Source organism: Aquarana catesbeiana, linkage group LG06, assembly GCF_042186555.1.
Source record: "Aquarana catesbeiana isolate 2022-GZ linkage group LG06, ASM4218655v1, whole genome shotgun sequence".
In the NCBI taxonomy this organism is placed as follows: Eukaryota; Metazoa; Chordata; class Amphibia; order Anura; family Ranidae; genus Aquarana; species Aquarana catesbeiana.
This window is the reverse complement of record NC_133329.1, coordinates 211,936,139-212,080,317: the sequence shown is the minus strand read 5'-3', so window position 1 is coordinate 212,080,317 and position 144,179 is coordinate 211,936,139. Positions and strand designations below refer to the sequence as shown.

Genomic DNA, 144,179 nt, shown 5'->3' with positions numbered 1-144,179 from the left:
GGTTATCACCCCTGTGACGTTTGTTTTGTTGTGTGTGCTCCCCTTCAGAAGACCTCACTTTTTGTCCCAATGACAAATGTTTTTTGAAAATTTGGGTTTTTTTTTTTTTTTAACCAAGAAACATGTTTATTGTTGTCAAAAATATCATACAAATTAAATATAAGTCAAACGATAATCAAAGGAAGTGGCAAACACCATTTGTGTTCAAGCATACATTTCTGACACTATGACTATATATCTAGACAAGTGTAATCTCACATATAACTGAATCACTGTATCTATATTAGCCATTTACATTATATTATTGTGCCAAACTAGACATTTCCCTTGGTCGAATTCTTCGGGTACAGAATACGTCTCCCTTCCCAATCTTGCAGCTATCTTCTGGCAATCATGCAGTACAAGTGTTGGTATTGTCTAGCCACCTACCCCATATCTTATGGTATTTTTTGGGGCATCCCCTGTGTCTATATAGTACCTTTTTATATGGCAACGACACATTTACATCCCTCAATCAATCCTGAACAGTAGGGGGGGTAGTTCTCAGCCAGTGTTTGGCGATTAACTTTCTAGCACTAAATAATGTTTCACTGAGAAGTGTAGCCATGGGCCTAGCCATGGTGTCTGGGAGTAAGCCCAGCAGGCATGGTTTTGGGTCTAGTTGTATTGGCGAACCCATATGATCATGGAGGAACTTTACGATCTGTGCCCAGTAGTCTTGTATCACTGGGCATGCCCAGATTGAATGAAGGAAGGAACATGGGGTGCCTGAGCATCTTGGGCAGTTTAGGTTTTGGTTCAGAGAAAACTTGGCTATTCTGGAAGGCGTAAGGTAAGATTTATGAATAATGTACAATTGAGTCAAGCGTTCAGATATTTTAGGTGAGGTTTTCCGTACATTTTCTAGTATTCTTTCCCAGTCAGTATCATCTATTGGGCCTATATCTGTCTCCCACCTAGTCCTCGCTGTATCTACTATTCTAGCAGTTGTTCTATTGCGTAGCATGATATAAAGAGTAGATATAAGTTTTTCTGGATTTGAACCTGTGATTACGTCTACCAATGGGAGCATTTGTGGGTTAGGAAAGCCATTTGCGAATTGGGCCTGGAGCACGTGCCTGAGCTGCATATAACTGAATTGCATGTGGGAGGGGAGGTCAAATTCTTCGCAAAGTGTTTGGAAGTGTCTTACTCCAAATAAAGTGATGATCTGGAATAGGAACACTATCCCCTTAGCTGCCCACCTAGTGGCCCTGGGTAAGGACAACAATTCCCCCAAAAGGGGATTGTGCCAAAGGGGTGTGTGTGAATGGAAGAAATCGGCACCAGTAATTTTGATTGCCCTCTCCCACACGCAACGATGCTGGAGCAGCAGTAAGTTTTGTCCTTCTCTTGTCTTTTTCCTGCTCCCATTCCTAAATAGAACTTGTAGTGGAGAATGCATATCGTTGTTTGGCCTCTTACATACTAATGTTTGATATCTAATTTCATCAGTTTTGTGGATATGGTAGAAATGTGAGAGCTGTGCGGCTATGTAGTAGGTGTATAAGTCTGGTATAGCGGCTCCTCCCGACGAGGTAGGGTTTTTAATCGTGTTCCAGGCCAGTTTGTGTCTATTGGACCCCCATATAAAGGAGTTGATGATCTTGTCCATCTTTTTAAAGATTTTTAGTGGGATGAGTACCGGGGAGTTCCAAAACATATATAGAAATTTTGGCAGAAGTATCATTTTAAAAAGGTTAATTCTCCCCATTACTCCTAAGGGAAGCCTTGCCCAAGATTGTGTGTGAGATTTTAAGTAGGGGAAAAGTGGTTCAGTGTTGTTGGTTATATATTCAAGGGGATCTCTTGTAATTGTCACACCCAGGTATTTAATAGAGGCGACTCTTTGTAGCGGGAGGGAGGCCACGTCAGAGGAGGGGGATGAGAGGTCGAGAGGAAGAATTTGTGATTTGGACCAATTCATGCTTAATCCCGAATGTTTCCCAAATTCCCCAGTGATCTCCAGAACTGTTTGGAGGGAAGGACCAGTGTCTTCTAGATATAGGAGCATATCGTCTGCTTATAGGCTATGTTTTTCTGTCAAGGAACCCATGTTTAGCCCTCGTACATTTGGATGTAGCCTAAGGGAGATAGCAAGGGGCTCCACCGCCAGGGCATACAGCAGGGGGGACAGTGGACACCCTTGTCGGGTTCCCCGGGAAAAAAGGGAAAAGGGGTCAGATGTGCACCCATTCACCACCACTCTAGCTGAGGGGGAGTAGTAGAGCAGTTTTACCCATTTAATGAAGTTGGGTCCAAATCCAAACCCCCTTAGGCATTCCCACAAGTACTCCCATTCCACCGAATCAAATGCTTTTGCGGCGTCTAACGCCACCACCGCCCTGTCTCCCGCATTCTCGTGATCCGCCTGAATGTTCATGTATAAGCGCCGTAAGTTCATGGCTGTATTTTTGCCAGGCATGAACCCTGTCTGATCTGGATGGATTAAGGAAAGGATACACTGATTGAGACGCATGGCCAATATTTTGGCTAGTATTTTAATGTCCACTTGGAGGAGCGAGATTGGGTGATAGGATTCTAAGTGGTGGGGGTCCTTGCCTGGTTTAGGAATGACAATGATTACTGCCTGACGAAGGGATTCAGGAAGAGACCCAGACTCAAATATGTGATTGTAAAGTGCCAATAATTCAGGGATCAGTATTTCTGAGTAGGCTGCGTAAAAGTCAAGTGGTAAACCATCCCCGCCAGGTGCTTTAGCTGGTGCGAGGGATGCAATGGCCAGTGCTACTTCGTCTGTCGTGAGGGGGGCCTCTAGGTCTGTGAGTTTGGATTCTGACAATTGGGGAAAGGGGATGTCTTGGAGAAAGACCCGGGTTTCTTGTTTGGTGACCCGCACCTTAGAGGAATATAGATCAGCATAATATGTTTGAAATGCTTCTGCGACCAATGAAGGGTCTGAATATGTGACATTGTCGGGGCGCGAGAGCGTAACCACCACTGGAGGGCTCGTATCTTGTCAGGCTAGATATGCTAATAGTTTACCCGCACGTTCCCCTTGCTCAAAGACCCGCTGTCGTACGAAGAAAAGTTGTTGCTTAGCTTTCTCAAAATGCATCTGATCTACGAGACGGGTTTGAAGTTTGAGTGCAGATGCTTTATCCTGTGTAGGGTCATTTTGGAACTCCCTAGTTATCAAATCTAGCTTGTCAGAGGCCTGCCGCAGGAGAGCTTTGGAAGAAATTTTGATTCTGCTTATTCGGGAGGATAAGATAGTGCGTGCGTGAAGTTTGAATGCTTTCCATACCAAACCTATCAGGGCTGTGCCCCTATTAGTGTTAAAGTAAAATTGTCATTCCCTGTGAATGTCCTCTTGGTCTTTTAATGTTGCTAGCCAGAAGGGGTGCAGGCACCAGGTTCGGGGTCCTAAGCTTGGGGCTAGTTGTAGTGTGGCCCAGCATGGGGCATGATCGGAGAGAGATCTCGTATGGTATCCTGAATCAGTTAGTAGGGGAATTAGAGTGTCTGATATTAAAATAAGGTCGATTCGGGACATGGTGGAGTGCGACGTCGAAAAGCAGGAGTATGCCATGTTATCTGGGTGTTTGTATCTCCATGTGTCAGTTAATTAAAATTCTGTTAGTGTATGCCCGAATCTGGTGGTGTCGGGGTGGTGGATATTCTGATATAGTTGTAATCTGTCCTTTTGGGGGTTGAGAACCATATTGAAATAGCCTAGCCAAATACATTGGATGTTAGGGTGTTGTGCCATGTATAACAATCCCTCAGTGATTAGAGTGGACTTATATGGAGGGGGGATATAAAATGCCATTATTAAATATTGTAGTCCGTTTAGTGTGCAATGCAGAAAAATGTATCTACCCTGTGGGTCGGTACGTACTGAAATAATTGCAAATGGGGTAGTTTTGGCTATTAGGAGCGAGATTCCTCGGGAATACTGAGTGTGGGTGGCATGAAAAGCCCAACCTATCCAGGGGCGCTTCAGCGCAAGCTGAAGTTGACCTGTAGCATGTGTCTCCACTAGAACTATGATATCCGCTCTGTATAATTTAAGGTTGTTGAATATCGCTGTGCACTTAAATTTATCCCGGATTCCCCGGATGTTCCAGGAAAGAAATTTTATGTTAGCCATACTGACTCAGCATCTGGTGATGATAGGATAAGCGTAGACCGTTACATGGGAATACATACCACCACGCTCCGCATTGAAATAGGGATGGTTCTGTCACATTTCCCGCAAGACAACAATTGTGTAGTAGCGCTTTGAAACTTAATATACCATTAGACATGTTTCTTAACTTAACATTTGGAAAGGGATGTTACCTTTGATCCTAGCCATGCGGAGTACAGCATCACGATCTTTAAAGTTCAACAGTTTCACTATAAAGGTGCGAGGTGGTGCTCCCTCAGGTGGGCGGCGTGCCGGCATGCGGTGAGCCCGCTTCACCACAAAAGTAGCAGAGAAGGCGTCTCTGCCATATGCAGTAATCAGGAGCTGCTCAAGGAAGGTGGCGGGGTCTGTGCCTTCTGAGCCCTCTGGTAGCCCAATAAAACGCAGATTGGACCTGCGAGACCGGCTCTCGAGGTCATCGTGTTTCTGTGCAAGTTGCTGCAGCTGTCGCTGCAAATCCTCATGAGAGTGTTGCAGGGGGTATAGTGTGTGTTCCGCCCGCCCGAGCCTGGTTTCAGCTTCGGTGACCCGCTCCCTCGGTTTGGTCATGTCATGCCTGATTAATGATATGTCCACTTTTACTTCCTCTATTTTAGTCATCAGGGTGGACTGACAGAGTGAGATAGCCTCAAGTACCTTTGCTGTTCCATCTGCTGCTGGCTCTGTGTGAGGGGCAGTGTGTACTGCTGGCACAGCGCCATCTTGCTCCTCTGTGTCCCGCTCCATCCTACGATATCTTTCCAAAGATGAGGAGGCTGCGGTGTTTCTTTTCGGAGGGGACATGATCTGCTAATTCCCACGGTTTGGGTATAAATTTAACCCGTTTTTTGGTGCAGGATGGGGGTATAAGGATTACCACAAGCGGAGCTCTGATCTCTCACGTCCTCTCACATCGCTGTCCAGGCCACGCCCTCGAAAATTTTGGGTTTTTAGTGAAACAAGGATTGGTGATAAAGCATCAGTGTAAAGGAGAAAAGTTTTTCCCATATTAAGTCTTACAGTAGAGAATTTCCCTTCCTAGGGGTAGATTTCATCTCACTTCCTGTTGTCTCCTTCCGTTTGCAAATAGGAGTAGTTTTTTAAGTTGGATATTTGAAAGTAGGGGCCTGCCTTATATACTCAGCAGAAATTTGGGCCTTAGGTGTTGTTGTGGCCACAACACTGTAAGCCCTCACAGGGCCCTGCTGTGACATATTAGATCAAGAATTATAATTACATGCCCCTGTTGAACAGGGGCAGAAAAATTGGGCCTTTGGTGGTGGTGGTGGTGCTGGTGCCACAACACTGTAAGTCCTCACAGTTACTCTTGGTGGGCGCAGAAACGGGCACTGCTGTGAAATATTAGATCAAGAATTCTAATTACATGTCCCTGTTGAACAGGGGCTGAAAAATTGGGCCTTAAGCACTGGTGCTGGTGCCACAACACTGCAACCCCTCACAGATACTCTAGTTGGAGCGCAGGAACTAGCCCTTCTGCAAAGAATTGCATCAAAATTTGTAATTACAGAGGGGCATGGCTAACAGCCGAGCTGAATGGAAGCCTGATCTCACAGCTCCTGCACTGAACGGAGAAACGGACCCCAAATCACAGCATCTGACCCTCAAAAATGCAGCCCTCAGACCCCCACAACCTGGGGAACCAGACCGGAACCTCTAGGAAAAGAAAAGAATACAGAATTCCCATGAAAATCACAGATTTCCTCATCTTTCCTCAGGGAGATAAAATCCAAGATGGCCGTCACGGCACTGCACAGCACACAGAGGATTCCTACACTGACCTGCCTGATAATGAAGAATCCTCCATTTCAGCCCAGCACAACTCCTCAGGCTCCCAGCTATCCTCAGGCCCCTCATCCACCTCCAACAGCCCTGCTAAAGCAAGGATGTGACTGGATACAACTGATCAGCTACATGAGGTAAGGCCTGCTTTAGAAAACCTCCTCACACATCCACCTGCATCTTCCCCCATAGCAGCCTTCCCCACTACTAATCAGCCTGTCATAGACACTATGATGAAAGAGATGCTGATGTCCCTTCACAGCTCCCTCCAATCTGACATTTCCTCAATGTCTACAGCATTTAAAACAGAAATGCTGCACACAGGGCAGAACATGGGGATTATGGAAAAACAAATGAGCGTCATGACAGAAACAGTTAATGACCTAGTAGACGCACATGATCATACCAGAGAAGAGCACCGCTGGGTGCGTGCCAAAATGGCGGATCTCGAGGATCGCTCACGGCGTCAAAATGTTATAATCAGAGGAATCCCTGAGACTATCCTGCCTGCAGATCTAAATTCCTATGCTAGGAAATTGATCTCAACACTCCTCCCAGATCTCCCACCGATTGAGACGATTATTGATCGCATCCACCGTCTACCAAAACCTCCTCATCTACCCGCAGAAGTACCACGCGACACTCTGATGAGCATCCACTTCTACCACACCAAGGACATGCTCCTTACACAATCCAGACACCTGGGACAGCTCCCACATCCATACGCAAAGCTGCAACTTTTTGCTGACATCTCCCAATACACCCGGCAACAGAGACGTCAACTGCAAACGATCACAAAACCCCTCAACAGTCACAAGATCCCATACCAATGGGGCTTCCCCACCAAGCTGATGGTTACCAGAAATGGAGTGCATCACAACATCCACACCGCAGAAAAAGGCATACAATTGCTCAAAAATTGGGGTATTATACCTGATGGTGACACTCCAACCCCAGTGACCACAATTCACACTCGCAATCTTTCCACTCCGGTCATTCGCCTCACCACCACAAATGACTTCCAAATCAGTGATGCTGTCAATATAATATCAGAAAGCACTCCGGTTCAGTGCCTGCTCGTTGCAGTTAGTTTACAAACTTTACCCTCATCTTCATTCAGCAGTCCCTAACACACTGCTGACACCTGTTTTCCTCTACCCTCTTGTCTACCACTAACCACCCTATTGTTTCTCTCCCTTCCTCATCCACGGGAGCTCCAGTACATCGGATCCAGGACTTATAGCTGACCTCAACCTCCTCGAGCAATTCACCCACCTGTGGAACTGTAAGTAACACATTACTCCACTTTATTTACACGCCACCCTCAAAATGCCTAAATTTCTGTCACTGAACGTGAAAGTCCTGAATCATCATGCCAAACCATCATCAATGTGGCTGACAGCCCAAGATTCCCACTGTGATGTCATGTTCATCCAGGAAACACACTTTCAGACAAATGCTGAACCTCAATGCTCCAACAAAAATTTCTCTAATATCTTTAGAGCCTCAGGCCCTGACAAAAAAAACGGAGTCATGATAGCCGTCAGAAATACATGTTCATTCACCCTACATGACAGTCTTCAAGATGTTGCGGGAAGATATCTGGCATTGAAATGCTCATTAAATAACGTTCAATATACCATTGTATCAGTATACGCCCCCAACAAGAAACGGATCCACTTTCTATCCAAATTGATGAAGAAAATCAATCGCTTTAAAAAGGGTCATCTTGTCATCTGTGGCGATTTTAATATAGTACCTGACAACTCCATCGACTCTTCCTCCCACTCTAGCAGATTCACATCTCCTATGGGACCGTTTCTCCGATCTCACAATCTTTTTGACGTGTGGAGATGCCATCACACCACCGAAAGGGATTATTCCTATTTCTCCCCTAGACACAACTCTTATACTCGGATTGACTACTTCCTAGTGGATAAATGGACTCTGCCCAAAATCTCTTCCACGGAGATATCGACCATTACATGGTCGGATCACGCTCCGGTCACAATGACCATAGAAGATTCACCGAAGACTTCTCGAACACGGATTTGGAGGGTGAATGCTGCTATTCTCCACTCACCGGCCCACTCTGCTTATATTAAGGACCGTTTAACAGAGTACTTTGATACTAATACAGGGACTGTTAGCAATGACACTGTTCTTTGGAATGCCCATAAGGCATTCATAAGGGGGATCCTTATACAACTTAATGCTAGAGAGAGGAGGATGAAATCACAGCGTCTAGACACACTAACTTCAGACATCAAAACATTAGACCACCAAAATCAAACTAATCCTGATCCCTTAACCAAGACTAAACTAGACTCCCTTAGACAAGAATTAAAATCTCTCCTTTTAGAATCCTTTGAGAAAGCACACAAACATTTTAGAGCACAACACTACTCCACGGGCAACAAAGCCGGAAAGGCAATGGCCAACAGAATCAAAGGTCACTATTCCAAAACTACAATTACCCATCTATTCCACCCAGCTACTAAGTAGAAATTGATAGAACCACAAGCTATTGCTGACGCATTTAGTTACTATTACAATACACTTCACAATCTAAAAGATGACGTATCTGTCACCCAGCCGTCATTACCTGACATAGAAGCATTCCTTAGCGAGATTAACCTTCCCAAACTAACTGCAGAACAACTAGACTCCCTGAACACCCCATTTACAGATCTAGAAATCAGAAATATAATTTCCTCACTACCCACTAACAAATCTCCAGGACCAGATGGTCTTACAGGAGAGTACTACAAACAATTCGGAACTATACTAGCACCCTATCTGACCAAGGTGTGCAATGACGCTTCTTCATCCTCCTCTCTCCCTCCAGAAATGCTGAATGCCCTAATCGTTACATTACCGAAGCCAGGGAAAAAACCTACCTCTCCACAAAACTTTCGGCCCATATCTCTTCTCAATGTGGACACAAAAATTTATGCCAAGTTAATAGCCCACAGATTACTTAACCTAATGCCCCTTCTAATACACAAAGACCAATCAGGTTTCACAAAAGGGAGACAGACAACTGATGCTACTCACAGAATTATCAACATAATCCACCATGCTGAGATGTCTCGAACACCTTCTCTGCTCCTATCCTTGGATGCAGAGAAGGCGTTCGACAGAGTTCACTGGAAATACCTTGAAGCAACCCTAGGCAAATTTGGCTTCCAAGGTTCAATTCTGACGGCCATAATGGCCCTATACTCCGCCCCATCAGCGCAAGTATATACCTCGGATCACTAATGGCACCCGACAAGGTTGTCCACTCTCACCGATCATCTTTAACCTAATCATGGAACCCTTAGCAGAACATGTCAGATCCCACTCCAACATATCAGGATTCACCATTGGCACCATAGAACATAAAATAAACCTATTTGTAGACAACGTGATAATGATGATCACACACCCACACTCTTCCCTGGCTTCGGTCCAACTGTTGTTGAAAAGGTTTAGTACTCTATCTTACTACAAGGTTAATGAACATAAATCCTACATCCTAGACCTAGGCATTGATTCAACCACTAGTAATCTACTTCAGACCCAATATCCCTATCCGTGGGCGGATGATGGTATTCCCTACCTAGGCATTACTCTTACCAAATCCACTAGAGGGCTTTTCGTACACAACTATACGGGCGCCAAACAAATGATGATTACTAAAACCATAAGACTCTCTAAACATGAATTCTCATGGGCAGGCCACCTAGCAGCCTTTAAAATGATGGTGTTGCCCCGGTTGCTTTACATCTTTCGCACACTTCCAATACCACTCTCATCGTCCTACCTGAAATCTCTCCAATCCGTCCTAAGCCAATTTGTGTGGCAAGGGAAAAAATCCAGATGTAGTCACACTAAACTAAACTAAACACAGATCCACAGGTGGGATGGGATATATAGACATCAAAGATTACTACTATGCCACCATTCTATCACAAATAAAAGAATGGATGAATACATCACCCACAACTCTCTGGAGCGATATAGAAAATCACATGACGCCGGGCACAAACCTCGCCAATTGGCTATTTAGTACCTCTACTCACAATACTCACCTTTTCCATTACTCACCGACAGTCCAAGCCTCAGTTAAAGTCTGGCATGCACTGCACATTACAAAATGGGCACGACTTACGACAAAACCATTACACATTCCTTTAAATACCCTGAAGCTTCTTACACCTGATTTATCAATCCCATCTTGGATTACAGACCGGGTAAAACACACACAAGAACTTCGCGACCTCACAACCTGCAAATCCTTTTCGCAAATCAGCAAAGACCTAAAGGCACCCTCCAAAGACTTCCTCACTTACTTCTGACTACAAAAATGTTTAACGGCACACGCATCTATAGAAGGAGCACTGCCCCTAAAACTTTGGAACTACTTCTTTACAGAACACTCTAACACAAGGGGGACCTCCCTTATATACTCACATCTACAAGAAAAAAGTATGTTCATCAAATCCAAACCCCTCCTTGACTGGGAAAATGACCTACAAACACAATTCACAGACGCCCAATGGCAAACAGCAATCACATCTATTTACAAAGCAACAAACTGCACCTCCCTATGGGAACTCACACAAAAAACCTTAATGAGATGGTACCTAACTCCGATCAGACTGGCCAAATTCCACAAACACACCCCACAGGAATGCTGGAGAAACTGTGGCCACTCAGGCACACTCCTCCACATTCTTTGGTCATGCCCACATGTAACACAACTATGGAAAAATGTGGAAATCATGCTCCATAAAATACTCCATTGCTCGATAACAATTACCCCACAGCTAGCCATTCTTAATCTAAACATAGACGATTTTCCACCATACCAGAGATCAATGATCACACATGTTCTCCTAGCTACCAAACTCTTGATCACTAGAAACTGGAAATCAGACTATATCCCTACCCTCACTGAAGTAACCAACTTAGTTCAAACTCATTTCACGTATGAAACCCTCCTGTCACGCAGCAAACAATCTCACACAAAGACACTGGTCCATTGGAATCCATGGATTCTCTGGTAAAAAACTAAAATGATGTAAGAACTGAATGTCCTGCTCCACATCTAAACATCCACTTGAGGCTCTCTTTCCCCCCCTCCTTATCCCTTCCTGCTCCTTTTTCCTTGTACCCCTCCCCTCCCCTCCCTACCCTACCCCTCCTCCTACCATACCAGGTTAACTGTTCTGACTTATGTTTTATACACACTTTGTTAACAATTTATTTCTTCTTTAGGAACGTCGTTCATATACTCTCTAATCAGACCACACTTGCAATAACCAATCTGTATGCTTATACTTGCATGTTTTTGTTCCTGACTGTGACCACATAAGCTGTAATTTGTAAAACCCAATAAAAATCTATTGGAAAAAAAATTGTAATTACATGCCCCTGTTAAACAGGGGCTGAAAAATTGGGCCTTAGGCACTGGTGCTGGTGCCACAACACTGCAACCCCTCACAGATACTCTAGTTGGAGCGCAGGAACTAGCCCTGCTGCAAAGAATTGCATCAAAAATTGTAATTACATGCCCCTGTTAAACAGGGGCTGAAAATTGGGCCTTAGGCACTGGTGGCGGCGCCCAGAACCAAAAATGTTCTTACAAGCTATCAGCATGATCATTGAGGAGGAAGAGGATAATTACTCAGCATAACAGGATAGTCACTCAGCATCAGCATAGGCAGTCTTTGAAGGGATCTAACATTTCAAAAAAAATTATTCGGTTACATCAGCATCAGGTGCTTGGTAGCTGGTGGTGATCCAAGACTGATTCATTTTTATGAAGGTCAGTCGATCGACCGAGTCGGTGGACAGACGCACCCTGTGATCGGTTACAAAGCCTCCAGCAGCACTGAATGTGTGTTCTGAAAGAACGCTGGATGCAGGACAGGCCAGTAGCTCAATTGCATACTGTGCAAGCTCTGGCCAGTGATCCATCCTCAAGACCCAGTAACCCAGAGGATTTTCGGTGGGAAAGGTGTCAGATCTTGCTCCTAGGTATTCCTGCACCATGTAAAACAGACGCTGGCGATGGTTGCTGGAACCGATCATACCTTGGGGCTGCGGACTAAAAAATTGTCTGAACGCATTGGTCAGATGGCCACCTTCTCCACCGCTCCGTCTTTGACTGACTGAAGCCTCAGCAACACGTTGTCCAGAAACAGGAGTTTGTAACCTCCCAGTCTCTGGGAATGTGTTGCACAGACCTTTGTGCAAGACCTCCGGAACATGTTTCATCCTCTGCTCCCTCTGCGACGGCAAGATAAGGTCCGCAACCTTACCCTTGTAATGTAGATCAAGGAGGGTTGCCAGCCAGTATTGTACCTTCTTCTTAATACCACGAATACGAGGATCCTTACGCAGGCTTTGCAGGATCAGGGAGGCCATGCAGCGTAGGTTTTCTGAGGCATTCGGTCCAGAGTTCTCTGGGTCACTAAGGACGACATGATCCGCAGCCACCTCCTCCTAGCCACGTACAAGTCCATGTATTTCTTGGAACTGTAAATGATCCCTTAAAGACTGCTACTGATGCTGAGTGCCAGGCTCCACCTCCATACTGACACAATCCTTCTGCTCCTCGTCCTCTTCCTGTGTGATCGGCGGGCACGCAGGAACACTGTCTGGATAAAGGGGGCTTTGAGAGATAAGGAAGTCCTCCTCTTCCTGCCTCTGTTCTGCCTCAAGTGCCCTATCCATTATTCCCCGCAGCGTGTGCTCCAACAGGTGGACAAGGGGGACAGTGTCACTGATACATGCACTGTCACTGCTCACCATCCTCATGGCCTCCTCAAATGGTGACAGGACAGTGCATGCATACCTGATCATGGCCCACTGGCGTGGGGAAAAAAACCCAGCTCCCCTGACCCTGTCCTGGTGCCATAGTCGCACAGGTACTCATTGATGGCCCTCTGCTGTGTGTGCAGCCGCTGCAGCATGGCCAACGTTGAGTTCCACCTGGTGGGCATGTCACAGATTAGGCGGTTCTTGGGCAGGTTTAATTCCTTTTGGAGGTCTGCCAGCCAAGCACTGGCATTATATGACCAGCAGAAATGCACACAGACTTTCCTGGCCTGCCTCAGGACATCCTGTATGCCCGGGTACCTGCCCAAGAGCCGCTGCATCACCAAGTTAAGTACATGAGCTAAACAGGGCACATGGGTCAGTTGTCCCTGTCGGAGGGTGGAGAGGAGGTTGGTGCCATTGTCGCAAACCACCATTCCTGCCTTAGGTTGGCATGGCGTCAACCACCTCTGAACCTGCCCCTGCAGAGCTGACAGAACCTCTGCCCCAGTGTGGCTCCTGTCCCCCAAGCACACCAGCTCAAGCACCACATGGCATCTTTTGGCCTGCGTATTTGCGTAGCCCCTTGAACGCCTACAGAGCACCGCTGGTTCTGAGGACAAAGCACAGGAAGAGGCCATGGAGGAAGAAGAAGAGGAGGAGGTGGAGGGTAGAGGTGTGTCAGAATCACTAGTAGTGGCATTTTGGAGGCGTGGTGGTGGAACAACCTCCAACACTACTGCACCTTGTCCTGCATCCTTCCCAGCTGCCATAAGAGTCACCCAATGCGCCGTGAAACTTAGGTAACGTTCCTGTCCATGCCTGCTGGACCATGAGTCAGCGGTAATATGCACCTTACCACTGACCGCCCTGTCCAGCGAGGCCAAGACATTGCCTTCCACATGCCGGTAGAGAGCCGGAATCGCCTTCCGTGAGAAAAAGTGGGGTTTGGGAACCTGCCACTGAGGAACCGCACATTCCACAAACTCACGGAAGGGGGCAGAGTCTACCAACTGAAAAGGTAGCAGTTGAAGTGCTAGCAATTTTGCCAAGCTAGTATTGTGGATGGCTGGGAGCATGTGGATGGCTGGGAGCGAACTTCTTTTTGTGGTGCAGCAGCTGGGGCAGGGAAATTTGCCTGGTACAATCTGACGTCGGTGTACCGATAGCAGATTGCCCGCAAGTACTTGGCTGTGACACACCTAATTCTACACCTTCATTCCTCTCAGTGCAGGTCTCAGGTATAGTGGGGTTGGAGATCCCAGCTGATGAGGAGTAAGGAGAGGTCCTCTTTGTTTTTTGGTGTGGGTCTTTTAGGTACGCTTGCCAATGAACTGCATGGCAGGTCAACATATGTCTGGTCAAGCATGTGGTGCCCAAGCGGGAGATGTTTTGGCCACACAAGATACGCTTGAGACATATGTTGCAAATAGCAGCGGTGCCATCTGATGCACTCATCTCAAAAAAGGCCCACACCAAAGAACTTTTGGAATAACGAGCAGAGACAGCAGCACCCTGCACATGCAGAGCTCTGAGGAGTGATGCAGTCAGTGTGCTGCCCTTAGGCTGGCCCCTGGAGGGCATCCTACCTCATCGGTGATGTGCCTCCTCCTCCTCCTCCTCCCCCTCCTCTCTCCTATCAGGCACCCACATTGAGTCAGTGACCTCATCATCCCCTCCATCCTCATCACTGGAGCAAACCTGGCAGTATGCTTCAGCAGGGGGAACATGACTGCCAGATTGCTGTCCTTCTTGGGCAACCCCTCTGTCCATGCTCACGTTACTGGCTTCATCTAGCTCAGTATCATCATCAGAGCCTTCTAAACACTGGGCATCCTCCGGGAGCATGTACCCAACACTGTGGTCAAACAGTTCGAGGGACTCCACAGGAGGACATGGTAGGGCTAGGGAAAGAGTCACTGATGCCATTGAGCCGAGGGAAGAGGCCGTGTTGGCAGCTGTTTTGCCAGACAAAGTACCCTGAGCATGGGTGATAGAGGATAAGGAGGAGGATGACGGCTTGGTCATCAACTCGACCAAGTCTTCCGCATGTTGCGGCTCAATACGGCCAGCTGCCGAAAAAAAGGCCAAGCATGTCCCCCGGCCACGTGCTGATGAGGATGTCCACGACCAGCACTGTTGCCTCTAGACACAGAACTTGCTTGCCCTCTTTTATTGGCTTGTGACTGTCTGCCTCTCCTTGTTGGCCTTCCAGACATACTAATGGCCTGCAGTGAGATGTAGCTGCACTAAGCTGGGATATATATATATATATATATATATATATATATATATATATATATATATATATATATATATATACTGTATATATATATATATATATATATATATATATATACTGATACTGCAGCTAGCAAAATCAACTGCCTGCCTGTAGTATTATTAGTATGAGAACACCACCAATCTTCTACATGTAGCTTTAGCTGAACACTGTGCAAAGGTCGCATTACACTAACTTGTAGCTTTAGCTGAACACTGTGCAGAGGTCGCATTACACTAACTTGTAGCTTTAGCTGAACACTGTGCAGAGGTCGCACTACACTAATGCCCCGTACACTCGATCGGACATTCCAACAACAAAATCCATGGATTTTTTCCGACGGATGTTGGCTCAAACTTGTTTTGCATACACACGGTCGCACAAAGTTGTCGGAATTTCCGATCGCCAAGAACGCGGTGACGTACACCACGTACGACGAGACTAGAAATGTCCAGTTCAGAACCAAGCGCGGCACCCTTTGGGCTCCTTTTGCTAATCTCGTGTTAGTAAAAGTTTGGTGAGAGACGATTCGCGCTTTTTAAGACTCGTGGTTTTCAGATCATTTTCTGCTGTTCAGTTTGTGCTTGTGGGTTTGTATCCGTTCTTCAGTGCGTGCAGCAAGTTACGCGTGACTCTTGTCATTGTGTTCTTGTTCATTCGTTACTGTTTTTTAGGTCGCTCTTCACAGGCCTTGCTGTTCTTCAGTGCGTTCTGTTACTTCGTTCTGAGCAGCCGACCGTTTTCTAGCCATGTTGCATATACGTACTCCTCGTAGAGTTCGTGCTATGCGGGGGCTTGGTGTTGGGGTCCTTACCTTGACACAAGTTCAGTCCATGAACAGGGTGGGGAGGAGTTCATGGACCAAGAATTGGTTGCTTCAGCGTGACCAGTTCTGTCATATGCCTTTGCTCCGTGAGATCCGTGAGAATAATCCTGATGTTTGTTGGCTTTGCTGACTGTCACAGAACGTCCCACACTCCGCTTGAGTGCTTCCGTCATATACCACTTCCTCCCAGTCTGTATACAGATATCCCAACCTCTCTGAGCACAAACAAGGCGACACTTGCTTGTTGCTACCAAGAACTGACTTTTTTTAGAATCACAATTACAAGACTTTATATGCTGTTGGAACCTCCTCTAACAATACAACTGTAACTTAATTAACATGACCTAATTATCTAATCCTTTATACAGCCTAGGTGACTGAGACATGACCTTTCGCCCAGACTTGTGGTCACCGAGTTTCACACAGTTATATCAACACAATAGCTGGAGCTAATTACAATTAACAATACAAACAAAACCTAATTAACATGAGCTCCAATAGGAGTCGTCCCGTCTCCTACATTGTATAGAGGACAATGTGATCAGCTCATTCAATTAACATACATCCTGGGAGATATTGTGGACAAATATTACTGTCCCATTTTAAGTAGTCCAAGATATATTTTCTCCCTCACCCTGTGCCAGGATGGCACAGGGTGCCTTAGACATAAGATGTATTCTGAGTTCCACGGGCCCCCCCGTCACATCTCTCCCCTTTCGGCAGAAGACTAACACAGGAGGAGACCCCAGACGGGTTGACTCCGAAGTTAGTAAACAGCTCCAGTCCTCTACTGCCTGTACCCACACAGTACCCCAAACAAATTGTTCCAAACAGAGTATTACTCACCCAGCCAACCTCTGCCTCTCTCAGAGAACATATCTGCCGCTGGGGAGAGGCCTGGACTGCTCTTCTCCCTGGAATCCTTTCTGCCGCTGGAGAGAAGACAGGGTGTCTGGGCTCACTCTGTCATGCTGTTGGGGATCGGGGCCCACTGCCCACCATCCCTGGGGTATACAGGTGGAGACTGAAGTCCCATCCACCTTCACAGGAAATCCATCCTCTGTTAGTTGAGGGCAGAGTCCAGCAGTCCTCGGCCCTGTTGCCAGCCCTTCTGCTGGAAACCCCACACCATCTGTTCCGGCTAACTGTTGGAGAGGGAGGCCGACTGCCCCGCCTCCCTGGAACTCTGTAGTTGTTGCCGGTGCTGGGCAGAGGTTGGTAGCACTCTGCCCTGTTGCCAGCACTTCTGCTGGGGACTCCGCATCCTCTGCTCCGGCTAACTGTTGGGGCAGAAGGCTGGCTTCCTCCACTCCCAAACTGTGTAGCTGCTATTGGGGAGGTGAGCCGGCTGCTTCCTTTTCCATTCCCTCATCTGGCTGCTGGGATGACATGTCGATGGTACTGTCTCCCAGGTACACGGATCTTTGCTGGGGAGGAAAGCCCACTTCCTCCACCCTGGCCAACTGTTGGGGAGGGACAACACACACCTCCTCTCCCTTCTCCCCCTGTATCTGCTGCTGGGAAGTGATTGCCATCTTCTCACCCTGAGCCTTCACAATTGCTGCAGGTGTGGGGCAGAGGTCTTGGACCCTCTGTCCGGTTGCCAGCACTTCTGCTGGGGGTTTTCCAGGTGGTTCCTCCTCTACAGAAACGTCTATTAAATCCCCAGTCTCTATAATTGGTAAAAGTGTGGGACAGAGGTCTTGGACCCTCTGTTCAGTTACCAGATCTTCAGCTGGAGAAGTTTGTTTTAACTCCATAGATGCTGCTGGCAGAAAATCACATGTCCCTGTCAGTGTTGTGGGAGAAAGGCCGACTACCTCTTCTCTCAAGAAGGCCGAAGCCACTGTTGGTGCTGGGCAGAACACAGTGAACTTTGGCCCTGATAGCAGCTCTTCTGCTGGAGGCTCATCAGGTTGTTTTTCCTCAGCAGAAAAGTCTATCAAATCCCATGTCTCTGCAACTGATGTCTGGGGATAGAGGTTCACCATCTCCTGTCCATGGAACCCAGAAGATGCTATCATTTCTGGGCAGAGGTTAGCAGAGCTCTGCCCTGTTGTCAGCACTTCAGGTTTGGGGACGGCAATCTCCGGATTTTCCACTGCCGATTCTCTGGCATGCTGCTGAACTTGTTCTAGAAGTTTCCTGTATGCCCTTTCCAGATGCTGTTCCTTCCTTAGCAAATGGTCCAGATCAGGTTTGAGCTCTGAGACCCCTGCAAGACCGAGCATAGACTCTCTATAGTCTCTCAGGTCCTCAAGGTCAGGTTCCCCTTCATCGCCAAACATAAAAAGATCTGTAAGGTTCTCCCACAGCAATCCAGGGCCGCCAAAATCATATCCCTCCGGAGAGCATTCTGTTGTCTCCCCTAAATATCCCTCCTCTGCGTGCCATTGCAGAGCCCGATAATGATTGTCCAGCTCTATCTCCTGCTGGACCAACCTGTCCAACTCAGTCACCCATTGCTCCTGGGGCTGCTCTCCCAGGAATGCCATCCTCAATGCCCGTTGGTCACTGGCCCGTTGCTCTTGGGTTGGAAAGCACTTGCCCTGTTTTATACCAGCGAGACGGAGGGCTGCAATCCAGAGCTCCACCCGAGCTGCCTGAGCTCCAGGTATTCATCCTCAGACACAGTCCTGGTGTACGTTGAAAGGATGATCCGCAGAAGCCCCGGGAATTCTGATGCCAGGTCCATATCTCCGCTGGGGTGACTGAAGTCTGCTATGCTGATCTTGGATCCAGTTGGAGGTTTGGATGTCCCAGACTTCAGGAAGCTTTCCCGCTGCTTGCCACCAATGTCACGGAACGTCCCACACTCCGCTTGAGTGCTTCCGTCATATACCACTTCCTCCCAGTCTGTATACAGATATCCCAACCTCTCTGAGCACAAACAAGGCGACACTTGCTTGTTGCTACCAAGAACTGACTTTTTTTAGAATCACAATTACAAGACTTTATATGCTGTTGGAACCTCCTCTAACAATACAACTGTAACTTAATTAACATGACCTAATTATCTAATCCTTTATACAGCCTAGGTGACTGAGACATGACCTTTCGCCCAGACTTGTGGTCACCGAGTTTCACACAGTTATATCAACACAATAGCTGGAGCTAATTACAATTAACAATACAAACAAAACCTAATTAACATGAGCTCCAATAGGAGTCGTCCCGTCTCCTACATTGTATAGAGGACAATGTGATCAGCTCATTCAATTAACATACATCCTGGGAGATATTGTGGACAAATATTACTGTCCCATTTTAAGTAGTCCAAGATATATTTTCTCCCTCACCTTAGACATAAGATGTATTCTGAGTTCCACGGGCCCCCCCGTCACACTGACCCCCTATATTAGCAGGCAGGATACCTGCATGAGGCAAGCCAGCACTCCGGAGCAGAGGCTCGTCGCCACCCTGCGGTACTTGGCGACAGGGAGAAGCCTGCAGGACCTCAAGTTCTCGACAGGCATCTCCCCCCAGGCTCTGGGGATCATTATCCCAGAGACCTGTTCTGCCATCATCCAGGTCCTGCAGAAGGAGTATATTAAGGTAAGATTTTTACCCTTTAATATCACATTTTATTGTATTTAATGTTTGATAATATATTGTATTTCTTTCCTCATTCCATAATTACCATGATTGTAATGTGCTGTGAATGTCCCCTTTGTTCTCATGCATGCTGGATTTTTATGTAATTTTTTTTCTCCTTCATACATATTTGCCTTCACTTACCTCCCCAGCATGGTCTCCTGGCCCTATATTCACCTTGCTTAGCCACTTAACAATGTATTTTGTCAGCTCCATAGTAGTGCTTTACCCAAAACACCCCCTAAAATGTTTTTAAATGTGATTTGTGCTTTAAATTCAGGCAGAGTGCCAGAGGCTTTTTTGGGGGGTCCCCAAATCATTTGGAACCCTCCCTCCCCCCAACTGCTAAGTCAGCTGATACCAATTCTCTATCTATCCTCAATCATCTATCTGCTGACTTTGCCAAACCCATACACACTATACCCATCTCTTTAGTGGTCAGATGTATGGATGAATTCCCCAAAGCATGTAGTGCAAGGGCCTGCCTGTATACTTTCAAATGGTAGTGTTTCAAGTTTTTGTATACTATTATTATCTTGATAGGTAATAGCAGAATTTCCAAATGTGCTCAAATGTGTACATTGTGTATTTATATCTTTGTATTATGACACTTCTTACCTGTCCAGTGGGCTGCCAATAGTGTAACTAAGGAGGGGCTGGCCAAAGTAACACACATTATTTTGGCATTCATCTCTCAATGAAGTGGGGTTACCTGTCCAAAAGATCTCCCCCCTAAAATGTTAGAAATGGCCCATGAGGGGGGGCTGGGGTGGGGGGGAATCTGATAGGTGTACCTTATACTTTGGTCTTTAAAAACTCCCTAAAAAAATATTATTTTGATGTTGGCCAAGAATGTTTGTGTCTAATCTGCTTTCCCTGTTTATGTGCAAACTAACTATTTTTTTTTTGTTTGACTCCACAGTTTCCTTCCAACCCACAGGAATGGCAGACTGTGGCCTCCCACTTTGCCCTGCAGTGGGACTTTCCTAACTGCGGAGGGGCAATTGATGGGAAACACATCCACATCGTCCCACCACCCAACTCGGGGTCGTACTATTACAACTACAAGGGGTTCAATAGTATCGTGATGTAGGCGGTGGTGTCGGCTACTTATGAGTTCCTGTATGTGGACGTGGGGAAGAATGGCAGGATGTCCGATGGTGGAGTCATCGCCCAGACCGAGTTCTACAGGCATCTCCAGAATGGCAGCTTGGACTTGCCACCTCCAGAAGACAATGTGGAAGAACTCCCATTCGTCTTCGTTGTGGATGAAGCATTTGCGCTGGGGGACCATCTTATGCGGCCATTCCCGATGAGGACCCTCACCCCGGACCAGAGGGTTTTTAATTACCGGCTGGCCAGAGCCAGATGAGTGGTGGAGAACACGTTTGGAATCATGGCCAGCCGGTTCCGCCTATTTCTTAGACCCATACACATGGCGGAGTACAAACCGAATCATGTCATCCTGGCGTGCTGTGTTCTACACAACTTTTTATGGCAACATTCTGCCAACTATGCTGGCTCAGTTGGGCCTTAGGCTGGACTTCAAAATGAACCAACCCTGACGGCGCTTGAAAGTGGCCGTCCTGGCTTGCCCCCCCTGAGTGCCCATGATGTCCGGCTAAGATACCTTGAATACTTTGCGGGTAAGGGGGCTATCAATATGCCAGACAATGTCTGAAACCTTTTTCAAATGAAAAAAAATTAACTACTAAAATCTTTGGTGACATTTACTGCTTGTGTTTGTTTTAGCTGACCCTGACAGAAATGTGGTGAGTCCTGAAAATGGCGTGATTGTGTAACATTACAAAGCATTGTTGGGTGTTATTTACTAAAGGCAAAGACACTTTGCACTACAAGTGCACTTGAAACTGCACTTGTAGTGCAAAGTGGATTTTCCCTTAGGAAATAACCCCCATTGTCACAAAAAACACCAATTAGAGCACAACAAAAGTTTTGGAGCGTTGAAACAATAATCCACACATTCTTGATTAACAATCTTTTTAATACCAGCACAATCACATGTGCATTTAGAAAAGGTTTTTAAAACAAACCAATATGTTTGTTGTATAACAATTTTTGGGGTCACATTAAGTAAAAAAGTAGAAATGTCCATTTAAGGCATGTTTAAAACCAACAAGAAAGACACAAATCTTAAACTTACAACGTTCACATTTGGTAGAACTTGAAGGCAATATCAGACATGAGTATTTACAAACTGTGTTTGATATTGTGTTCAGATGGGGTGAAGTCACCCCTAGAAAAGCCAAATTTTGAAGATGCACACCAATTGCCGAATGTCAACATGTGCTAGCTGCCATCACGGGGGATCAAGGGATGTGTTTTGTGGGTGCAACCCCTTCCTCGCAGCTAATATATTATTGAGGAAGGGTTTGCACCCTCAAAACGCGTCCATTGATCTCCCGTGATGGCAGATAGCACATGTTGACACACTGTGTACATCTTCAAAATTTGGCTTTTCGCAAATATGTCAAAAAATGGTAAAAATTTTTAGCTCACAAAAAGCACCACAAAAAAAAGGGATTTTGAGGGGTTTTAAACTCTCCCTAAAACATCAATGATGTTCTTCATTTTTTTTGAACATCATTGATGCTTTTCTGGATGTTTTCCAAGTCCCTTTTACACCCCATTATCTCCCTGATCAGGATCTGTGCACTTTCTGAGGTGAAATGCCCTGGATCCACAACATCACAATCACCTAAAAAGATAGAAACAAAAACACACCATGTATTATAAATCTGTCGGCATCCATCTCTTACCTGAGCCTTTGGTTGCAGACACTCACCTGTTGTGGTGACTAGTTCTACCACATCTCCTTCCTCCTCCTGCTCTGCTTGGCTTGGGTGGTCTCCACTTCTTCATGAGGTTGGGGGTCTGTGGTCTCCTCGGATGAGGGGTGTCCTCCGAGTCTTTTCTCTCCTATTGTAAGAGAACTGTCAGGATGCGCCCGGCATGCACACATGCGCATGCGCGCATTCACGGGCATCGGCAGATTTCCTTGCGCAGGAACACACATCTGACCACAATTGGCGCCTGACAGCCTATTTAAGGGTTGCTCTGATTTCTGACAGGTGCGGCTTGATCTTCAGCTGTGTCCTGAGATTCTGAAACCCTGTTTGTTTGACTTGACTTCCTGTTGCTGAAACCCTGGCCTTCCTGACCCTGTTTCTGGGCTCTGATTACTCTGATTACCGGTTCCTGATCCTGGCTTCCTGTTTGACCTTGCTCCGGGCTTTCCTCCTCCTCGTTGCTGTAATTATCAGACACCTTCTCTGTCTGCGCCATGTGCTCTTCCCCACTGCGCCAAATGAGAAGGGGCGGGGAATAGACTAGAAAGAACGTCAGGGGTGGAGTTTCACGCATGCGCAGTGTCTATAAAGCATAACACGCGTGCGTAGTACGTACGATCTGTGAGCGGAGGAAGGAGTAACAGAGGCGCCGTTCCTGATAGCGAAGGTAAGATTTAACATTGGGCCTATACTGCTCCTAGATTGAGGCCTATATTTGCACAAGTTTAGAAGACTTTAGGCTGACATTAGGGTTTGTCTTGTGTTGTGTCTTGCAGTTAAAATGGATATCTTGAAGGATCATGACTTTATGCCAATCTTCATAGATATGTTCAGGGAGCTGCCCTGTCTATGGCAGATAAACCACCCTGAATATAAGAACCAAACAAAGAGGAAGGCAGCGCTGGATAAATTGCTGCTGCAATTTGTGAAGTCGGTGATCCTCACGGCAGACATAATCAATTTGAAGATCCTGATTGGTGGCCTGAGGAGTACATATCTAAGGGAGCACAAGAAGGTCCAGGATTCCCAGAGATCAGGAGCTGTAGATGACATTTATTTCCCCAGGCTGTGGTACTATGACAGACTGAATATTCTGGCAGGTCAGACTGAACCCAGGCCAGCACTCTCCACTCCTCCTTCCACGCTTCCTTCCACCTCAGCTGAGGCTTCTGATGTCCAACCTGGGCCTTCCAGGCAGCAACATGTGGAGGAGCCCAGCTTGAGCCAGGTATAGCATTCTTCTAAATATTGTTGGTTGTCCAATCAATTATGTTAAATAGATGTTAGTTTGGAGTACTAATTTATGATTGTGATTGATGATGCAAAAACTAAAACCATGCCCCTTTTTCATACACAGGGAAGTCTCAGCCAGGAGGTGGCCGGGCCAAGCAGGCTGCCTGATACCCAGGTCCCTCCCCTACACCTTCAAAGAAAAAGTGGCATGAAAAGGAGTAACCTGGAGGAGGCTGCCATAGGCCTCTTTTGGAAGGCTACTGAGGCCCTCAGAACACCCCACAGTGTAAAGGAGGACTTTTCTGGCATAACTGCATGCAAAATGATGCAGATGGAGGAGGGCCAATGACTCCTGTGTGAGTCCTTAATGTTGGAAGCTCAAAATAAGGGGTTGAGGAGCCAAATCACATGTGTAACCCACATTTGTGACCTCACACATAGTCCTCCTCCTCCTCCTCCAGGTCCTACTCCTCCTCCTGCCACATCTCCAACACCAGAGCCACAGCCGGGAAGGAAGCGTGGAAGGAAGACCAGAGAGTGATGGCCCTGGGCTCAGTCTGGTCTGGCAAAATATGCAGCCTCTTGTAGTACCATAGCCTGGGGACATACATGTCATCTGCTGCTTTCATGATCTCTGGAACTTCTGGACTAGACTGCACTCCCTTACATATGGACTCCTCAGGCCACCAATTTTGCAGTAAAATAATTGATGTCTGCCCTGGGGGCCAAAGGCTTTGCCAATTTATGATGTTTCTCCAGCGTTGCCTCCCTCTTTGTTTGGTTCTGAGCCCTTGATAAAGGAATTTATGTTTCAATTATACTCGCCTACAGTAGGTGACCGCGATATTGTGTCAATCTCACCGCTTTTCTTGGCGAGATTTGACACCTACGAGACCCGTCGCGGGAGCCAGCGCCGAGATGGCTCACTCATCGGGAAAGGAAAACTTTTTTTTCCTTTCGCGATGAGCGACAGGCAGTGCTGACAGCTGTCTGGTATGAATCCTGAGGGGGAACGCCGCGCCAAATTTTAAATGAAAAAAAAATGGTGTGGGTTCTCCCCCAGGGGCATACCAGGCCCTTAGGTCTGGTATGGATTGTAAGGGGAACCCCTACGCCGAAAAATCGGTGTGGGGGTCCCCCCAAAATCCATACCAGACCCTTATCCGAGCACGCAGCCTGGTCGGTCAGGAAGGGGGGTGGGGACGAGCGAGCGCCTACCCCCCTGAACCATACCAGGCCGCATGTCCTCAACATGGGGGGGTTGGTGCCTTGAGGGAGGGGGGCGCCCTGCGGGCCCCCCTACCCCAATGCACCTTGCCCCCATGTTGATGAGGATAAGGGCCTCTTCCCGACAACCCTGGCCATTGGTTGTTGGGGTCTGCGGGTGGGGGGCTTATCGGAATCCAGGAGCCCCCTTTAATAAGGGGGCCCCCAGATTCTGGCCCCCCACCCTATGTGAATGAGTATGGGGTACATAGTACCCCTACCCATTCACCTAGGAAAATAAAGTGTTAATAAAAAAAAACACATCACACAGGTTTTAAAAGACATTTATTAAGCAGCTCCAGGGGGGTCTCTTCCGACTTCGGGGGTCTTCTTCCAACTTCTCCCGGTGTTGGAAGCTGCAAGCTGTGGAGCCATTTATATAGGCAGTGACCCCGTCCCCTGTGACGTCACAGTCCCAGCATGCTCGGACACACCATTCCAGCAGGAGAGAGCGTTGTGTCAACATCAAAAGAAGAGAAGAAGAGAAGAGGGGACAAGACAGCGCAGCAGACTGGGTCCCCCGCTAGCAATAGAGCTGGTAGAAGATAGCGGGGGAGTCCGGCAGAAGATACGAGAGAAGAACAGGACAGCAGCAGCAGACCGGGTCCCCGCTAGCAAGAGAGCTGGAAGAAGATAGCGGAGGGGCCCGGGAGAAGAGGCAGAACACCGGGAGAAGAAGTCAGAAGAAGACCCCCGAAGTCGGAAGAGACCCCCCGGAGCTGCCTAATAAATTTCTTTTAAAACCTGTGTGGTGTGTTTTTTTTATTAACACTTTATTTTCCTAGGTGAATGGGTAGGGGTACTATGTACCCCATACTCATTCACATAGGGTGGGGGGCTGGGATCTGGGGGCCCCCTTATTAAAGGGGGCTCCCGGATTCCGATAAGCCCCCCGCCAGCAGACCCCGACAACCAACAGCCAGGGTTGTTGGGAAGAGGCCCTTGTCCTCATCAACATGAGGGCAAGGTGCTTTGGGGTGGGGGAGCCCGCAGGGCGCCCCCCTCCCCCAAGGCACCAACCCCCCCATGTTGAGGGCATGGGGCCTGGTACGGTTCAGGGGGGGAGCTCTCTCGGATAAGGGTCTGGTATGGATTTTGGGGGGACCCCTATGCCGATTTTTCGGCATAGGGGTTTCCCCTTACAATCCATACCAGACCTAAGGACCTGGTATGCCCCTGGGGGGGGAACCCACGCCGTTTTTTTCATTTAAAATTTGTCGAGGCGTTCCCCCTCAGGATTCATACCAGACAGCTGTCAGCACTGCCTGTCACTCAACGCGAAAGGAAAAAAAAGTTTTCCTTTCCCGATAAGTGAGCCAGTGTGAGATGCACAGTACCCTGTCGCCGAGAACCAGCACGATGGGATCGCGCTGGAAACACAATCTCGCGGTCAGGTACTGTATGTGTGTTTTCCTTCAAAAAGGACAGTTTGTTTGTGAGGAGGCAGGTACATTTCAAAAATACAATGTCAAAAATACAATGTGAAATTAACAAGAGACACCAACACCAAACAATCTCCTTGAAATTAAATAATACAAGATAATAATGGTGTTGTGGTAACTTGACACACAAAACACACACAAAAATATTCTGGAGTAAAAAAAAAAAAAAAAACATCAGCCTTGAAAAAAATACAAAACAAAATAAAAAAACCAAAAAAAATTTTGTCAGATGTGAGGGAATCACGATAAATAATAAAGAAATAAGTTTGTGAGAAGTCTGTGTGAATATGAGCAGCAAAACTACTTCATTCTTCTAGCATTATGAAGAAGAAGAGAGTGTTCTGTATTAAACAATTTTAAACATTGCAGCCTGACGAAAGTGCTCTATCCATTCTGAACGCTAATTTTACCAGACCGAGCTGTTCCATCTCGGAATTTCTTCTGAGCATGCGTGGCACTTTGTGCGTCGGAATTGTCCACACACGGTCAGAATTGATGCGATCGGATTTTGTTGTCGGAAAATTTTATAGCCTGCTCTCAAACTTTGTGTGTCGGAAAATCCGATGGAAAAAATCTGCTGGAGTCCACACACGCTCCGATCTCACATTTTCCGTCGGAAAATCCGACCATGTGTACGGGGCACTTGTAGCTTTAGCTGAACACTGTGCAGAGGTTGAACTACACTAACTTGGAGCTTTGGCTGAACACTGTGCAGAGATTGCACTACACTAACTTGTAGGTTTAACTGAACACTGTGCAGAGGTCGCACTACATTAACTTGTAGCTTTAGCTGAACACTGTGCAGAGGTCGCACTACACTAACTTGGAGTTTTAGCTGAACACTGTACAGAGGTCGCACTACACTAACTTGTAGCTTTAGCTGAACACTGTCCAGAGGTCGCACTACACTAACTTGTAGTTTTAGCTGAACACTGTGCAGAGGTCGCACTACACTAAAAAATAATGTAGCTGCCTGCAGTAGTGATAGGATCAGAAAAACACCACCAATCTTCTACAGGTAGCTTTAGGTGCACACTGTGCAGAGGACGCACTACACTAACTGTAAATACTGTAGCTAATAGGACTAATAGGATCAGAAGAACACCAGCAATGTTCTTCAAATACTGTAACACCTGCCTGTCTGTCAGTAGGAAGATAATAACAGGAACGGATCTAGCTAAACTGAATACAGTATATATATATATATATATATATATATATATATATATATATATATATGTATATAACACAACACCTGGGATATATATATATATATATATATATATATATATATATACACACAATACACTGTAAGTGCAGCTAACTGACTGACTGTCCTGCCTAATCTATCTAACTTAAATCAAATGACACTGTCTCTCTGTCTCTGTCTCTCAACGCCAAAACACACTACACAGGGCCGACGTGCAGGAGGCCTTTTATAGTGTGGGGTGTGTACTAAACCCCCTGAGCCATAATTGGCCAAAGCCACCCTGGCTTTGGCCAATTACAGCTCTCTGTACAGACGACGCTGTGATTGGCCAAGCATGCGGGTCAAAGTGCATGCTTGGCCAATCATCAGCCAGCAATGCACTGCGATGCCGCAGTGAATTATGGGCTGTGACGCGCCACTCGAATTTGGCGCAATCAGCCCATATCGTTCGCAATTCGGAGAACGATCGAACAGACGATGTTCGAGTCGAACATGGGTTCGAGTCGAACATGGGTTCGACTCGAACACGAAGCTCATCCCTAACAGGCATAGGGCACACCCCCTGTCACGCCCTCGTTAAGGAGAATTGTACAAAAAAAATTATTAGTTAAACCCACAAGTGCTTTTTTTTTTACCACTTCTATTCCTTTATACTGGCTTTTGGAATTTACAAATGCAGCCATTTAGAAATTGGATGAAAGGTTTTACACTGTAAAAAACTTTTTGATAAATAATTAGTGCATTTTATATACAACTATATAGATCAGATCAAGATGAGGGACAAATGAGGAAGAAAGAGGGACTATGTTCTGAATGAGGTACAGTCCCTCAAAATCAGGGACAGTTGGGAGCTATAGGTTAATGCATACGGAGATGTATATACCCATGGAGCTGTCAGTGCCACCTGCCATAGAGATTAATGCCATAATCCTGTAAATGGCAATGCTTCCTTAAATTAGTGTGTAGCCCTGTTATGGGGGGTCATATGAAGTTAACCTCTCCACACAGGCTATGGCGCTAACCTGCAGGTAACCAACTGAGCCAGAGCCTTCGCTAAAGGAAGAGTGGACTATGAATATATAATTGGCAGTGCCTCCAACTAGAACAGGGCTCCAGCATATGTAGAGATGATCCCTTTCTAGGACAATAACTAGTAGCTCACCCAAAATAATTCACAGCAATAGTACTAATACAACTAGTATAGATTTCTAAGAGTAACAATATGCAGACATACCAGCAAATGATTAGTGTAACGTTATATATGATAAAGTGATGGCATTACATACAACCAAAGCAATAACAAGAAGAATATACATAAGTCTTAGAAGAACAGTGTATATATGTATCTATATATCCGGATATATAACTAAAGGCCTTGAACACCAATACCTCCAATTAGGCCCTGTGGCACAGTTCAGTTGCCCCTGATGCAAGGCTTGCAAGGCGTAACACAATCCGGCTTGAGAGGAAGAAAGCTAATGCATCTGTGGAGCAGTGGCATCCTGGGGACGCTTGTACAGACGAACACACTGATGGTGAAGAAGTCTGGAATGCGCCACCTGCAAGGCAAATCAGGCCTATCTAGCCTATCTCTTGGTCCCTAACCTGACTATAGGCTATCAATGCTACCGGACCGCTACCGATCTAAATGGCCATAGGAAAGCCTAGCCTGTCGCTACCCTGAGTTGTTTACCATTCCCTAGGCTAATACTAGGAGGAACCCCCCAGACCAAAAAGGGACACTGTTTTTATAAATAATGAAGTGGCAGGTATACACTTCAACACAAACCAGTCTCTTGATAGGTTATATCAAATGAGCTTTGTACACTTGAGAATAGCCCAAGTATATTTCAGTATGCAAATAGAATGTTTCAGTAAATCAGAGAAGCATCTAACAGCTATATCTGATTCCCACACAGGAGTGCTCACCCAGGAGTGACAGTAATATAACAAACAATAAGCTACACAGTGCAGTAACACTTGTCTATTGTCCCTTTTCATCCTGGAAGGATGGATGAGTGGATGGATATAGCATAAAAATCAGCCTGCAGCACCTCCTGGCTTGCAGAGCATGTGGCTGGTCCCACTCCCCCTTCACTTCCTGTAAGACATCCACATACAGTGATGGCTTGCTTCACTGATAGTGACAGCTCTTTGGATCTCATATTGAGAGTTAACAGCAACAGATTCCAAATGCAAATAGCACACTTGAAATGAACTCTGGACCTTTTATCTGCTCCTTGTAAATGGGATAATGAAGGAATAACACACACCTGGCCGTGGAACAGCTGAGCAGCCAATTGTCCCATTACTTTTGGTCCCTTAAAAAGTGGGAGGCACATATACAAACTGTTGTAATTCTTACACCGTTCACCTGATTTGGATGTAAATACCCTCAAATTAAAGCTGAAAGTCTGCAGTTAAAGCACATCTTGTTCATTTAATTTCAAATCTATTGTGGTGATGTATAGAGCCAAAAAGATTAGAATTGTGTCGATGTCCCAATATTTATGGCCCTACTGTATATAGCCTAGAAGGGTCTCCTGACCCTTAAAATGGAGTTCCGCCGAAAAAAAAAAATTTAAAAGTCAACAGCAACAAATACTGCAGCTGCTGACTTTTAATATATGGACACTTACCTGCTCAGGGCACCCGCGATTAACTCACCCGAAGCAAATCTGTCCCTTAGCTCCCGGGTGGAGGCGCCGGCATCTTCGGTAAGGGAATCAGGAAGTAAAGCCTTGCGGCTTCACAGCCTGGTTCCCTACTGTGTATACACGAGTCGCGCTGCGCGATCTCACTGGTCCCTGCTGTCTTCTGGGACCTGTGTGTCTCCCAGAAGACAGCGGGGGGACAGAGGAGGGGCCGGACATGCCGTAGATAGCCGCCAATACTGCAGCGATCTATGCATGGAAGTGGGAGCAAATACCTGGATTATACAGGTATCTGCTCCCCCCTGAAAGGTGCCAAATGTGACACCAGAGGGGGGGGGGATCCGAAAAGCCGAAGTTCCATTTTTGGGTGGAACTCCGCTTTAAGCAAGGGCAGAAAATAACCTTTTAACAAGAAGAATCTGTTTGTAATAAGAACTCTATGTTACAGTAGGTACCAGGCATGAATGTAAACAACCTCACAGACAGTGTACAAAAGAACACTTCCCTAAGTGTTTACTTGCATATGCAGATCCAATATATTTCCTATACACAGAACTTTTATGTTCAGGAAATACATTGGACTCACATGTGCTAGTAATTGCTAATGCAGATGTAGCACCCTGTAAGGTAGGTGCTAGAGAGTGTATATAGTTTTTGGCTTTTCTACTTAACAGAGAAGCAGACAGGCACATTTAGGTGCTGTCTGCTTAACAGAGAGCAGTGATTGATTAGTGAGGTCTGCTCAGTGGGCTCTGGTGCTGCTCATGCTGTCTTAATGTTTCACACTGATCCAATAGCAAGAAGGCATATTGGACAGTAGGAAGAAACCTAGCAGGTGAGAGCATGGATATAGATACAGCCCTGGCCAATTAGAAGGGGATGTGCCCCAGGGAATGCTGGGTGACTGTATTTATATCTGAGAAGCACATGGGCTTGGGGTTTGAGTCCAGCCCACCTCTAAGGAGAGAGGTTCAGGTGGGGAGGAGGCTGCTGCCTCTTCTCAGCATAGGCTGCCATGCAGCCTCAGGTGGTTGACCTGAGGGCCTGAAGCCTGAAAACTACAACCCAGGGTTCCTGTGCAAGCTGACTGAGGGAGGATGTCTATGGTCTTATGTCACTGTTATAGAGTGTCGCTTGAAAGTTGGAAGGAAGCTACCAGCTGTCCTTGGACATTTTGTAAGTACATTTTGAAGGGATCCCTGAGACTGTGTGTTGCTCTTGGTCCTAGAAGTCAGCATGGGGTGCATGAGCTAAAGGGGACACTGGCTAGTGTCTTGAAGATACAAAGTCCACTGAGTTCCTTCTGCTACATAGAAACTTGTTCTTCCATACATACGCTGTATGGTTCAGCAGATAATCTGCTTTCACAGTTCTACAGAGAGATTTGTCCTCACTTCTGCATAGTTAATTTGGAGTATCCTACAAATTCCCTTCTCCTATCCAAGTTCTCCAAATAAAACATAAAAACAAATCCCCTAAACTGGTTATTGGAGACAACAAGCGGAAGAGTATGTGCACCTGGCTGTGTAAAAATACCATGTAACTGGCTGTGGATTAATCAGTGGGAGACCCGGATACAAATATTCAAGCAGCTCTTACAGGGGTACTGCTACACAAAGGTAGGGTTAGATTAGTAGGGGGGAACAGGATAGAATTTAGAGCAGAAGCTAAGGATGAAAGACTGCAGTGCTCAAAAACAAGGGACACAGACCTAGCTTAGGTGATGGGGGTCCTGAAGGTTGATGACTGACTGACAACCACCTAAAAGACTAAGAACCAGCAGATAGTCTACAGGTAAATGACACTCAGCAGATGGAGGTCCAACAGGCAACTGCCCAGCAGACAAGCAATATATAAGAGGATGAGTACTAAATGACCAATATGAAGATGTCTGCTGATCAATCACCCAAAACATAAACTAACATCAGGCAACCTGCTGTTGGTCAACCAGCCCAAACAAGCAGGTAATGAGCATGATCCTTACAAAAGCATTCTTTATATCAGTCATGCGCTGAAGGTTTTTTAACTATTCACAACACATTAAACTTTGAGGAGGTTCTACACCAGGACAGAACCACAAAGCGCTCCACTGTTAGCATTATAATTATATAAAATGTCGCTACAGTCGGCATGAAATCATCAAACCTGGATGAATAAGATCTGGGAAACATTACCTGATTTGACAGCAAGATCAGCAATATGAAAGATTAGCTTTGGGTGCTTCCTCAATAATTAGGTTGAAACCAAAACATGTAAAAATATTAAAAAAACAGAGACATTAATACTGGCCAAGGCTTCCTATGACCGCAATTGGCTGAATCAAGACTACTTTTGTCAACCTATATACCATAGACAATAGAAATGAACACATCATCAGATGAAGTTATCATTGTGTATATGTTTTCAAGAAGATGATAAAAACTTTGAACAAAGTCCCTTGTAGCAGCCCAAGAGCATATTTATTTAGTGCAGTATATCACCTCAGGATCGTTAAAGTCCATCCACAGTATTTGTGCAACAAAAGACACCAGTATGGCTGAGAAAACTAAACACGCTGAGCATGTATATATCCAGGAAAGTCACCCCCAAGGTGCATGCTTGTACAGGACCGTATTCTTTCCTGATAGCAGAAGGCTACATAAAACACCAAATGCAAAGTTCACAAAAAAAGGAGAAACAATTATTAGAAATGTTTGTCATTGTTTCCTTTCTAATGTCATGAAGGGCATTTGATTAGTTGGTTAAACTTTGAACCGGCCTCACCCTATCTTTATGGTGCAATGTGTTTCAGCTTTGCTGATCACTCATAAACCAGCTGCCTGTGGAAGTTTAATAAACCTACGGAAATCCAATTCTTGATCAGGTCAGAAATGTTATCTTCCTTTTCTAATATGCAATAATTTGCAAAAATTGTCCAACCTTTACTACCTATTTTTTAATTTATAGAAATGGTCTAAATTTGTTGGGGTGAAGTGCATCAAGCCATCCTCTTTTCTCAGAGACAGAAGGCTCTCTTGTTCAGGCTACAGCAGTTTGCTGCAAAATGATTATGCCTGCCCAAATTAGCTGTGTGGCCTTCCTCCAGCTATCAGAATAATTTTCTATGCAATGTGTGCTTGGATGGGAACACAGCCACCAGTTCAGTTGAAGACAATGGGGACAGTGACTGTCTGGTTTTTGCTCATCTAAAGAGGCTTAGCTAAGTGAGGGTGGAAGTAATTAATATAGGCGGCTGTGGTTGGGAGTGGACATCGCTATGGATGTTCAATAGTACATGTAATCATGAGGGGGCCTGTTTGTGGAATGTGGGAGTGTATGGCAGAAGGAGATATTGCATAAGTAGTAGTGAATAAGTAGGAGTAGTTTTCTGTGCAGTAGTTTATTTAAACCAACTTCTTTGTTTACAACAAAATAAATATTCTATGCTCACTGTAACCACCAGTGATTTCCAAACGTTAGTTCTCAGACTGTATTGGTCTGGTTTGTTAGTAGTGATGGTCACTATAGAACCACTATTTAACCAAACCTCTCAACTTTTTGAGATGGGAACAAGGTCACCTTTTAGCAAAAGTATGTAGGAATAGGACACACCCCTACCAGGCCCCCTTAACCCCTTGACACTGGGCACTTAAACCCCCTTCCTAACCAGACCAATTTTCAGCTTTCGGTGCTCTCAAATTTTGAATGACAATTACTCAGTCATGCAACACTACCTATATGAAATTTTTGTCCTTTTTTTCCACACAAATAGAGCTTTCTTTTGGTGGTATTTTATCACCACTGGGTTTTTTATTTTTTGTGCCATAAAAGAAAAAAGACAGAAAATTCTGTTAAAAAAATGCATTTTTCTTCGTTTCTGTTATAAAATTTTGCAAATTAGTAATTTTTCTTCATAGATTTTGGCCAAAATTTATACTGCTACATATCTTTGGTAAAAATAACCCAAATTGGTGTATATTATTTGGTCTTTGTGAAAGTTATAGAGTTCACAAGCTATGGTGCCGATCTCTGAAAATTGATCACACCTGAAGTACTGACGGCCTATCTCATTTCTTGAGACCCTAACAAGCCATGGAAGAACAAATACCCCCCAAATGACCCATTTTTGAAAAGTAGACATCCCAAGGCATTTAGTAAGAGGCATGGTGAGTTTTTTGAAGTTGTAATTTTTTCCCACAATTCTTTGCAAAATCAAGATTTTTTTTCTTTTTTTCACAAAATTGTTATATTAGCAGGTTATTTCTGACACACAGCATATGCATATCACAAATTACACCCGAAAACACATTCTACTACTCCTCCTGAGTATGGCGATACCACATGTGTGAGACTTTTACACAGCATGGCCACATACAGAGGCCCAACATGCAGGGAGCACCGTCAGGCGTTCTTGGAGCATAAATTATACATATAATTTCTTGACTAACTCTAATGCCCTGTACACACGGTCGGACTTTGTTCGGACATTCCGACAACAAAATCCTAGGATTTTTCCGACGGATGTTGGCTCAAACTTGTCTTGCATACACACGGTCACACAAAGTTGTCGGAAAATCCGATCGTTCTAAACGCGGTGACGTAAAACACATACGTCGGGACTATAAACGAGGCAGTGGCCAATAGCTTTCATCTCTTTATTTATTCTGAGCATGCGTGGCACTTTGTCCGTCGGATTTGTGTACACACGATCTGAATTTCCGACAACGGATTTCGGATCCGTCGGAAAATTTTATATCCTGCTCTCAAACTTTGTGTGTCGGAAAATCCGATGGAAAATGTGTGATGGAGCCTACACACAGTCGGAATTTCCAACAAGGTCCTATCACACATTTTCCGTCGGAAAAATCCGACCGTGTGTACGGGGCATTACAATTTTGAATGCCCTGGAGCACCAAGACAATGGAAAAGCCCCAAAAATTACCCCATTTTGGAAAGAAAACAACCCAACGTATAATCCATGAGGCATAATGAGTCATGTCATTTCTTTCTACATGTTTTTGGAAAATGTTTAAAGAAAATGAAAACGCTTTTTTTTTTTTTTTTTTACACAAAGTTGACCATTTATACAATATTTATAACACATAGCATGTACATACCAAAAATTACACCCAAAAATAGATTCTCCTACTCCTCCTGAGTACGGCGATACCACATGTGGGAGACTTTTCCATATCCTGGACACACACAGAGGCACAACATTAAGGGAGCACTGTCAGGTGTTCTAGGGGCATACATTTCAAATCTAATTTGACTACCTATTACACTTTTGTGAGGCAGTCTAGTGGCATGGATGAGAACGGATGTGGCATGGATGAGCATGAATGGGGATGGATGAGCCGTGGATGGGGATGGCTGAGTATGGGTGGGATGACTGAGCATGAATGAGTATGGCTGAGTACGGCTGGGTACGACTGAGTATGGCTGAGTATGGATGGGATGGCTGGGTACAGCTGAGAACGGATGGGTATTGCTGATTAGGGATGGATGGCTGGACATGGATGAGTATTGCTGATTATGGATGGATGAGTATTGCTGATTAGGGATGGATGGATGAGCATGGATGAGTATTGCTGATTAGGGATGGATGGCTGAGCATGGATGAGTATTGCTGATTAAGGATGGATGGCTGAGCATGGATGATTATTGCTGACTAGGGATGGATGGATGGCTGAGCATGGATGAGTATTGCTGATTAGGGATGGATGGCTGAGCATGGATGGATGGATGAGGCTTCAATGGGCACAGATCAGCGCTGTTGCACCCTATCTCTCCCCTCTCTGCTCACACTGTACTGATCGGTACAGAGAGGGGAGAGAGGAACCGGACATGACGCCAGTTTGTTTACAAGTGATTGCTCCGTCATTTGACGGAGCGATCACATGGTAAACGGCTGCTATCAGCGGCCATTTACCATGATCCATGATGCGCCGGGTCTTCTGGACCTGGCAGTCATGGATATTCCCGGGTGCGTGTCCCAGGGGGCACTCGGGATCGCGATTCGGGGAGGACGTCAATGTACGCCCTCCCAGAGTTATTGAGCCATGCTGTAGCCGTCATTCGGCTGTGGCGCGGTCGTTAAGTGGTTAAAGGGGAATTATACAAAAAAAAATTAGTTAGTGCTTTTTTTTCTTATACCACTACTGTTCCTTTATACTGAGTTTTGAAATTTACAAATGCAGCAATTTAGAAATTGGATGGAAGGTTTAGCACTGGGAACACTTTTTGAAAGATAAATAGTGCATTCTATATACAACTATATAGACAGAGGAACTTTGTTCCAAATCAGGGACAATCCCTCGAAATCAGGGACAGTTGGGAGCTATTATTTAACCATTTCAATATCGAACATTATTACCCACTTCCTGCCCAGGCCAATTTTCAACTTTTAATGCTGTCACACTTTGAATGACAATAGCGTGGTCATGCAACACTATACCCATATGAGATTTTTATCAGCTTTTTTACACAAATATAGCTTTCTTTTGGTGGTATTTATTCACCACTGTTTTTTTTTTTTTTTTGGTAAATAACCAAAAAAAGACATAACTTTTTTTTTAAATGCGTTTCTTTTTGTTTCTGTTATACAATTTTGCAAATAAATAATCTTTCTTCATAAATTTGGACCAAAACGTATTCTGCTACATTTCTTTGGTGAAAATAACCCAAATCAGTTTATATTATTTAGTCCGTAGGAAGGTTATAGCGCCTACAAACTATGGTATATTGATCTGAAAATCGATCAATCCTGATGTACTGATGGCCTATCTCCTTTCTTGAGGCTGGGTTCACACTGCAGCATGCTCCGGATCACAGTGGGAGTCCAGTGCATCTCCATTAATTGTTTCAGGTCCGATTTCAGCCTGAAATTTTTGCTGAATTCGGACCTGAAACAGACCAAAATGTGCACCGGAGCCACTGCAGAGATGTGTGAACCAGCTCCATAGAGGGTCACAATCTCCTGCTATGCGAATTGGATGCGCTGCTATTACTCTGGGAAGATGATTGAGATTATTTATAAGCAGGCATGTTTACTGAACGAATTCAATTCATTCAGGGTGTATTACTGTAATTGGCCACAGCTTATCACATGGTACAGATGGACTGTCATTGGCATGTCATGTAATCTGCTTGTGATAGGTCACAGCGACCACATGGTACCGGCAGCGGGCCAGTATACTGATCTGTCATCCACAGTGCTGTATCACCTCCCCATTCAGAAGATGCAAATAATTCTCTGAATGGCGTTTATGTCAAATGGCTGATCTTCTGCATTCAGAATGCAACAGGGCAGCCGCTCGGCATGGGGCCTGGAGGCTAGTGGAGATCATTGGAGTAGTGCTGTTTACTCCAGTGATTTCCAGATCCCAGGGGCATCAGTCAGGTATGGTATATACATAATTACATTAGTCCAACCTGGACTATTGTAACTATGTATAAAATATCCATACCTAGATTTCTTAATTAAACATACTGAGTCATGTAACTCTTAGGTACAGTAGGTGCAGAAGCTATGCTCATTCGGAAGGCTTTTATTAAAGTGATTCTAGGAGTTTACATATTTAAATAAATACATTACCAATATTATAGTAGATCCTAAAAAGGTTTCTATTTTAAAGCAGGCTTTCTAGTGTATTTACACTCCGGTAATCATAGCATTTATGATATGATTTGCAGTGCACTAGTTCAATATTTCAAATAAGGAACTTACAATGTTGCTATCATTGTTATAAATGAATCATCTGCTTGGAAAAATGTATTTTTATCGTTGCCTAGTTTACAGCCTGAACACATGTTGCAGTAAAAACTGTTATCTGAAATTCTTTGATTGCAGTAGATAAAGTATGTTCTCCATAATCGGAAATATCATAGCAAAAACATACAAATCTACTTAAACAGTCCATAGACTCTACTTAAGCAGTCCACACACTTGATAGATGGGGAATCCTCCCCATCAGAATGCAACGATCAGCACTGCAGGTTTTAGCCTGCAGTGCTGATCAAGAGGGGGAAATCTGACAGGGCGGATGTACAGAAGATTGACTTCTGTACAACCACAGTGCCCCTGCATGGATGGAAATTCCGACTGTTCCAACTGAACCAGCTGAATTTTGATCCACGTACAGGCTTTAGGCCGATGGCTATTTTTAATGGCACATACTGAAAATCGCAGAACATTTTCCTGTGCAGGGAAACACATAGCATTTTGTAGTTTGCCTGTGGCTGTGATTTTATAAAAAGTACAGGGACTGTTTCCTTGCGTTTCTATCAGGTATAGCAGCCTATTTAAATTAATAAGCTTCTCTCACTGTGCAAATGTGGCCGTATGGAAACCGTGATAGTGTAAACCTAGCCTTACAAGGGGTACTTTTCCTTCCTGAATCAAATGTGGGTACAGAATTGTGTATATGGAGGTTTCCATTTTTTTTATTTTTTCTATTGGTTGAACTAGATAGGCTTTTTTCAACCTAAATAACTATGCAACTATTTGTTAGGGCACATTGTGCTAGGCAGCACCCTCTAACTGTAGAAGCCATCAGTGCACCTGAATTAAAAATTGTTAGCAGCATAGGAAAATGCACATTCATTTGGGAGCAAATAACTTTGCACTACAGCTAGTTTACATTAGGATTTGAAGCCCACACTACAGGATATTAGCAACTTTCCTCCCAGCCTCTTCTAACTAATCATTGGTATGAATTGATCCCTTTTTATTTATCTGAAGCCACAGTCAAATGATGATCCTTCTCTCTTCTTCTGTTTACTTCCTGGAGTCCTTTTTTGAAAGTTCACAGACAATGATGTGGCCACCAAAAAACAATAATATAGTGAGCTCCCTGAACAGTGTAACTGCTGGCATGCAAGGTGACAAAACTTGTAGACAAATCCAATCAATAAAAGTGTAGTGCTTGATTTAAAATACAAATGTGATAGCCCAATTAAGTGATTAATACAGTATAGAAGTGCAAAAAAATGTACAATAATGTATATAATGAGTAATAGTCCAAATAATAATATAGTGAGTACAAAAATAAATATGAAAGTGTCCACTAAGTGTAGGAAGCTTCTTTCAGTGCTTAGACTCTGATCTGCTATGCACTCACCAGAAGTACAAGAACAAAAAGCAAAACAGCAGTCAAGAAACTCTACCAGGTGTTATGGAAAGATTCAGTGCTATTTAGCCTCCACCAAACTATGCATTCACCAGAAATAAAACATACGAGGGCTTCAATGTAATCTCTAGGGAGGGGCCTATGCGCTGACGTCACGCCGCCACTTTCGTGTGCTCAGAGCAGGCGCCATTACTGTAAGTCTGGCCAGTTTGTTTATATGCTTCATTGCACTGCAGCAGTTTTATGTAAAACTACTTTTAAAATAGAATACTACACCATATAAGCACTTCTTGGGCTCTTGGTGGTGAGCTTTTTAGATTCAGTTCGCTGTTTTCTGTGATGATGATTTCATGCTGTAAACCAGAAGAGGCGGGGAGGAGTGCTTGCTAAAGAGATTACATTGAAGCCCTCATACTGTATGTTTTACTTCTGGTGAGTGCATACTTTGGTGGAGGCGTGGGGGCGCGCATCACGGCGATCGTTGTTGCGGTGTGTCAGTCTGGCCCCCCCGCAACACCGATCTAGGTAAAGAGTCTCTGACGGAGACTCTTTACCACACAATCAGCCCTGTCCAATCACGGCTAATCACGATGTAAATAGGAAGAGCCGGTGTTTGGCTTTTCCTCACTCGCGTCTAACAGACGCGAGTAGAAGAGAGCCGATCAGCTGCTCTCCTGACAGGGGGGGTCTGTGCTGATTGTTTATCAGCACAGCCCCCCTCGGATCCCACCCAGGACCACCATCATGCTGCCCAGATACTAATTTGTGCCCAGGCAGCTGCCAATCAATGCCCAGGCAGCTGCCAATCAGTGCCCACTCACAATGCCTACCACTGCCAGTGCCACCAGGGATGTCTATCAGTGCCTCATATCAGTGCCGCATATCAGTGCCGCATATCAGTGCCATGTATCAATGCCCATCAGTGCCGCCTATCAGTGCCCATCAGTGCCGCCTATCAGTGCCCAGCAGTGCCGCCTATCAGTGCCACCCATAAGAACCCATCTTTGCAGCCTTTCAGTGCCCAGCAGTGCCACCTATCAGTGCCCAGCAGTGCTGTCTATCAGTGCCACCCATAAGAACCCATCAGTGCCCACCAGTGCCACCCATGAGTGCCCATCATTGCCGCCTACCAGTGCCCATCAGTCCCGCATATCAGTGCCCATTGTCAGTGCCCGTCAGTGCGCGCTCAATGGTGCCACCTCATCGGTGCCACCTTATCAGTGCCTGTCAGTGCCGCCTTACCAGTGCCAATTAGTGAAAGAGAAAACTTACTTATTTACAAAATTTTATAACGGAAACAAAAGCAAAACTTTTATTTTTTTCAAAATTTTCTGTCTTTTAAATTAAAACCGCAGAGGTGATCAAATACCACCAAAAGAAAGCTCTATTTGTGGGAACAAAATGATAAAAATTTAGTTTGGGTACAGTGATGGATGACCGCGCAATTGTCATTCAAACTGCAACAGCACTGAAAGCTGAAAATTGGTCTGGGCAGGAAGGTGTATAAGTGCCCAGTATTGAAGTGGTTAAAGAGGAAGTAAACCCCGTAACTTATCTAGTTTTTTTTTAAATATATAAATGGTGTTTAACATTGCTAAGCCATACATATTTAGATTTGTCCTAAACGAGCTTTGTTAATACCATTTTAATCAGTTTTATTATTTAGGATCTTCCGGGTATCACCCACGCCATTCATCCTCCTGTATGCTGAAGCTTTTGTGAACGTAATTACCGCCCTTAGTTAGTTTCCCTGTGGAAACCTTGTGCATGCGCTGTAGCGTCGGAACCAAGCCTCTATCTGTATTGCTGTTACTACGGCAACAGAGCGAACACAATGAAGATGGCAAATCACTAGCATCCCGAGACTTCACTCTGTGCCGTTCTCATTGTCAGCAAATGACACGGCAAGCAGAGACAGAAACAGCACACATTGCGTGCCGTGAAAGGATATATACAGTGCGCAAGCGCGGGACACATCACAGCACATAGGAGGGCGATTTTATATCGAAACCAAAGCTGTGAGTGCACTTTCACAGGCAGTGATCAACTGCCTGTGCTATATAGATTAAGATGAGCTAAAATAATAGAGGAGGGTTTACAACCACTTTAAAGTGAGTGTAAATGATCACCTTGTAAAACAACCTATTCAGTTTAAAATAGAAATGAAAGGCAAAACATTGTTGTATAGATGTATAAAAAAACATGATGAATATTTTTTTTCCCTTTTTTATAAGTGATCACATTCTCTCTGTTCTCAGCTGCAAAAGAGCTGGGGGGAGGAGAATCAGCAGTACACTGAGCTTCACAGTGAATGGCTGTACAGCAGGGACAGGTCAGGACAAGTCTGATCATTGGAGGAGAGCATACTGAGTTCCCAGCACAGCTAGAGAACTGACCACATTGTGCTCTCCTGATTAGGGTGGTCAGTTTTTAATAGGAAAGCAAGGGATCTGGCAGGCACACGATACATTTTGCATAAAGGAAGGAATACAAAGAGAACAGAATTCTTTCTCATACAAGTATATTTTACAGCAGGCACATATCGGGAATGTGAGTGCTGGGTAACAAACGCTTTAAAGAGACACTGCCTTACCCAAGATGGGTAGAGCACCGCCTACAGTGGGAGATACAGACTGCACCTGCCAACATAGGGGGTCTGTCCTTTTGTATTTTATTGCTTGTAAAACTTGGGAACGGGATTTGGGATGCTATGGAATACTACAAAATGCTTGAGCACAATTCTGGAGAGGACAACTCTGTTTCTCTCTCTCTAAACAGCAGTAGCACAATATTTTACTCACAGCTGGGAACCATGAGCTTTAGCACAGGTACAGCTAGATTGGTACATGACTGGGGACCATGAAGTAGCATTGAGGTGCAGCACAGACAGAGGGCTCTAGGCCCAGAATCCTGTAACAAGATCAGTTCATAGGTGCAGCCTCTTGTAATGAAAGCCAGAATCCAGTCTAAAGTGGGCAAGCAGCACCCCCTCCCCTCAGCTCACTGATCCATATCCCTCAGGAGGGAAAAAGACCATCTCCTCCTCCTTACAGTCACCAACTGGGCACCCCCCCCCCAGGGGTTGGCTAGCCCTTTCTCAATTTTCAGGCTTGTCATTTGAATTCTCTCTCCCTAAGCTCTAGAAATTTCTTCTAGGGGCAAGGGAAGCAATCAAACTCCCAGTCTGTGAAGCCCTGAACAGACCTGACCATACAATCACTGCTCCTCTGGTTACAGCATCAGCCAAAAACGAAATTTTCCTAACTAGGAATGTGCTACATTTACACCCCCCACCTTAAGAAATAGGTCCTGTCCTCATGGGCCGTAACACGAAAACTGCTCTTGAAACAAGATCGAATTATCCCACAATAACAAAAGATGGGATAAGGAAAATAATGGTGAGCTCCTCCATCCACTAAAGCATATCGCATGCGGTATTTGGGACATGTGACAGATTTTTCCCTGCCACCATATAAACTAAGGGAAGAAAAGTGGTTTAACCTTCTAGGTTCCCTTTTAGGGAAGCAACTGTCAGCACTGAGAAGACCCTCCATACTAAAGGAGAGTCGGGAACGTACCCGGCAGGTGCCTGCAGGGGCCAGCACAGAGGCGGGTGGAGACAAAGAGGTGCAGGCACTTGAAATGAGTAGATGGATGACAGTCAGGAAGGATAGAGTGTGAAGTGCCAGGGAGGTCGATCAGACAGATTCTGGTGGTAGGGGACTCAATTCTTAGAAGGACAGAGAGGGCAATCTGTGACAAAGACCTGAAGTGCCGAACTGTATGCTGTCTACCGGGCGCTCGGGTTGGGCACCTCACGGATCTGGTGGACAGATTACTGGGAGGGTCTGGGAAAGACTCGCCTGTCATGGTGCACGTTGGCACCAATGACAAAGTCAGAGGCAGGTGGAGTGTCCTAAATAACGATTTTAGGGACTTGGGAGCTAAATTGAGGAAAAGGACCTCCAAGGTAGTATTCTCAGGAGTACTACCGGTACCTCGAGCCACACCAGAAAGGCAGAGGGTGACTAGGGAAGGAACGCGTGGCTGAGGAGCTGGTGTAGTAAGGAGGGGTTTGGGTTCCTGGAGAACTAGGCCAACTTCTCAGTCGGTCACCAGTTCTATAGAAGGGACGGACTGCACCAGAATGAGGAGGGTGCAGATCTGCTGGGAGTGAAGATGGCCTAAAAGTTAAAGGGGTTTTTAAACTAGGTGATGGGGGGGAGGGTCCAGAGGTAGAGATAGTCAGCAATGAACATATTCCAGAGGGTAGTGTTGGGGGCATTAGTGGTAGATTCACTAAAGCACATAAACCCAAGGTAAGTATAGTAACAAGTCCTATTTGCAATCTCGGAACACCCAATAAGAGGACAGTATGTGACCGGTGTAAACTGTGGCATGTTCACCAATGCCAGGAGCCTGGCAGACAAGATGAGTGAACTAGAGATAGTGTTGAACAAGGAGGATTTAGATTTTGTGGGAATTTCAGAGACCTTGTTCAACAGCTCTCATGATTGTCTGGCAACCATTCAAGAGTATTCCCTTTATCGCAGGGATAGAGCGGGTAAAAAAGAGGGAGGGGTATGCCTATATATCAAGAATAATGTACAAGTGAATGAGAGAGATGACATCAAAAAGGGAGCTAGAGAGGAGGTGGAATCCTTATGGGTAGAGCTCCAAACGGATGAAGCTAAGGGGAAAATACTGGGAGTATGCTATAGGCCCCCTAACCTGAGGGAGGAGGGGGAGATGGACCTCCTATCACAATTTGGATTAGAAGCTAGGATGGGAATTGTTATTATAATGGGGGATTTTAATTATCCAGACATAGACTGGGCAAAGGGAACCAGGCATTTGTCTAAGGTTCGCCAGTTCCTAAATATCTTGCAGGACAATTTCATGGGTCAGATGGTAGATGCACCAACTAGAAACAAGGCTGCCAGTGATCGGGAGCAGTGATCTCTTTCATGTTCTAGTGAGCCCATCCCCCCCTACAGTTAGAACATGCTGAGGGAACACAGTTAACTCCTTGATCGCCCCCTTGTGTTTAACCCCTTCCCTGCCAGTGACATTTACACAGTAATCAGTACATTTTTATAGCACTGATTGCTGTATAGATGCCAGTGGTCTCAAAATAGTGTTAAAAGTGACCGATCTGTCTGCCGCAATGTCGCAGTCACGATAAAAATCGCAGATTGCCACCATTACTAATATAAAAATTATTAATAAAAATGCCATAAATCTATCCCTTATTTTGTAGACGCAATAACTTTTGCGCAAACCAATCAATCAATTTTTACCAAAAATATGTAGAAGAATACATATTGGACTGTGGAAGAAATTTTTTGGGGATATTTATTATAGCAAAAGGTAAAAAATATTGCTTTTTTTTCAAAATATCACTCTTTTTTTGTTTATAGCGCAAAAAATAAAAACCACAGAGGTGATCAAATACCACCAAAAGAAAACTCTATTTGTGGGAATAAAAGATCATCCATTTTGTTTGGGTACAACACTGCACGACTGCGCAATTGTCATTTAAAGCTACACAGTGCCGTATCGCAAAAAAGGGTCTGTTTAGGAACTGGGTAAATCCTTCCTGTGCTGAAGTGGTTAAGCAATAAAGTCCAATGAAATGATCAGGTGAGTGGTCCTTCTGTGTTCCCATCTGTTGGATAACCAACTCTTTAATCACCTTAATACAGTACACTTACACCCAGAGGCGTAGCTTGAAGCTTGTGGGCCCCGATGCAAAAGTTGACCTTGCCCCCCCCCCACTACTTCCAACGTGCGTGCAGATACTCAAAGTGGCTTAAGAGTTTTGATTTCCCAGAGTTCCTCTTTACATCAGAGGACAGGAATTACCGCTGGAGGATCAGAGGACAGGAATCACTGGCAGGTCACTTGGCAGAGCTCTTTTCCCATCCCAGCACTGTATACAGCTCCCCCCCACACACACACACACTACACAGGACTGAAATCACATTCCTTTACACACAGTCTGTCAGTCTTCACAAGGTTTATCTGATTTTTATGTTTCTCTTTTGACCTGTGAAATTCTCTGTTCGGAAGGGCAGTGTAGTTGCAGTAGGCAGATACACCCTGTGCAGATCATGGCTAACTGACTGTGTTGTAAAGTAATGTGATTTCAGCCCTGCAGAGGAGGAACAGTATAGAGTGCTATAATGGTAAAGAAACTCAGCAGCCGGGCATAGCATGCAGGGTGGAGGAGGTGGTCAGGGGGCTTTGGGGGGGGCAACTTAGATCTGGGAGAGCAAAGCCATGTGACACAAAATCTGGAGCCTGCAGCCCTTCAGGGGCCCCCAGAGGAGGATTGAGGGGTTTGTTTTAGCAGTTTCTGAAGGTTTCTCTGTCAGTGTTGGCAGGTGTTGGGGGAACGTCACCTCCCAGAGGTGTGTGTCTTTTCCCTAGTTGTCAGGGAAGTGAGGTAAGTAGACATCCCCGGGTGGGGGGGTATAGAGAATCCCAGCTGGTGATTAGAGACACTGAGCAGTGTCATACTTCACCAGTGACATCGGTCCCATCGTGGCTACAAGACGGCACTCTCCTCCTCTTGCCTCGCTGAGCCCGGTTACCATTCTATGTTGCCAGCACACAGCACAGACACTTCCCCACCCTGGGCTGTTCTCACCTCGTGCTCCTCTCCATTCAGGAAATGGCTCACAGCTTCTCCCCAGCCAATGGGAACAGAGGGGTGTGGACTGTGGAAGCCCAGTACTGGAGCGTGACTGTGGGGCCCTAGGGGAGATCGGAGCTGGATTTTGTGGAGGATATGATAATATGACAGGGAGGCTGCAGGGGCCACCTGGAGCTAGGGGTGGGGTTGCAATTGTGACCCCTGCAACCCCTTATGCTACACCCATGCTTACACCCCCTTCCTGCCCGGACCAATTTTCAGATTTCAGCGCTCTCACAGTTTGAATGACAATTACTCAGTCATGCAACACTGTACCCGTATGAAACTTGCGTCCTTTTTTTCACACAAATAGAGCTCTCTTTTGGTGGTATTTAATCACTAGCAGGTTTTTTTTTTTTGTGCTATAAATAAAAAAAGATCATAAATTTTGTGAAAAAATGCCTTTTTCTTTGTTTCTGTCATAAAATTTTGTTAATTAGTAATTTTTCTTCATAAATGTTGGCCAAAATTTATACTGCTACATATCTTTGGTAAAAATAAACTAAATTAGTGTATATTATTTGGTCTTTGTGAAAGTTATAGAGTCTACAAACTATGGTGCCAATCACTGAAAAATGATCACATCTGATCAGGCCTTCAGTACATCAGGTGAATCTCATTTCTTGAGACACTAAGCCCCAGTTCACACAGGTGCGACTTGTCAGGCGACTTAGCCGCCAGACAAGTCACGTCACGTTCTGTACTATGGAACCGTTCTAATAGGAGCGACGCAAGTCATTCCGACTTAGAAAAAGGTTCCTGTAGTATTTTTGGGGCGACTTCAGGCGACTTGCATTGACTTCTATACAGAAGTCGTTTTGCAAGTCGCCGCTGAAGTCGTGTGCAGGTCGCCTCGGTGAGTCGACCTGCAAGTCATGTTGCATTGTGTGAACCGGCACTAACAAGTCAGGAAAGTACAAATACCCCCCAAATGACCCCTTTTTAGAAAGTAGACATTCCAAGGTATTAAGTGAGTAAAGTAGCATGGTGAGTTTTTTTAAGTTGTAATTTTTTCCCACAATTCTTTGCAACATGAAGGGGTTTTTTTTGTTTTTTATTTTTTATTTTTTTACAAAATTGTCAAATTATCAGGTTATTTCTCACACACAGCATATACATACAACAAATTACACCCCAAAATACATTCTGCTACTCTTCCTGAGTATGGCCATACCACACGTGTGAGACTTTTACACAGCCTGGCCACATACAAAGGCCCAACATTGAAGTAGCACCTTCAGGCGTTCTACGAGCATAAATGACACATCTCATTTCTCAACCACCTGTTACACTTTTGAAGGCCCAGGAGCTCCAGGACAATGGAATTGCCCAAAAAATGACCCGATTTTGGAAAGCAAACACCCCAATGTATAATCTATGAGGCATAATGAGTCTTTTGAATGGTCCATTTTTTTCCAGAAGTTTTTGGAAAATGTGGAAAAAAAATGAAAATGCATTTTTTTTTTACACAAAGTTGTCAATTTATAAGATAATTCTAACACATAGCATGTATATAGCAAAAATTACACCCCAAAATACATTCTGCTACTCTTCCTGAGTATGGCGATACCACATGAGACTTTTACACAGCCTGGCCACATACAGAGGCCCAACATTGAAGTAGTACCTTCAGGCATTCTAGGAGCATAAATTACACATCTCATTCCATTCCTATCTATCACACTTTTGAAGGTCCTTGAGCACCAGGACAGTGGAATTACCCTCAAAATTACCCCATTTTGGAAAGCAAAAACCCCAACGTATATTCTATGAGGCATGGGCTGCAAATAGGTACTCGGGTAGTCTGATGGGCTAGAGACAGGTACTCGGGTAACTTGATGAGCTGCAGACAGGTACTAGGGTACTCTGACGGGCTGGTGACAGGAACTCGGTTATTCTGATGGGCTGGTGACAGGTACTCGGTTACTCTGATGGGCTGGTGACAGGTACTCGGTTACTCTGATGGGCTAGTGACAGGTACTCGGGTACTCTGATGGCCTGGTGACAGGTACTTGGGTACTCTGATGGGCTACAGATAGGTACTCGGGTAATCTGATGGGCTGGTGACTGGTATTCGGGTATTCTGAAGGGCGGTGACAGGTACTCAGATACTCGGTACTCAGATGAACTGTGACAGGTACTCATATGGACTGACAGGTACTCAGATAAACTGTGACAGGTACTTTGAGGGGTGGTGACAGGTCCTCTTTATTGGGGAGGGAAATCAGTGTGTGATTGGTGTGCACTGTAAGCAGGAACAAGATGTTAACGCAATCTCCTTCTCGCACACGATCGGTGTATGAGGAGGAGAACCCGGTAACATCTTGTTACCGCGGTTTGTTGACATTTAGTGATCGTCTGTTAAAGGATCACAGCCGATCACGTGGTAAACAGCCACCGGTCAATGGCTGTTTACCAGCGTCGGTGAAGAGCAGTGTTCCTAGGAACACGCCGCCACCGACATGCATGCGCAGCGCGATCGAGATCGCATGTATGCGCCGTGCAAAGTGGGGCGGTACCACCTGTGATCGGCCATGACTTCATCACGGCCGATCACGTGGTAAACAGCCATGCCCAATGGCTGTTCACCTCCCTCAGTGGTGAGCGGTGTCTCCGTGACACACCGCCACCAAAGGAACGGGGATGTGCCCACACAATCGCACGCATTCCCTGTTTAAATGGAGGGCCGTCATATGACGCCCTCCCAGAACGAGAGCCGCGCCGCCTGGTAGTCATATGACAGCCAGCGGGTGGCAAACGGTTAAAGGAACGCTTAGATCATGTGACTGGTTGGATTTAGCAGTTATTCCCAGTGTCTTATACCTACATTCGTTTATGCACTTAATTGAGCAGCCTTGATTTCTGTTGAGTTAGCAGTGCAGCTGAACTGGAGCACAGGAGGATTGTTTAATCGGTTCCCACTAGTTCGATGTCCAACATCAGATGTGATTCGCACCGCACTGCACACAACATGCGATGTCTGTGTAGATTGTATGGGTGAATTTGCATCACATTCGGATGAAACTCGCACAGGACCCTTTTTTTGGTCCCCAGCAGAATCGGATCCGATTCCTGTCTGAATTCGCAGTTCCCAAGCATTGTGCTGCCTGGGTCCATAATAAAATGCTGCCCCCCAAAAAAATTATATGACATACCATTATGTTCAATTCCAAGAGCGGGCTAGCGTAGTATATGGGCAGGCTAAGGCAGTATAGGGGCAGGCTGGGGTAGTATATAGACAAGCTAGGATAGTATAAAAACAGGCTAGGGCAGTATAGGGGTGGGCTAGGGTAGTATAGGGGCAGGTGGAGGGGCCCGGGGGGTAAGTTGTCATCATGACACACAACTGCTGAAAAAAAAATCTTGGTCGTCAGTTTGCTGGGTAAATAGAAAAGAAGTAGAGGCGGCCATGGTTCAGTTTGCTGCCTGGGTCCAATGGACCCACAATAGGGCTGGCCCTGGCGATATGCAAACTGATTTGGGGGTGTCATTAACTTTCAATTGACACTCCAAGGTGTTCACATAGGGCAGTGTGAACCGAGCCTCAATGTTCACTTTATGAACTGTTTATATATTCAATTGCACTTAATTGAGTAGTTTATTTGTTTTGATGAGCTGGTTATCCAACACAGAAGGACCACTAATTTCATTATCATGTTGTCTTTCAGAGCGCTGGCATTTTATAATGTAGTCTATAGTTGAAGGTTGTGTATATTGCCTTTTTTTTTTGCTAGCAGCTAGTCGTTAAGTTTATAGTGCCGAATTGTATTTTTATTTTATTATTTAACATGTAAGTATGCAGGTATTTATATATTTTACATCATGGCTATTGGCTCTCCAAGTCCAAAGTCCAATAGGCCAAAAGTCCTTAGGAGAACAGTAAACTGTTATTTCTGCAATTTAGGAACAAAGGCATAGACCCAGGACAAAAAATAGGCCTGGCATTTTAGACTGAGGACCGGCATTCGCGGGGGCGGTTGGTGGCAGGATATTCACGGAGTCGGTCCTTTGCACTGTAATGTAAGGGAGCACTGTGATATAAAGGGGACTGCAATGTAAAGGGGCACAGTAATGTTGATAAAGAAAAGTCAAAAACTCATGTGCTTAAGAGATTGTCGTGCGGTTGATTATAAAAAGATGGGAGAACTCTTCAACAATCAAACCTCCACATCAGCCGTGCTGCCACTCTCAACAAGGGGGACCCAGAGAATATTCTAGAAGGGAAAAAGGAACAGAGGGTGCACACGCCTTGCGCATTACCTTTGCAACATTTTAATCAATAAAAGATTTGTAAAAAATGCATACTCACAAACGAGTTACATATTCAGGCATAGAATATATAGTCCATAGGATGCACCATCCAGCAAGATCAGCTGGCAAGCAACAGTAGTGGGAGGTAGAGCCCAAAAAACATCTGACGCGTTTCGAGGGTGCCCCCTCTTCCTCAGCGCTAGATTTGGTATGCAGGTTAATTGGAAGAGTCTGGGATCAGGGGAATAGCCCATGTGATTGAAGGCCCTCCCCTCTTGTGGGAGGGCTAATGTGATAGATTATTCAAATACAAACATCATTCATATTTAGGACACAGATCGGCAGCTGCAGAATAAGTATTCTTACATTTATGTATAACACTAGCCATCGTGCTTGTGTATGTATAACAGTAAACACAGAATATTTTAAAATCAAATTCATATATAGGAATAAAAATAAAATGAAACTTGAAATTAAATAAACTGACACTTGCTACTCAATTCTATTGTCCCAAGCACCAAGCACTATGCATCTGATTTATGATTAAGCAATATGTATACAGTGGGGACGGAAAGTATTCAGACCCCCTTAAATTTTTCAGTCTTTGTTATATTGCAGTTCATTTAAGTTCATTTTTTCCACATTAATGTACACACAGCACCCCATATTGATAGAAAAACAAAGAATTGTTGACATTTTTGAAGATTTATTAAAAAAGAAAAACTGAAATATCACATGGTCCTAAGTATTCAGACCCTTTGCTCAGTATTTAGTAGAAGCACCCTTTTGATCTAATACAGCCATGAGTCTTTTTGGGAAAGATGCAACACGTTTTTCACACCTGGATTTGGGGATCCTCTGCCATTCCTCCTTGCAGAACCACTTCAGTTCTGTCAGGTTGGATGGTAAACGTTGGTGGACGGCCATTTTTAGGTCTCTCCAGAGATGCTCAATTGGGTTTAAGTCAAGGCTCTGGCTGGGCCATTCAAGAACAGTCACGGAGTTGTTGTGAAGACACTCCTTCATTATTTTAGCTGTGTGCTTAGGGTCATTGTCTTGTTGGAAGGTAAAGCTTCAGCCCAGTCTGAGGTCCTGAGCACTCCGGAGAAGGTTTTCGTCCAGGATATCCCTGTACTTGGCCGCATTCATCTTTCCCTCGATTGTAACCAGTCGTCCTGTCCCTGCAGCTGAAAAACACCCCCACAGCCTGATGCAGCCACCACCATGCTTCACTGTTGGGACTGTATTGGACAGGTGATGAGCAGTGCCTGGTTTTCTCCACACATACCGCTTAGCATTAAGGCCAAAAAGTTCTATCTTGGTCTCATCAGACCAGAGAATCTTATTTCTCACCATCTTGGAGTCCTTCGGGTGTTTTTTAGCAAACTTCATGTGGGCTTTCATGTGTCTTGCACTGAGGAGAGGCTTCCGTCGGGCCACTCTGCCATAAAGCCCCGACTGGTGGAGGGTTGCAGTGATGGTTGACTTTCTACAACTTTCTCCCATCTCCCGACTGCATCTCTGGAGCACAGCCACAGTGATCTTTGGGTTCTTCTTTACCTCTCTCACCAAGGCTCTTCTCCCCCGATAGCTCAGTTTGGCCGGACGGCCAGTTCCAGGAAGGGTTCTGGTCTCCCAAACGTCTTCCATTTAAGGATTATGGAGGCCACTGTGCTCTTAGGAACCTTAAGTGCAGCAGACATTTTTTTGTAACCTTGGCCAGATCTGTACCTTGCCACAATTCTGTCTCTGAGCTCTTCGGGCAGTTCCTTTGACCTCATGCTTCTCATTTGCTCTGACATGCACTGTGAGCTGTAAGGTCTTTACCATCTAACCTGACAGAACTGGAGAGGATCTGCAAGGAGGAATGGCAGAGGATCCCCAAATCCAGGTGTGAAAAACTTGTTGCATCTTTCCCAAAAAGACTCATGGCTGTATTAGATCAAAAGGGTGCTTCTACTAAATACTGAGCAAAGGGTCTGAATACTTAGGACCATGTGATATTTCAGTTTTTCTTGTTTAATAAATTTGCAAAAATGTCAACAATTCTGTGGTTTTTCTGTCAATATGAGGTGCTGTGTGTACATTAATATTGAGGAAAAAAATGAACTTAAATGATTTTAGCAAATGGCTGCAATATAACAAAGAGTGAAAAATGTAAGAGGGTCTGAATACTTTGCGTCCCCACTGTATATATATATAGAGATAGATAGATAGATAGATAGATAGATAGATAGATAGATAGATAGATAGATAGATAGATAGATAGATAGATAGATAGATAGATAGATAGATAGATATATATATCCCCCTATTTACATATATGTGTATGCAATATCTCACAAAAGTGAGTAACCCTCTCACATTTTTGTAAATATTTTATTATATCTTTTCATGTGACAACACTGAAGAAATGACACTTTGCTACAATGTAAAGTAGTGAGTGTACAGCTTGTATAACAGTGTAAATTTGCTGGCCCCTCAAAATAACTCAACACACAGCCATTAATGTCTAAACTGCTGGCAACAAAAGTGAGTACACCCCTAAGTGAAAACGTCCAAATTGGGCCCAAAGTGTCAATATTTTGTGTGGCCACCATTATTTTCCAGCACTGCCTTAACCCTCACAGGCTGTCACTGGAGTCCTTTTCCACTCCTCTAATGACGACATCACGGAGCTGGTGGATGCTATGCCGCCTACACATGAGTGGACTTTTCAGCATGAAAGGTCCGACGGTCTTTCCAACGGACTTTCGACGGAGTTACGACGGACTTTTGAACAACCGGACTTGCACACACACGAACGCACTAAAGTCCGTTCAAAAGTCTGTTGGTTTGAACGTGATGACGTACAAAGGGACTAGAATAAGGAAGTTCATAGCCAGTAGCCAATAGCTGCCCTTGCGTCCTTTTTTGTCTGTTGGACTAGCATACAAATGAACAGATTTTTCTACAGGTCTCGAGTCCGTCGGAAAGATTAGAAACATGTTTCAAATCTAAAGATTTTCTAGAAAAAGTCAGCTGAAGGTCCGATGAAGCCCACACACGGTCGGATTGTCCGACGGATTTGTTCCGTCGGACCAGTCCGGTCCAAAAGTCTACCCATGTGTACGTGGCTTTAGAGACCTTGCGCTCCATGGCGTGGCCTGTTCTCGCTGGAACCTGTCCTGTAAAACCGCTGTATGGTCTTGGTCACCGTGCTGCAGCTCAGTTTCAGGGTCTTGGAAATCTTCTTATAGCTTAGGCCATCTTTATTCTTTTTTTCAGATCCTCAGAGAGTTCATTGCTATGAGATGCCATATTGAACTTCCAGTGACCAGTATGAGAGAGTGAGAGCAATAACACAAAATTTAACACACCTGCTCCCCATTCACACCTGAGACCTTGTAACACTAATGAGTCACATGACACCGGTGAGGGAAAATGGCTAATTGGGCCCAATTTGGACATTTTCACTTAGAGGTGTACTCACTTTTGTTGCCAGCAGTTTAGACATTAATGGCTGTGTGTTGAGTTATTTTGAGGGGACAGCAAATTTACACTCTTATGCAAGCTGTACACTCAGTACTTTACATTGTAGTAAAGTGTAATTTCTTCAGTGTTATCACATGAACAGATATAATAAAACATTTACAATAATGTGAGCGGTATACTCACTTTTGTGAGATACTGTATGTGAAAATTTGCTAAGTGACGCAAAGTGCCTGATGCTTCGCCAGATAGGACCAAAAATCTGTACATGGTGTTATAAAGAATTTTACATGATATTTAAAACCATTCAAAAATAATCATATTAATAGTAATGATACTAATACTGTAATAATACTAATTGATACCATAATAATTCTAAATTTGAGTTTTAAAAAGGCACATATATGATTTTTATATTCATCATGTATGTCATAAATGGAATAGTATATAGAAATAGACTATATATTGAAAGAGATGGGCACTATGGAATTCAAAGCCTATGTGTGCCACCAACCAAGATGTCTAACAGGTTACAAGCCATGAGCCCATAGAGGGGAATGAGTGTGTAGACATGCTCAAGGAAGGCCACAAATTCACAAAAAGGGAAAGAGAAAAGAGTGAAGGGGGGGAAACCGAACCCTAGATCACATTTTCAAATAAATCGATTAGTGCACTAGATTGTGTACCTCTAGATTTTCATTTAACCCTTCAGGGGCCAAACTACTAAGGGTGAAGAGCCAATAATTTTTTCGTTTACAGAGCTTCTGGTACCTCCTCCCTCTGTCGAGTTCATCAGAGATAGCTTCAATGCCAAAGACACTCATGCCAGTGGGTTCCGCTCCATGTTTTTGTTTAAAGCGGTGTTCCGACCAAAAAAAAAAAAAATTAAAAACCAGCAGCTACACATACTGCAGCTGCTGGCTTTTAACAATAGGCAACTTACCTGTCCTAGAATCTAGCGATGTCAGCACCGCAGCTGATGTTTCCGTCAGCTGTCGGGTGCTGCCGCCGCCATTGCGGTTAAGGGTACCCGGCAGTGTAGCCTTATGACTGCACGCCGGGAACCCTACTGCGCATGTGCGAGGCCCCGCTCCTCTCTCCGACTGGCCCAGCGACAGGGAGAGGAGGAAGGAGGAGGAGGGAGCCCCGTTGCGATGTCATGGGCCGCGGCCCGGACTCCCGGAAGTCTCCCCTCCCCCCGAAAGGTGCCAATTGTGGCACCAGAGGGGGGGAAAGAGACAAATGAGCGGAAGTTCCACTTGTGGGTGGAACTCTGCTTTAAAATGACTTGTCCCTTTAATTAAGGATATTGCTTCTCCCAAGTGAACCCTGAAAGGGCCCGTGGTTCGTCCAACATAAAGCAGACCACCTGGACATACTATTCCTTAGACAACAAATGGAGTGCCACATTTGATAAACTGCTCAAATGGGGCCTTCCATCTGTTCCCAGAACTTCTTTTTTACTATGCCACATAAAACAACATGTGCCACAATTCCTGACCCCACATCTAAAATTTCCCTTCTGATCGAAAAAAAGAAGACCATCTAGTCGATCAACTGTTGGGTAGTTTTTTTACTTTTTTCATTCTACTAGGGGCTACTAGTTTATTATTTATTATTTATCTTATTAGTAGCAGTCAGACTCTCATAGAGGAGTAGGTATTTATTGTATGCCTCCTCGATGTGAGTGTCACAATATCCTTTATCTTTGAAGTTCCTCTTGAGAACGGTCCCTTGTTCTATATAGTCTTGTTGGAGAGTACAAGTACACTTAAGACTGCAGAATTGCCCAAATGGCATGTTCTTTATCCATTGTGGATGGTGGTTACTGTTGGCATGCAAATAAAAGTTGCCTTGCACTAGGTTTAAACTGAGTCTTAGACAGAATAGAGCCATCTGGTTCAGACCTCAAATCTAAATCCAGAAAGATAAGATGGTGATTGTCAAGGACTTGAGTAAAGTTAATGTCAAACTGATTGTTCTGGCAATGATGAAGGAACCCATCCAACTTATCGTCTGTACCATCCCAAATAATTAAAATGTCATCATTATATCTTGTATAGAGGAACAGGTTCACACTGTATTGGTTATTTGACCAGATATTAAGATGCTCCCAATATCTGAAGAATAAGTTGGCATAACTTGGAGCAAACCTGGCCCCCATGGCTGTGCCCTGTATCTGCCTGTAACGCTTCCCCATGCATGAAAAGTTGTTGTGAGTCAAGGCGAATTGTATACTGTCATACAAAAACTGAACCTGTTTGTGATGGAACGGTTGGTCTTTGCACATGTGCTATTGTTGGCTAATAGTTCAAATTCATGCTTAATAGAGGTATATAATGATGTCACGTCTAGAGAAAGCCACCTATATTGTTTTTGTCATGTATGGTTGGAGAGCATATCCAACATATGGCCAGAATCTTTGACATAGGAAGGGAGATTTTGAACTATCTCTTGTAAAAAATAGTCGATCTAGCAGCCTAGATTGCTAGTAACCACACCTGTTATGATAGGTTGTCCAGGGGGATTTTTATCATCCTAATGCATTTTAGGGATATGATAAAAATGTGGGGTAGCTGGAAATTTTTTGTATAGAAAAATATTTATCTTTGTTCCGCACTCTATTCCCCATAGCTGTGTCCAGTAAGATTTTAAATTCTTTCTGGTATTGTATTACTGGGTCTCCTGGTCACATAGTAATCTAAAAGCTTCTGCCTGATAGGTTTGCCTATCCTGGATTACTAGCCCTCCTCCCTTGTCTGCTTTCCTGATGACGATTTAATTGTTACTTTTTACACTTTCAACTAGTCCATATAATGTATTGGACTGAACTGAGTTTCTTATTAGGTTTTGTTTATCACATAAATCTTTAAATTCCCCAAATACCACCTCATAGAAAGTGGGAATGTGATTGCCTGTCACCCAGTGTGGATGGAATGTAGAAATGCATTTAAAGGTGGAATGCACTATCCCATCTAAAGTGGAACTTGGGGGAAGATCATCCAATATGTCATCTGGACTATTGGTGTTCTCATCATCACTATTGTGACCTTCTGAATAAAAATCCTCTAAAATATTTAGAACTGGGCGGTCCTCTTGATGTTGTGAGAAAGATGTGGGAGCTCTAGCTTGACTGTCGGTTTTGTCATTAAGTGCATAAAACCTTTTGAATGTAAGATTCCGAGTAAATTTATTGAAATCAATAAATAATTCAAATAGATTGGGTGGATTGGGGGTGCAAAATGTAACCCTTTCTTGAGTAGATCCAATTCTGCCTCACTAAAGACTGAACTGGAAAGGTTATAAATTTTATGTGTATTAAGGGCAGGTGTTATCTCCGCCCTCTTTTTGTATTTCTTTTGTTCCTCCTCTCCTTCCTCGTCTTGTGTGCTTTCTCTTTTTTTGGGGGACAATGTTGTCGTTTTAGCCCTTGAAAACTTTGTGTGAGACTGTGGGTGTCTTGGCATCCGCAGCCTCCTGGAGTAAAAAAAGTAGTGGCCTCCTCATTATGATGTTGGCTGGTAGATGTGGATATTACACTAGATGATATCGTATTGGAACTGGGAGGGCAAACCATATTTCCCTGTGATGGAAGGCCAGTCCTTACTTGTTGAGCTGTGTTGCCAGTATTCGACTCAGGCTTATGTGACATTTTGGGGAGCACTGCCAGCTCTTCTGGTAGGAGGAGCAGTCTAGGTAGACTAGGATTACTATAGGGATACTTTCCGCCTTTACCTGACTTGGGAGTGTTATGCTGATGTAGTTCTTCGTGTGTGGTGTTATTATTTATATTTTTATGTTTCTTACTCTTACGGTAGGGTCTACCATATGAATGGTTGACATAGCATGTAGACCTACCATAAGACTGGGAATCATTCAACGATCTGTTACGTTCTTTATGTTCTAGTTTTTTACCTTTCATTGGTTGTTGTATTCCATCCATAGTGGATGCACATGGGGCCTTGCCCCTACCAGATTCCCTATGAGGATGGTGTATGTTGGCATGCTTATTTTCTTCCAATAAATTCCTTTCCCTGTAGATAATCTAGTCTATCTTGTTCAAATTTGTCTGACTTATTTTTTCATCAAATCTGCTTCGAATTACATCATTTGTTCATTGACATTATTGTCCCACTCATCCAAATTCTTAATGTCATTGAAGAAACTAAGCTCATCCTGTATGTTAGAAATCGTCAAACAGATTTGCTTGAGATTTCTACCTCTTTGCTTGATGACAAGATTCAACCATATTCAATTGCATTTTCTCAATTCATCAACCCATTCTGTATTGAGGTCTTCAGCTAAGAAATTACATTTAGTGATCCTAAGGCCTCTGGGGATCCTCTGTACATCTAAATATTTTTGTAATAGCAAGATATCCCACCATTGGATCATCTCTTTTTCAAGAGCATGTTTAAGCTTGTAACTAACTTGTGTCTACCGGAAGTGACACCAAAGCGTGATGCCGGTGGCGACGTTTGTGGGCCACAGGCTGGTGTATGGCGCACACAGTGTGACGATTCCTCCAGGAATCAAGCCGTCGTGCATTTCACGGCCAGAGGTAGAGATAGCAAGATGTCCACATGCCAGAGCTCTTCTCTTTTTGAATCATTTTTGTCACATCGAGTCATCACAAATATCATCCAGCTATGTGACACCATTCCACTCTCAGATCTCCCCCTCCCACTGCCACCCAAGGAGAGTGAATATACATGTACATATACGTATTGCTTAATCATAAATCAGATGCATAGTGCTTGGGACAATAGAATTGAATAGCAAGTGTCAGTTTATTTAATTTCAAGTTTAATTTTAATGTTTTCCTATATATGAATTTGATTTTAAGATATTCTGTGTTTACTGTTATACATACACATGCACGATGGCTAGTGTATACATAAAAGTAAGTGTCATAAATATGAGTGATGTTTGTATTTGAATAATCTATCATATTAACCCTCCCACAAGAGGGAGGGCCTTCAATCACATGGACTATTCCCTGATCCCAGACTCTTCTATAAAGACCATTAACCTGAATACCAAATCTAGCTCTGAGGAAGAGGGGACACCATCGATATGCATCAGCTGTTTTTTGGGCTCTACCTCCCACTATTGTTGCTTGCCAGCTGATCTTGGTGGATGCTGAATCCTATGGAATATATATCCTATGACTGAATATGTAACTTGTTTGTGAGTATGCATTTTTTACACCTCTTTTATTGATTAAAATGTGCAAAGGTAATGTGCAAGGCGTGTGTGCCCTCTGTTCCTTTTTCCCTTCTGGGGTAAAGTAATGATTACAGTGCAGTCCCTTTATACAGTGCCCCTAGCAATCACAGCCCCACATGCTACAGACACACATATACAGTGGGGACGGAAAGTATTCAGACCCCCTTAAATTTTTCACTCTTTGTTATATTGCAGCCATTTGCTAAAATCATTTAATCTAATTTTTTCCTCATTAACGTATACACATCACCCCAGATTTGTTAAAAAAGAAAAACTGAAATATCACATGGTCCTAAGTATTCAGATCCTTTGCTGTGACACTCATATTTAACTCAGGTGCTGTCCATTTCTTCTGATCATCCTTGAGATGGTTCTACACCTTCATTTGAGTCCAGCTGTGTTTGATTATACTGATTGGACTTGATTAGGAAAGCCACACACCTGTCTATACAAGACCTTACAGCTCACAGTGCATGTCAGAGCAAATGAGAATCATGAGGTCAAAGGAACTGCCTGAAGAGATCAGAGACGGAATTGTGGCAAGGCACAGATCTGGCCAAGGTTACAAAAAAATTTCTGCAGCACTTAAGCTTTGTAAGAGCACAGTGGCCGCCATAATCCTTAAATTTGGGATGATCAGAACCCTTCCTAGAGCTGGCCGTCCAGCCAAACTGAGCTATCGGGGGAGAAGAGCCTTGGTGAGAGAGGTAAAGAAGAACCCAAAGATCACTGTGGCTGAGCTCCAGAGATGGAGAAAGTTGTAGGAAGTCAATCATCACTGCAGCCCTCCACCAGTCGGAAGCCTCTCCTCAGTGCAAGACACATGAAAGCCTGCATGAAGTTTGCTAAAAAACACCCGAAGGACTCCAAGATGGTGAGAAATAAGATTCTCTGGTCTGATGAGACCAAGATAGAACTTTTTGGCCTTAATTCTAAGTGGTATGTGTGGAGAAAACCAGGCACTGCTCATCACCTGTCCAATACAGTCCCAACAGTCAAGCATGGTGGTGGCAGCATCAGGCTGTGGGGGTGTTTTTCAACTGCAGGGACAGGACGACTGGTTGCAATCAAGGGAAAGATGAGTGCAGCCAAGTACAGGGATATCCTGGACGAAAACCTTCTCCAGAGTGTTCAGGACCTCAGACTGGGCCGAAGGTTTACCTTCCAACAAGAATATGACCCTAAGCACACAGCTAAAATAGCGAAGGAGTGGCTTCACAACAACTCTGTGACTGTTCTTGAATGGCCCAGCCAGAGCCCTGACTTAAACCCAATTGAGCATCTCTGGAGAGACCTAAAAATGGCTGTCCACCAACGTTTACCATCCAACCTGACAGAACTGGAGAGGATCTGCAAGGAGGAATGGCAGAGGATCCCCAAATCCAGGTGTGAAAATCTTTCCCAAAAAGACTCATGGCTGTATTAGATCAAAAGGGTGCTTCTACTAAATACTGAGCAAAGGGTCTGAATACTTAGGACCATGTGATATTTCAGTTTTCCTTTTTTAATAAATCTGCAAAAATGTCAACAATTCTGTGTTTTTCTGTCAATATGGGGTGCTGTGTGTACATTAATGAGGAAAAAAATGAACTTAAATGATTTTAGCAAATGGCTGCAATATAACAAAGAGTGAAAAATTTAAGGGGGTCTGAATACTTTCCGTCCCCACTGTATATACCGCATCTTGAGCAAACCCCACTAAATATCACATAGAGAATATCTGATTGCTCCTGTTGGAGCTAAATGGACCATGCTTTTTCTGTTTGTTTTTTTTTGTCTTCAGGTCAAATCAGAGCCTTTTTCCAGCAATAGGAGTGTCCCAATCGCTGCGACGCCGACTTTGCAGCGCCACACGGATTTCCAAAAGTAGTTCCTGCACTACTTTTGGAGACTTCGGGGGTGATTTCATCTGTGCATGAACCCACACAGATGTCTTTCAAGTTGCCCCCGAAGTTGACTAACTGAAATGTGGCTTTGAAATCGTGGGGGTTCAGATGAACTCACACGATTTCAAAGCCGTGCTCAGTGTGAACGAGGACTTAAGCTGTTTTGTTCCAATATTGTATAACAAGCTCTAACTGACTAATTAGCAATTGTTTTTAACAGATTCTACAACCCTGTAACTATGACTTCACAGCAACACACAACCCCAGAATCTCCTGCCACAAATATATCTCTTGAACCTCCCCCATACATGGTCAACATGAATGGCAAATTTCAAGGTAACTTTAAACTTGTTTTTCATTAAATAGTACATATATTTTCCAGACAGAGAATCAAACCATTACAGGGGATCTGCCATTATAACTCAAATACCATACTTAGTATTTTGTGCACTGTGGCAAAACTTCTAGGTCCATGTCATCCTCCTCTGCAAAGTTGGGTTTGGAAATTGCATGTTTGTGAATGTTGGTTGTATGCAATTCAGTGACACTGAAAGTATTAGCAGTCCTTCATTATATGCATGAAGGTAAAAAACCTTCTGTGTAGCAGCCCCCCCAATACTCACCTAAACTCCCTCTTGATCAAGTGCAAAACCACGGCACAGAGCAGGCAAGTATGACAAGTTTATTATTAAAAAAAAAAAAAAAAAAAGAACCTTTAATGTCACTTTAAGCTCTGTATTCATGACGTCATCATTAAATGGAGTTTTAATTTATAGTACAAAGAGCATGCTGATAGAAGGAGAGAGAACAGTTACAGTGAGATGAGATCATCAGTTTGCTGCTTTTCACGGTTCAGTCACCTAGGGGTGTGCATTTGTTTTAGCCTTTTTAGTGCACCCAGGAGGGATGGGTGTAGTGTCCAGACCAGCTGCAAGCAGCCTGAATAAGTCTATATAAAGTTGGGGCTAGAGGGAGTGGAACGCTATACCGAGAGGTACTGGAATGTAGGTGTAGGTGGTGCAGCGTGGAGCAGCAACAATAGTCGAGGTGCAATAAAAGAACTTGTATTGAAGTAAGGCAAAGACAGTTCACCATAAACCCAATGGGAAGACAGTCCAACCAGAAACACTCATGAATTCCAACAGCATGTAGAAATGCAGGCTTCAGCCAAACTGACAGCGCCTGTTAGCAGGGGCAGAATGCGGTCTGGCTGTCTAGTGCCCAGATGTGCAGAGAGTTGCGTACCCTACACTTTCCCTCCTTGTGTGGAACCTTTCCCTGCCGCTAGTACTGTCCCTACACTATCCACTCACAAATGTGAGCAAAGCCTGGGAGCCAGGGCCCAAAAAAGGCTCTGCCTGACCCAAGATGGCTGCTAGAGTCACATGGGCAGCAGCATCGAATCAGATAGCTTCCCTAGTGACCCAGGACACCATGGAGGAACCATGTTCCTCTTGACTTCCTCTCCAACTGCAATGCCACTGCAGACAAGCATTACCTACAGTGGAGAAAGTAGACTGCACCTGCCTACATGGAACAAAGGTCTAGAATACAGAAGACCAGACTTTCATCCCTGAATGCACAAAGCCCTAAATGCCTTGTTTGTATAGAAAATAGTTCTTCTTCAGCAGTGTTTACAATACCCCTAACTTTGCCTTCTGGAACAGTTGCTGCTATTGTCATGCCCTCCACAATCCTTTCCTGGCCATACTGTCTTATCTGTACATACTGTAATATCCTCCAAACATCTCTATTGCACAAACTGTTCACAGTCATATGTTTTGCTTTTCTCTTTTGAACAATCTGCCTGCTGTCATGCCTTCCACACTAAAAAGAAATTGCTGTACATTTCTAACGAATGGTTTCTTTTTGGCTCTTAGGAAATCAGGCAATAAGCTCAGGATATCCTGCAGCAGGATTTAATATTTCTGTTTCAGCCCCAGTATATCCAGTCAATGTACAGGGCCCATCCCAAATGCCAGCAGCAGGTAAGCTTCAATATGTTGAAATAATTGAAATGAGTCTTACTACAATAAATAGAAAATGTGAGAGAATCAATTTGTCTATAAATTCTTTAGTTACTTATAAACATTCTTGCATCAGTAGTTAAAGTGGTTCTAAGGGCTGAAGGTTTTCTTTTATTGTTTTGTTTTTTAATCTTACAGGATAAGTTCATCTTTTCTAACATGTTATTATATTCAGGGTGTAACATGTTACAAACCCCCCCCCCCACCCCCGACTCCCCGTTGTGACAGGGAGCGGGAGATCTTCTCCCCCCGCTCTATGTAACAGTCTGCAAACAACATGGCCATGTGGGGCTTCGCCTACACGGCCACATCATTAATTCACAGTTCTGGGAACAGTAAACTACAAGGTCTGGCAGCCTTTGCGGCTGTCTGTTTGTAGTTCTCAATAAACTACCATGGCTGTTGAGTGCTGTGGTAGTTCACTGATGTTTCCTGTTAGCGTGTAAGTGCTTGGCCATATGGTGTACGGCCAGACAGCTTACACACAGAGTCTGCAAGAGCCACAGGTGCAATGTTTTTCAGGCTCCCAATAAAAAATATAAATGCACATTTTTTTACCTGCAAAAAGATGTGCTTTTACTATGTTGTTTAAAACGGTAAATTTATCCTTTAAAGTGATATTAAACCATTTTTATTTATCTTTTTATTAAAAATTTGAACATGGTATACCTACCTGATCCTCCTCTACTGGGGTTCCCCACCAGTGCTCCTGGGTCCTCTTCGGTGAGTGCCCCCATAGAAAGCTTCTTTCTATGGGGGCACTCGTGCGGGCTCACTCGCAAGCCGCCCTGTCTGCGTCCATTGACACAAACAGAGCGGCTTGGCCCACCCCCAGCTCCCTCATCTCATTGTTAGATTGATAGCAGCAGGAGCCCATGGCTCAATCTGCCCAGTGAGGAGGGACAGAGCCAGGAGAGCTGGTTGACACACAGATCTTATCCCTGCCCCTACTCAATGGCCTGGAGGGGGTTTCTAGATCCAGACCGCTCACAGTTTTTGAATATATGAGCATAGCAGCCGCACCCCCATCATTTCCGGTCCTCCTTGGGGTCCCTGCACAATGGATTCTCACCCCTATGGGGGTTGGTGTGAGTCCTTTTAAAGGAGGCTACCTTCTGTTCCAAGGCTGCCACATCTTGAGCTAGCTTTGTCCGTGAAATTTGCATGGCTGACAGGGGTGAAGGTGCCAGGGCCTCCTCCTTGAGATATGCAGGTTAAGATGTATTGGTCACTGCCACCATTGCATCCATTTCTTTTTGCTCCCACGCAACCGCATCCACCAACACATTAAAGAAGGAGGTGGTAGGTTAACTTTCTCCTGCAAGGCTCTCTGGGTTGGGACAGCTTTTAGGCCAGCCATGAATTGATCCCTTAGTATATGATCTTAATCAGTGATGTCAGCACAATCACGTACATTCCTCTTTTCCTGGTGCCTTCAGAGATTCTGCATGGCCAACACATAATGGATGAGGTTCTCGTCCTCCTCCTGTTTCCTTAACCACTTCCAGCCCAGGTCTATTCTAAAACTCCTCTCCTACATGTAAAAATCACCATTTTCTTTTGCTAGAAAATTAGTCAAAACCCCCAAACATAATATATATTTTTTTAGCAGAGGACCTAGGGAATAAAATGGTGGTCGTTGCAATTTTTTTAAGTCACACGGTATTTGCGCAGCAATTTTTCAAGCACTAAATGCCTTTTCTTCCTCAGCAGTGTTTGCAATACCCCTAACTTTGCCTTGTGGAACAGTTGCTGCTATTGTCATGCCCTCCACAATCCTTTCCTGGCCATACTGTCTTATTTGTACATACTGTAATATCCTCCAAACATCTCTATTGCACAAACTGTTCACTGTCATATGTTTTGCATTTGTCTTCTGAACAAACTACCTGCTGTCATGCCTTCCACACTTCTAAAAAAAAATAGCTATACATTTCTAATGCATGGTTACTTTTTGGCTCTTAGGAAATCAGGCAATAAGCTCAGGATATCCTGCAGCAGGGTTTAATATTCCTGTTTCAGCCCCAGTATATCCAGTTAATGTACAGGACCCATCCCAAATGCCAGCAACAGGTACGTTTCAATAAGAACTAGTTGAAATGAGTCGAACTGTTAATCTACAATGAATGAGAAAATGCGAGAGAATCAATTTGTCTATAAATTCTTTCGTTACTTATAAACATTCTTGCATCAGTAGTTAAAGTGGTTCTAAAGGCTGAAGTTTTGTTTTCTTTAAAGTAATATTAAAGCATCATTTTTTTTAAAGAGTTTAGCAATAACAGCCCCCAAGGCAAACTCTTTTCCATCTTGTACTTTCTCTAGTTAAAGAGGAACTGCAGTCTGCTCACATAATTTGTAATAAGAACATCTTTGCCATTCTGAAGCTTCCCTCCAACCACTTTGCAATTTTTTTTATATATACTGTGATTCTGTACTTGTCAAATATGCTATATAGGATATACAACATAAACCATGCCACAACATCATACAATACTAGAAAATAGGGTGGGAACCTGGCTGTCCTGGAAAACTCCTGAAAATAGAGTTACTGGTGAGTCTAACCCCAGTTTTTCCCCCAGTCATCATCCAGGACAACCCCTGAGCTGATAACTGAGAACCTACCTACTTGGGGGGGGGGGTGGCACTGCTTGCAGCACCTTTTGGACAAATGCCTGGTCTTGACTAGATACGAGGTCCCTTTGGTAATGTCAGACGAATGTTGAGAATGAAGACCAGGTAGCCGCTTTACAGATCTGCACCTGGGTAGCGCCACCTCTTTCTGCCCATGAAGCAGACAATGCCCTTGTAGAGTGTTCGGTAAAGCATGCGGGCGGAATTTCATCCATTGTCTTGTAAGCCTCCAAGATACCTTGTTTTACAGTATCCACCTTGCCAAAGCCAGATTTGAAGCTTGCTTGCCCTTTTTTTCCCTGCACGTGTCAACTTTCCCTGTCTAAGGGCAGACAGGAGGTTTGTGCCATTATCGCACACCACCATTTCTGGCTCCAGCTGGCCTGGCATGAACCACCTCTGGACCTGCCCCTGCAGAGCTGCAAGAATCTTTGCTCCTTTCCCCTACACAGACCAGCTGAAGCACTGCATGGCACCTTTTAGCCTGACTCATTGAATAGCCCCTTGAACACTTAGGGGGTTATGGTGGTCTATGGGACAATTCAGAAGAGGAGGGCATGGAGGAGGTGGCTCTAACAAATTTTGCATCATCAACAGTAACTGTATAGAGACGTGGCGGCACAACAAGCTGCAGCAATGAACCCTGTCCTGCATCCTTATGAGTTGCAAGCAGAGTTACCCAGTGTGCTGTAAATTAAATATATCATCCCTGACCATGCTTGCTGGACCACGTGTCAGCAGTAACATGAACCTTGCAGCCGACTGCCTTGCCCAACTATGCCACAACATTGCCTTCCATGTGATGGTACAGAGCTGGAATGGCCTTACGTGCAAAGAAATAGCAACTGGAAACCTGCCATTGTGGTATAGCACATTCTGAAAATTCACAGAAGTGGGCAAAATCCACCAAATGGAAAGGCAGGAGCTTTGACAAGCTTGAATTTAGATGCTGGGCATGTGGATGGCAGTGAATATTTTTTTTCTGCTGCAGCAGATGGGGCAGAGAAATTTGCCTACTATAGTCTACAGCTGGTGGTGTGCTACTGGCAGACATGCTGGAAGGACCTCTGACACCCTTCGCTATACCATCATCCCTGTCAGTGGAGGCTGTTGAGGGGTCATGAGTTATAATAGGGGTAGAGGCGAAAGGTGAGGAGTGAGGAGGAGCAGAATTGTGTTCTTTTTGTCTGGCTTTCAGGTGCTCTTGCCAACTGGCTGAGTGGTAGGAAGTTAAATGCTGAGTCAAGCATGTGGTACCCAAATGGCTGGTGTTTTTGCCATGCTTGATCTGCTTGAGGCAAAGTATTCAAATTGCAATAGTGTTTGCACATGTGCTAAAAAAAGGCCCAGACAGCTGAGCTATGTGAAGTGGGCCAGGAGATAGTAGCTCCACAATCTGGTGGAATAGGGTGGCTGCTCTCTACTCTTCCATGATTGCTGCCTCGTTGGAGTTGTGCCTCACCCTCACTTTCCTTCTCTGCTCTATTCGGCACCCAAGTCGCGTTAGTGACCAAATCATCATCATCCCCTCCATTCTCATCATCACTAGAGCCAACTTGGCAATACGCTGTGGTTGGAGGAACATGACTGCCAATTTGTTGTTTACCAGTGTTCTCCCCTCTCTGTAGGCTCACGTTCCTACCTTCCTCAACCTCAGAACCAAGATCTGAATCAAGTAATGGCTGTCCATCATCAAGGAGCAAGTGGCTGACGCTGTGTTCAAATAACTTAGCTGACTCCTCCATGCCTGATGCTGGGGCTATGGCAGGAGTAGCTTTAGACAAGGAGGCAGAATAACCACTCTGGCAGCTGCTGTGGGCTGTGCACTAGTCTCTGCTTGGGTGATTGAGGATGAGGAGGATGAGCATGGTTTAGTAAGCCAGTCCACCACCTCCCCTGCATGCTGTGGCTGGATAGCCTGGGCAACATCACTAAACAGAGGAAATGAGGCCCTGTCTGAGGATGGACCACGTCCACCTTTGCCTGTGGACACAGATGCTGCTGGCTCCCTCACCATGCCATAGGAAAATATACCTCTCCTTGCTGGCCTCCCAGTCATAATGGGGGGGACTTATTAACAATATGCAACAAAGATGGGGAAATGTGTATATGGATGAAATCTAATCAATTTAAAGTGGCAGCCCTCAAATTTTCCACTCGCCTACTCGCAATGGAGTAGTGGAAAATGAGGGCCGGCATGCGGGGCTGAATGGGAGCCGTTATCTCCCAGTGATCGTGAAAGGGAAGGGAGAGGAGAGCAGGCGGCCGGATTATCAGAGAGCAGGGACATTGCTGTAACAGCTTACATTTCAATTGCCAGTGTTCCCCGCCCTCGCTGATACTTGATACTTTGATAGACAGATCACCTGTCCAATCCCCAGACGTGTGACGTATATCAAAGTTCCTGGGCCAGGAGGCGGGGCTTTATGTGACAGCGAGCAGCAGCAGGAACACTTGGCAATTGAAATGTAAGCTGTTACAGCGATGTCCCCGCTCTCTGATAATCCGGCCACCTGCTCTCCTCTCTCTTCCCCTACAGACTGCATTGATGGACACAGGCAGGCTGCATTGATGAAAGGATGTAACAGTAACTGTAAGCGCAAATACAGTGCTAACAAACTAAACACAATTATTGTTTACTGGGTCATTATTCCATAGGCAGATCAAATAGTTCAGAGGTTAAAATTAAATGATGGCAGGGCAAGGGTGGCTGCTGCCCTCAGAGAGCTGGCTCTGTATATAGAAAGACAAAAGGGAGAACACTGGAAGCGCCACCTAAGTGCAGTATTAAAAATAGCTTTAATGGCAAGGTATCAAAACACACTTTACAAAAGGTAAGAACATAATAAGCTCATCTGTATTTGTGGGGTCCCTGGGAAGGCCCTTGTGTCCTGATCCGGTCTTTGTGCGAGGCTGTATGGTTGTTTGGTCAGTCTGCAGCACGTCCTGTGGCCAACAGGAAGGGGCCGGAACCATTGTGGAGTGCATGGAAGTGACATCACGGGCCACAGGAACACATCCGGGGGAGCTTCCATAGAGGGAGAGAAGAGGCTGGCAGGCTACGCACTCTGAGCTACAGCTCCTTATTGGTCTGGCCAGGCTGCATTATTGGGCACAGGTAGGCTGCATTGATGGACACAGGTGAGGCTGCACAGTTGAGCACTGATAAAGTTGTTGTTAATATTCATTTTATAACTTAATTCTGCAAAAAACCTTTAAGTGTCATTTCATGAGATAATTTATTAGGACGTGTTTAGGGGTGGAATTAGGGGTGGGACAGGGTAGGGGTTGGGTGGGGCAACTGGTGGCAAGTAACCCTTGAGGCCTGGCTAGTAGCTCAGGACTTGGAATTTTTTTAAAAATTATGTAAAATACAACAGCACAGGACCACGTGGTTTATCTTGTAGAGTGCCAGGTTGATTGGAGTCAAAAACAGCCTGAAACGGCTCAAAAGGATACCAAAGGTGTTTTCGACCACCCTTCTGGCACGAGAGAGCCTGTAATCTAATATTCTCTGCTCTGGGGTGAGGTTCCTCATAGGAAACAGCTTCATCAGATGTTCCCCCAGAGCAAAAGGCTTCATCTGCAACAAAAACAAAATCGAGGCCCTCAACATTCTCCTCATCAGGTGACAAGTTTAATGTGCCATTCTGGAGCCACTTGTAGAACTCTGTCTGTATAATCACTCCTCCATCAGAGTTGCGGCCTTTCTTCCCAACATCCAGATACAAAAACTCATAGTTGGCAGACACTACAGCTAGCATGACTATGCAAAAGCCCTTATAATTAAAATAATATGAGCCAGAAATGGGTGGTGGGACAATCCAAACATGCTTTCCATCAATAGCACCACCATAGTTGGGAAAATCTCACTTATGGTGGAACTGGGCTGCAACGTTCTGTCATTGCTGTGGGTTGGAGGGAAACTGTGGATTAAAAAAAGAAACAAAAAAATTACTAATTCTGCACATAACATTGCAAGCAGATTTGACACAGACATGCTTAGCCAACATAAGGAGAAAACTTAAATGAGTATTTAAAGACAAAAGGGTAAGGTCAACATATCTGATTCATCTCCCCCTCTGGTGGCCCATTAGCAACATTTTAGGGTGGGGGGGAATGGGTAGATGTTTTGGACAAGTAAACCTCTCCACTTCCATGGGAGCTGTTTGCAATAATCTGGGATACTTTAGCCAGCCCCTCCTTACTTACGCTATTGGCAGCCCAGTGGACAGATAAGAAGTGTCATAATCTAAAAATATGGATTCACACTGTCCAAATTGCAGCACATTTTGACATTCTGAAAATACCTATCAATATAATAGGACACAAAAACTGTCTACGTTGCAATTTGTAGGTAATCAGGCAGGCCCTTGCACTATATGGTTGGGTGAATTTATACAGAAATGTAAACACAAAAGAGGGATAGAGTGTATGGGTTTGGCAAAGTCAGCAGAGTATTTGTTGACTTTGCATTTTTGGGGGGGAGGGAGGGTTCCAAATGAGTTTGTGCCCCAAAAAATGGTCTCTTGCACTCTGCCTGAATTTGAGGACAACAATAACATTTCTACACATTTTAGGGGTTGTTTATGGAAAGCCCCAAAATTTAGCTGACAAAAAACACTGTGAAGTTACTAGGCTAGGTGTGTATGGGCCCAGGATAGCATGCTGGGGAGGTTAGTTATGGAAAAATGCAAGTTAGACTTACCGGTAACTTGTTTTCCAATAGGCTTTCAGGACAGCACTCAAGAGATCATGATTCCTCCTCCCACAGGAAACACCTCTTCAATTAAGTCTTTAATAGGAGGCCTCCAGGTTGCTTCCATCAGTTGTTTGTAGAGAACCTCCAGCCCTAGCTGCAACACATAAGCGACAGTTATATCATAGTATTACAGCAACATAATAAAAAGGGCGGGTTACTGCTGTCCTGAAAGCCTATTGGAAAACAAGTTACCAGTAAGTCTAACTTGCATGTTTCCAAAACGTCTTTCAAGACAGCAACCGAGAGGTTTATCGAGACTTACTCCATTTAGGGTGGGACAACAGCCTGTAAGACTTTCCTTCTGAAAGCCTGGTCCCCGGCTGTCATGAAGTCTAACCTATAATGACGGGCAAAGGTCGTCAGACTTGTCCAAGTAGCTGCCTTACAGATTTGTTTGGGGGTGGCACCAGCTTTTTCTGCCCAACTCACCGCCGAAGCTCTTGTAGAATGAGCCCAGATACTCACTGGACTCTCTTAGCTTGTAAGGGGATAGGCTTCTGAGAGCCATTCTCAACCATCTGGCAATGGTTCCTCTGGCAGTTTGTCTTCCCTTTTTAACACCAGCAAATAAAATGAATAGTGCGTCTGAACGTCTAAAGTCTTTTGTGGCTTCCAAGTAACTTAAGACTGCTCTTTTAACATCCAGGGTATGGAATTCTTCTTCCTTCTTACCCGATGGATTAGAACAAAACATGGGAAGTATTATCTCCTGGGTTCGATTCTGGATCGAAGCGACCTTCGCGAAAAAATTAGGATCCGTCTTTAGAACAATTCGGTCTGAAAAAATGGAAAAAAATGGCTCCCTGATTGATAAGGCTTGCAGCTCACTGACTCTTCGAGCTGTTGTAATAGCCACTAAAAAAACTGTTTTCAAAGTAACTCATTTCAGGGAGGCTAAATCAATGGGTTTGAAAGGTTCCCTGGTCAGGGCCTGTAGAACAACAGATAAGTCCCATACTGGACAACTTTTGATCACCACTGGTCTAGCTCGGGTGAGAGCCTTGAAGAATCTAATAACTAAGGGTTCTGATGAAATAGATTTTTCCAAAAATACCCCCAGTGCAGCAATTTGAACTTTGTGGATGCTGACCGCTGCCCCTTGTCCGCTCCATCTTGCAGGAATTCCAGAATAGAAGAAATCTGTTTTAATGATCTGCCAGATGCTGTGCACCAGAAGTTGAAGACTTTCCAGACTTTGGAATATATTGCTCTGGTAACATTCCTTCTGCTAGATAGGAGGGTAGCAACCAATCTATCCGAGAAACCTTTTCTCCTCAAGAGCTGCTCCTCAGAAGCCAAGCCGTGAGTTCTAGCTTTGCTACTTCCTGGTGAAGCAGGGGACCTTGTGACAGCAGGTCTTGCCTTAACGGAAGGTGCCAATACGGTTTTAGCTGCATCTGTAGAAGGGATGAAAACCAAGGCCTTTTGGGCCAGAAAGGAGTGATGAGGATTACTGTCGTATCCTCTTTCCGGGTTTTTGTTATGACCTGAGGGATAAGCTGAAACGGGGGAATGTGTAACAGAGGTGAAATTTCCAACTGTGCGCCAGAGCATCTACTCCCAGTGATGACTCGTTTCTGTTCAGGGAGAAGAAGCGAGACACTTGTGAATTTTCCTGAGATGCAAAGAGATCCGCTCTTGGCCACCCCCATTTCTTCATAGTCAAACGGAAGACATCTGGATTCAACTGCCACTCTGCTTCGAATACCTGATTCCTGCTAAGAAAGTCCGCTACCCTGTTTAGAGTCCTCTTTAAATGGACCGCGGATAAGGATAGAGTATGGTGCTCTGCCCAACTTAGAATGCCTCTTGCTAGGTCCTGCAGAACTCTGCTTCTGGTTCCCCCCTGTCTGTTTATGTAGGCCACCGCCGTGGCGTTGTCTGACAGGATCTGAGTATGCTGTCCCTTGACTTCTTCTCCAAAGGTCAGTAAGGCCATTTCTATCGCCTTTAGTTCCCTGCAGTTTGAGGACCTCAGTGCTTCTCTTGTGGACCACAAGCCCTGAGCCCACCGACCGCTCATGTGAGCTCCCCAACCGCAGGAGCTGGCATCAGTTGTTAACCTTACCTGGGTTGGGAAGGACCCTAACAGGCCTTCTGAATATCTTGTCTGGTCCTTTCACCACCAGAGACTCCTTACTCTGGTGGGGATCTTCACTAGTGAATCCAGTGAATCTTACTGGTGATCCCAGGTTTTTAACAGAAAACTTTGCAGAGGTCTGAAATGGAGCTTTGCCCACTGAACTGCCGGTATGGAAGAGGTTAGGGTTCCCAACGCTGACATAATCTTCCTGATGGACAGAAGCTGACTGGACTGTAACAGTGACACCACTTCTACCAACTTTTTCTGTTTTTCTTCTGGAAGAAAAATTTTTTGCTCCAAAGAGTTGATACGGAAACCCAGGAATAACACTTCCTGTGAGGAAATCAGATTTGACTTTTGGAGGTTTAAGATCCACCCTATGGATTCTAGGTGAAAACGGGCTCTGACCAAGTTTTCCTAAAGACCTTCTCTGGTTTGAGCAAAAAACGGCAGGTCGTCCAGAAATTACTGAGATTCCTTCTAGGTGCAAAGGCGCCAATGCTTCAGCCATTATTTTCGTGAACACCCTTGGGGATGATGACAGACCGAATGGGAGTGCTCTGAATTGCAGATGTACCACCTTCTTCCCTTCTTTCAGTGCTAACCATAGATATTTCTGGGACCTGGTGACAATAGGAATGTGGAGGTAGGCATCTTGTAAATCTATTGATGCCATGTAGCACCCTTGATTCAGGAGGTTTTTTTACTTAGAAAATGGAATCAATCCAAAATCTTCTGTACTCTACTGATTTGTTCAGCATTTTGAGATTTAGGATGAGGCGGAACTTTCCTGAAGGTTTCTGAACAAGGAATACATGTGAGTAGAAACCCTGGAAGAACTCCCCTGTCGGGACCGGAACAATGACTCTCTGGGATTTCAGTTCCTGAATTAGGGACTTCATGGCAAAATCCTTAACCAGATCCCTCAGGACGTTTGTCACAGAGAATCTGTTTGGAGGTTCTTCCGTGAATTCTATCACGTATCCCTGGGAGAGCATATTCACAATAAACTGGTTTGAAGTATTGGCTCTCCACTGAGGAAGAAACTCCTGGAGGCTTTCTCCAACCTTGAGGGGGGAGTCATTGAGGTTTTCCGGAGGTCGTAGAAGGACTGAAGAGCACTCCACTCCTACCTTTGGGCTTCTGGGAAGACCATGGCTTCCTCTTGCTCTGCGTTTTTCTATCCTGCTGCCCTTTTTGAGGCCAAAAAAGACGCTTACGGGTCTGCACCTGTCTCTTCTTGACCGGAAATGACTTCTTTTTATCAGCCTATGGTCAAGAATGGACTCTAGCTCCGAACCGAAAAGCAAATCTCCTGCAAAGGGAATGCTACACAATCTGTTTTTAGATGCAGCATCCCCTGGCCAAGTTTTCAGCCACAAAGCCCTCCTAGCAGAGTTCGTTAAAGCTGCTGACCTGGATGACATGCAAATCGATTCTGCTGAAGCATCCGCAATGTATGATATTGCTGCAGACAAAGTTGTAAAGGAGTCCAGAATCTCCTGTTTTGGGGAATCCGCCGTAACATGGGCCTTCAGCTGGTTAACCCAATATTCTAAGTTCCTTGCAACACAAGTTGTTGCCATTGCCGGTTTTAGATTGTTCATCACTGATTGCCAGGTTCTTTTAAGAAGCAAGTCCATCCTTTTATCCATGGGCTCCTTCAGAGTGCCCATATCCTCAAAGGCGAGGTCCGTAGACTTCCAGACCTGGGAAAAGGCAGAATCCAATTTTAGAACTTTGTTCCAGATAGAGTCAGGATTTTCCTCAAATGGAAATCTTCTCCTGTGAGCCCAGGAAAAGAATGGCTTCTTCTCAGGTTCTCAGTCACTCTTTTTTAATCATATCTGTTATTATTGAATGTACTAGAAAAGAACGACCTTTTGAATCTCCTAGACCAGCGTACATGCGGTCATGCAGTGAGAGCTCCTTCTTTTCCTCTTCTATCCCCAAAGTATCATGGATTACTTTCAGGAGTCCTCCAACCTCTTCTAGCGGCATCCGTTTCATTTTCCTCCTCCTCAGAATCTGTTTCATCTGGAGCAAGGGAAGCAGATTCTGGGATATCGGACCCCCTATTAGTATTTGAAAGCCGCCTTGGGGTTCTGAAGATGGCTGCAGAACCCCGGGATCCCCTGAAGGACCTGGTTCCTCTCTTAGGTTCATCTTTAATGGTTGTAACTAAATTGCCACAAATGGATGGAGACTCCTCCCTGACTAGATTTGCAATGCAATCTGCACAAAGCGTTTTGGCCCAAACTTTGCTTAATTTCTCTTTGTAGACAGGGCACTTTCTCTTGACTGGTTGGGCAGAACTTTTGGCCTGGACAAACAGAAAAGAGACAAGAAACCATGCTTAAAAGGCTGTTACACAGCATAGATAAGACACCCAGGTGCACTAGGAAAGACAACATCTTACTTCCGTGTGCCCAGCAAGCCACCACCACCATCACCTAAGGTCCCAGTGGTAAACTTGAGGTCCTGGAGACTTCTCCCAGTCGCCAAGTAATGCAAGGTGGCTATGAGCCTTTGCTCTGGAGTGATGGCAAGCCTCATGCATGTGTCCTGCTTCTTAATATAGGGGGTCACCAATGCCAAGAGTTGGTGAAAGCAGGGGCCCCACATCCGGAGATAATTCCAAAAATCATCTAGATTATTCTCCTGAAGCTCCCACAGCAAAGGCATATGACATAATTGATCACGATTAAGCAACCAATTTTTGGTCCAAGAACTCCTCCTTCTCCTGTTCCTGGACTGGACTTGGGTCAAAGCAATAACTCCAAGGCCTATAATAGCACGCTCTCCATTCCGATTCCACAACATGGCTGGCTGACGAACAGCCATTCAGAAACGAACTGAAAAGTGTGAACAACACTCACCAAACTTCTATTAACACGAAATTAGCAGAAGGAGCCCAAAGGGTGGCGCATGACAATTGAACTTCCTCTTTAGCGGCTCATAGTACATCTACTACGTCACTACATTCGTGTTTGTTGGCCGACAATTGTGTACCGTTTGTATTCAAGACAAGTTCCCAGCACACGCCCTTTGGACAAAAGTCTGATGCTCTGTTGGCCAACAATCGGATCGGATCGTGTGTATGAGGCTTAACTCTGTCCAAGACCAGTGGACAGATCAGTGCCAGCAGACATTCCCCCAGCTGAAAAAGCGTTTAACCAATGCCCCTGTTCTAATTTATGCCAAACCCCCTAAACCATATGAACTACATGCTGATACTAGCAGAAACGGACTGGGCAGGGTACAGGGTTGCAGCTAAGAGAGGGTGGTCTACTGAAGGAGCCCCTCGGATAATCCTGAAGATGGCAGCTGTTTCTACTAGAAAAACACAGAGACAGTACTAACCTGCTTTACATGATGAGCATGGCCATTTGGGTCTGACAGGACTTTCAGGCTAGTCAATGACCACTTTTATTGGCCTTGTATGCAAACTGAAGTTGATAGCTACTGTCATTTCTGGCTGAGGTGCATTCAGAGGAAGACTCTACAACCAAAGTTGCCCCTATGGGGCATCTCCAAAGTCAAGGACCAATGTAATTGGTGTGCATTGACTTTCTGTGTCTGGAGCCTGGCTTGAGTGGGTAAGGAAAGGTCCTGGTAGTAACTGACCACTTTACCCAGTATGCTCAAGTGTTCCCAACTAAAGATCAACAAGCCTCAACCATAGCTAAAGTGCTTGTGGAAAAGTCCTTTGTGCACTATGGCCTCAGTGCATCCATTCCAACCAGAAAGGAGACTTTGAGAGTAAGCTCATTAAAAGACTGTTAGATCTACTTGGTATTCGGAAATCAAGAACAACCCCATACCACCCTCAAGGGGATCCCCAGCCAGAACAATTTAATTACACTGTTCTAGATATGCTTGGGACTCTTTCTGCTGAAAAGCAACAACGTTGGAGCAGACATATTGCAGCTATAGTGCAAGCCTATAATAATACTGAAAATTATGCCACGGGTTATTCACTGTTCGAGAGGGAGGCCCGACTACCTGTTGACCTTGCTTTTGGCACTTCCTTAGATCATACTTTAGGAACGTCTCACAAGACAGAACTTATAGAAAAGCACTGGGGGGCCTCAGATGCCAAGGGCCAATGGAAAAAAATTATTTCAGTCTCAAAGTAAGAGTACAGGACTTGCAACCTGGGGACAAAGTAATGCTTAGAGATCAGTGTGTTCCCAGGAAACTCAAACTAGACGATCGCTGGAAATCTCAACTTTAAATTTTCTGCAGACTGACGGCCTATCAGATCCGCCCAAAAGGGAAGACTGGTCCATTAATGATTTAGCACCATAATCAGCTCTTGCCAATAGCAAAAGCAGTTTGCTCCCACAAACGTATGCCAATTTCACACCTACTGCTTCCTGTAGACTCCGCCTACTATCTCTAACCACTAACTTTTTTTTTAAATCATATATATCACTTTCACCAGTGTCACTAATCACCACCACCCACTCAAAGTGTTCCCATTGCCACACCAGTTACCATGTCTCTGATCAGCGCCACACCAGTTACGGTGCCTGTGATTACCGCCACACCAGGTAGAGTGTTCCTGATCACCTCCACACCAGTTAAAGTGCCCCTGATCAATGCTACACCAGTTGCAGTGTCCGTGATCATCGCTACACTAGTTGCAGTGTCTGTGATCACCGCCACACCAATTACAGCGTCCATGATCACCACCACACCAGTCCCAATGTCCCCCATATCACTTCCACATCAGTTACAGTGTTCCTGACCATTGCCACACCAGTGCAGTGTTGCCTCTGTCTGCTGCCTGTACCAATCCTGGCCTGTTTATCAACCACAATGCTGCCTGCTGCCTAAATCGATCCTTTGCCTGCTTGCTGACCATGTTTCCGGCTGCACCTTTAGTGACCCATCTGCACATCCTATTGACTATGCTCCTGTGAGACACCAATCCCAGCCATCCCCTGTAGACAACTGCACTCCTGGAACCACAGGAAATTTTCTGTTCTTCCTTTCTTAGGCCTCCTGTACTTCCTGACCATCGAATATTTCATTCCTGGGGGCAGCCATGTACCAGTAGGCTAGGCTTGAAAGAACTGGGACTACTATAGGTGACGCTACACTAAGCTATATTTCCTGATCACTCATACAGAGGCGACCATTACAGTACATTTATTTTGACACAATTGGTAGATTTGTGTGATACACAAGATACAATGTCTGGTACATAAGTAGCATCTGAGGGGATGGGGACTGAATAATAACTTGGACCCCATACATAATCTGCTACAGTTCACGGTCTCTGAAATGTCATTTCTGTCCCACCTAGAGATGAGATTTCCCATTTTACCCTCCGAATGTCCTACAGTATCCCTATTAAAAAAGCTCTGGACACATGTTATAATTAACTTTCAGGCAAATGGTTAGTTTTTACAAGGTACACCCCTATGGCATAACCCCAATTATACATAAGTAGCAAAGTTGCAAGGATTTCAATTGTGGAGAGACCAGGGTATCTGGTTTATAGCACAGTTGCATTCTCAGAATGTATTAAAGTATTTTTTTTGCCTAGAAGAGGAATTCACACTCTCTAGACCTCAGTTTTTTAGAAATGTACAGTTGCGCTCCAGACTCAACCTCTCTAAGCTACTATAGCTCTAACAAACCATTGGTTAATTCATGATATTATGTTAGAACTCTTCTGTCATGCCCCTCACTCAAGACATTGTGGGTCTACCATGCAGGAGCAACTGGGAACTGTATCTGAGAGAAATTGGGGGTGAGTAATGGAAGATGTGCTTAGCAACTATATCTCTTTTATCAGTATCGCTTTCCCCAAAGCTCGTCTAACTCTTCCTTTTACATCATGCATTTAAGACACCAGCTCAGCTCATAAATGGGGGAGAAGGGACTCTCCCCTATGCCCCAAGTGTACTACAGATGTAGGAGACTTAATAACATATGTTTTGGCAATGTCTGAAACTATTTAGATACTGGAAAGATATCCCTGATACTATATCCTCTGTGTTTCTGATTACTTTTCCACTAGACCCTGTCACCTGTCTTTTGGGCTCCATAGGAATTGATGACTCCCCAGATTTATATAGCAGTGACCAGGCTCCGGTACCTGGCTTGTGAACAAATAGCTTGGTTTTGGATGTCACCGCATACCCCACTATAAAAAATTGGATTGAACATGTAAACTCTACTTTGATAGGAGAAAAAAATGAGAAATAAACATTGGAATGCTCCTAAGAATTTTTTTTACCATTTTGGAAAACTGTCTGGATATTCCAGGCTTGACCCCTCTGCAATTGGTTCTCCATAGGCTCCTACAGGTATAATTTTTTATAACATATTATGGGTATGGATATAGAGGCTCAGACCCACAGTAGATGTTCATACGGATGAGTATTGCCTATTTTTTACTATGTGGGAGACCCCTTAGATGGGAACAGCCCTCTGTATACCTAGTCCTTAGTTACTTCATTCCACTTGCCATGATATGTTATGGTATTAAATCTACAGTTCTTATAACTTTTTTTATCATGTTTAAGGGCCAGATCACACCACATGCAATCAAGTGCATTTTGTTCTAAATCAAAAATGCATGGAAAGTTGGTTATGTGGTTTTTAATCACCTAGATCACACCAGTGCCTGCAGTTCCAGTGCAAAAAAAGTAGAACATACTGCACGTTTCCTGCATTGGACTGCACTGGAACGCTGTAAAACACATAAAAAATGCACTAGAACACACGTTAAGAAAAAAGAAAGGGAAAAATGCCTCAGGACTGCATCAAAAACACATCAAAAACACACATGCAGAAAAGCATTTAGAACGCATCCGGACTGCGTTCCTATGGTGTGAACTGGCCCTTAATGTAAACAAATATTTATTAAGAAACTAGACAATGTTATGACAACAGAAACATGGAACATGAGACATTTCCCCCTTAACACTCAGTTTACTTTAACTTTCTGGTGAGATAGTGATGTTATGCTGCACCATTCTCCTCTGGTCAGCAGGGGGAGAGTAAAAGCCAAGCAATCCCATAGACTTCTATGCAGAGCACTGAATACTGGGAGTTGTAGTTTGGAACAACAACCATAAAATGGGACCCATAGACTCTTTGGACTACAGATCCTAATAGACACTGTGCAGTAGGAGGAGTGGAGAGAGGCTTTTTTTTTTAAACTGCCCAGGAAAGTTCTGTCTCATAGCACCAGGTAGAGAGAGCACCTCTGTCCAAGTATTCACCTGCTAGCATGGATGTGACCCTGAGACTGAGGATACCCAGGGGCAATGCAGCACCGCCCACTCACCCTTTGCTTCCCACTGTTGATCACCAGATTTTTTCCGGGAAAGTGAGTGTCTACAGCTTCCCATTATTGACTCTGCTAGCAGAGACTGAGCCACTGAGAGCAGGACGCCAAGTGCATCCAACTCAGACTGCATATATACCAGCCCTATACTGCACCCATACCAAACCTATACTGCAGTTATACCAAATTGTCACTGCATTTGACTCACATCTACAATGAACCTGTACACCATGCCTTGACTGCATCTTTACTGCATGCTGGTTTACTAAAACTGTTAAGCACACCACCTCTTCCTAAAGGGCTCCAACAATAACTGGCAGAAGAACAATAGAAAAGACTGCCCCTCCAGCAAAACCATTCTGCAAGTCATTTTTGATCCTTTATCCTTTTTTTTTTCTTTTTTTCATTTTTATGGTCAGTGCACATCCAGTCGGTCTAGGCCTAGCATAGTCACCATTAGGGCACTTTGGCAGTGCCTTAATGGTCTGCTGTATTCAGTAAATCAAGCTTTATTACTACCCACTGTTGCACTTTAGGTGACCTTGCCACTGTTTATGCTGATCTGGACATCAAGGGGGAGTAGTGCACATGGAATCTGGTGAAGCTGCTCATATTAGGAATTCAGCTTCTAACTTCAGCTTGTTTAATTAAAATTTGAAACTAAAACGTAGGAGCTGACTGGTTACTAAGCACAACTGCACCAGATTCTGTGTGCACCAGTTTTAGTAAATCTCCCCAACTTGTCATCTTATGCCTAGTCCTTATTACTAATCCCTCTGTATGCTAAATTGTGTTATTGCCTTTGTTATTCCATTTTCATACTTACCTCTTTACCCACTATATCTTGTGACAATATATTAAGTTTGCCTTTACTAACTGGTTCAGTGCCTGTTTTCTTGGACATGGTAGTATTACTTGTTACCAGAAATTACTTTCAGTGATTTTCTGTGGCATTACATGCTTTGTACACTCAACCTAGTGTGTCAGAGAGGCTGAAGTTCTTATGGAGGCTGAAGCAAAAAATGGAGGATCCATCTTAACCAGCGGCTCCTATGAGGGTAGCGATACATAACTATACCCAATAATGTCACTTTCACACAGTTACATAATGAGCATCACCAATGTTCCAGAGACATGAACATTTCACTTTGTCAATTATGCAATTAATTATATAATTATTTTGCTTGAAGACTGAGTCAAAGCAGGCAAATCATCTGTACTAGGCCAGTAAAACAAAAAAATATATAAATATGAAAAATTAAAAAAAAAAAATTATATATATATATATATATATATATATATATATATATATAATTTTTTTTTTTTTTTTTCATATTTATATTTTTTTTTGTTTTACTGGCCTAGTACAGATGATTTGCCTGCTTTGACTCAGTCTTCAAGCAAAATAATTATATAATTAATTGCATAATATATATATACATATAATTGCAATGGTTTTATTGGAAAAAACACTTTTGTTTTTGTTCATCCTGTAATCCCATGTATAGAAAAAGATGTTTTTTTAATTAAACTCTGTAAATCAGCAATTGCTAGAATAGAAAACATAGCTTATAATTGGCTTTCTGTTTTCATTATACAAGGCTGGAATTCATCAGTCTATCCACCACCACTACCACCCTATAGTGAATCAGCATTTCAGACCCAGACAGGTGAGTTTGCTTTTTAACATTAGATTGTGTTTAATGAGTGTATATATATATATATAGAACTGTAGAACTGAAACATGTTACAAATTCTTTTGTTATTACATTTTAAACAGTGCTTATGCCGAATATCATTCTGAAAACTGAACTGAGAGATATCCCTGCCCAGACTGTGTGTCCATCCTGCAATCTGCCATGTGTCACAAAAACTGAATATACGTCAGGTTGCTTAACAACGCTTTTATGTTGCCTGCTTTTTTTCTTTGGGTAAGTTATACAGATATATTTGCAAGGTTTGACCTAAAATCAGCAGACTTCTTTTCTGATAAGTGTATGCAAAATGTTTCTAATCACACACATAGGTTGGACTTGTGCCTTTTTTTTCAACCTCACCTACTATGTAACTAAGTTTCAAGAGTTGAAAATGATTTGCCATCTGATAATTTAGGCCTCTAGATAAAGTCAATGAACCTTCATACAGATGAGTATATACATTTATAACTGAATACGTAGACAACATGGGTAATAATAGGGTGTTTCTCCCTTGACCAATCGACCAAGCTCAAGACCACAACAAAGCCATAGGGATATGCAAATAGCGGACCTCCAGCTGTTGCAAAACTACAAGTCCCATCATGCCTCTGCCTCTGGGTGTCATGCTTGTGGCTGTCAGAGTCTCGCTATGCCTCATGGGACTTGTAGTTCTGCAACAGCTGGAGGTCCGCTAATTGCATATCCCTGCCATAGGCTGAAGCACCAGGTTGCACCAGAAACTGCTCAATGAAATCCAGGGCTTAAAGTACAGAAGCACTGGCAAGTGCTTCCTTCAATACCTGAGAAGCCTTCTAACACTCTAGAGTCCAGGAAACTGGCTTAGAAAGTTTGTTCTTGGTTAGGTCAGGGGTTTGGTAAAGGCACTATAGATGTGTACACATTTTCTATAGTAACAAGCTGTCCCCAGTATGTGGAGTGGATCAGGCCATGGTGGTCTCAACCTTCCCTGTCTCAGGGTGCCTCCTCTTCCCAGTGCCCCAAGTAACCTCAAACTTACTTGAATTATGCGTTAGATTATGATTTGACCGTTTGTCCCGACCTGTGACTGGTGCGAGTTGTTGTTGGCAGGTAAGGCTGAACACAGCAATGTCATCCAGGTAGACCTGGCAACTTCAATCTCCATGTCTGCCTGCACCGCCAGAGAGAGGCAGTACACAGACTTTGCTGGGAGGATGTGGTCCTGTGTCTTCCTTGTGGACGGTAAGGTGCATCCACCCTTTTTTTGTGAAAGAGACACAGTGTGCTAGAAGCACTTCCACCAGCTGAGTTTCCCGCTTTGAAGAGATGTGTGGGTTGATAAATGTAGAAAGTGTAGGGCTAGAATTATATCGAGAAATTTGAGAATGCAACAAATAATATTAACATATACCATGTGAGAGAAATGACATTACAATTCAAACTATGCATATAAAGTCCACATGACAAATAGCCATGTAACCAGATCTTCAGTGCACTTCTTTCTTATGCAAATGCAATAAATAAGATTATAATATGTGACAAATAAAATTAAACTTTAACCTGTGCATATAAAGTCTACATAAGACATAAGGGTGGATTTTGGGTACACGTGACTCGGTTAAATTGATGATAGGCAACTCCTATCCTCATATTGATTAGTGGTTCCAAATTAATAATAACTACTGCAGTAGGGAACAGTCACAAAAGATACGCTCAGCATCTTTCCAAATTACTGTTCTGCTTTATTATGACGCAATTGAAGGTATCACATTAATATTACAATTGTACGTTTATGGTAACAAGGGGCGTTACATAGGCAGGCTTATTCTAATCAGGACTCGAAAGAATGTAAACATTTACTGAAAACATTATTAGTGCTGTGTGCACAGTGAGGGCAATGTGCAATACATACAAAATACAATACAATTATATACAGAACTTACAAATTTCCATTACAGTCTCCCCTCTTTTGATCAATATTTTGATCAGTAACCATATCTGCTATAACCTTTAACCTGGAACCTCCACACACTTAGGTGGAGGTAGTCCTGGCCAAAGAGGCAAAAAAAAACTCCACTGTGGAGAAAATAATAGCTGAGCAACTTTTTCATTACCAAATTACTTTTCATTGTGAAAAACAAATGATTGATAAGACATATTTACAGAGTACTGGCTGTACACTCCTGTGGCCAGAATGGCCTTCTAGCTGAATTGTTGGCATGCTGACTTATCAGCATATGTAAACACAGACAATTCTACATAAAATAGAAGACGTACAAAAGACAAATATGACTTCAACATGGCTAAACTACTTTTCAAATATATATATATATCCAGGGGCGGACTGACCAGTCGGTCCAATCGGACATGGACCGAGGGCCCGGCCGCTAAAGGGGGCCCGCCAGCGCCACCTGCTGGAGCCTTTAGGGCTGGTGATCATCTTTTCGGGCCCGCACGGGCCCCAGCGCTGCCTCGGAGGGTAAGGGGGAGGAGGGCAGGCGCCGCCGCATCACATAGAGCGGGGATCTCCCGCTTACCGATGTCATCCGATGTCCCGCCTCCTTTGATAAATATCTCACTGGTCCAATGCCGGGACGTGTGATGTCTAACAAAGGAGGCGGGACATCCGATGACAGTGGTCGCCAGGTGTCACAGCGGGAGTTACCCGCTCTGTGTGATCCGGCGGCTATTCCCCATGCACTGATCAGGCTGCATAGAGGGGGAGGGGGCACTCTGAGGCTGCATAGAGGGGGGAGGGGGCACTCTGAGGCTGCATGGAGGGGGCACTCTGAGGCTGCATAGAGGGGGGAGGGGGCACTCTAAGGCTGCATGGAGGGGGCACTCTGAAGCTGCATGGAGGGGGCACTCTGAGGCTGCATGGAGGGGGCACTCTGAGGCTGCATGGAGGGGGCACTCTGAGGCTGCATGGAGGGGGCACTCTGAGGCTGCATGGAGGGAGCACTCTGAGGCTGCATGGAGGGGGCACTCTGAGGCTGCATGGAGGGGGCACTCTGAGGCTGCATGGAGGGGGCACTCTGAGGCTGCATGGAGGGAGCACTCTGAGGCTGCATGGAGGGGGCACTCTGAGGCTGCATGGAGGGGGCACTCTGAGGCTGCATGGAGGGGGCACAGTGAGGCTGCATGGAGGGGGCACTCTGGTGAGGCTGCATGGAGGGGGCACTCTGGTGAGGCTGCATGGAGGGGGCACTCTGGTGAGGCTGCATGGAGGGGGCACTCTGGTGAGGCTGCATGGAGTAGGCACTCTAGGTGAGGCTGCATGGAGGGGGCACTCTAGGTGAGGCTGCATGGAGGGGGCACTCTGGTGAGGCTGCATGGAGGGGGCACTCTGGTGAGAAGGCACTCTGGTGAGGCTGCATGGAGGGAGTACTCTGGTGAGGCTGCATGGAGGGAGCACTCTGATGAGGCTGCATGGAGGGGGCACTCTGGTGAGACTGCATGGAGGGGGCACTCTGGTGAGGCTGCATGGAGGGGGCACTCTGGTGAGGCTGCATGGAGGGGGCACTCTGGTGAGGCTGCATGGAGGGGGCACTCTGGTAAAACTGTATTGAGGCTGCATTGAGGGGCACTGGTGAGGCTGCATTAAGGGGCACTGGTGAGGCTGCATTGATGGGCACTTTTCAGGCTGCATTAATGGGCACTGATCAGGCTGTATTCATGGGCACTGGTGAAGCTGCATTCATGGTGAGGCTGCACTGATTGGCACTGGTGAGGCTGCACTGATTGGTACTGGTGAGGCTGCATTGATGGGTACTGATGAGGGCTTTTTCTAACATAGACTCTCAAATGGGCACAGAGAGGACCCGCACACGCAGGCAACGTCATTATGTGTTGCGCCACGTGTCTCCGCGCACAGGGCCTGCTGCAAAACCTTCTAGATCTACCGTCCCGGATAGGGCAAAGGTCACCACTTCCCTCCAAGTACCTCCCTCACCTCGGCAAACAGTTCCCAAAATGGCGGAAGAGGGGAGGATACACCAGCCAGCCAGGGTGCCAGCCAGCCACCCACCCACAGCAGGGCCAGGGTGCCAGCCAACCACCCACGGTGACCCACCCACAGTGGGGCCAGGGTGCGTGCCACCCAACCACCCAAGGTGACCCACCCACAGCAAGGCCAGGGTACCAGCCACCCACCCACAGTGACCCACCCACACCATAGAGCCAGCCAGCCACCCACAGGAGCCAGCCACAGAGGATGCGGGAGCCAGCCAACCACAGAGGATGTGGGAACCAGCTAGTCACAGAGGATGCGGGAACCAGCCACAGCTACAGTACACATAGTTAAGGTAAGAAGAGCTCTACACAGTGCCAATTTTATTTCTACTTTGTGGGAGGTTGGGGCAGGGGTGAGAGTCATGGCACAAGGAGGGGGTCCTATGAGGACCAGAGTGAATGAAGGTGTTCACTGTACACTCTGTTAGAAAGAGGCCCCCCTCCAGTTCCCATTATACTCCTTTGTAGTCTCTAATAGGTCCTGGAGGGGGGTCTCTCTCTCTAACAGAGATTCTCTAATGGACACTGTTAGAGAGAGACCCCCCTCCAGGTCCCATAAAAAAAAAAAGGCAGAAGTTGTACTTTGTGCAAAATGTAGGGGCGAGGTCAGGGGCAGGCCATGGGCGGGGTTAGGGTGAGTCATGGGCGGGGCCTGACAGGGGGCCCTTGCTTTATTTGGTCCGGGGGCCCTGAGTGTTGTCAGTCCGCCCCTGTATATATCCCTTACAATTAAAGTAATTGAATCAAAAAGTACCCTAGACTGTGATCACAAGAGGGAAACAAATCAAACACAGAGATTTCTTTAATTTAGTCATTTTGCAGTGTCTGGTGTGGATCCAGGTGACTTTTCCTTCAAGTTTTGCAAAAACTGTACATGAAATAGATGCTGTATTGAGTCTCCAAACATTTCCTTATATATAAATGTCTCTTAACAATCCACAAGTCACCTGGCTTTAGTTTTAGATCCTTCCAAACTTTTAGGATCTGGAATTGTGGAGAAAACACATAAATGAGTTTGTCAAAAAACCTTAAAAGATCAGCAACTTTCTCTGTGAGATCCAAATGGAGGACTTCAGCTGCTGAGACAAAATATAAGCAAGTGAGTAACACACTCCCAAACAAAATCCCATAGGGAGAGAGTCCAACATCCCCCTTAAGGGCTTCATAAAATATAAGAAAACATTCAGGCAAAAGTTTTCTAGTTTCTTACTCTACTTTGTCTGCTACATTGTAGACAGTAAGGGGTGTAAAAATAAAACCTCAAAACTTCTATTAAGGACTCTCCTATAAAAAATGATTTCCTCTGTTACTCTCTGTACTTTCTGGCACTCTGTACTTACAAACTACTTCTGATAACACTTTTTACTGTGGCCTTTCAGTAGCATTTGCCACTGGACATCCAAAAAACATGTCCATACAGACAAAATGCATACTCGTAAGATCCTAACTTGGGCATCTGGATATATCTTTTTGTAATATCTGGAAGGGATGTTCAGCTTTTGGTAACACCTTTGGTAACAGGTAAAACAAGAACTGGTATGTTATTAAAACAACTGTGGAGAACCCTGGCTCTATCCTATGCTCATTTACTAAGGCAGCCATAACTTCTTGTAACTGATGACACGGTCCATGTGTCAAGCTGGGAAAAGAGTGGCTGGCAGACATAAATGATCACCTTTTCCAAAGTCCTGTTTCATAAGAAGTTGCCCCCTGCGGACCACTTGTTCTTCTCGTTCTGGGGTCCTTAAAGTTGAATTTTTAATCCCAGCTATACTGGGCCAGAACTAGGGTGGAATCTGTGAGTTGCACAGACCCATCAAGTGTCCGGGGCTGTAAATGCAGCATCCTTAGTCACCTGGTCTGCTTCCATGTGTGAAAGTTAATATGGCTACCTCAGCAAGAACCTGGAAGGCTGAAAACAGCCAATCAAATTAACTTGGCATGCTTTATTGGTTTACCTGCCGAAGTAAAAACAAACTTCTGGCCCTTCAAGTGGAACCAAAAGCTCTCTATATCTCGACTATCTATATAAATATACATTCTTTTTATAGCTCACAGGCTTTGCTAAAACATGGAGCTCTGCTTCTTGAGCTGGGGAAAAAGGATCCAATGACTTTGAATACAGAGTATCCTTCTGGGTGATAAACTGCATACTCACATCTACAAAAAATGTAATATCTGGGTCTTCAGGGAGTGTGTCCTGCACTGGGCTCACAGCAGCTGATTCCTACACCTTCAATTTAACACACGTGTCTTCCTTTGTCTCCAGCCTCCTCCAATAGAGGCAAAAAGGTGGCTGGATTCAAATGTATGCATTTTTCATTGTTAGATTTGTACATAAACAAACTCATATTTTAAACCTTTCATTAGACAGACATTTAGTTAGCTGTATATTTGCTGCGCAGAATGTCGGACCATTAAAAATTAAATGTTTGACCAAAACAATATCTAACTTTGTCTAATAGCACCTTTGCATAAAAGCTACAGCTCTGATATATTGGGGTGAACCCTTCATTACTGGGTCCAGCTTGCATAAATATATTACAATAGCTTGTTTTCTATCATGCTGTTTGTGTAAGAACTCCAGTTTCATGTTTCAAAACACAACTTTTTCCTGGCAATATTATAATAAATGATAACAATACCCTGCGGTCATGCAGAGATGCCCATAAATCCAAAATATTCTTCTGCTTATACCACTGTACTTACAAGAAAAAGGGGCACATCATTTCACAATCCACACATTCTGCTTTGGATTTCAAAAATAAAAATAAATAAAACAAAAGGATCAAGAATCTGTATGATGGACCAGAAAGCATCAAAAATTATAAAACAACTGGCTGCAGGTGGCATCTATCCTAACAGGGTGTGTGGACTTGATGTGATGGGTCTGTTATATTTAAATTTTATTTATTATAACTCTCACATCATGGACCGCACATCAAGTTATTATCAAAAACCTTAAAATTTCGTTTTTGTAGAAGAACTTCTTATGTATCCCATCCATCTTGGCTTTGTTAAATATTATGGCAGCTTTATTCAAAATAACAACCTCATCTTAATTTTTTTTTTCTCTCAATAAGGGCTTATTGTATAAATGTAAAATTACAAAATTGTTATCTTAATCTAAACTAATCTCATTCATTACAAACTTCCCCATTAACCTGAATTTCATTTCCAACCAAAGGTTGTCTAAACCAGTTTCAATATATCTATATTATTGATAAAATTGTTAAACTCATATTAGAAATGAATACTCATTATTACTTAATTTTACTTAATTTCCCTTTTTTACATGCAGTGTTTCCACTATCAAAGGATATTCAATGTGTGCAATACACGGTTAAATGTAACTTTCATTTTACCATGTTTGGAAAACAGATTCAAAATAATTGTGATCACATTTTTTACCATTAGATTCGTTAACCCGGCACATGTTTTGTCTAAAAAACTGGAATTGGCATGGTGTCCTTCCAGCTTATCACTGACCTCTCAGGGACATTCTTTCAGGAGAGCACAAAGGAGGGGGTCACATCTGCGTACATGACACACACAAGCAACAGAACTAAAGGTCCCAGCATTCGCACACACATACACCAATATCTCTCTAAAATCGCTTACATTTTCCCATTTGTACACAACACATGCATATCACTTTCTTTTAACTCTTTAATATTTCCCTGCATAAATTCTGCATTCCTTATTTTGTTCAGATATCTTTTATATCTAGCTTCTATGATCAGATGGGCAGCCAGAGTGCTCATCCCATCTTCCCTCTCTGACAACATATAAAGTATTCTGTTTTAATTCTCATTTCTCCGTTTCTTGACTTACCAGTGGTAGTGCCTGACTCCAAATTCATCCCACAACTTAACATGAAAATGTCCCTTTCTGTCTAGTGTTAATGTCACCCTTGATCCATCCTGCTCACATAGCTGTTTCTCTAGCTGTTTACTCTGCATGATTCTTAGTCCCTGTGGACCTTGGTATCCCAGTTACCCATTGTGGATCCCTGTCCACTTTAACCATTAATCTAGGGGCTCGGTATAGGCGGAACCGCACCTTTGGTTCATATATAGCGCTCCTCTTGCGCTGGGCATTTTTGAGGGTCTCTTACCCTTCATTCCCTTACTTAATTCAATGCCCATAATGACTGGCCAGTCTTCTCTCTTCTCTACGTGTGCCTATACCCTCTTGCCTCTAAACTACTTTATCTAGCAGATTTGCTACATATACCTGTGAACAGCACTATTCTTCCCTTTCTTATCTATAACACTCCGATGGACAATAGACAGGGACAACATAACATATAACCACCAATCAATACAGTTCGATTAAGGGGAGTAAAATAGGTACCCTTTGTCCCGAAAATGCCTTACCGATCAAGGAAGTCTGATAACTCAAATGTAAGCAAAAGGCTTACCTCAGCCGGCTGATTATCAGAAATTCCCGGATCGTCTCAAGCTCCTCGTTTCGGATACTCAGGGTCACCTAGAATCCCCTCCTAAGGCAAAGCTCGCCATGCTGACTCGGTTAAATTGATGATAGGCAACTCCTATCCTCATATTGATTAGTGGTTCCAAATTAATAATAACTACTGCAGTAGGGAACAGACACAAAAGATACGCTCAGCATCTTTCCAAATTACTGTTCTGCTTTATTATGACGCAATTGAAGGTTTTTATGCACATGATTACGTAGGTATCACATTAATATTACAATTGTATGTTTATGGTAACAAGGGGCGTTACATAGGCAGGCTTATTCTAATCAGGACTCGAAAGAATGTAAACATTTACTGAAAACATTATTAGTGCTGTGTGCACAGTGAGGGCAATGTGCAATACATACAAAATACAATACAATTATATACAGAACTTACAAATTTCCATTACACACGTCATGATGTGGGAAACTGTGAACCATTGTAAGTGCAATTTAAAATAAAAGGACGAGTTTTTAATGTGGTTTTACACTATGGGGATGTTTCTTGTGTTTTGTACACTTGTATACAACATCAGATTGCCTGAGCTGAGTTGATAGGAGTGAGCATTTTGGCTGTATTCCACCTTCCTTGGAAAGTTTAGAATGATTGAAGCTTGGGCTGATCCTGGTTGCTGGAGAAAGGTGCCTATACAATTAAGCATGCTTTGACCTATCTTTTCCATTTTTTTCTGGTAAGCGCACTGCATGAGATTAAAAGCATTCACACTTGGTGGTTGTGGTTTACTAATCATAAGAAAGCAATGCACTGAAGATCTGATCACGTAGATATCTGTTACTTTTGTCTTACGTGGACTTTTATATGCACAGTTTAAAGTTTAATTTTCTTTCTCATGCATTACATGTGTTATTAATATTATTTGTTGCGTTTATATAAGAAATAAGTGCACTGAAGTTCTGGTCATGTGGATATCTGTTACTTTTGTTTATGTGGACTTCATATGGACAGTTTGAATTTTAATTTCATTGATCACCTATGGTATATGTTAATATTATTTGTTGCATTTTCAAATATACCTCTAGCACTACACTTTCTACATTTATATCAAGATATAGGGGGTGATTTACTAAGACAAATGCGCTGCGCCAATTCACACCTTAATTGGTGCGCCGTAAAAAAAATTGTTGATTGAATGTGCGAACCGGTGCATGCAGACGATAATAAATATGTAAACTGCAACTGGTGCTAGGGTAACTGCAGTTTTCTCATTGATAATAGCGCATGCCCAATACATTTGGTTAATTTCATCTCATTGGATGTGTTTTGTTAGGGAATTAGTAGGTGTTCTCAGTGAATTAACCCTTTTGATACTAATCTCATTCCCATTACTTCTAATATATCTTTGAAATGTGTTTTTTTTTTCTATTTTTACCCAAAATCATTCAATACATTACAAAGAACAGAGAAGTGTTTCTAAACCCAATAAATTAATATTTTCAGATCTTGATCTTTAAAGGTGACCATACACTGCAATCAGTTAGAGCTTAAAAAAAATAGATTGAGTGCAAGAGCCTGTTTGATTTCCTATAATTTGAATTAATTGTTCAAGTGCGTCTTCCTATATTACCTATTTTGCCGAAATATCGAGTTGTACAGAAATTGGCCAGTCAGATTGCATAGTGCAGAACCATCTTAGGTGCCAAATTTGGAATGTAGATGTGCCACAACCCACTTGTATTTTCCTATTGATATTTCTTGGGCATTATATGAGAAACCACCTTTTTTCAAGACATGCTAGAGTGATTAGGAATCTTCAAACTACGGCTCTACAGCTGTTGCAGAACTACACATCCCATGAGACATTGTAACACTCTGACATTCGCAGACATGACTAGGCATGATGGGAATTGTAGTTCCTGAACAAAGCAAGAATTTGCCTTTTTGTAAAAAATTGCAATGATATGCACCTGTCAAACAGGTGCAGAAAATTGGTCTTTGGGTGTCGGTGGTGCCTTCCCACCATAACCCTATAGAGGTACTCTTGATGAAAGCAAGAATTTGCCTTGCTGTAAAAAACTGCAATGATATGCACCTGTCAAACAGGTGCAGAAAAATTACTCTTTGCTTGTCGGGGCACCTTCCCACCGTAACCCTATATAGGTGCCCTTGATGAAGGCAAAAAAATTTGCAATGAAATGCACCTGTCAGAAAAATTGGTCTTTGGGTGTTAATTGTGCCCATGAAACTTATACCAAAAATATTCTTCCAGGTTAAATGATTGAACACCCTCAAAGCTAGGCAGCCTGCTGGCCCTCTTACAGTGCCAAGGGAACATCTGCCTCTCCTTGTTGTTCTCCCAGACATTATTGGGAGGGAGGGAGTGGTGCTTATAAGCAAATGTAAAGGAGAAGTTGAAATCTGTACGTAGATGCACTTTAATCAATGTAAAGAGGTGTTTGGTGCCCTTTAATTTGAGTACTCACACTACACAGACACACTCCACGGATACAAAATAATATACTGCAATATAATGCGCCAAACGTACAGTGATGCACAGAACTATATGGCGTTAAACTAGCAGTAACGCACACAGAAGTAAATGGCGTTAAACTGGCAGTAATGCACAAAACTATATGGCGTTAAACATGTAGTAAGGCACACAGAACTATATGACGTTAAACAGGCAGTAACGCACGCAAAACCATATGGCATTAAACTGGTAGTAACGCACGCAAAACTATATGGCGTTAAACTGGCAGTAGCGCACGCAATACGATATGGCGCTAAACTGGCAGTAACGCAGGCAAAACTATATGGCGTTAAACTGGCAGTAACGCAATCAAATAGACGGTGTTCAACCGTCACTACACTGAAGCTAAACTGTCCCTACTCTTGCTATATACTAATGTCAAGATTACTGACACGGTCTCCCAACACAACTACACTGAAACTATCTGAGCTGTCCCTACTCTAGCTGCACACTATGAAAAGCTGAATGATGGTCCTCCTCACTACACTCACACTATCCCTAGACTGACACTAAACTAATATTCTACACTGACAATTGAAGCAAAATAGCACAGTATAGCACACTAACTAATAGCCCTGAACAGAGCCCTGTTCTATCTTTCTCCACACCAAAATCACACTGAAAATGGCTGCCATTGAAAGAATACTTTTATACTATGGGGCGAGAATGAGCCATGATTGGATAAAGTCATGATGACAGTGTCCAATCATGACTCTGACAGTGCTCTGTGCCCTGATTGGCTGAAACTTTCACTGCTTCAGCTAATCAGGGCTTGCAATGCACTGTTCAATGCCACAATGCATTGTGGTCGGTTCTGGGGGCCCGAACAAACGGTCGAATGACCCGTTTGTTCGGCTGTTCTCCGAACAATGAAAGTTCGGCCCGAACCATTCGCCCATCCCTATTAGGGGCCCACACAAACACCACCCCATGTTACAAAAAAAAATGATTTTCTTAATTTGAAAATAAGGATCATCTCTTCCTCAAGGAAAAGTAAGCGGGGCATGGTGGTGGGAAGAAATTAGCAGCAGTACAAGCAACTTCCTGTAGGGGCGTGATGTCATTCCTGTGTGCTGTCCGCTGCTTCCGGGAACCAGATATGCACCACGGGTACATACCTATGGGCACACAGCACTCGCACATCTCGCATAGACAGTGGTTGCGCATCTAGATGCCTTTGGTGCATTTAGCTGCAGGAATCCATATTTTGATGTAAATTAATAGTAAAGCAGATGCAGATTTCCAGGACTGGACTAACAAATGTTTCTAGTGAAAGGCAACTGGTGTTTTATATTAAATAAGCTCTAAATGGGCCATTGGCATGCATCACAGTTGAACTTAGAAATGTGTCTTTGCAAAGTTAAACCCTTTCTTAGTTTTGATTGGGGATAGAGTGCAGTTTTTGGGGATGTCTACACCCCTGATAGGGTGAAGACGCCTCCCAAATTTTGCCACTTTCTCCTTCAAATTTATTCACTTCCTGTCACATAGCCAAACAGGAAGTGAGGGTAAACCCTACATGTCTTTCCTTGGGGACACATAGGTCAATCTAAATAGTTTCCCCATTAGGTAAATTGCACTCTAGCATTTTGCTCTGTACACCCCAAATTATTAGGCATCTTGGACATGGGGGTTTATTTACTAAAGGCAAATCCACTTTGAACTACAAGTGCACTTTGAAGTGCAGTTGCTGGAGATCCAAGGGGGACATGCAAGGAAAATAAAATAAAAAAAAAAAACAGCATTTTTGCTTCGACATAATTGGATGATAAAATCACCAGTGCTTCCCCTCAGATTTACAGCGAGTACGCTTGTATTGCAGTGTGAATTTGCCTTTAATAAACCATAAAATACCTAATAACGTGGGGTGTACACAACAAAGTGCTAGAGTGCAATTTTCCAGAAGGGGACACTAGTTAGATTGACCTGTGACTTGAGGACTGTGCTAAAATGGTAAATTTAATACTTACCTCTGTAATTTTCCTTTCCTGGCGACTATCCATGGCAGCATACGCACAATCCATGCATATGCTACCATGAAGGCAACAGGAAAGTAGCTTGTAGACAAATCACACCTTTTTTGTTTTGCCATGCCAATCAGCATAGTTAAGCTGCAGATGGGAAATATGTTGCATGAAAAGTAACAAAACACATAAAACATAAAAATTTGCTACAAATTTTATTGGTCAACAAAACAGGACTTGGAAAAGAGAAAGGAAAGCAAAAAACACTAACAGAATATGGTTTTTGAGGTCTGACCATTTTGCATTGGAAATTAACAGGAGTTAAAAGGACTGTGCCCACAAATGGATATCTAGTAAGGATTTAAACATTAGTCACAACATCTTGAGAAAGATTTTGCAAAATAATGCAGTACAGACAATTAAATCAAAGTGAACAACCTACAAAATGACACACATTGACAACATCAAAAATATTTCAGGGAAAAATATCCCCCACCCAAAAAAATACAATAAACCAAAGTAAAAAAAAACTTGCTCGAAAACACATCTGTTTTGCAAAGACATAACAAAATACAAAGAGAAAATACATGTATTACAAACTCGATAAGTACACCCAAATGTACTCTCTTGCCGGCCTCACACACACAATCTTGCCTCTTTTCAGGGCAAGGTAAAGAATACCATCTGCAAGCTTTATATAACATAGGTTTGTGCGCTAATGAGGCAATTGAAAACACATGCACAGTCCAAGAAACACACAAAATGCAAGTTCACCCAATGAGAGACTGAACTTCAAAGTGGGTACACCTGTTAAGGATGTCCTTAAATTATTAACCCAAAAAACACACTATCTGAGCATGCCCAGAAACATCCAAGTGCTGTTCACACACAAAAAGCACAAAAAAAGCAAAGACCCTGAGCATGCCCAGACCAACCCAAATGCATTTTACACACCTAAAGGCACAGGAAAAAATCAAAGTCCCTGAGCATGCCCAGACCAACCCAAATGCAGCTAGCACAAAATAAGCCACCGCCCTGTCCAAAATTAAGCACATCATCCAGCATGTCCTTATTTAAGGTTAAGAAAAAAGAAGGTGGAAAAAAGTACTTGACTGCATAAAAAGGCAAGAAAAATGTATCATAAATGTATCGTAAACGCACTGAAACGCATCAAAACGCGCATGCAGAAAAGCATCTGGAATGCACCTGGACTGTGTTTCTATGGAGTGAACTAGCCCCAAAGCTAGTAACTTGGGGGGGGGGGCTTACTCTGCCTGTAAAGTGGTGCATCTGTAGCATGTAATGTATCCAAAATGCTACTTCAAAGATGTATGGCTTTAGAGAAAACGTACAAATGCAGCTGCAAAATTTTAACCCAGAACCAAAAATAGCCTGCCCCCCCCAATACATACAAGGCCATTTGGTTCTGTAAAGGCTTAAAATGAGAATCCCCCATGTGAAAAATCCCACCCCAAAATAAAAAAAATATTGTGCCCATCCCACACATTAACAAACCCTTAGCCAAACACACAGCAAGCCAGCCCATGAAAGGTGGGTACAAGGTGCTTTGTGGTTGGTATTGGGCTGAGCCCAACATGCCCCAAAGGCAGCCACCTATGTTGAGTGCATGTAGCCTTGTATAGTTCAGGAGGGAGTTGGGCGATCACTCTTCACACCCCTTTACTAGCTGGCCCTTTTGTATGCTCTGAAAAAAGATGGTGGTTTGGATTTGTGAAGGCAGCTCACAGCCTTTTGAGAATGGAGTGGAGTGTGGAGTTCCCCTTTAAAAGCAAAAGTTAGCCCATGGAAGTCATATGAATTAGAGGGGGAGACAAGAGCATTGGAGAATGTAGTGTAGAGTTCCCCTTTAAAATCAAAAGCTAGCCCAAGGAAATCATATGAATTAGCGGGGGGAGACAAGAGCATTGGAGAATGGAGTGTGGAGTTCCCCTTTAAAATCAAAAGCTAGCCCAAGGAAATCATATGAATTAGCGGGGGGAGACAAGAGCATTGCAGAATGGAGTGTGGAGTTCTGATAGTCAACCACCTTGTTTCCATATTCAGGGGGACAAAGGCCTTTTCCACACAACCCTAGGCTGGGGTTGTGGGGGGCTGCAGACAGGGGGCTTTACAGAATGTGGAAGAGTGTTGAGTGCATGTGGCCTTGTATAGTTCAGGAGGGAGTTGGGCGATCGCTCTTCACGTCCCTTTCCTAGCTGGCCCTGTTGTATGCTCTGAAAAAAGATGGTGGTTTGGATTTGTGAAGGCAGCTCACAGCCTTTTGAGAATGGAGTGGAGTGTGGAGTTCCCATTTAAAAGCAAAAGTTAGCCCAAGGAAATCATATGAATTAGCGGGGGGAGAAAAGAGCATTGGAGAATGGAGTGTGGAGTTCCCCTTTAAAATCAAAAGCTAGCCCAAGGAAATCATATGAATTAGCGGGGGGAGACAAGAGCATTGCAGAATGGAGTGTGGAGTGTGCAGTTCCCCTTTAAAAGCAAAAGCTAGCCCAAGGAAATCATATGAATTAGCGGGGGGAGACAAGAGCATTGCAGAATGGAGTGTGGAGTTCCCCTTTCAAAGCAAAAGTTAGCCCATGGAAATCCAAGGGGTTAGAGGGGAGACAAGAGCATTGGAGAATGGAGTGTGGCGTTCCCCTTTAAAAGCAAAAGCTAGCTCAAGAAAATCATATGCATTAAGCCCCATACACACTATCAGATTTTCTGCTGAGTTTTTCCTTAAGATTTACCAAAACTATATAATATGAGGTCAAACCTTAGGAGTTTCAATGTGTATGCAATCAGGCAGGCCCTTGCACTACATGGTTTTGGTAAATCTGAAGGAAAAACTCAGCAGAAAATCTGATAGTGTGTATGGGGCTTTAGAGGGAGAAGGTTAAATGCCCTATTAGGAGGAGCTAGAGGAGCGAGAGTCTTTTTACATCATTTTAACAAGGTGCATGTCACATTTCGGCAACGTAATATGCAAACATGACCTGTGTGCAAATATCCTTAAAAAAATACATAGAGGTAAACCAGCGTAAAAAAAACCCCAAACTGTCAAGTTTAGAGTTGCACCTGTTCAACCCACACAATTGCATTTGCGTTGCTTGAAATTTACTAAGATTTTGACCGCGCAGAGAACAAACGCATTTGAAGAAGCGCAAGAGCGGCTTGCGCATGCGCAGTGCTTAAATTGATCTCACGCAGTTCTAAACGTACTTGCAGGCACAGTAGGCTTGCTCAGAAAAAGTTACTTTCTCATTCTATTTTGGACATATTTGTTACTTGGGCAGTTGTTACTATACTTCCTCACATCACCTCATAATATTGGCACCTCCCTCTTCTGTTAATATTGAATTGAAGATGCCATGCGCCTTGTTGATAGGGACGTTTAGATTTCATTCTCCGGTGCGCCGAGATTGCTATAGTAAATGGGGATTAGCGCTCTGTTACCGACGCAAGCGTTTCGTAAATATAAAATTGTCTTTTGCCCCTCATTGTGCGCCTCCACTGATGGCGCAAACGTTTTGTAAATCAGCCCCACAGTGTTCTCAGCTTCACTTTTATGTGATTTTTATTACCGTATTTATCAGCATATAACACGCAAATTCATTTTAGGAGGGAAGTTTTAGGACAAAAACTTAAATTTTAAAAAAGGAACTTTGAAGCAAAATAAGGGTCAGTGCCCATCTGCAGCCTCACCATTGCCATCAATGAAGCCTGATTAATGCCCATCTGCAGCCTCATCAGTCCACATCAATGCAGCAGCCTCACCATTGCCTTCAATGCAGCAGCCTCACCATTGCCTTCAATGCAGCAGCCTCACCATTGCCTTCAATGCAGCAGCCTCACCATTGCCTTCAATGCAGCAGCCTCACCATTGCCTTCAATGCAGCAGCCTCACCATTGCCTTCAATGCAGCAGCCTCACCATTGCCTTCAATGCAGCAGCCTCAACATTGCCTTCAATGCAGCAGCCTCAACATTGCCATCAGTGCAGCCTGATCGATGCCCATCTGCAGCCTAGAGGGGACAGGGAGGGGGCGGGACAAGTACCGACTGATTACATACAGCGAGAATCTCCTATGATAGGCAGAACAGTGATCCAATGGCAGCCCAGGAGACGGGACTTCCTATTACAGAGGTACTAGTAAACAAGAGATTCTCTCTGTATGTAAACTGACAGTGTTCGTCCCGCCCCCCTCCCTGTCCCCTCCGAGGCAGCTAAAATTGAAGTATCATCGTATAACACACACACACTATTTGCACCCAATTTTCAAGGTGAAAAAGTGTGTGTTATACGCCAATAAATACAGTATTTACAGGTACTTACATAACGCCGTCAACTTACACAGCGCCTTTCATAAATAATGTACAATTGCATCAGGCCCTGCCCTCAAGAAGCTTACAATCTCGTGGAGAGGTGTTTTGAGTGAGGCGATCCTGGTTTGAGTAACTACTTCGGGTAGTGTATTTAATCAGAACATTACTTTGAAGTGTGGGAGGACTATGACTAAGGCTATTGCCGAAACGCGTCAGCTTTATTGTTTTATTGTCACTCTGCTGTACCAATAAACGACACTTCAAGGATTACAGTTTTGCCGGCTCTCCTTATTACTGTGGGAGGAAACCGCAGTACTCGTAGAAAACAATCTGAGGTTCCTAACTCACATTCTATGATGTGTCTTTCTCCTTGGAGGTCTATTGCGTCTTATTAGCCTTCTGGATCTTGTAGTTGTGTTTGGTGTCTGCATGACATGTAGGTAGTGTCCCCCCATTCTTTCCTCACAAATTGGGGTTTATTAGACATCACTATCAACCATATGGCTGCTTCCAAATGCCAGCCCCCTCAAGATTTTTCAAGCAAAAATCACAAGACCTATACCATTGGCACTGATGACATGACCAACAAACAAGGAGAATCTGAATTTCAGTTATTACTAAAATAGTGAGTTTTAATGCATTTTCATAGGTCATTTTTCCAGTACTGGCTCGTTGCACTTGTCAGCCAGTGACCAGTAAAACTTATTAACGGACAATTACAAAGCACATACACTTTTCCATTCTGCATTCAACCTAGGGAATAGAAGCCACAAAGTGGGTGAGTTGTTTCCATTAGGGATGGGCTTTATGTTCGGGTGGAACATGAGTTTGACTCGAACACTGGCTGATCGCCCATTCGCTGAATAGTGAACAATTTGGGGTGTTCGCGGCAAATTCGAAAGCCGCGGAACACCCTTTAAAAGTCTATGGGAGAAATCAAAAGTGCTAATTTTAAAGGTTAATAAGTTATTGCCATAAAAAGTGTATGGGGACCTGGGTCCTGCCCCAGGGGACATGTATCAATGCAAAAAAAGAAGTTTTAAAAACGGCCATTTTTTCGGGAGCAGCGATTTTAATCATACTTAAAGTGAAACAATAATGCCCCGTACACACGATCGGACATTGAGCGGACATTCCGACAACAAAATCCATGGATTTTTTCCGACGGATGTTGGCTCAAACTTGTTTTGCATACACATGGTCGCACAAAGTTGTTGAAATTTCCGATCAGCAAGAACGCGGTGACGTACACCACGTACAACGAGACTAGAAAAGGCGAGTTCAGAACCAAGCGCGGCACCCTTTGGACTCCTTTTGCTAATCTCGTGTTAGTAAAAGTTTGGTGAGAGATGATTTGCGCTTTTTCAGACCCGTGGTTTTCAGATCGTTTTCTGCTGTTCAGTTTGTGCTTGTGGGTTTGTATCTGCTCTTCAGTGTGTGCAGCAAGTGATGCGTGACTCTTGTCATTCTGTTCTTGTTCATTCGTTACTGTTTTTCAGGTCGCTCTTCACAGGCCTTGCTGTTCTTCAGTGCGTTCTGTTACTTTGTTCTGAGCAGCCGACCATTTTCTAGCCATGTTGCATATACGTACTCCTCATAGAGTTCGTGCTGTGCGGGGGCTTGGTGTTGGGGTCCTGACCTTGACCTTCAGCGTGACCAGTTCTTTCATATGCCTTTGCTCCGTGAGATCCGTGAGAATAATCCTGATGATTTCAAGAACTTTCTCCGGATGACGGACCCTGTATTTCACCGTTTGTTGGCTTTGCTGACCCCCTATATTAGCAGGCAGGATACCTGCATGAGGCAAGCCATCACTCATACGCAGAAGGCGTATATTAAGGTAAGATTTTTATCCTTTAATATCACATTTTATTGTATTTAATGTTTGATAATATATTGTATTTCTTTCCTCATTCCCTAATTACCATGATTGTAATATGCTGTGAATGTCCCCTTTGTCCTCATGCATGCTTGATACTTTTGTAATTATTCTTGTTGTCCTTCATACATATTTGCCTTCACTTACCTCCCCAGCATGCTCTCCTGGCCCTATATTCACCTCATGTAGTCACTTAACAATGTATTTTATCAGCTCCATAGTAGTGCTTTACCCCAAACACCCCTAAAATGTTTTGAAATGTGATTTGTGCTTTAAATTCAGGCAGAGTGCCAGAGGCTTTTTTGGGGGTCCCCAAATCATTTTGAACCCTCCCTTCCCCCAACTGCTAAGTCAGCTGATACCAATTCTCTATCTATCCTCAATCATCTATCTGCTGACTTTGCCAAACCCATACACACTACACCCATCTCTTTTGTGGTCAGATGTATGGATAAATTCCCCAAAGCATGTAGTGCAAGGGCCTGCCTGTATACTTTCAAATGGTAATGTTTAAAGTTTTTGTATCCTATTATTATCTTGATAGGTAATAGCAGAATGTCCAAATGTGCTCAAATGTGTACAGTGTGTATTTATATCTTTGTATTATGACACTTCTTACCTGTCCAGTGGGCTGCCAATAGTGTAACTAAGGAGGGGATGTTCAAAGTAATACCCATTATTTAGGCATTCATCTCTCAATGAAGTGGAGAGGGTTACCTGTCCAAGAGTTCCCCCCCTCCCCTATAATGTTAGAAATGGCCCATGAGAGGGGGGGGGAATATGATCGGTGTACCTTATACTTTGGTATTTAAAAATTCCCATAAATGTTATCTTGATGTTGGCCAAGAATGTTTGTGTCTAATCTGCTTTCCATGCTTATGTGCAAAAAAGACTAATTTTTTTTTTTTTTACTCCACAGTTTCCTTCCACGCCACAGGAATGGCAGACTGTGGCCTCCCACTTTGCCCAGCGGTGGGACTTTCCTAACTGCGGAGGGGCAATTGATGGGAAACACATCCACATCATCCCACCACCCAACTCGGGGTCGTACTATTATAATTATAAGGGGTTCAATAGTATTGTGATGTTGGCGGTGGTGTCGGCTACTTATGATTTTCTGTATGTGGACGTGGGGAAGAATGGCCGGATGTCCGATGGTGGAGTCATCGCCCAGACGGAGTTCTACAGGCGTCTCCAGAATGGCAGCTTGGACTTGCCACCTCCAGAAGACAATGTGGAAGGACTCCCATTCGTCTTTGTTGCGCATGAAGCTTTTGCACTGGGGGACCACCTCCCGATGAGGACCCTCACCCTGGATCAGAGGGTTTTTAATTACCGGCTGGCCAGAGCCAGAAGAGTGGTGGAGAACACGTTTGGAATCATGGCCAGCCGGTTCCGCCTATTTCTTACACCCATACACGTGGTGGAGTACAAACTGAATCACATTATCCTGGCGTGCTGTGTTCTACACAACTTTTTACGGCAACATTCTGCCAATGATGCTGGCTCAGTTGGGCCTGAGGCCGGAATTCAAAATGAACCAACCCTGACGGCGCTTGAAAGCGGCCGTCCTGGCTTGCCCCCCCTGAGTGCCCGTGATGTCCGGCTAAGATACCTTGAATTCTTTGCAGGTAGGGGGGCTATCAATTTGGCCAACAATGTGTAAATCTTTTTCAAATTAAAAAAAAGACAAAATAAGTAAATCTTTGACATTTCCTGCTTGTGTTTGTTTTAGCTGACCCTGACAGAAATGTGGTGAGTCCTGAAAATGGCGTGATTGTGTAACCTTACAAAGCACTGTTGGGTGTTATTTACTAAAGACAAAGACACTTTGCACTACAAGCGCACTTGAAACTGCACTTGTAGTGCAAAGTGGATTTGCCCTTAGGAAATAACACCCATTGTCACAGAAAGCAGCATTTAGAGCACCCCAAAAGTGTTGTAGCATTGAGACAATAATCCACACATTCTTGATTAACAATTTTTTTAATACCTGCACAATCACATGTGCATTTAGAAAAGGTTTTTAAAACAAACCAACATGTTTGTTGTATAACAATTTTTGGGGTCACATTAGAAAAAGTAGAAATGTCCATTTAAGATAAAACAGGCATGTTTAAAACCAACAAGAAAGACACAAATCTTGAACTTACAAAGTTCACATTTGGTAGAACTTGAAGGCAATATCAGACATGAGTATTTAGAAACTGTGTTTGATACTGCGTTCAGATGGGGTGAAGTCACCCCCGGAAAAGCCAAATTTTGAAGATGCACACAAATAGCTGAATGGCAACATGTGCTAGCTGCCATCATGGGGGATCAAGGGACGTGTTTTGGGGGAGCAACCCCTTCCTCTCAGCTACTTTATTATTGAGGAAGGGGTTGCACCCCCAAAACGCGTCCATTGATCTCCCGTGATGGCAGATAGCACATGTTGACACACTGTGTGCCTCTTCAAAATTTGGCTTTTCTCCAATTTGACAAAAAATGTTAAAATTGTAGCACACCATAAAACAAAGGGATTTGGAGGGGTTTTAAACTCTCCCCAAAACATCAATGATGTTCTTATTTTTTTGAAGAACATCATTGATGTTTTTCTTGATGTTTTCCAAGTCCCTATTGCACCCCATGATCTCCCCAATCAGGATCTGTGCGCTTTCCGAGGTGAAAGGATCTGGATCCACAACATCACGATCACCTAAAAAGATAGAAACCAAAAAAAAACATGTATTATAAATATGCCGGCATCCATCTCTTACCTGAGCCTGTGGTCGCAGACACTCACCTGTTGTGGTGCCAATTTCCCCCACGTCTTCCTCCTCCTGCTCTTCTTGTCTTAGTTGGATTTCCCCTTCTTCCAGGGGGGGGTCTCTGGTCTCCTCGGATGAGGGGTGTCCTCCGAGTCTTTTCTCCCCTATGTAAAAAAAAAATGGCATACTTAGCACACAGATATTTGAGGGAAGAACTATAAATATGAAACATTGCTTGGAAGTGGGGTACAATTGTCTGTTTTGGCAGAGTTCCAAGATGTAGAATTTTTAGTGTCCTTTGTCAAGCTTCAATACTTTACCTGTTTTGTCCAAGCTTCACAGATGGAGACACCCCTATACACTGGAGCACCTGTGTGGACCCCCTAATAAAAAGGGTGTTCTTGTGTCCCACACTAGTGCTCCAGCGTCCAGATGTCTAAATATCAGCTGCTGAGTGTCCTCTCCTTACACAGAATCTAGTTTGCATTTCATTCTAGTAAAATACCCATCTACACAACCAAATTATTTTCAGACAAGTAGGCCCTAAAAAATGTGGGCAAATGCATATGGCCAAAACAATGGTGTTTTCTAGGCCGAAAGAAAAATGTTTGATACGAGCGAATAATGTGCCCATAAACATGAAAGTTGACATTTTAAACTGGATAACAGTTAAGAAAAGCACATGGAGCAGCATGAACGTAATAAACACAAAAAGAATAGGAACACAGCACAACTACTTACTTTTTTGCAGCACTCTCTGGATCCTTCTGTACTGCTCGTGCTCTCTGAATTTTAGGTCCGACCACCGCTTCCAGAGCTGATCTTTCGATCGACGTACCCCTAAATTCCGGTGCAGTCTTTTGATCACTTTCGCCATGATCTTGGCCTTTCGGACATTGGGGTTGGGGTAAGGTCCATACTTCCCGTCATAGTCGGCCTTCTTCAGGATGTCGACCATCTCCAACATCTCCCCAAAGCACATGTTTGATGCCTTAAATCATCTCCTTCTGGATCGGGACATTTCTGCCTCCGGGCTTTCCTCCTCCTCCTCCTAAATATCAGACACCTGCTCTGACTCCGCCATGTGCTCCTCCCCACTGCGTCGAACGAGAAGGGGCGGGGAATAGACTAGAAAGAATGTCAGGGATGGGCGGAGTTTCACGCATGCGCAGTGTCTATAAAGCCTAACACGCGTGCGTAGTACGTACGATCTGTGAGCGGAGGAAGGAGTAACGGAGGCGCCGATCGTGATAACGAAAGTAAGATTTACCATTTGGCCTATACTGCTTCTAGATTGAGGCCTGTATTTGCACAAGTTTAGAAGACTTTAGGCTGACATTAGGGTTTGTCTTGTGTTGTGTCTTGCAGTGAAAATGGATATCTTGAAAGATAAGGACTTTATGGCAATCTTCATTGATATGTTTAGGGAGCTGCACTGTCTATGGGAGATAAATCACCCTGAATATAAGAACCAAACAAACAAAGAGGAAGGCAGCGCTAGATAATTTGTTGGGATTTGTGAAGACGGTGATCCCCACGCAGACATCACCTATTTGAAGATCCTAATTGGTGGCCTGAGGAGCACTTATCTAAGGGAGCACAAGAAGGTCGAGGATTCCCAGAGATCAGGAGCTGCAGATGACATTTATGTCCCCAGGCTGTGGTACTATGACAGGCTGCATTTTCTGGCAGGTCAGACTGAACCCAGGCCAGCACTCTCTAGTCTTCCTTCCACGCTTCCTTCCCCCCCAGCTGAGGCTTCTGAAGCCCAACCTGGGCCTTCCAGGCAGCAACATGTGGAGAAGCCCAGCTTGAGCCAGGTATAGCATTCTACTAAATATTTCTGGTTGTCCCATCAATGATGTTAACTAGATGTTAGTTTGGAGTACTAATTTATGATTGTGATTGATGATGCAAAAACTACAACCATGTCCCTTTTTCATACACAGGGAAGTCTCAGCCAGGAGGTGGCCGGACCAAGCAGGCTGCCTGATATCCAGGTCCCTCCCCTACACCTTCAAAGACAAAGTGGCAGGAAGATGAGTAACCTGGAGGAGGCTGCCATAGGCCTCTTATAGAAGGCTACAGAGGCCCTGAGAAGCCCCCACAGTGTGGAGGAGGACTTTGCTGGCCTAACTGCCTGCAAAATGCTGCAGATGGAGGAGGGCCAACGACTCCTGTGTGAGTCCTTAATTTTGGAAGCTCTCAATAAGGGGTTGAGGGGCCAAATAAATGTGCTACCCACATTTGTAACCTCACACATAGTCCTCCTCCTCCAGGTCCTACTACTCCTCCGCCTCCGCCTCCAGGTCCGACTACTCCTCCTCCTCCTCCAGGTCCTACTCCTCCTCCTGCCACATCTCCAACGCCAGAGCCACAGCGTGGTAGGAAGCGTGGAAAGACCAGAGAGTGATGACCCTGGGTCCAGTCTGGTCTGGCAAAAGATGCAGCCTCTTGTAGTACCACAGCCTGGGGACACAGATGTCATCTGCTGCTTTCTGGATCTCTGGGACTTCTGGACCAGACTGCACTCCCTTAGATATGGACTCCTCAGGCCACCAATTTTGCAGGAAAAGATTTGATGTGTGCCCTGGGGGTCCAAGGCTTCGCCAATTTCTGATGTTTCTCCAGCGTTGCCTCCCTCTTTGTTTGGTTTTGAGCCCTTAATAAAGGATTTTTTGTTTCAATTATACTCGGCTATGTGTGTTTTCCTTAAAAAAGGACTGTTTGTGAGGATTCAGGTACGTTTCAAAAATACAATGTGAAATTAACACGGGACACCAAGCAACCTTCTTGAGATTAAATAATACAAGATAATAATGGTGTTGTGGTAACTTGAGACACAAAACACACACAAAAATATTATGGAGTAAAACTAAAAATAAAATAAAACAAAGATCAGCCTTGAAAAAAATACAAACCCAAAAAAAAAAAAAAAACAGCCTTGAAAAAAAAAAACATAAATAAAACAACAAAAAAGAAATTTTGTCAGATGTGACAAATCCAAATATATTGAGGGAATCACAATAAATAATAAAGAAAGAAGTTTGTGAGAATTCTGTGTGAATATGAGCAGCAAAACTACTTAATTCTTCTCACATTATAAAGAAGAGAGTGCGCTTGCAGCGTGACGAAAGTGCTGTATCCATTGTGAATGCTAATTTTACCAGACCAAGCTGTTCCGTCTCGGAATTTCTTCTGAGCATGCGTGGCACTTTGTGCGTCGGAACTGGCCACACACGGTCGGAATTGACGCGATCGGATTTTGTTGTCGGAAAATTTTATAGCCTGCTCTCAAACTTTGTGTGTCGGAAAATCAGATGAAAAATGTCCGATGAAGCCCACACACGGTCGGAATGTCCGACAACACGCTCCGATCGCACATTTTCCATCGGAAAATCCGACCGTGTGTACGGGGCATAAAAGTATAATATTCCTTTAAATTTTGTACCTGGGGGTGCCTGTAAAGTGGCGCATGTTTCCTGTGTTTAGAACAGTCTGAGAGCAAAATTACATTTCTAAAGGAAAAAAAGTCATTTAAAACTACTTGCAGCTATAATGAATTGTCGGTCCCGGAAACTCCAGGGAAACTCCAAACCAAAATTAAAATTAAAAAAATGCGTGGGGGTCCCCCCGAATTCCATACCAGGCCTTTCAGGTCTGGTATGGATATTAAGGGGAACCCCGTGACAAAGTTTAAAAAAAAGGCGTGGGGGTCTCTCTCAAAATCCATACCAGACCCTTCAGGTCTGGTATGGATTTTAAAGGGAACCCCACGCCAAAATTTTTTTAAAAAATGGCGTGGGAGTCCCCCCAAAAATCCATACCAGACCCTTATCTGAGCATGCAACCTGGCAGGCCGCAGAAAATGAGGGGGGAAGAGAGAGCAACCCTCCTCCTGAACTGTACCAGGCCACATGCCCTCAACATTGGGAGGGTGCTTTGGGGTAGCCCCCCAAAGCACCTTGTCCCCATGTTGATGGGGAGAAGGGCCTCATCCCCACAACCCTTGGCTGGTGGTTGTGGGGGTCTGCGGGCAGGGGGCTTATCAGAATCTGGAGGCCCCCTTTAACAAGAGGACCCCCAGATCCCGCCCCCCTTGTTTGAATTGGTAATAGGGTACAAATGTACCCCTATCATTTCACAAAAAAGTGTCAAAAATGTTAAAAAAGACAATAGACGGTTTTTGACAATTCCTTTATTAATGTCTTCTTTCCCCACTTCTTCTTTCATCTTCTTCTGGTCTTCCTTCGGTGGTGTTCTTCTAATTCCATCTTGTTTTTCCCCCACTTCTTCCTCTATCTTCCTCTGCTTCTTCCTCCGGTCTTCTCGTCCAGCATCTTCCTCTGGCTTCTTCTTCCCCGCTTCATCCTCCGGACGATCCACCTCAATGGGAGTCTCCGGCTGTGTGACGCTTCTGTTCTTGTGACAGCTCTTATATAACGGAGGGCAGGGCCACCCGGTGACCCCGCCCCCCTCTGACGCACGAGGACTTCCCTATGGCTTCCCCTGTGGTGTCAGAGGGGGCGGGGTCACCTTTTTACATAAACGGGTGACCCCGCCCCCTCTGATGCCACGGGAAAGCCATAGGGATGTCCTCGTGCGTCAGAGGGGGCGGGGTCACCCGGGAACATCATGGTGTGCCCCGCCCTCAGTTATAAAAGAACTGCCACAAGAACAGAAGCATCACACAGCGGGAGACTCCCATTGAGGCGGATCAGCTGGAGGACAAAGCGGGGAAAAAGAAGCTGGAGGAAGATGCCGGAGGAGAAGACTGGAGGATGAAGCGGAGGAATATAGAGGAAGAAGCGGGGGAAGAACAAGATGGAGGAAGAATAAAAAAAAGAAGGAAGACCAGAAGAAGATGAAAGAAGAAGCGGGGAAAGAAGAAGACATTAATAAAGGAATTGTCAAAAAAAGGCTATTGTCTTTTTTAACATTTTTGACACTTTTTTTGTGAAATGGTAGGGGTACATTTGTACCCCATTACCAATTCACACGGGGGGGCCGGGATCTGTGGGTCACCTTGCTAATGGGGGCTTCCAGATTCCGATAAGCCCCCCCGCAGACCCCCACAACCACCGGGCAAGGGTTGTGGGGATGAGGCCTTTGTCCCCATCAACATGGGGACAAGGTGCTTTGGGGGGCTACCCCAAAGCACCCTCCCCATTTTGAGGGCATGTGGCCTTGTAGGTTCAGGAGGAGGGGCCGCTCTCTCATCCCCCCTCTTTTCCTGCGGCCTGCCAGGTTGCGTGCTCAGATAAGGGTCTGGTATGGATTTTTGGGGGGACCCCCACGCCATTTTTTTTTTTAATTCTGTCATGGGGTTCCCCTTAAAATCCATACCAGACCTGAAGGGCCTGGTATGGAATTTGGAGGGACTCCCATACATTTTTTTTTTTTTTTTTTAATTTTGGTTCGGGGTTCCCCTGTGGGGGAATTCCATGCCGTTTTTTTCAATGATTTTTATGTGTATTGCCGGGACCGACAATTCATTATAGTCGCAAGTAGTTTTAAATGACTTTTTTCCTTTAGAAATGTCATTTTGCTCTCAGACTGTTCTAAACACAGGAAACATGCGCCACTTTACAGGCATACTATACCTATATAACACCCCCCAGTACGAAATTTAAAGCAATATTACACTTTTATTGTTTCACTTTAAGCATTATTAAAATCACTGCTCCTGAAAAATGGCCGTTTTTAAAACTTTTTTTTGCATTGATACATGTCCCCTGGGGCAGAACCCAGGTCCCCAAACACTTTTTATGACAATAACTTGCATATAAGCCTTTAAAATTAGCACTTTTGATTATTCATGTTCGTGTCCCATAGACTTTGACAGTGCTCGCGTGTTCTAACAAATTTTTTGCCTGTTTGCATGTTCTGGATGCGAACCGAATCGGGGGGAGTGTTCAGCTCATCCCTAGTTTCCATGTACTCCCCAACAGATTATCTGTGTTTTTCCATGCCTTTTACAAATGAAAAACCTGGTAAGTAAAAAATAGGCAAAACATAATTGCTGAAATATTGTGCTTGGGCAGGTCAACAGATGCTTCCTGCTTAGCTCACATCAATAAATGTAGTGGTAAAAACATTTGAAAACAAAACCAGCGAGAATTGAAAAAAAAAAGGTCTTGGGTGTTTCCAGGAGAATATGCGTCTACTTTAGCCACTCCGATTCCTTTAAAATGTTTCTTCTATCCTGTTAAACTCAGAATGGTCTCAAAGCTGAGCTCCAGTATAAGCCAATATTGCCTAAATAACAGAGGCAAGAGTATGCTTCCTTGAATCTTGGTGTGCTTTGTGTATTTCTTCCTGATTTGTGCAGTAATCCAGGGTAAAACTGTACCTCTGCGCAAGAGTTTCCTGTAATCAACACCAGCAATTGCTGCTCTCTCTCTCTCTCCTTATGCAGGGTGACTGGTCTTGTCTCTGCCCCTCCTGTAGTTTTTTGCAAGTAGTCTACAGTGGGTGGCCCTGCTTCGCCCCTCCCACGCTTTCTGCACAGGATATGTGCAGCACAGTGATACATTTGCAACTACTTTTCAAGGTAATGCGATTTATATTTGCAAAGGCATTTATTTCACACAAAGTGAATTTATATTCTTTGTAGATGTTGAGAAGTAAATTTGAATTAAAATATTTGTGCCCAGTGCTCAGCTTTAAATTTCCAAACTTTGCCATGGAAAGTGAGTTCACACTGGAAGTAATCGTTGCCTGCCTACACCGCCTATTCAGATGCCCGGGGGTGTTTTTTGGAAGCACCTGATTAGAGCCATAGGCTCTAATAGGCGCCCAAAAAGGTGAACAGCGGGCTCATTGCTGTGCATTCGCTGTTCACTCAGCTGTGTGTTAGCAAAGTGAAGGAATTCGCTTTGCTAACACTGAATCCACCTCTCAGCCAATCAGGTTGCCTGGACTGTTACCGGTCACCTGATTGGCTGAAACGTCATGCGCTGTGATTGGACGCCTGAGAGAGGATGGAAGAAGACATGGAAGACGTGCAGGAGACCGCCGCTGACCCGCTCTGAGACAGATAAGTGCCGGGCGGCATCTGATGGGGCACACTGGCGGTATCTGATGGGCCACAATGGCGGGATCTGATGGGGCACACTGGCGGCATCTGATGGGGCACACTGGCGGCATCTGATGGGGCACACTGGCAGCATCTGATGGGGCACAGTAACGGCAATTGATGGGCACACTGGCAGCATCTGATGGGGCACAGTAGCGGCAATTGATGGGCACACTGGCAGCATCTGATTGGGCACAGTAGTGGCAATTGATGAGCACTCTGGCAGCACCTGATGGGGCACAGTAGCGGCAATTGATGGGCACACTGGCAGAAATTGATGGGCACACTGTCAGCAATTGATGGGCACAGTGGCTGCGTTTGATGGGCACAGTGGCTGCATTTGATGGGCACAGTAGCTGCATTTGATGGCCACAGTGGCTGCGTTTAAAGGGCACAGTGGCTGCGTTTGATGGGCACAGTGGCTGCGTTTGATGGGCATAGTGGCTGCGTTTGATGGCACAGTGGCTGCGTTTGATGGGCACAGTGGCTGCGTTTGATGGGCACAGTGGCTGCATTTGATGTTTTTTTTTTTTTCAGTTTGTTTGCGCCCCCCCAAAAAATTTTGAGCACCAGCCGCCACTGGTTACATGGTTTAAAAGGGTTGGCAAAAGACACCGGTTACTAATTCAACTTATGTGTGTGGTTTGTATTCTGTCCCCATAGCCCTGTATATTCTGCGTCCTGAGGAAGACATTTTTTGAAGTTGTTGACATTCGCAGCTAGTACTACCTCCTGGAAGATGGAGTTCCATATTTTTACTGCTCATACAGTAAGGAACACTTTGTGGAATCTAAGGATAAGACTCTTTTCTTCTAATCTCAAATTGTGGCTGCCTGTCCTTTTCAGGATCCCTGGAGTTTATTATAGTTACTGAAGTCACTTTTGGTATATTTGTACCTTGTAATCATACCCCCCTCTTAAATGCCTCATCTCCAGAGTAAATAACTGTAATATATCCAGGTAGAAACTGTTTAATGCCTCTCATGGGACTTTGTCAGCAACGAACCATAGAAGAATAAACACTGTTTTTAAAAATACAAAAATGGTTTTCTTTATTGGTTAAATTTTTTAAAATTCACCACTTTAGCGAGTGGTTTCTTGTTAAAAGCAAAATTATTATTATTACACAGAAATAACTGTAATCGATCCTCATAGCTCAGGTCCATAATTTTGTTACCATTTTCTGAACTCTTTATAATTTAACAACACCTTTCCTGAGGAATGGTGACCAAAATAGAACTGCATATTCAAGATGAGGCAGAACCAGTTTTTGTAAAGGGCTATTATTATTGTTTTATCTCTCAAATGTATGCTCTTTTTAATGCATGAGAATATTTTGCTAGGTTTGTTAGTGGCTTGGAATTGGATGCTATTACTAATTTTGTAATCTTCAAAACTCCAAGATCCTTTTCCATCACTGATTATCCCAGGGAAGCCCCTCCTAATCTGTTATTTGTACATGTATTTATGGCACCCAAGTGCATAAATTTACATTTCTCCATACTGAACCTCATATGCCATGTAGCTGCCCAACCCTCTATTTTCTCAAGATCTTCCTGTAATAATACTGTATCCAGATGAGTGGATCACAACTCTGGATATGTAAAGTGCTCTGCAGCTAACTCATGTAGTCTGCTTTCTTCAGCAGACAAAACAAAATCAGTCTATGCACTCTGGAACAAAGTAAAAGCTTTGGCTCCCCACCAGTAAAGCTTGTCCCTTACCAGGGTTTTAAAGTCCCCACCTGTGTCAGGGGGTCCAAAGAAATGGTCATCACAACTCGGCCATATCTCAGTCACAAACAGAACTCAGCTTGTCCTGCAAACATCTCCTGTTCCACATCACCTCACTGACACCTACTTACTGCTTCCTTGCCCTTTTCAGACCTCTTCTGCAAGTGGGTTAACCCCCAAGGAGACCATGATACCCATAGTCAGGGTTGGAGGCTCTTTCCCACTCAAAATCTCTCTGAACCTCCGAATTCCTGGTCTCATAAAAGGACTTAACAATCTTAGGGAAACTGCAAGTCAGTTTTTCCCTTTTATGGGACCAACCTGAAACCACTCACCCTGCATAGGTGAGATACCCTGAGTATTTGCCATCCCCCTAAAAGGTATTGTGACAAACCTAGCCGGGACAGAGGCTGTTGGAGAGGACTGAATGCAAGCCTGTTGCCTTTTGATTATGGGCCCTGGATTTTCAATGGAACAATACTCTTTGTGACGTGAATTAGAAATCCAGGCTGAACTGTACTAATCGGACTCAGTCGTGTATATATGTATATATTGTATGTTTGATTCTGTTGGGGACTCCTTACTGTAGATTTGTGTCCCTGAAGAGAGAGGGGGGATTCCTCCAGCAGCTGATGAGACTGATTCATACTGTTGGGACACATCCTGTGAGGAGATGTTGGTGTCATCAATTCCAACTACCTGTGTTTATGTTAATTGAAGGAGCTGATCACATTGTCCTCTATACAATGTAGGAGACGGGACGACTCCTATTGGAGCTGCAGCTATTGTGTTTATACTACTGTGTGAAGCTCGGTGCCCACAAGTCTGTCATCTGGTCTGGGTAAATTTTTTAGTTAATTAGCTCATGTTAATTATGTTAATTAGGTTACAGTTGTATTGTTAGAGGAGGTTCCAACGGCATATAAAGTCTTGTAACTTTGATCCATAATAAACAGTTCTGATGTACTCCAAGACTGGTGTTGTCTAGTTCTTGGGGGTTCCTATAGCCAGATCCATTGGACTTGGGTTCCAGAACTTAGGAAGCGGTATACTGACAGAAGCACTCAAGCGGAGTGTGGGACGTTCCGTGAAATTGGTGGCAAGCAGCGGGAAAGCTTCCTGCAGTCTGGGACATCCAAACCTCCAACTGGATCCAAGATCAGCATAGCAGACGTCAGTCACCCCAGCGGAGATATGGACCTGGCATCAGAGTTCTCGGGGCTGCTGCGGATCATCCTTTCAACATACACCAGAACGGTGTCTGAGGATGAATACCTGGAGCTCAGGCAGCTGATTCGGGTGAAGCTCTGGATTGGAGCCCTTCAGCTCGCTGGTATAAAACAGGGCAAGTGCTTTCCAACCCAAGAGCAACGGGCCAGTGACCAACGGGCATTGCGAATGGCATTCCTGGGAGAGCGGCCCCAGGAGCAATGGGTGACTGAGTTGGACAGGCTGGTCCAGCAGGAGATAGAGCTGGACAATCGTTATCGGGCTCTGCAATGGCACGCAGAGGAGGGATATTTAGGGGAGACAACAGAATGCTCTCCGGAGGGATATGACTTTGGAGGCCCTGGATTGCTGTGGGAGAGCCTTACAGATCATTTTATGTTTGGTGATGAAGGGGAACCTGACCTTGAGGACCTTCGAGAATATAGAGAGGATATGCTCGGTCTTGCAGGGGTCTCAGAGCTCAAACCTGATCTGGACCATTTGCTAAGGAAGGAACACCATCTGGAAAGGGCTTACAGGAAACTGCTAGAACAAGTTCAGCAGTATGCCAGAGAATCGGCAGTGGAAAATCCGGAGATTGCCGTCCCCAAACCTGAAGTGCTGACAACAGGGCAGAGCTCTGCTAATCTCTGCCCAGAAATGATAGCATCTTCTGGGTTCCATGGAATGGAGATGGTGAACCTCTATCCCCAGACATCAATTGCAGAGACATGAGATTTGATAGACTTTTCTGCTGAGGAAGAACAACCTGATGAGCCTCCAGCAGAAGAGCTGCTATCAGGGCCAAAGTTCACTGTGTTCTGCCCAGCACCAACAGTGGCTTCGGCCTTCTTGAGAGAAGAGGCAGTCGGCCTTTCTCCCACAACACTGACAGGGACATGTGATTTTCTGCCAGCAGCATCTATGGAGTTAAAACAAACTTCTCCAGCTGAAGATCTGGTAACTGAACAGAGGGTCCAAGACCTCTGTCCCACACTTTTACCAATTCCAGAGACTGGGGATTTAATAGACGTTTCTGTAGAGGAGGAACCACCTGGCAAACCCCCAGCAGAAGTGCTGGCAACCGGACAGAGGGTCCAAGACCTCTGCCCCACATCTGCAGCAATTGTGGAGGCCCAAGGTGAGGAGGTGGCAGTCTATCGCGAGCTGCAGATCAGGATCCAAGGAGAGAATGCAGTCATCACCTCACAACTGCAGCTTGATCTGGTGTCGGTGGATGGGGCTTCAATCCCCACCTGTATACCCCAGGGATGCTGGGCAGTCGGCCCAGATCCCCAACAGCAGGATGGAGTGAGCCCAGTCCCCCTGTCTTTTCTCCAGCGGCAGAAAGGACTCCAGGGAGAAGGGCCAGTCCGGGCCTCTCCCCAGCGGCGGATATGTTCTCTGAGAGAGGCAGAGGATGGCTGGGTGAGTAATACTCTGGAACAATTTGTTTGGGGTACTGTGTGGGTACAGGCAGTAGAGGACTGGAACTATGGACTAACTTCGGAGTCAACCCGTCTGGGGTCTCCTTCTGTGTAAGTCTCCTGCTGAAAGGGGAGAAATGTGACAAACCTAGCCGGGACAGAGGCTGTTAGAGAGGACTGAATGCAAGCCTGTTGCCTTTTTATTATGGGCCCTGGATTTTCAATGAAACAATACTCTTTGTGAAGTGAATTAGAAATCCAGTCTGAACTGTACTAATCAGACTCCGTCTTGTATATATGTATATATTGTATGTTGTTTGATACTGTTGGGGACTCCTTACTGTAGATTTGTGTCCCTGAAGAGAGAGGGGGGATTCCTCCAGCAGCCCCCTGCTGATAAGACTGATTCATACTGTTGGGACACATCCTGTGAGGAGATGCTGGTGTCATCAATTCCAACTACCTGTGTTTATGTTAATTGAAGGAGCTGATCACATTGTCCTCCTATACAATGTAGGAGACGGGACGACTCCTATTGGAACTGCAGCTATTGTGTTTATACTACTGTGTGAAGCTCGGTGCCCACAAGTCTGTCACCTGGTCTGGGTAAATTTTTTAGTTAATTAGCTCATGTTAATTATGTTAATTAGGTTACAGTTGTATTGTTAGAGGAGGTTCCAACGGCATATAAAGTCTTGTAACTTTGATTCATAATAAACAGTTCTGATGTACTCCAAGACTGGTGTTGTCTAGTTCTTGGGGGTTCCTATAGCCAGATCCATTGGACTCGTGTTCCAGAACTTAGGAAGCGGTATACTGACGGAAGCACTCAAGCAGAGTGTGGGACGTTCTGTGACAGGTATCACAACTCAAACAAAAGAGCACATACATCCATCCAGGACCCATCCCTGGCATCCTATATAGCAGGTACCACATTTTTATCCCAGCAGGGTCCACATAAGCATTAGTGTCTATGCATCATTCCAGAAATACGGACTCCACCATATTAATAAAGAGCCAAAAAACACAGTGTAAATCCATAAAACTTCAATGGTTTATTAAAATAAAGGGATATACTCACAAAAATAAAAACATGAGCGCATATACATTCAACATTCGGTCCCGGGGTTCATGCGGGCCACTACCGGGTTGCAAGGTGCATGATCACGTCACAAATGTCGGCTCCGCCCTACGCATTTCGTCACAACTGATGTCACCTGGGGCATGTGATGAAACATGTGCCAATGTAAGCCAATGTAAAAAGATGCCATCTACCTGCTGAATAGCATGTTTCTTGTGATACAGCTGCACTTTGACTTCTTATAATTTAGAAGTCAAATTGTTCAGCTACTCACTTTGCACTTCACTAAGGACTATTTTATTTGTAATTTACTCACCCCACACTGGATTAAAGACTATTTATTTGAAATTATTTTATTGTTGAATGATTGTGTATGATTTTGCTTATTTAGACATTTGAGCATATTATGGAGTGATATATATATATATATATATATATACACACTTAGCGCTGCTCTTTTGTTACTAACCTTTATAGCATGGCATTTACTAGTGAATTTCAGATTATTATTAGGGGTTAGGTTTTAGCCCTTCCACAAAATCCATTGCCTCCTCCTCTGAAACTGTCCAAAAAGTGAGGATATTGTCGATGTATAATAGGAAGGAATCCTGGACAGGTACACTGATGACGCTCCCCCACCGAAAAGCCAAAATTCCCAATCTCCTAGATAAATATTGGCTAAGCCAGGGCACACTTGGTACCCATGGCTGTGGCCTTAGCCTGGCGATAAAGCTTGTCATCGAATTGAAACTTATTATGTATTAGTAAAAAGACAAAAGTCTCATAATAAATTGACCATGACCTTGTTTTCCCACTGCCCTGCTTTTAAGTGTTTTTTTTTTTTAATTACTTGTAAGTCCTTCATGTGTGGAATTGAAGAATACAGCGCCTCATTGTCTAGAGTGAGTAAGATGTCTGGGTTAAGTCATGTAATAATTTTAAATTAGTAAATGAACTACAATCCCCCTATATACCTATTTTATCGTTTCTTAAAAATCCACTTTTCTATCCTGCATGGTCTTCACCTAAATCTTTGAAAGCATGGACCTCCACCACTAATCTAATTCAACTCTGTAAACTAGCATCCTCTACTTCATTCAAAACTTTCCCTGACTTATGTGAAAGTCACAAACTTCCTAATTCAGAGCTCTTTCGATATCTTCAGATTAAAAAAATCTTTATGCCCTATATAAAAGGAAGAATTAATTTAAATAAATTAACACGCTTTGAAAATATATGTAAACATGACCCACACACAAAGTGACTTATTTCAACTCTTTACACTCATCTTATTACTAAACCCAACTCAGACCCACCATCATATGTGGCTAAGTGGGAGATGGATCTTAGGTTTTAGTTGGAAGCAGCCGTTGGGGATAAGATTTGGATCACAACTAAGTCATCCTCACAAAATATAGCTGCCTTAGAGACAACATACAAAGTACTCGCGGTGGTATTTGGTCCCTGTCAGAATTGCAAAATATGATCTAAATTATTCCTCATCTTGTTTTCGTGGCTATGGTGATCTAGGATCACATCTCCATACTTGGTGGGATTGGCCGGTAGCAAAAAAATTTCTGGAAAGATGTATTTCTTATGATTTCTGCACTGTTTGAACTTTTAAACTTAAAACCGACCACTCTCTCCTACCGCCAATTTAAACTCCTATTACAGATCACGACAGCCCTGAAACAAACAATTGCCAAAGCTTGGAAATCCCCACCATAATAATTGCTGAAACTAAAAATAGAGTCAATCAAGCAATGATCCATGCCAAAACAGAGGCTATAATTCAAGATAAAATATCCAACTTTGAGAATATATGGAATCCCTTGGTGACCCACTTTTTGCCTTCCAATTTTGATGCTTCCCTACTAGGACCTTGGTAATCTCGATTTATACTTCCATTCTCTGCATTCATGGTATGTGTTTATTACCATGTACTACCCCGGGTACCCCTGCTACCTCTCATTTCTTTCTTTCCTATCTATTTTTTCTCCTACCTAAAAGAAAAAGTAATCTTATCTTCTTTCTCTCTTCTACTTTTTCCCCCTATTCTCTCTCTCCTCTTTCAATTTACTCTTTATATAGTTATCATTATACCAATTGTACATACCGGTAGTTCCAATATGTAGTATACGATTTTAGATTCCATAATTTTTTTATTATGATTTATTTAAAAACTATACTCTTGATAATAATTAAGACCTTTTTTTTTTTTATCTGAGGCCATCTTATATTAACCTGGTCTAAGTTGGTTTTATCCCTTCTTATACAATGTATGACATAATCTTTTCAGTAGTTTAGATCCATGCTAAAATTGTTTTTGTTAAACTACTTTTAGTTTATGTTGGAACTACAACTCAATATTATTACCAGATATGTGATCTTTTTTTTTTGCTGCCACCATATGTACTTATGTAAGCAAATTGTTAAAATTCAATAAACAAATCTGACAAATCATGTAATAATGACAGTAAATGTAAAGTGTCTCTCACATAGGAGAATTGCATGGCTTTCAGCCTATATATTTATTCACTAAAGGGAGCATGGTTATTATACCAGGTGATAGTAGTTGTAATCGATTTTATTTGTATTTGATTATTTCAATTTTATTAACTGTATTAATGTTTTGGCCAAGTTCATGTTAGAAACATAGAAAATTGACAACAGAAAAAGACTGAGTAGTCCATCGAGTCTGCCCATGTTTTTGTTTTTTTGACATTGATCTGGTTGTCGGACTATAGATTTATGTTTATTTCAAGCATGTTTAAAGCTTGTTGTTTAGAACTTAATACATTCTTTGTATTCCTTGGTATAATCCAGTTTTAGAAATATTGTTGCTTTGTTTATATAGTTTGCATTTCTTGCATGTGAATCATGAATTCTCGCGAGTACTTAGGCCCCTTTCACACGGGGCAGATCCGTTTGACAGACTCTGCTTGCTCGGCAGGGATCGATCCGCTGATCCTCGCTGAGCAGTTGGATGACAGGTCTGTCTCCGCTCACTGTGCTGAGACGAACCTGTCAGAGGCCTGCTCTCCTCTATGGGGAGATGGGATGAAAACGGACCGCCTGTCCGTTTTCATCCAATCCCATGTGATCTCATCCGCCAGACAGATGGAAAATAGGACAACCATCCGTCTGGATTTGGTGGACAGGAACAGATTGGATAGCAGCGGGTGTCAGCGAACATGTCACCACCAATATCCGCCGCACCATAGGAGTGAATGACGCGTGCAATCAGTCCGCCTGAAAAACTGACAGGCGGACCTGATTGGACGGCCTGTGTGAAAGGGGCCTTAAACTACACTGAAAGTTAAAAAGCCTGGTTGTGACTCCTAAATCCACTAATTATTTATAAAGAAAAAATATAATTTAAAGTGTTTGTCTCCCACAGCAAAGTATAGAAAGCATTGGTGGGCAGGAAAGATCGGAATGTCAAGATAAGCATCTTGAATGTCCACTAATGTCAGAATTTCCCCTGATCTGAAAGATGCAATCTTGTGGACTCCATGAGGTATTTGGGGACACACAGACGTTTGCCTCCATTTGGTTTTGGAATTGTGAATAGGTTTGAGTAAAACTCTATCAACCTTTCCTCTATCAGAATTGGTAAAACACTCCTTGGGCCTAAAGTTGACTTAGGGGCCGCCCAAAAAATCTGCCCGTCTTTGAGGTGAAGCTGGCAGATTAGAGAGTAGGAATTGAGGATGGACAGGTATAGGAATTCTATTTTTTCTATTTTGTAGACCCTAGATATCCCTACACTCAAGTGAGTGAGGGTGCCACTTCATTGCGAAGCTGGCTTCTGTGTAGGCTTGGAAGATTTTGGGTTTATCAAAAGGCACACATAAAATGCCTTTTGCAAGCAGGTTTAGCAGGCCAAGCTATTTACCACAATGTGTTCAGAAAGCAGTGCCATCTCAAAGACTTGGAAGAGCAAAATTCTCTATGAGATCAACACAAAATAGCAGCATCGAGGGCATAAGTTACATTTGTTTCAGCAAAACAGGGTCTTCAAACACAGGATCATGTTCTGTATTGATTTGTAGAGTCCAGTTAGCAATAGTCTGGCAAATGGATATAGAAGCATGGGCTGGATTTAAGGCAGGACCAAGCGAAAGGAAAGGTTGCCTTCAATTGGGTTTCAAAACATGTACAGTACAATCAACAGGATCCAGGAGGGAACATCCTCAATAGGAAATATATATATATATATATATATATATACATACATACAGAGAAAAAGTCTTTCTAGGTTTTGCCTGCTCTTTACTGCCCATAGGGAGCTTGGTTAGGCTGAGGAGATTCAAGTGCTTCTAGGAGGAAACTATTATGTATTAATAAGTGAACTTAAAGTAAAAAGCATATGAGGTGAAGCCTTAAGCCTGGTAGACACCTAGTTTTTTTCCATTCAACCCAGAGGTCAGAACCGCTGTACTAAGGATCCAATCTCCCCCATTGACCTGTTGTGTTCTGACAGGGGGAAGCACCCTCACCAGAACACTCTGATCAGAGATCTCGGCCATTGGCTGAGAGTGCTGATCAGCTGCTGGTTTTCAGGCATGTTGGTTTGACAGAAGCTGGCCAAACATTCGAACCGGCTGCCATACACATGGGCTGAATGTCGCATTTGACCCGTGTGTACTGGGCTTTAGCTTGTGTCTAACATGTGTCCAATGTGCATAACCTGCAGGGGGTGAAAATTCCTCAGCAGGATTCTCTTCTGTGTCCACCTCCTCTTCCTCAATATAATCCTCAAAGAGGTTAGGAGGTTCAGGGTCATACTCCTGAATAGATTCAGGTAGTGTAGAGGTAGAGGAATGCTTTTGAGACCAAAGGTTCTAGAAGGGCAAAGAGTTTTCCAAAGAAATCTGACATACAGTACTGAGCAAAGATTTTAGGCAGGTGTGAAGAAATTCTGTAAAGTAAGAATGCTTTCAAAAATACTGTATATATTTTAATTGTTTATTTTTATCAATGTACAAAATGCAAAGTAATCGAACAGAAGAAAAATCTAAATCAAATCAATAAACTGGGTGAGGAACAGCTAGACTCAGCTACTAAGGTGAGGTTGTAAAAGAAAGTTCCATGTCATAGGTTTTACACTATGGCAAAACTGAGCACAGCAACAAGACACAAGGTCAGGATCAATGGTGTCCTCAATGCTGAGAAATACAGGCAGATACTCATCCATCATGCCATACCATCAGGATGGCATGTGATCTGCAAGTGTACCTAGAAGAAGTGATTTGAAAGCAAAGGGTGGCCACACCAAATATTGATTTGATTTGGATTTCTCCTTTGTCCCTTTACTTTTCATTTTGTTAATTGATAAACAAACTATTAACAATTCCATTCCTAATTTATGGCATTTTTTTTTTTTTTTTACAACTGCCTAAAATTTTGCACAATAGTGCAGTGGCAGTGAAATCTGCTTTAGTCAGATAGGCCATTTGTTGTGCACCTGAGAGGGAGCTAGACTTAAAGTAAGGGAGTTGTTAATATTGGACCTTGTTTTGGTGCAAGTGAACAGCTATCACCCTGAGCATTTTGCTGGTTTTCCTGTGATGTATGTTGCATGAGTGCCATTGAGCTCTTTTTTTTTTCTCAGCTCCTCTGCACCTTGTCTCCGCCATTGCTAGGTGAGGGGATCTACGTGGGGTACTCATAAAACTGATGCAGAATTAGAAGGTATTTACATGTCCAGAAAAGTAGCTGGTATAAACCAGTGGCTGACTGATGTCCTGTGGCTGCGTTTCTGAATAGGCAGGCAGCCATGCCTTCTTGGTAGAAATGGCAGGCGGAAGTGTGAAAGCCAGTAGGCATATTGCAACTAGGTCACCACCTAAGCAGCAGCGATGTGTTGGGAAAAACCTGACAATTTTTAAAAAGTAAATGTTATTTGGAAAGAAGTGTCAGTCAAACTAGTGATTAAAAAAAAAAGAATAGTTTAGGTCCATTACCTAAGTAACCTAACCAGTGTAGGGCCAGCCCAAAATTTGCTGCTGGCTCAGATAGGTCCTCTGTCCTTCCTGTTATCCAATGCTGGGGTTATCTTGAAAACCAGGCACCAAATAGTTGTTAAGAGTACAAGCTAAGTAATAACAGTGATAACCAAGTCCAGCACACAAAATAGCTAACAGTGAGAGCTAGGCATGAAAGGACATCCAGGTCATCATAAACAGTAGCAAGGCCATCCCACGATGCAATAACAGGCTGCAGTTGACTTTAAATTAACAATACCAGGGCTATACTGCCAGTATGCACTAATAATTACTATGCTAGGCCTAAACCGACTGGGCAAACACAGTCAGACTTAAACAACGAACGGTGTAGAAGAATTAGGGAGAATTGTAAAACTGATAAGAGCAGTCTCTAAGGTTAGACTTTGGCAAGCTAAAGCCAGGGCCCTTTAGATGAGCATTGGTGCACTTAGAATAGTCCTTAGATGTGCATGCAGTTGCAAAACGGAACAGAGGTGGTGATTATGCACTACAGCCACAGTTCATAGGAAGTAATCGAAGAAGAAAGAGATGGCTGCACACCTTCCTCCATCCAACAAATTTATTGAATATATAGGAACTGCCTTCAGGACCACGACACAGACCGAGGAGGTGACGCGTTTCACACAGACATTGTGCTTCTTCAAAACCTGAGGGCAGTTCCTGTATATCCAATAAATTTGTTGGATGGACGAAGGTGTGCAGCCATCTCTTTCTTCTTTGTTTACACGCTCACGAAATGCAAGCCGGGGCTAGCACCCAGTCATTCCAGCCTGGTGGATTATTACACTCACCTGGTGCAGTGGTCTGTTTTTTTGTTCCTCATAGGAAGTAATGGCGTGGCTAAGACAATGAAAGTAATGGGATGCAGAATTAGGGGGTGCTGAAAGAGTACTGCAAAGATCCTGCTCTCAGTAACTTGACTACTGCTGACAGTACAAAGTGGGCCAGAGGCCCTCTCATCAGCTTGCTGAGATGGCGATAGGTGTTTGGCGATGGAAGTGTGCTTGATAAACCATTGTGCAAATATCAATGTGAAAAATGGAACTACCACAGTTTTATTCTCCAGGGTCTCTGCTTTCAGAAAATATACTGTATGTTTGGGGGTTTTATTTAATCTCCAGACCTAAAATTTATTTGAAAGATTTGTGCAAAAAAAATTAAAATGGCTCTGGCAGCGAAATGGTTAAAGGGCACTCTGCAAGTACAGAAAACTCTAGTTAACCGCTTCAGCCCCGGAAGATTTTACCCCCTTCCTGACCAGAGCGTTTTTTGCGATTCGGCACTGCGTCGCTTTAACTGACAATTGCGCAGTCATGCGACGTGGCTCCCAAACAAAATTGATGTCCTTTTTTTCCCACAAATAGAGCTTTCTTTTGGTGGTATTTGATTGCCTCTGCGATTTAAATTTTTTGCGCTATAAACAAAATAAGAGCGACAATTTTGAAAAAAACGCATTATTTTTTACATTTTGCTATAATAAATATCCCCCAAAAATATATAAAAAAACATTTTTTTCCTCAGTTTAGGCCGATCGTATTCTTCTACATATTTTTGGTAAAAAAAAAAAAAAAATCGCAATAAGCGTTTATTGATTGGTTTGCGCAAAAGTTATAGTGTTTAATAAATAGGGGATAGTTTTATGGCATTTTTTTAATAATTTTTTTTTTACTAGTAATGGCGGCGATCAGCAATTTTTATTGTGACTGCGACGTTATGGCGGACATGTCGGACATTTTTGACACATTTTTGGGACCATTGTCATTTATACAGCGATCAGTGCGATTAAAAATGCACTGATTACTGTGTAAATGACACTGGCAGTGAAGGCGTTAACCACTAGGGGGCGGGGAGGGGTTAAGTGTGTCCTAGGGGAGTGATTACTAACTGTAGGGGGATGGGCTGTGTGTGTCATTACTCTGATCACAGCTCCCGATGACAGGGAGCTGTGATCAGTGACACTTGTTACTAGGCAGAACGGGGAGATGCTGTTTACATCAGCATCTCCCCGTTCGTCCTCTCCGTGAGGCGATCGCGGGTATTCCCCGGCCGGTGCGCGCACGCAATGACACGGCGGGGAATTCAAATGGACGTACAGGTACGCCCATTTGCCCAGCCGTGCCATTCTGCGCTGGTTGGGAACCGGTTAATCAGCGTGAACTGAACTTCTTAGACCCCTTTCACACTGAGGCGCTTTAGCGCTAGAAATAGCCTCTGAAAAGTGCCTGAAAACCGCCTCCCATTCATTGCAGTGTGTCTTTTCACACTGGGGTGGTGTGCTTGCGGGACGTTACAAAAAGTCCTGCAAGTAGCATATTTGGGGCGGGTTGGGAGCGCCGCAAATAGAGCTCCCAACATGCCCCTGCCCATTGCAATGAATGGGCAGCGCTTCCAAAGTGCCCAAAAAACTATTTGAAAGTGCAGCAAAACTGGACTTTTTACCTTGTTTCTAAGGTAAAGCCTGCCCCGCTATCGGCTAAAAAGCGCCGCAAAAATGAGCAGCACTTTAGTGCTAACAGCACAGGCACTCCAGTGTAAAAGGGGTGTAATTCCTGTTGCAGGCTGAGAGCACACAGCATTTTAGTGCACCGAGTGGTGTCAGCCCTACCTAGTTGACTTTTGTTAAACTACTTAACCCATCCCCTCTTATCCTGTTCGCCACAACATAAAAACAAGTTATCTTGTACTCCATAATAATTGGAAAAACCAATTACTCTCCCTGAGATAACACAGGAAGTGTGTACAACACACAGGTCAGCTATGAATGTCTGAAAAGATCAACTATTTCTTTTTTTTTTTGGCTCTTTTCAAACAGCTATAACAATGCTTTCAATTATATATTTAACAGGGCAAAAGAAGCATATAAGAAAAGATTATTGTTAGCGTTTACCTATTATGCACTTTAACTGACCTAATTCAGCTCTTTACAATTTTACTGAATTCAGTATCCTATTTCATTTGTGTTTGGTGTGCCTGTTAGCTATTTGAATGGAAAGTTTTGGAGCAGTTTGAAAGACTGGAGCTGTTAAGCTAGCATGAGTACTTTATATATAAAGTTTGTATAAAACTAATTCCCTTGTTTTGTATTTTCCTTTTTTTTTCTTTTTACAGATGTTTACTAGGTTGCTGCCTTATACCTTGCTGTGTAAACAGCTGCAAAGATGTGAACCACTACTGCCCCAACTGCAAACACCTTATACACAAATACAAACGTTTGTAGGAATTATGCATTGTTCTGCAATTGATTAGAAGAAATACATTAACAGAATTACACTGGCTTTACTTGTACAACTAGTGCAATAAGCACATAGATGATTCATTTAAAATTTACCTAATTGTTTGTTTACTTAATTATTTTTACAGTAAAATCTGGTCTTTAGTCAAATTGCCATCTGTGAGCCCAAATGGTGATAGTTCACAGTGATGAGCACATTCTGTAAATCCAGCTATTTAAGAATAGAGAAACAACAGCAGGGGGGCGCTGTACCCACACACCAAACCCACTATGACCTAAAACTTCACTTTTATTTATAACTGTCTAAAACTCATAATGTAGAAAATGAAAGTAAGCCATAAGGATGACCCAGGTGTATAACCTTATAGGGCAATGTGGAATTAGTGCAAAAATACAAAATAATGGAACAGATAACTGCCTTCATTTTAGGGAGATAACAACCTAGACAGACAGATTGACCAACAGCATCTAAAGACATACTTGCTGTGCACCCCTTCTGCTTCTCTAATAAAAATTTCCACATAAAGACCAATCGTACAACATAAGTATACATCAGGTAGTTTTTTTGTTTGTTTTGAATTTCTGCTATTTAAGAACCCAGAGGGTCTTCAGAGGCAGCACCTCCCACTATTTGGACTAAGTGTAAAAAAATTTCTGATTAGCAAAAAAGACTCAATCTTACGAGCCATAGAGGTTCCACTGATGAACTGCTTTTGCCAGCATTGTACGCAAATACAAAAGCACGTGTATCAAAATGTAAGCAAGAGGATCTTATGAAGCAAAAGAGGGGATTGTAATAATTAATGACGGTACACATTAACATGGCTTCTAAAATTCATATAGGAATAACATTATTTACATTGTTATATATTATCCCTTCATAATGGAGGGTAAAACAAATCTTAGGTCCGGTTCACACTAGGGCGACTTTTGATGAAACTTGAGTCACACAATATCACAGAATAAGGGAAATCTCATCGTTTTCAATGGTGCCCATTCTAAGAGACAATGCGACTCAGAACGGAAAGATTTTGGAAAAGGTGCCTGCACTACTTTGGTGTGATTTACAGTGAGACTTGGTCCCACAGAATATGCAAAGTCGCACCACATAATCACACTGTAAATTGCATCAAAGTCACATTGCAGTAGTGTGAACTGAACATTAATACCTGAACCCAGTTTTTCAACTTTAACATGTGTTAGTAAAACTGTATGTAGCAATAACTCACGGTGGAGCTGCTGGTTTAAGCGGGTCTGTTACCTTCACTCTGCTTCCCTCTGTTTCACCGACACCGGGTCTAGGGTTCCGTTGAGTTTATTTATGGACGACACACGCACCAACACTGGAGTACGTTTTCAATGCTTTATTAAACAAACGACTTAGGAAGTAGCAGGAGAGAGGTAGAAAGGAAACTTGCAGAAGAAACTCAAATATTCTCTGGTAGGGTTCTCTTGACAAAATGTCCTGGTAGGATTCAAATACTATTTGAAATGCGCTCCCCTCGTGGGACACACTTCTTGCTCGTCTGGATAGGCCTCTCTCACTGGTCTAGCAGCCAGTACACAGCACGAATCAAAGACTTGTTTGGGAATAAAATCCGTACAATCCTCTGCCACAGGATGTATAGATTTGTGAAAGTCAGTCATAGGATGTATAGTAGTGAAAGTCAGTCACAGTGCTTGAACCTTTAAGCCGAGCCGGCAACACTATGCTGTATAGTTACTTTTGGATACGTCCTCCAACCGATCTCCTCGGTTGTGCAGCTTCGTCACACAGGACCGACAGCTCAGGACCATTCCTCGGCCGCAGTGGCAGGCTCCAGACAAGCCTCTGGACCCAACCCTGCACCGCAGTATCGTGGGCCTCCCGGACGGAGGACCACGAGGTAGCTCCTTAACGCATACCTGTCGGCCAGGAGGGCCAGCAGGTGGCTGTAAAACGAACCCCAAAATATGGCACCTGTCCCATAAATACCCTCGCCCAGAATGCACCTCGGAGGACCACCTCCACCGAGCGTGCCTCTGGGACAGAGGAGCATCCATACACTTCAACACGTTGCCTTTCCAACCCTGACCAGTGGTAACAGTGACACCCACCGGTCAGCACGGAAACACCCGCAACATCAGCCAAGCTGGAACAGAGGCTTTAACCTTCCTAACACACAATTTACTACATTTACCTAACATGATTGAAAATCTACAGCGCTACATGTATGTAGCACTACCCCCGCAGGAGCTGCTGGTAACTGGTTCCCCTATTCCTGCACAGCCAGGCAACACGCATTCTCCACTTGCATCCAAACACATCAGTCCCTTGGCTTTGTTTTTATGTTTTATTTTATTTTGTATTTTTTTATTATTATTAACAACTTGGTTGGGTGAAGGGATTTATTGGATGCCCAACGGTTAATCAAGAACAGGGGGCAACTTCATTTCTCTGTACAAAAAGATCCCAGACTGTTTTCTCTCCTTTCCTTGGAAGCAAAAGTCCATTATAGACTAGATGCTCTCAGCCTCCCTGGAAATAGCACAAAACTTTAGGCAAACTGCATGAAGGAGTGCATCCTCTCCTTGTGTAGAATTGATCCCAGTTACACTGCTAGCAGACACTACCAGCCCTCCTGGTTGCTTTTAAAGATCTTGCAGGGCAAAGTAATAAAAGGGTTAAGCACAGCACTGTCCTTTTTGAAAGCTTGCTACATGTGGTAGTCTCTCCCCTTGAATGTCCATGGGTGTGCTGATTAGGGCTGAGCCGAACACACCCCTGTTCGGTTCGCACCAGAACATGCAAACAGGCAAAAAATTTGTTCGAACACATGAACACCGTTAAAGTCTATGGGACACGAACATGAATAATCAAAAGTACTAATTTTAAAGGCTTATATGCAAGTTATTGTCATAAAAAGTGTTTGGGGACCTGGGGACATGGATCAATGCAAAAAAAAGTTTTAAAAATGGCCATTTTTTCGGGAGCAGTGATTTTAATAATGCTTAAAGTGAAACAATAAAAGTGTAATATTCCTTTAAATTTCGTACCTGGGGGGGTTTGACATTTCAAAGGAAAAAAAGTCATTTAAAACTACTCGCGGCTATTAATGAATTGCCGGTCCGACAATACACATAAAAATGTATTGATAAAAACGGCATGGGAATTCCTCACAGGGGAACCCCGAACCAAAATTAAAAAAAAAAATGACATGGGGGTACCCCTAAATTCCATACCAGACCCTTCTTTGAAATGTCATTTTGCTGTCAGACTGTTCTAAACACGGGAAACATGCGCCCCTTTACAGGCATACTATAGACACCCCCCAGGTATGAAATTTAAAGGGATATTACACTTTTATTGTTTCACTTTAAGCATTATTAAAATCACTGCTCCTGAAAAAACGTTTTAAAACTTTTTTTTTGCATTGATCCATGTCCCCTGGGGCAGGACCCAGGTCCCCAAACACTTTTTATGACAATAACTTGCATATAAGCCTTTAAAATTAGCACTTTTGATTTCTCCCATAGACTTTTAAAGGGTGTTCCGCAGCTTTCGAATTTGCAGCGAACACCCCAAATTGTTCGCTGTTCAGCGAACATGAGTTCGACTCGAACTCGAAGCTCATCCCTATTGCTGATGTACTTACACTGTCCTCCTTGCTCCCACTGCTTTTCAGGCAGGATTCCATGTCAAACTGCACTGAATGGGTCCCCATGAACCAATCTGAGCCCAGCCTGGAGCTGGGGTTTTCCTTAGATTCCAAGGCCACCAACAGCCTCCTCAGCACTCCATCTTCCACCAGACCTCCCTGCTGGCATAACTCATCCATATTTAGGGGCTGGTTTAGCCACCCTGCCAGGCCCACTGCCTGGGGATTGGCCAAGTTCCCCTAAGTATGCAGATCGATCCTCCTGGCCTCCGCCCTCTAACTTCTAGAAGTTTCTCCAAACTTACAGAACCAGGGGGAGGCAGCAGAGACCTGCCTCTGTGAGTCATCCAGCCTGACCTGCAGTAACCCTGACCCAGATTTCAGACTCACACTTACCATGAGTCAATAACACTAATGCCCCATACACGCGGTCGGATTTTCCGACAGGAAAATGTTCGATGGGAGCTTGTTGTCGGAAATTCCGACCATGTGTGGGCTCCATTGCACATTTTCCATCGGAATTTCCGTCACACAAAATTTGAGATCTGGATCTCAAATTTTCCGGCAACAAAATCCGTTGTCGTAAATTCCGATCGTGTGTACACAAGTCCGACGCACAAAGTTCCACCCATGCTCGGAATCAAGCAGAAGAGCCGCACTGGCTTTTGAACTTCATTTTTCTCAGCTGTTGTACGTGTTGTACGTCACCCTGTTCTTGACATTCGGAATTTCCGACAAGATTTGTGTGACCATGTGTACAAGTTTGAGCCAACATCCGTCGGAAAAAATCCATGGATTTTGTTGTCGGAATGTCCGATCGTGTGTACGGAGCATAACACTTAACTTCTTAACTTAACTTCACTTAACTTCTAGCACACTAGAGGGTGCTGCATGTAGATACTGTTGCATCAGAACTACTTAGTGTATCCAGGTGGATTATATCTTTTTTTTCAGGACAAAATGGTATTTTATTTGGTTGTAAATAGTAATTGATATCTCCTGATTTTTTCCCAAAATATATATATACATACATATATATATACAGTATATATATATATACTGTATATATATATATATACTGGTATGTATGTATGTATGTATGTATGTATATATACTGTGTGTATATTTATATATATATATATATATATATATATATATATATATATATAAATGTATTTTTTTTTTTTTTTTATTTAGCTGTATATCTCTTGCTATTACCATAACCTACCACCAAAAACAACCCAAAATAAATTTTCCTGCTCCTAATGATAGCAGCGATGCCACATATGTATATGTTATATATTGTTTGTACCCGTTGTAGGGCCCTGAAACAATAGTATGCATTTTGCTTTTTTTTCATCCTATTAAAACACAGGGACACTACCGGTAATTTTAAAATTGATTTTAAGTGATCAGGTAATCAGGAATTGGGCCTCCCAGTTCCTGATCATTCGTAGAGTTGTGGGGCTCTTGGGGAGAGCCCAGCCTCTGTGCTGGGAGCACGCTATGCAGACATGTATGCGTATTTGCAGCCTTACAGAAGAAGACCTACTTCAGTGAGGCCTCATACATGTGTACAGTCAGCAGGAAAAGAGGTTGAATGTCTATTAACCGCTTGCCGCCCGCCGACCGTCATATGATGGCCAGGCGGCGTGGCTCTTGTTCTGGGCGGGTGTCTGTCCATTTAAACAGGGCATGCACGCGATTGTGTGCATGCAGCCCTGTACTGTCTGTGGCAGCGTGTTACGGAGACACCACTCGTCACCGAGGGGGGGTGAACAGCCGTTGGGCATGGCTGTTTACCACATGATCGGCCGCAATGAAGTCACGGCATGGTACCTTCCCCACTTTGCACAGCACATGCACGCGATCATGCTGAGCGTGAACATCGGTGGCAGTGTGTTCCCGGGAACACTGCTCGTCACCGACGCTGGTAAACAGCCATTGGCCGACGGCTGTTTACCACGTGATCGGCTGTGATCCTTCCACAGCCGATCACTAAATGTAAACACAGAGCGGTAACGAGATGTTACCGGGTTCTCCTCCTCACACACCGATTGTGTGTGAGAAGGAGATTGCGGGTAACATCTTGTTACTGCTTACAGTGTACACCAATCACACTGATTGCCCCCCCAATAAAGAGGACCTATCACCACCCATCAAAGTACCTGTCATAGTCCATCAAAGTACCTGTCACAGTCCATCAAAGTACCTGTCACAGTCAATCAAGGTACCTGTCACAGTCCATATGAGTACCCGCGTACCTGAATACCTGTCAGTTCATCTGAGTACCTGACACAGTTCATCTGAGTACCCGAGTACCTGTCACAGTCCATCTGAGTACCCGAGTACCTGTCACAGTTCATCTGAGTACCCGAGTACCTGCCACAGTCCATCTGAGTACCCGAGTACCTGTCACAGTCCATCTGAGTACCGAGTACCTGAGTACCTGTCACAGTCTGAGCACCTGTTACCATCCTTCAGAGTACCTGTCACCACCCATCAGAGTACCTGAGTACCAGTCACCAGCCCATCAGAGTACCTAAGTACCTATCTGTAGCCCATCAGAATACCCGAGTACCTGTCACCAGGCCATCAGAGTACCCTAGTACCTGTCACCAGCCCATCCGAGTACCTGTCACCAGCCCATCGGAGTAACCGAGTACCTGTCACCAGCCCATCAGAGTACCCGAGTACCTACCACCAGCCTATCAGAGTAACCAAGTACCTATCTGCAGCCCATCAGAGTACCCGAGTACCTATCTACAGCCCATGCCTCATAGAATATACGTTGGGGTGTTTGCTTTCCAAAATAGGATCATTTTGTGGGTATTTCCACTGTCCTGGTGCTCAAGGACCTTCAAAAGCGTGATAGGTAGGAATGAAATGAGATGTGTAATTTATGCTCCTAGAACGCCTGAAGGTACTACTTCAATGTTGGGCCTCTGTATGTGGTCAGGCTGTGTAAAAGTCTCACACATGTGGTATCGCCATACTCAGGATGAGTAGCAGAATGTGTTTTGGGGTGTAATTTTTGCTATATACATGCCATGTGTTAGAAATATCTTATAAATTGACAACTTTGTGTAAATAAAAAATACGTTTTCATTTTTTTCCCACATTTTCCAAATACTTCTGGAAAAAAATGAACCGTTCAAAAGACTCATTATGCCTCATAGATTATACATTGGGGTGTTTGCTTTCCAAAATGTGGTCATTTTGTGGGCAATTCCATTGTCCTGGTGCTCCAGGGCCTTCAAAAGTGTAATAGGTGGTTGAGAAATGAGATGTGTCATTTATGCTCGTAGAGCAGGTGCTACTTCAATGTTGGGCCTTTGTATGTGGCCAGGCTGTGTAAAAGTCTCACACATGTGGTATCACCATACTCAGGAGGAGTAGCAGAATGTATTTTGGGGTGTAATTCGTTGTATGCATATGCTCTGTCAGAGAAATAGCCTGTTAACATGACAATTTTGTAAAAAAAAAAAAAAAAATCTTCAGTTTGCAAAGAATTGTGGGAAAAAAATACAACTTGAAAAAACTCACCATTAATACCTTGGAATGTCTACTATCTAAAAAAAGGGTCATTTGGGGGTATTTGTACTTTCCTGACTTGTTAGTGTCTCAAGAAATGAGACAGGCCTCCAGTACATCAGGTGTGTTTGTAGGCTCTAACTTTCACAAAGACCAAATAATATACACTAATCTTTTTACCAAAGATCTGTAGCAGTATACATTTTGGCCAAAATGTATAAAGAAAAATTACTAATTTGCAAAATGTTATGACAGAAACAAAGAAAAACGCATTTTTTTTCACAAAATTTACAGCCTTTTTTTATTTATAGCACAAAAAATAAAAAACCCACTAGTGATTAAATACCACCAAAAGAAATCTCTATTTGTGTGAAAAAAGGACACAAATTTCATATGGGTAGTGTTGCATGACTGAGTAATTGTCGTTCAAAGTGTGAAAGCACTGAAAGCTGAAAATTGGCCTGGGCAGGAAGGGGGTATAAGTGCCCTGTATTGAGGTGGTTAAAGCAGTGTTAAACCCAGAATCAAATCTTTATTATATTAGAGTTTACCTACACGTATTTGTACCTGCATTCGATTCTTTTATTTTTATGTTTCCTCAATTTATTTTTTACCTGGTGATCTAGCCAGAAAGTCTGTGGTTTTTCACCAGAACAATCTCTACTGCAGATGTAGCAGTTCTTGGATTGAGACAAATCATTTAACACTGACAGCTTTCAATAATCAGCTTTTATTTATTCATGTACAGGTGGTCCCTGGGTTACAAACATCCGACTTACAAACGACTCCTACTTAAAAATATAGGGAGACAACAGGAAGTGGGAGGAAATCTACCCCTAGGAAGGGAAATTCACTACTGTAAGAGTTAATATGGGAAAAAGGTGTCTCCACTGAAGCTTTATCAACAATTCTGTTTCCACAACAACCCAAAATTTTCAAAATCCAAATGTCATAGGGACACAAAGTGAGGTGAAATCTTCTGAACGGGTGCACAGACAGCAAAATAAACATTACAGGGGTATTAACCTTTCCCTATGCTATCAAAAAACATAAAAGTTATATTTTTGGCTGAAGCTACACTTAAAAAAATTTACCTGTTCCGACTTTCAAACAAATTCAACTTAAGAACAAACCTACAGACCCTATCTTGTGTGTAACCCGGGGACTGCCTGTAAAAGCTTTCTCCCAATAGAAAAAAACTTGCTGCAACTGCTTGTGTAACTCCAGTGTGAGCTGGAGTTTGGCTTCAATTTCTTAATGCATCTAAATCTGCTAGTACTCCACAAAAGAAAGAAGGACCCGCTGCTCCCAGTGTATAGGATAACCCATTTGAAACCTAATGAGGAGTGCCAGCCCTGGCCCGCCTCCGTGGGATACTTGAAGATTACTAATGATTAAGCACAAGATGTATGTGTGAAATGCATCTACCTGACTGTTTTCTGGTGTCCTTGGTGTCATCACGGTGATTTAAAAAAAGGCATTTGGAACCTTTGGATGTGCAGCCATTCTTTTTCTCCCAGACTGACAAAGCTGCTATCTAAAGGTGCCCCTGTGCTCCTTCTTTCAGAGCAGGGGCACAACACAGGAGGTGTGTACCACCACATCTAAGGATCGGTAGGCTGCAATAGATTACATTTTTGGTTTTGGGTTTAACACCACATTAATGTTTTTATAAAAGTAGGCCACTCCAGCTTTAGATGGATGCTCTAAATCAAGTTGCTTACTGGGGAAGTGAAGCTGCGCCTGTTTAGCTTCACTGAAAGTGATGTCACAGTTTGGGACTTGAATCTTGATTGTGATACAGAGAATGCCACCTTCCATAAGGAGGTGTTCAGCACCATCTAAACTGGTCACATCCCTCAGCCTAATATAGATTTTATATATCAGCCATAATACAGATTTTTTTTAAAAAGGGCTATACATCAGCCCTAATACAGATTTAAAAAAAATAGCCCTTCCATTAGTTAAAAAAAATACATATTTTTTTTAAAATCAGATGCTTTTTTATGAAATGTTTTGCTAAAGTATAAAATTCAAATAGCCAACACACCACACCCATTCCCTTTCCTTTAGAACAGTCCCTCCAAAGAAACCACAAACAGCTATAACTCCACAAATGTTTCCTTTTGTGTAGCACATAAACTAATACCACCTGTAATGCATTGTTGTCTAGAACTACCAGGGGAAGTCATATATAAAAATGTATTCATGTTATTGTGTGAAAAACTATTATCTAAGTTGAACCTTTGCACCAATACAAATTTTCAATATATGAAATAACAATTTTCATAACAAAAGTTATTATTAATGGATTAATAAAGTATCATCTTTACCCAATACCCTCTTGTGTCCATCTGCATCATTCTTTCTTATGCACCACTGCTAAGCTAAAAATGTCAGGTGTATTAGATTCTTCAAACCAAGAAGCCTATGTAGTATCATGTGTGAGAGGTGCAAGACATGCAGTGTCTAGCCACTTTCCCATCAAAGTATACTTGTAAATGTACCTGGATATCCCCTATGCTGATATAATAATTTTTGAATAAGCATATTAATGGATTGCTTTCATAAATCTAAAGTAGATGGGATGAAAGAAATCTATTTTTGGGCTATTAGTTTCTGCACAAAAAAATAGCAATCTAGTAGTAGAGGTTTAGATCTGAGATGGGAAGGTCTCTACAGCTATCAACCCCAAAACAGAAATCGGGGTTCATTGACAAACTTGAGAATGCAAAATCTGGTGCAGCTCTGCATAGAAACCAATCAGCTTCCAGGTTTTTTTTTTAGTCAAAGTTTAATTGAACAAACTGAAATTAGGAGCAGATTGGCTACCATGCACATCGGCAACAGATTTTGCACTCTTCAGTTTTAGCAGATCAACCCCATTGTGTCAAAATCAAAGTTTTGCTTGAAAGTGAGTAGTATGGAGGTATGCTATTGAACATACCTCCAATACCTAAATAGTAAAAAGATGCATTTCATTTTACATAGTTACATATACAGTAACTTTTCATTAAGGGTACTGTTGGAATTATCAAAGAACTGTTTGTGCCTGTTTTCCATATCTTATAGGACACTTAATAAGTATTGCAAGATGGCGATTATATCCTTCACAAACATAAGCATTGTTTTTCTTTGTTATAACTATATATGGTAATATTCTAAGATTGTAAGGTTTGCTCATGTAGACAATAAAGTTAAATCCCATGAGCTGGGTCACTGGGTGTGACTCCTCGCTTGAATCTATGCAAGTAAGGACCTCACCCATATGTATGCATACCTATGAATAAAGCTTCTTCCTTGCTACGGACTGGGGAGTCTTGATTGATCTAAGGGGACCAGGAGATTTTCCTGACATCGTGGGGGCACATCTGGAATCTGACCATTGAGTTCCATTGTCCATGGACCTCTGGTTGATTGGTAAGTAATTCGAAAATATTCACCAATAAAATACCCCTGGTCGGATTGACCGTAAACAGGGGCCAATCGGAGACTGGATATTTGGTCCGAGTTCCAGATCCATAACCCGTAGATCTTGTCCTCCCGCTCCGAGTAAGGTAAGAATCTTTCTTTTGGCTTATGATTGTAGGGGAAATAGTGTTATCTTGCGGTCTTTGTATTGTGGTGATTTTTCCTATGTATGATAGTGATAGTAATAGTCAAGTTGTTTTTCTTTGTGTTCTTTTTTGGTTTAACAACATTAACTAAGAGAGAATAAGAGTACCGGTGACCCCAGTAGGATTCTGTAGAGGGAATCTCTGGAGTGCTGAAGACAGGGCCATCTGGACCGGGGCCAAGGTAACTAGACCTGAGTCCTCTGCCTAGATAGAAAAAAAAGACAGTTTTGTCACAAGAGAAGGGATATTGTGATGTGAGTCACGCTGTATTGTTAGAATTGTCCGGACAGCTAAGTGCACTTCCTCTTTTGTGTGTATGCATGAGCAATGTGTGTATGCGAGTGATTTCTGATCAGATGACTATTTTTACTGTTTCTGCTTTAAACAACTGTACTTTCTGTGGTGAAAAAGGTGAAGGTATAAATTGTTTTTTTTAAATACTTCCTGTTGTTTGGGGAGTTAAACTTTCTGTTTGTTGTTATATAGATTTTGGCAGGGTTTGAGAGTAGAATTACCAGTCTTGTGTTCTAAACTCAAAACTGAAGCAAAAGAAACAGAGACATGGGGAACAACATCTGTAAAGGGGAATGTGCCCGTCTCTGCTGCTGCGTCCCCGCAACTCCCTTAGAGGGATACAAAAAGTTTATGCATAAAAAGGACCCAGCAACTGTTAAATACTGTACTAAGTGGGAAAAGAAGTTTGTGTTTAATAACAAGCAAACAAAAAATTAGCAAGTTGGGACCTAAAGAACAAAAAAAGTATGGTTTGGGTGCGCCTCAGAACTGGTTAGAACAGGCTAGAATTCGTGCTCGGGGAGTGTCTAAGAGGAAGTTACAGGAGTGCCTCCCCCTCTTAGACAAGGAAGATGAGAACACCATATTTGTCTAAAGGCCTCAAGTCCTTCTGCAGCCGCCCCCATATGTAGCCCCAGAAGCGGTCCCTCCTACTCCAAATACATCCACCCCCCTTAAACAAGACACTCTCCCTGAACAAAACCAAGCTCCTATTCCACCCGTCTCACCAGTCCAAGTTGAAACCCCAAGGAGAGCGGGTGGACAGGGATCTCTCACTGACTTGTCGGTCCAAAGTCCAGAGCTGAGCACTCATGGCTTTACTAGGAGCCCATCCTTAGATCTGACTAAGATGAGTAGATCTTTATAGGATACCCTAGCTGAAGGACTCAAAATACTAGGGGAAAGATTTCTGGACTGAAGATAGAGATAGACATCCACTCTGCAGGACCTGGGTCCCTAACTATTCCACACTGACAGCACCTTTGGTAGAGTTGATCCCTGGAACTCATGGCACCTCAGGACAACATAACATGGACTGATCAGACTGTAGACATGTTCTCAGAGTTAAAGAGTCCTTGCTGGATCCTCAGCACTAGGCCTACCCAACTATGACAAACCATTTGTACAGACAGTAGACTCTAGAGAAGGACACATGACTTCAGTCCTGACCCAGGAACATGGTGGGCGACAGGGACCAATAGCCTACTATTCTACTAAATTAGACAGTGTTGCCATAGCATTGCCACCTTGTGTATAAGCTGTGGTTGCAGCAGCAGAGGCAATAAAGGCCTCTGCTTCCATTGTGTTATATCACCCTCTGACTCTCAAAGTACCTCATGCAGTGTCTGTAATTCTATTACAGCAAAAGATCTCCCACCTTAGTCCAGCTAGATATTTATCTTGCATGACTGTACTATTGACTCAGCCACATTTAACAATTGAAAGGTGCACTGTTCTTAACCCCTCCACATTGTTACCAGTACCAACTGATGGTGAACCACATAATTGCACTGCAGCAATAGCAGAAAAGGTGCTACCTAGGAAGGATCTGAGTGACACACCATTAACCAAGCCTGATATGCTAATGTATGTAGATGGTTCTAGCAAAAATAATCCTGATGACACAGGTGCGATGGGATATGCTGTAGTTTCAGACTCAACCATACTTGAGGCTAAATCCTTACCAAAACTCTATTCAGCACAAGCGGCAGAACTTATTGTTCTGACAAGAGAATGCATTCTTTCCAAAGGTAATACTCAATTTTCTCTCTTCCAAAGGTAAGGCAGTAACCATCTATACAGCCAGCCAGTATGCCTTTTCCACAGAACATGTATTTGCACAACAATGGAGAAACAGGGGAATGATAACTTCTAGTGGAAAGCCCATCACACATAGGGACTTCATTCTCCAACTACTAGAAGCAATTCAATTACCAAAACAGCTAGCCATATGCAAATGTCAAGCATATACAAATAAAACAGACACAGTCTCAAAAGGGAATAGGAGAGCAGATGGGGCAGCCAAACAAGCAGCTATCACACAACTTACAATGATAGAGAGTACAGAACCTAATCAAGTTATACTAGATTACACTGTACTATAGGAAATGCAACAAGTTGCCCCACTAACAGAAATCACAATGTGGAAAAACAAACATTGTGCACTCATTAATGGAATTTACATGTCACCTGACAATAAACCAGTGCTACCTAAGTCACTATGCAGGTATGCTGCAGTATTGACACATGGAGTAACCCATGTGTTAAGCGGAGGGATGGTTGCCATGTTAAATAAAGTTTACAGTGGGACTGGTGAATCCTAGTGGATCTTTCTGCTATCCTTTTTCTTTTCGTATTTTCATTTTCTTATCATACATCATGGGACACAGAGCCATAGTACTTACTATGTGGGATGTCCCATAGCAATGCCAACTGAAGGGAGGGAGACAACAAAAGTAGGGCACCAAGAGACCAGAGAACTCATACTGCAGTACACTGCACCCAAAGGCGCTATCCTCATGACCTCTCACATCTACTTGATAGAATTTGGTAAATATATGGACTGAAGACCAAGTTGCGGCCTTGCAGATCTGAGCCAAGGAGGCTTGGTGATGCACTGCCCAAGAAGCACTAACAGCCCTGGTGGAGTGCGCTTTAATATGAAAAGGAGGAATTTTCCTCTTTAAACCATTGGCTTGAACAATCACCTGACAAATACATTTAGAAATAGTAGATTTTGACGTTGCCTGTCCTCTTTTAGGACCATCTGGCAACACAAACAAAACATGTTTTACAAATCTGAACGGTCACTTTCAAATAAACCTTGACTGCTCTCACCACATCAAGAGAATGTAGTGATTTTTTCTTCACAGAACAAGGCTCTGGAAAAATAAGAAGGCAGAACAATATCTTGGTTTAAATGAAAACCTGATACTACTTTTGGCAGGAATTTAGGATGAGGTCATAATACAACCTTATCTTTATGCAGAATCAAATATGGCTCTTTACAAGAAAGAGCAGCCAACTCTGATACTCTTCTAGAAACCAAGAAAACTAATTTCCTTGTCAAGAGGACCAAGGGAATATTTCGAATAGGCTCAAAAGGCTGTATTTGTAAAGCCGATAGGACTAGATTTAAGTCCCAAGGGTTCAAGGGGGATCTAACTGGGGGAAAAATCCGTGTTAACCCCTGAATAAAGTTATGAACCAGAGAATGTGAAGCAAGTGGTCGCTAAAAAAACACTGATAAGTACTCAAGGCCAGCTTCATCTCTAATCCCATTTGTAAGAATTCAAGGATCCTACCTATGACATATTTTCTGGGGTGCCAACCCTTGGATTCACACCAGGAGACATATGCCTTCCAGACTCTATAATATATGATTCTGGAGGCCGGCTTCCTAGCATTAACCATAGTAGAAACTACTGAAGTTGACAGCCCACGGTCCTTTAGAATGTGAGTCTCAATAGCCAAACCCTTAAATTTAGCCTTTTTTAAGGTAGGATGGAATACCGGACCTTGCGAGAGAAGGTCTGGCCACAGTGGTAGGGTCTAAGGGTCCCCCACCGCCATTTTTATGATCTCAGAAAACCAAGATCTCCTGGGCCATGCTGGGGCCACAAGAATCACCTCCTTCCCTTCTTGCTTGATCCTGCAAAGAAGCCGCGGAAGCAGCAGAACAGGAGGGAACGCATAGATCATTGAGAACTGATCCCAAGGAAAGACCAAGGCATCTGTTCCACATGCCATCAGATCCCTTGTCCTTGACACAAAATTGACAGAAAGATGTTGGGATAAAGGGACCATTCTCCTGGGAACAATTGTTGTTGACTCAAGTAGTCCACCTGCCAATTCTCTATCCCTAAATGTAGAAAAGAAACTAAGTGCGCTACCTACAATGGTGTAAGTGAAATTAAATAAATTGTGAATGAAAAAATGAACAGTTCATCAAAAAGCTAAGTGATGTCCTATTATGGGAGGTGTTCTAAGGTCAAATTCTTCACTTGAAACAGTGCCGTCTTCACCACAACTCTTCACAGGTCAAGCAAAGGTAAAGATGGGCTGCTTACCCGATATGCTGGATCCCTACTACAGAGATCTTTCAGGCTCAGGATAATTGGCTCCGTTATCAGAAAACAGCTGATCAAAATTCCCTCCACGTCTGGCAATTTTCAGCACTGGAGCAGCAGCCAGGAATGTTCTCTTTATATCCACTGCTCCAACAATGCCACTTGTGACATATAGTAAAACATTAAGAAGCGGAAGAGAGACGCTTCATGGTGTAGTAGGTTAAAATCCTTTATTCCACATGACGGACGACTGACATCAGAAGCAAAGCAAACACAGTTGCAAACGTAGAGAATTGGCAGGCAGACTACTTGAGTCACCAACAACTTAGTGGCAAAACAGAGGCTGATCAGTACCGGGACCGGGACCCGGACCCACCGTCTGGTTTCGCACCTACGTAATCCAGTCCTCCGTGATGTTTGAGAGGTAAGATCATTTAAATTATTAGAGGAGTCTCTTCTCCTTATTCTTTATTATAAGAGGAGTCTCTTCTCCTCTTTCTGTTTGATTCTGGTTTAATGAGTTATAAACGAGTTGTAATTGCCGACGTTGGGATTGATCGTATAATGGCGGGTACACACGAGCGAACTTTCCGGTGGACTAAGTCCCTTGGTCTTTCCGACGGACTTTCTGACTAGGTCCAATGGACTTTTGGAACCAACGGACTTGGCCACACACGATAGGACTAAGTCCGTTCATAAGTCCGTTCGGTTTCAACGTGATGACGTAAAAAAGGAAGTTCAATAGCCAGTAGCCAATAGCTTCCCTTGCGTCGTATTTGGTCTGTTGGACCAGCACACAGACGAACAGTTTTCCCAATTTTAGTCCATCTGACAGATTTGAAACATGTTCTATTTCTAGGTCCATCGGCTTTTTATCCCGAAAAGCTATCGGACTAGCCCACACACTATCGGATTGTCCACCGGACTAATCCCGTCGGACCTAGTCCGCTAGTGTGTACGTGGCATTACATCTCGGTAATCACAATGATCGAAGACAGAGGCATTTGGGGCGTAGTCTAAGGAGAAATAGACGTCTGCTGTCCAGGACAGATAAAAAAAAGATTTGTTAAAGGGTATACCGAACGTCAGAGGTTGATTGCCTGACAATCTAAAGCGCTAAAAGTAGCTGAGTGATCAAGAAAGATTGCGAGGCTAATTTTCTTCTTGGTGTTTTGTTTCTTCTTTCCCATGTTTAACTTTTCTGTTGATACTGTAACTTTATTGAACAACGGTACTGCAGAGACGGGTTTTAACTATTTTTTGATTCTCCCCATAGTGTGGGGAGTCTTGATATTTTGATATTTTTTTGCTATTTTTGCTTTTCTTGTATTTTTATTGTTACTGTGCCCCAAGGGTTGCTAGTCCGGTGTTTTACAAGATAAAAAGCTCGCCCAATGTTAAGGCAGTTATATGTTGGGTGTGCCTGCAAATTTGTGGTTAGAAACTGGAATCACTCCCCCCCCCCCCCCCACAGACATCTGTATGATAGTTCTGTGAGTCAGCGCTGTATTGTTAAGGAATTGTCTAAGTGCACTTCCTCTTTTGTGTGCGTGTGAGAGTGATTTCTGATCAGATAACTAATTTTACTGTTTGTTTTAACCAACTCCACTTTGTGGTGAAAAAGGTGAAGGTATAAATTGCATTTATATACACATAATATTATAATATATATTTCCAGATGAGGTCTTACTGAATGATTTGAACAGGGGCAAAATTATATCTCTCTCTCTGGAGTCCATACCTCTCTTAATACAAGAAAGGACTTTGCTCGCTTTGGAAACCGCAGCTTGGCATTGCATGCTATTATTGAGCTTATGATCTACCAAACCCCCAGATCCTTCTCCACCATTGATTTCCTCAGTTGTACCCCCCCTAGCATGTATGATGCATGCATATTCTTAGCCCCCAAGTGCATAACTTTACATTTCTCAACATTAAACCTCATCTGCCACATAGTCGCCCAATTAGACAGTGCATTGAGGTCGGCTTGTAAATTGGAGACATCCTGTAAGGACGTTATTCCACTGCATAGCTTGGTGTCATCTGCAAAGACAGAAATGTTACTTTTGATCCCAGACCCAATATCATTTTTTTTTTTTTTTAAATCAATATTTTTTATTGAAAGATTTTTTGCATATTTTTACAAAAATAAAACATGTAAACGGAAAGAATAAATTATCAAAAAGGTAGAAAATCACTTAGACATTACTTTCTTCAATTTAAGTTACACATCAGATGTAAGTGACTATCCATAGATGAATTACTTAAAAGTGTGTTTCATACAATCAACTGTATTCTCATTTAAGATCTATACTTCGTGCTAGGGTGAGGGGCACCACTCCCCCTCCCAAGCACCCCAACTGGGAACATCTGTGCTCAGGGAGAGAGCCGTACCCCCCAATGTTCCCTATTATGCAATGTCCTTAAAAAGGTAGGTATCTTGGTGTCAGTCCAAGCATTAAATTACAATGCATAAGATAAGGAATAAAAATAATAACAATAATGATAAAAAAAATAAAAATAGATTAACCTAAATTTAGGTAGAAAAAACATACTCAGTCAGAACATTCTTTCCCTTTGGGTATTGTAATAAAGCGTATAATTAAGTCATTTAATATTTATGTGTTTTTGCGTACCAGTTTGTCCATTTCCCCCAAGTCTTATTTGCTTTGTTATGGTTGTTTTGAATTGATGCATATATCATCTCATACGCTGCATGGGTGTTGGTTGTGTTTATTGCCTCTTGGAGAGACGGAAACTGGATGTCTCTCCAATGGCGCATTATTGTTAGTCTGACGGCTAAGAGAATGTGGACTACAATAGTCCTGTCTCCTAGTGGTATTAATTCCATGTCCAGGGATAGCAGTGCTGTGCCTGGTGATATATATCTTACTATTCGTTATTTGAGCAATCGTATCCCGTATTCCTCTCCAAAAGTGGAGGATCTCAGGGCAGGACCATAGCATATGATACAATGTTCCCACCGCACCACATCCCCTCCAGCATGTGTTAGTACTCTGTGGAGAAAATTTTGCTATTCTGCAGGGGGTTAGATACCATCTGAGAAGGATTTTTTGTGACAATTCCCACAGGTTTACAATTTTGGTTGCAGCAAACGTGATGTGTAGTGCCTCCCTCCATTGGTCTAGTGAATAGGAGAACCCCAAATCTTTCTCCCAAGCTAACATATGGGTTGTCTTAGACAATATGTTTTTGTTGTTCAGTAAGTTGTAGAATAATGATATTCCTTTAATCTTGGTCATAGGGTTGGTGTAATATTGGAGCACTCTCCAAGGCATCTCCAATGACGTGTTCATATTGGTGCTTAGTAAGTGTGTAATCCTTTGATATGTGTAATATTCAAAGTCAGCTAGATTAAATTCTATTTGTAGCGACCTAAATGTTTTAGGTGTCGGGCCAATCAATACATCTGCAATATTGTTTATTCCATTTGCAACCCAATGTGAGATATGCAGATCCTGAATAATATAGGTTAAGCTTTGGATGGGTAATTCTAAAGTTGATGTGGTCAAGTCCGGATGTGAGATCTTTGATAGTGCTGCACATACATAGAGATGCTACTATAGTGGGAGAGATCCCTAAGTACTGGAGGTTATGTTGCGAGCTAGCCAGAAGGAAATGATAGAGATTGCCCCCTATAATTTGTATTTTTTCCAGTTCTTACCATCTGGTGTTGGGGTGATGGGGGAACCATGCTTTAATTTGTGCCAGAATCGAGGCAGTATAATAATCTTTGAGAACTACCAGTCCTACCCCACCTGCTTTCCTTGTGGTGGTTAGCTTGGAAAATGCGCACCTAGTTCTCTTCCCCTGCCAGATATATTGATTAACCATAGATTGTGCTTTAATAAAGAAAGTGTTATGTACTGGAATGGGAATAGTCCTGAATAAATATAGGAACTGCGGCAGGAGTACCATTTTAAAAGGCAGCTAGTCTTCCAGACCAGGATAGTTCAGTTTTTGCCAAGTCTTGGAGTTTGAATTGTAATTTATCTAAGAATGATTAATTGGCTTTAAACAATCCTGTTGTTTTGGGTGTTAATGTGATGCCTAGATATTTTATACCGATGGTGCACCATATATATGGGTATAGGTGTTCCATCCT

The 144,179-nt window shown here is 43.6% G+C and overlaps 1 protein-coding gene across 1 annotated transcript; it reads left to right on the top strand.

The window, feature by feature from the left end:
* The first annotated feature begins 32,866 nt into the window (after positions 1-32,866).
* Positions 32,867-125,432, top strand: LOC141147710 (uncharacterized). Its single transcript, XM_073634904.1, has 7 exons — positions 32,867-32,960; positions 60,962-61,077; positions 62,622-62,729; positions 64,734-64,841; positions 81,155-81,223; positions 81,334-81,484; positions 124,777-125,432. Exons 2-7 carry the CDS (start codon positions 60,981-60,983, stop codon positions 124,883-124,885), a joined length of 642 nt encoding a protein of 213 aa, XP_073491005.1. The 5' UTR covers positions 32,867-32,960; positions 60,962-60,980; the 3' UTR covers positions 124,886-125,432.
* The last annotated feature ends 18,747 nt before the right edge of the window (positions 125,433-144,179 follow it).

Bases quoted from the DNA above. Each gene is read 5' to 3' on its own strand.
- LOC141147710 (XM_073634904.1), top strand. From the start codon at position 60,981: ATGACTTCACAGCAACACACAACCCCAGAATCTCCTGCCACAAATATA. The intron at 61,078-62,621 runs GTAACTTTAAAC...TTTGGCTCTTAG, and splicing joins CATGAATGGCAAATTTCAAG to GAAATCAGGCAATAAGCTCA. The intron at 81,224-81,333 runs GTGAGTTTGCTT...CATTTTAAACAG, and splicing joins AGCATTTCAGACCCAGACAG to TGCTTATGCCGAATATCATT.